Here is a 139,662-nt window from a genome sequence, read left to right on the forward strand (position 1 = left end):
TTGCATCACAAAAAATGGGGATAAATATTGCTGTCTATTTAATGGCATTTTGAGTCTCAGAAGTAAACTGGATCGAGGTACTAACCACCAGCATTGCCAGCTTACAAGACTTTATGGAAAGCCTCACCGTAATCTGTTGTTTTGCTTAACAGATGTGATTTTACAATCAATGAAAACATAAAAATCTCAGTTGCCACTGAATTATGAAAAGCAGGGAAGGCAAATATGAATAAATAATTTAAAACTTATGTCATGGAGGCGTGGGGAGACTCCTTTTTGAATGACTTGGGTTGGTTACAGAGGAAAATTACCTGTTGCTTGTCTTTCTGTATTTTAGCTGCATCTCCATATGTGACAGGGTAAAATGGTAAAATTATGCGATTGCTTTTTCCTCCAGATGCTTCAATGCTTAGGCAGAAAAACATGTTTGTTTTCAAATGTGTCTCACACTTAGGAATGTTTGGCCAGATATTTTGAAATCTGAAGGCACAGTCTGGTACCACTGGGCAGTACTTGCAGTGTTGCTCTGTGGACTGGTAGCCAGAGCCCCTGGCAGAAGGCGCTGTCATCCATTCTGAGAGGTTTTTCTTTTTTGTTTTTACTTCCCCATGGCATTTACTATAAGGTGAGATGAAGTTTGAGAGATTGCCTGGAGATATTTGATACTTGTTTCTGGTATGAATGCAGTTGTTATTGACTTAGAAAAATTTGCTGGGGATTGTATTTAATTCTAGTTTGAAAGTTTTCTGCCTTCTTCTTTCGACTTCATTGCCAGGGCAGCTAGAGCAGAGCTGAGTACTGTGCAAACGTTACTAGCTGTGTTGTAGCCTGGTTTGCAGCTTCCTGTCTCTACCAGCTTGCTGACAACACTGCTGTTTCTTCGGGGCTGCAGAACGATTGCTGAGAGTTAAAGCTGGCAGCTCTTGCCATCTTTCCTTTTGCTTTCCTAGCTGAGCAAGGCATCTGCTGTTTGCTGTTCTTTGACTCTCTCCCAGCCCCCACGCCGTACAGGGTTTGCTGTGTTTGGTGGGTTTGAAAATCTCTTTTACGCAGCAGGTTTTGTGTGAGTACGACTGCTGGAAATGGGTTTCAGATGTTTCCCCAACTCAGTCCTGGGCCTGCATCTTGTAAGCTGGAGCGTTTCCATAGGAACCGTGTGACATCTCTCCTGCCACTCCCCCGGCAGCTCCCTCCCGAGCATGCCCTGTGCAAGCCTTGGCTGCGGCTCAACTCTGTGCAGTAACGGGCTGCACGTATGGGACTATGAATGCGGTTCCTGATGAGCTCCAACTCTTTGTCTTCGGGAGAAGGAGGAAGAGGTCGTGCCCAGAGCTGGAGGATCTGCCCTGTGTCCTCTGAGATCCCAACCCGCTGGATTTGTGGAGAATGCTCGGTTGTTTGGCCAGGGGCAATTTACTGGATATTCTTCAGGAGGGCTTCACAGAGGTAAACGCATGTCCCTAGGCTCACACAGACCTTTCCGGGGCAAGGCAGCATGCTTTGGTGCAGCATCTCTCAGGAACTGTTATGTCTCCCAGTGCTTCGAGGAACAGAGAAGGAGAAAAATGAGCAAGATTTCAGGGCAGGAGAGCTGCTTACTAGCAGACAGGCATACTGGGCAGCTCAACCCGAGGTCTGCAAATCAGCAACAGTTTTTAAAGAGTTTGTGGCTGCTTTACAGCTGGTGTTTGTTTTTAGCTCGGGTTTTTATTCTCTTCGCAGCGCTTTACTGTAGTACCAGTAAATAATGTGAACTGCGGCAACATTATGGAGCACAGTTTACTTTAGAGAATTTACTCCTCTCCTGAGTATGTGAAGTCTCTACTTCTGAAGGGTGTCAGCCTGTAAATCTGCTTTGTGGACACACGTTTCTTGGGAGAGGCTGACAAAGAGCAGGCTGGCTATTTTTTTCCCCATCTTACTCTGTAAGTTGAATCCCTAGGGGACTGAAATTCATCTTGGTCAGGAAAATGTAATTTTAAAAGTGTTCTTTATTTGCTTATTCTGCTGTTAGGGAGACTAATAAATCATCAAATAAGGAGTGAGAAGTACCAAGAAATTCCAGAGACGGGAATCCTGTAACTGCATGGGGAGTGCAGATTGCTGTTGGCTTCCCTCTTTAGGGTGCACAAAAAATTAGTTCCATTGGACTCTCTGTGGACTCAGTACAAAATGCCGGGGCAGCCAGTGCCTGGCTGTGCATCGTGCAGACCGTGCTGGAGCACGATTTCCTGTCTGTAAGCTGAAAAGGAAGGAAAATTGTGGGGGCTTGTGCTGAAACCAAACAGTGGCTGCTATTTGCTTTCTCACCTGATGGCAGGGATAGTCTCTTCATGTTTTTTATTCTTTCTTAGAGTGCATAGCTTATTTTTGTTTGTGTTTAGTGGTTCCTCACCCTTGCAAAGCTCAGCTGTCACCTGACTGTTCTGCCTCCATGCTCCATTCTTCACAGAAAATGAACATCGGTCCTAGGCCTAACAGCATCATGGGGAAAACAAACTGGGCATGAAACTTGAGCCTCACAACTTCACACCAGCCACAGGCCCCCTTTGATTGCTCTGCGTAACTGTGTAAATACTCCATCCCCTCCTCCACAGAGTCTCTCAGTCTCATTTTTAGCTAGCAAAGGTATTGCTTTAGCTCAAGCTTACACTTCTTGTGCTCGAGGGCAGCAGATCCTTCTCTGGCATAAGCTTATAGTAACCTGTATATTAATAACATAATTAATAACAGGAGCAAAGAATAGTTTTACATTCAGTGCTAGCCCCACCCTCACTGTCTGGTTTTACCCACAGACTGCTCAGCTGTGGAAAAAAAGTCCCTCTCCCACCATAAAAACAGATTCGCTCTCATGTTTCCCAATTGGAATCTCTCTGCCACATCACATGCTTCACATCATAACAGAAGTAAAATTCAAATCAATTTTGCAAGTGCAGAACCTATGGTATAGAGAGATTAAGTGACTTGCCAAGGATATGCATCACATCACAGACACAGCTGGAAATGAGAAGAAACCCTGTAATTCCATGCCTTCTGTTTTGATCTACCAACTGTACTTCCTCCCCTATCTCTTTGTACCTTAGGTGTTTATTTATAGAAGTCCCTGAATCTGAAAGTGTCCCAAGGTGTCTGAGCCCAACACAGCACTGATGTTAGAAGGCTGGAAGTGAGTGGCTACTAAACCTAATGTTTGGGTATATAAACAGATTCAAGATAGAAAGTCGGACTTAATTTAACACAAGCAGTGAATTGGGGTATTGCAGGAATTGCCTTGCAGACTCAGTATCTGTTCTTTTGATAGAGCATCTTTTCTGGCCTGGTGGCTCTTTTGGTGACTAGATACTTTGAAATACAAGGATGTACTTTCCAAATCTGTGCATTAACATACACAAGTAAGTTGCTAGCAAGCTCCTAGGTGTATGTGCAGAGCTCAGGTGCAACCCAACACCTGCTTGGGACCTAGAGGCCAGGCATAGTTCCAGTTTCTCTAGGGATATTCATTGTGTGTATTTATCTTGCACCTTTGGTCGATAAACCATGCCTGCAAAGTTATCCAACACAGCCAAGATGCTACAGGCAAGTTTCTTTTGTTCCTTTGCATTCTTTTCCCTCTCTGTCCATCCTGCTGGCTGAGAGCCACCCGATCAGCCTTATTGTCTTGTGAGCGGGCATGGAGAATGCAGCATAGTTGCCCCTTCTGCAGCTAATGCCTGTTCTGCTTCACAGATCATCTGTTAGACTGATGCTCTCTCCATGATGAACATAATCACAGATTGCTAAAGGGGCCCTATAAATTGCAAGTTCAGGCCAGTGTATTTCTCTTGGCTTTCAGAGTCCCTGGCCAAAGTATGTTGTGGACAGTGTCACCTGCAGACATCCAAAGCAGGATGACTTTTGTTTAATGTTGAAATGCAGTGAACTCCCCTGTCGGCATCTTGCAGCTCCTGCCCCTCTCTCATTAATAGACTACCCTGCCTTGAAGGTGTTTCCCTGTTTATTGAGACTTACCCTGCTCTGAGGCAGCTAAATAATTCAATCTCACAGCTGGATCGTGGCATGGGAATGTATGGCTGCTAAAAGCAGTAGTTTATAATGCAAGGAAACCATAGAGGGCATGGTCTCCTCTGTGGTGACTCTGCCCACGTGGCCTCAGCTTGTTCGCTCTCCTTGAAGAAATGCAGTTTATTTGAGATACGTGCTCACACTTCTGTCAGTTCTTTAAAACAGATGGGGCACACAGAAATGTGTCAGATATGGGCCTGACAGCTCCAAGACATTAATGTGTCTGTATTTTAACAATAATATACCTTCTCATTTTCAAGTCAGATCATTTCCTCTGTCAATCTTAATTATGTAGTTGCTTGTGTGCAGTGAGTCATTTGAAATGGCTATTTTTTCCCTCTGAGATTATGTTGAACAACCAGCCTGGGACTGGCTCCTCTCCAGAGAGTGAAATGGCAGTGAATTTTCAAGAGCCCAAGCGGACGGTGTTTTGAAATCAAGGTCTTCCAACAGCAGCAAAGTGAAGTGCAAGGTTACTGCATAAGGCTCTGTCTGCGTGTGGAAATACCTACACATTTTGCTATGTGAGAACTGCTAATCCTCAGCCGTATGCACACAGGAAGTGGTGCAGTGCAGGCAGGGCGCTGTGTTCTCTCCCTAGTAGGCTGCTCATTGCCTGCCCCCTCACCAAGTGCTTCATGTAATATTTTTCCTTGAGTAGTAGGTTCTTAGCTGGGTGGCATCTGCAGTAGGTATTTCCTGGATTTCCCACACATACAGTCTGTCTACCTCGCTCTTCAAGGTTTGCTGTATCTGCTGGTGGACTTGAGCTGATGAGATGGCATCCTGTCCGTGAGATCTGAATCCTTGGCTGTGGGAGATGACCTGGGTTTCGTTTTGGTTTGCTTTTCTGGTTGAAGTAATTTTCTGGCAGCATAGACTTGCTACTGTCTTGTTCTGGCAGCCATTCTGTTCCTCTTGGAGTAACATGCATGATCTGTGATAAAAATGTCTTTGCTGCTGTGATCTTAGCAGAAGAATCTTGCACTCACCCTCTCCTTGCAATGAGTGCTATTTATAGCTAATAGGATTCACTATGAAGAGAGCTGTTTTGACTCCTGTCTCCCTTGTCCAGTTCAGCCCATTAGGACCGGCCGATAACTAAATTCTCCCTGTAGTACCAAATACCTCAGAGCCTGGGTTTCACTAAATACATTAAGCTTTATCGAGATGTTGCTGTTTTCCACACAGTAGTGCCAAGTCTCATTTCACATCAGCTTTGTTTTGGTATGAGTCCACTAGTATTTTACATCTGCTCCACACTGTTAAAGCGTATGGTCAGGCACACTTGTTTAAGGCTTGGCCAGAGTGAGAAAGGCTGGGATCTGAAGAACCATGTGAACCTTGGCAGCTTGCCTGTCTGGTCTGCAAGAGACTGCATTCTAACGCTGGTAAGCCTGAAGTACAGACATCAGAAAACACAGCTGGGGCTTCCCACACCTGGATTTACGTGGAGATGTATTTTAGCAGACAATTGCTTGCCCTAGCAGGAATTCTTACCCATTTTTCCCAAAGCCCTTGTGCCTGGCCAGCAATAGGACTATTGGCAAGGGCAGGTATCTGCTGTTATATAGGATTAGGGGTTGAGCAGTTAGGATTCAATCCCTACCTGAGGTTTACTGTATGTCTAAGTGAGGCTATTACTTGGTTGCATAGCAGTGGCTGTCCTTTGGCAGGGTGTATTACAGTGCATTTGCACAGTAACAGTCAAAGATTTATTGTTATCAAAGCATTTTATAGGGAACATAAACATCAGTACAGCTGCTTTATAGCTAGAAACTGAGGCACACAGAGGTAAAGTGGGCTGCCAAATTCACAGCGAGTCATTGGCAGAATGAGGAATAGTCTGTGTCCTAAATGTGCCTTTAGTGCCCTTCATCCTGGACCAGCCAACCTCACTGGGTGTCACTTCCCATTTTCTTCATATGAAAGGTCTTGCTTGCAAAAAGCACTGTTCAGTCATACTGTGTGCTCAGTCTCTTCACAAAGCTTCTTTTCCCTGTCTGTACAGGGCTAGTGACTACATTCTGCTAAATAAGGAACAATGCTCCTTTTCTTTCCTGAAGCATCAGGGGATGTCTCAGTGCAACTTATTTTGACAGACCTTAGACTTTGTTTGGGTGTAGTGGAACCATTTGATAATTCAGGGTGAATCATGTACTCCAAAGTACTGGCAGTTTACAGTAAAAGATCTCTTGTGGCTCAGCTTTTTGCCTGTATGCTTGCATAGAAACACTACCTGTGAGAGAAAAGGGCCTCGAAATACCAGATTGGGGAAAATGCAGAGGCACTAAAACATCTTGCAAAAGTGCCAGAAACTATCCCTAAAGCAGCAGTCTGGCTTCAAATGGCAGTGACATTTTGGGGTGTGCATGTCTGACTGTTGATTCAAAGGAATAGATCCTAGCAAGATTTGTTTTGCATGACTTCCTATCTGGTAGACTTCTGGAGTAGTTGCTGCCTGCAATGATAGTGAATTTGTTTAAGGAACGCATACCATCTTCAGATTTCTGAACATGAAAAGGGTGCAAGAACTGCCACTGTGGGTGTGGAAGGTATAGTGAGTAATCACAGGGTTTTTACCAACAGGAGGTTGGAGTTAAAGGAGGTATAGGTAGAAAACAGATTAATTGCAGGGAGAATGCTTGTGTGTGGTGTATGAAAGTGACAGGCAAAATTACTGTTTAAAGAAAGCACACTTAGATGCCACTCACAAAAATACCCCTATCTGGCAGATGAGTGGCACAAGTGAGATCACTGTCTGAAGCAAGGATATGTCTTGGCAAAAGATCAATAGAAGGAAAAGGCTTCTTATATTAAAAGGGAAAATGAAATCATCAGGCTTTTGTTCTGCACAAATTAAATAACTCTTTGGTTCTACAGAGATAAAAAACTGTCAGACATGCATTTCTTGCCATTTGCCCACCTAGGCCCAGTTTCTTGGGAAGAGACTTAAGGTTAGTTATTATTAGGTTGCAACAAACTACTGAGCATAACTGTCTTTCAGACATGAGTGGTGCTGCTGGCTCCATGAGCTGTTTAAAGAGATCTTATATTTGCATCTACTAAGCTCTTCCAAATGCATTCTAAAATGCAACATTACATTAATAAAATACCAGTATATATAAGCACAGGTAAGAATTACTTCATCCTGTACTGAAAGTTGTATGTCTCTGGAATGGAGCATGACAGCTATTGGCTGTGCAACAAGAAGTAAAAATCAAAGTGGTAGAAAGAATTTAGCAAGTTTGAATGGAATTGGGCCTTGCTGTTTAACACTTAAGCTCTCCCTGTTAATGGGTAAAGGACTGTGAAAGATGTGGAAAACTTTGCAGTCAAAAATTATGTGTCCTGCCGGATGGCTGGGCACTCTGGAAATTCTTGCTATTGTTTGCATTCAGGTAAGATGTGAAATACACCTTCAGCTCTAAACTTTATCCTTCGCAGACCTTCCAGAACTTGAGCTGGCATCTGAAGTCTGCCAGTGAGCTGCTGTCTTAGTAGAATAGACACTTGTTCCCCTCCCAGTAACAAGTGGTAGTTTAGCCAGTATGCCACAGTCATTTCAACCCAGCAGTACTGCCAGGATTTGAGCAAAAAACTGCTGCTCTTCTCCCTCTGGAGACAAAGACAGTGTTCTCCCCATCCTGACATTCTGAATGAAGGTCAGAATCAGTTCTTGTGTGAGATCTGTGTTTAGGAAGCTGCGTACAGAGAGGAGGATTTAATTCTTTACATTTGTTCTGAACACCCAGGATGACAGGAATGTCTCTAAAGTATTTCTAAAGATCTGGCCAAAGCATTCTAAAGTTGCAGGCACTTGCTTTCTAAAATCTTTGCACAGACCTGAAGAGTTGATGAATGGTAGTCAGACTCAGTGGTTTCAAAAATGTTGTCTGGACTAGAACATCAGAAAGCCTGGCCTTTATATTCTTGAATCTGGCTAGAGAAACAGGTGGCTACTGCTTGTGGTAAATTCACTGAACCAAAGAAACAGTTTATATTAAGATAAGGAAAATCCAACTGAGTGTGCCTGGAACATAGCACGGGTTAAGGGCATTGTTTGGCTGCTCCTCCCAAAGGTTTGTGCTGCTTGACTCTTCGAAATTGACCTTAGAAGTTATAGAAAACGTGCTGGCTAGAATTTCATCGAGACTTCAGGATAATCCTTCTTTCTGGGACTCAGCAGATCAGTGAAGAATCCTTGTCCAGACATGTTAGGGTGTTGGAAATGTCCGTGTTTTCACTCAGATACGGGTGAAGGGTTAAGGAACTCTTGGTCTTTTGCAGCTCACACACTATTTCTGTCTCCTGGTGTGCACCAGATTGCACGGGTGCCGCCTTTTCCAAACTGTGTTGCTGTACTGAGGCGTCTCCTGTGCTTGAGACAGGCTGTTTATAGAAGATTTGGAAAATACACATCAGACCAAAAGTTATTTTGAATTAAATTACACCTCCTGCTTTAAAGTAAAAGTTTTATGAAAGAGGAGTCCTGTGGGTGCCTATGGTCGTTCTGGCATCATTCTGGTCGTAATTGGGTGGTTTTCACTGTTGGATGCATCAGGAGCTATCTCAATACATGAAACAGCCTGAATCACATTTAAGCTGCAATTCTGAGAAAAAAAAATCTGCTGGCTTTGAGAGCAGAGAGAAACATTTTCCTTGCTTGTGAGTTTTTATTTTCTGCTTCTACAAAGGCCTTCTCAAACAAAGACAAATCAATCTGGAGAAACACTGGATGGAAAATTACAGTTCCCATCTAATTAAGGTAATGTCAGAAAGCTTAGAAATCATACAAGGCCTTAAACATTACATCCTGATGCAATTAGGCTAGCCTTTGAGCTTTGTTGTTGCAGACTTTTGGTTCAGTGCTCTGAACAGACAAGACACTAAATGCCTTTCATACTGGGACCAACCTCATACCATGAGCACTATTATTACTGACCTCATTAGACCTGGTGCTTGGGCAGCGTCCATAGGGTATAAAGGAAAAACAGAGTAAAGATTATGAGAAACATTATTCTTCCAGGCTGATTCCCTAAATCCAACAATAAGGATAGATTCAAATTCATCAAATGAACACAGAAAAGTAGTCTCTTCCTAGAAGCCGAGAATGTCATGGGAGCCTACTGTAACACGATAGCAAGGAGATGAGGCCCTCTGAAGGCATCTGCCTGCTAAAGAATGGGTTTGTCCAAGAATGAAGATTTGGCCAGCTTCAAAATGTGCAATACCCTAATCTCAGAAGAGGTGAAAATTAACCTCATACAGCGTAATGTATATGTAGATGACACTGATAATAAAGGACAGAATAGCATTGTGATCTACCTATATTTACTATCAGGCAGACTGGACTGATTGATGTTTGAGAGAGGAGAAACACAAGCCCTAAGCAGCAGGTGGTGAATTGCACTGGTTAAATGAGAATAGCAAGGACATCTACAACTGGCAGATTTGCAAGAGAGCTGCTGCTTTTCTTCCACCAGATAATGACACTTAATTGTAATTATCAGTAAGGGATTACAGCCACTGAGAAAAATGTGCTGACCCTGGAAGAGCATTTTCCTCCTGTGTATCATTGGCTGTCAACTGAAAGCACAAAGATACATGCTCCTGACCTCTACGGCTGTTTTCCGATAGCCAGTAGGTCGGAGGCACTTCTTCAGGGTATGTGCTGAATACGTGATCCACAGTAAAATCCTGCTCTGAGATGTGTTGGGCTTACTGAAGTGCTAACCTGTAATTTACCAGCAGAAGTGCCTGCCAGTTGGGAAATTCCTTACAACTGCAGGTAGCCCCTAGTACCTTGCTTTAAAAATCCTTTCCTGCCCTGTGAAGTCTTCTAAGGCTTCTGGAGTGACTTGTATATAAGCACCCTACAATGATCTGCCTAGGAGCTGAAGCAATCGGGGTTCCAACTTCCTGTAGGTAAGGGAGCTACTCTTAACCATTACAAGGTACAGGTCTTTTTTTGGAACACAAAGCTGTGTTAACATAAATAGGATTAAGCTTAATGCCACCATAATCCTAGTAACGTGTGTTCTGCATAGTAAAGCTTAGACTAGGCTAATAAGTTTTTCTTCTGAAAATTCTGGTTTTTGAAAGAAATATTGGTGCAGGAGTAGAGCAGTGTGAGCCCCATCAAGTCTAAGATTTGGCTGAACAGAAGCTTAAGCCAAAATGCAGGGAGAAGCAGAAAACTCCCCAGTGGTCAGTGGTTGAAGAAAGACTTATTCAGCTAATTATTCAATTATTATGAAGGAAGAGAATGAGCTAGAGAGAACAATAGCTGTTCCCTCTGTGATTGCTCTTGGATATAGCTGTCAGCCATACCAGGTTATAAACCAGCAAGGGGAATCTCTAGGGGTTTGTTCAATCCTGTGAAGGTTGGAGGTTGTATAGGAAGCTGTAGTAGCATAGTTACAGCGTCACAGGAGTTGGTGTAATAGGTTCCACAGGGTCTTCCCCTCAACCAGAAAGACAAAAGTTAAACAAGAGGAGTGCTAAGAATTTGAACAGCTGTCAGAGCAGGGTACCTAAGCAGGTTTGGGGGACTTCTGGGTCCAGCCTCCTAGGCAAAAAGGCTCACTCTGCATCCTTTGCTCAGTCTGGGTTGTGTTCTCCTCTTTGCTCTGCCTCTGGGGTTAGTGCCTCATTTTGCTAATTATTTAGAAGGCACAAAATGTAATGCCTACTCTGTTGTCAGGAAGCAGTGTGAAAGCACAGCAGAGACAGCCTTGGAAAAGGAAAGGAGGAGTAATTTTGAGACGTGTCATCTACCTCCTTGTTTGTTCCCAACCTCCTTTCTCTCCTCCTTGGGATCTTGTTGACTAAGAGGAGCTGAGACCTATGTGAGACTGGATGGGGCACATGTATCGTTTGAGCTGAGATGCCTGCAGCCACAAATGGTGATGGAGCGTGTGGTTTTGGTGTATTTCTGTGGACAAGTGACAAGCAGAGGCTAGGGAGCATTTTTGTGGGGTGGAATAGGCTGTGTAGAGCTGCTGTTCTTATGGCAGAATACATCCTAGCAAATCTTTGTTTTCTCTGTGCTGGAAGTTGATACCTGGAGTACTTTCCAGAATAGATGCCATGAATGATGTCCATCCAAGTAGCAGATCATATTGCTGTGGTAGTACTTAGGGCTGTTCTGTTGTGAATTGAGATAGCTGTCTTGGGTTTTGAAACAAATGGAATTCTGAGGGAGTGAAACAAGTGTTTTACTTTGTTTGTGGGTCTGATTCATTAAACTGAATCTGTGGCTGTGGATCAAGGCCTTTGTGCTTGTGTTGGAGGTGTAGGGTTTAAGGTATGGCCCACAATGTGCTTGTTACTGCCCAGTTCATGCCAGCTGATGGGGAAGCCACAGAGAGTGGTGAAGCAAAGCATTTTTGACTCACTAGCTTAAAAATTGCTATTGGGATTTCTGCTGAGCAGCTTGGGGGCTTTGTCCCTTCATGCATTAACACCACTTTGCCATTCTTGGGTCACTAAACTTTTGTATCTGTTATTTTCTTTGTAAGTTCAGTCACCCGCTCACCTCAGCTGTCAGAAGTAACAGCTTACTCCCGGGGTTTTTAGCTTTACAGCAATCCAAGTCTCTTGCTAAAGTCATTAGTTATTCTAGGTTTTGGATACAAAATCAGGAAATGCTGATCACTCCAACTGTCGGAACTTCTGCAGGAAAAACTTATGCTTTAGTGGGGGGGGTGGGGGGAAGCAAAACCAAACAACAAAGTAAGTCTGCTAATGAAATGTAAGTCTGCAGTATTACAGCAGCTACTGGTATGAAGTGACTTTGTAATGGTGACATCCATATTCCATTGCCTCAAAATCCTCCTTTTAATAATCATTGTTTAAAATGTAAATGTGCTGGGATTTAGGAGTTACTTTTTTTTTTCCTAAGAATAACAATGTCAACCTTCTCATGCTTTTAAGAGAGAGAGACTAAAAGTTTGCCAAAAATGCTTTCTTATGAATGCATGAAGAATGTTCAGAGAAAAAATAGAAAACAAACTGCTTAGCGAAAGGATCTGTTTTTCCTTCAAGTGAAAACAGAAGTGTCTGAATGGAAGAACCATATAGACTCCTATAAAAATGGCAAATTTTCTGTAGGCTGGAAGGGTCTGTGCCCTTGTGGAATTAGTACAAGGTAACAGTTTAGAACTTTGTAAAATGATTTGAAAAATGACAACAAGGTAGTAAACACTACTGTGATAAGATTATTTCCCTAAATTACCTGGACTTCAGATGCAGTTTTCATGCTGCAACCCTATTCGGTACATCTTTACTTATGAATCTAGATATTTCTATGATGATGCCATATTACTATAAACAAACCTACCTCTTTTCTCTGGTACTTGTTTGAATAAATTAAAGCTTTATTGAATCTGTGTAATAGAAGGCTTGTGGTGGCTCTGGCTCTGGCATTAGACTGTTGTGAGACTGAACCTCAGTGCCCACATGATCAGTTAAAATACAATTGCAAGAGGTGGGGGTGCTTTTTGCAGCTGGCAAGAGTTACCACTGCCATTCTGAAAATCAGCACAGGATCATCAACTTGTGCAAGAGAGAGAGAGAAGGTCAAGGCTCGTTGATTTTCCACAGTGCCCAGTCGCATTAAGTAGAAAATAAAGACCTCTGAAATTGGGCAGGCAAAACTGACATTCATCATTGCCATTAGAGCCGAGGAAGAGCATGCAGATCCAATCCACATGACAGGCTAAGTCTGTTCCAGCAAGCATGCATCAGACCTGCCACTTCTGCTTCCTTTTTTCAAAAGCCATCAGGCAGTTCCCCAAGCTCATCTCCTCTATTCTGCTCTCCAGCTCTCTGCTGAGTGAGCAGAACTGATTGAATACAGGTCCAGTCACCTTTCTGAACCAGCAGACCGAACCATGGTGTGACTAAAGTTGGATTTCCTATGTCAGGATAATTAAGAGTGAAGCTGTGATCAGATTGTGACTTCGATGGGCTGTAAAAGCATAAACTCTGACTCACATTGCTGAGATAATATGGAATGGAGACTTGAAACCTGCTGCATTGGCAGAATAATGGGAAGCTTAGTGAAAAGGGAGGTAATCCCATAAATGGATCAGTTTGTTTACCCTCCATGTACCACACCAACCCTGCCCAAAGGGATTTCAGTGTTACCAGTGCTCCTGCTAGCTATGGAACTGCTACTGAGAGGGGGATGGAAAGGGGAATCTGCTCTTTGCATCTCAGTCACTTATGCCAGATGGGTTCTCACACAGACCGGAAGCCTGAGTTTCAATTTCCCTGGTCTTCCATTCAGTGTGACCTGCTGGAAAGGCAGTGCTCCTTGCTCTCAGGTCTTGCAGGTGTTAAGTGCTGTGGCAAGCCAGCTTCCACATGTGCAGAAATAGAAATTGGGCCATTACAAATGCTGATGCAGCTCCAAGGAAATGGAGGAAGGGGGCTGTACAACAGGGTGTCTCTTTCCAGTTGCGTGAACTGTTGCAAATGAGCCATGCTGGGCATGTTAAGGAGGGAGGCTGTTGCCTCTTCCAGGAAATCTATCCTGGTTGTTTCTTTTGGTAGATGGCATAGTTTAATGGAAAATAACACAGGGTTTCTTGCTTCTGCATTGTGGGTTTTTTACTTTGATATATGGAAGAAAATAGTGTGGATGGGACACTAAATGCTGTGAGTGAACCAATTCTGGCACCAGAAATGAGGGGGTGACAGCATTGGTTTGGCACCAACCTAGATTAAATGTAATGTAAAGCGCTCTTCTCAGCTGTGCTTAGATCATGAGTCCTGTCCTGCTGCCTGCTTGCTCTTCCTCTCCTGGCGTGGAGTGAGCTGCACCACAGTGTGCAGTGATGTCAGTTAGGGCTCAGCAGGCTTTGAGATGAAACCATTGGTGTTTGTTTTCAAGGCCAAAGACAGTGAGATCTGTGAAGATGAAAGAGAAAAGTGAGAGCTATGCAACTTCCCCCCGAAACTGCAATGACATGCAAACATTTTGTTTTCTGTTTTCAGCAACAACTACAGGCGTATGTGGCCTGGGTGAATTCCCAGCTGAAGAAGCAGCCAACAATAAAGCCAGTCCAAGACCTGAGACAAGATCTCCGAGATGGAGTCATTCTTGCTTTGCTCATTGAGATTGTAGGTCAGTAATGCCATATGGCACTATTTTTCATCTTGCAGTTGTTGATCTTGTGTAGAAGAGGCTGGTCTTGGCTCTGACATCTGTCAGGCATACTGGCAGATATTAATGACTGTGTCAGAGCTTGCAGGGAGGGGTGGGAAGGAGTGACTTTAAAAGAAAACAGTCATAAAGCAAATCATAAATGTGATTCTATTAAAGTCCTTATGTTATAGCAGACGGTTACAACAGATGTGCTAAAACTTGTCAGGGACCATATTAACTCCCACAAGGCTGGAATGGAGTTATGAAAGGATTTACCTTGTAGAGGAATGGTGTTAGTGTGTGGCATTTTTGGAAGAGTGATCTGCTTGCTGAGATCCTCCCTTCTTCCTGGGCTCAACTTCACCCCCAAATTCTCTACCTCCTCCCCCTGTGCAACAGTTAGTTCATTACGCATTGTCTCTGGTGCTCCTTCCTCCTCGCACTCTTCCCCTGCTCCAGAGTGAGGTCCCACACATGGGAGACAGTCCTCCATGAAGTTCTCCAACACGGGTCCTTCCCACAGGCTGCAGTTCTTCACAAACTGCTCCAGCACAGGTCCTTTCCACAGGCTGCAGTCCTTCAGGAACAGACTGCTCCAGCATGGGTCCCCCATGGGGTCACAGGTCCCGCCAGCAAACCTGCTCCAGCGTGGGCTCCTCTCTCCACAGGTCCTGCCAGGAGCCTGCTCCAGTGTGGGGTCTCCATGGGGTCACAGCCTCCTTTGGGGCACATCCACCTGCTCTGGTGTGGGGTCCTCCATGGGCTGCAGGTGGATATCTGCTCCACCATGCACCTCCATGGGCTGCTTCACCATGGTCTTCACCACAGGCTGCAGGGGAGCCTCTGCTCTGGTGCCTGGAGTACCTTCTCCACCTCCTTCACTGACCTTGGTGTCTGCATAGTTGTTCCTCTCACATAGTCTCACTCCTCTCTCCTGGCTGCTGTTGTGCAGCAGTTTTTACCCCTTCTAAAATACGTTATCACAGAGGCGCTGCCAACATCGCTGATTGGCTCAGCCTTGGCCAGTGGTGGGTCTGTCTTGGAGCCGGCTGGCATTGGCTGTGTCAGACATGGGGGAAGCTTCTGGCATCTTCTCACAGAAGCCACCCCTGTAGCCCTCCCTGCTGCCAAAACCTTGCCACGCAAACCCAATACAGTCTCCAGCCTAGTTTATTCCCGGTACTGGATACCTTAGAAGCAGGACAAGAAGCCATGCATGCCTCTTGAAGTACCCAGACAAGACATAAGATCAGGCCTGACACCTATAGCAATTCCTGTGACAGCACCAAGTGGTTCAGTTCTTCTCTAATAAAGTTTTTTCACTCCTGTAGCTGGTGAGAAGTTGAATGGCATTCAGGTCAACCCCACCAGCCAGCAGGAGATGAGGGAAAATGTGGAGAAAGTCTTACAGTTCGTGGCATCAAAAAAGATCCGCATGCATCAGACATCAGCAAAAGGTATGTGCCCCTGGCAGTTGCCACAGATGATTCTGTCCATTGAAGGCCTGTTTCTGTCTTTGTTTCATATCAAACGGGTAATGTATTGGTTTGTGGGGGAGTTTGGGTTTTTTTCCTCCTGTAGTTTAGTAACAGGTTTGGGGTTGAATGATACTGCGTTCTTGACTGCTTTTGGTAGCAGCACAGTGCACAGAAACAAAAGTGCCTTTTCTCCTGCTATTGAGCAGTCAGAAGATCAAGTGATGGTGTAATGAGGAATACAGACTCAGAATCTTTCACTAAAAGGACATCTAAACCTGCTACTGTGAAATGAGACATGGGAAAAGTATTTCTGGTCCGTTGGAAGCCTGTGATACTGTTTCGCATGGCCTGTAAATAGGGAGACCCAATATGCAAAATCACAAGTCTATGGCATGGTTTAGTCAGATATCACAAGGATTGCTGGTGTGTATGTGTAGATCTAGGGGGTAGAAGACGGGCCCTGATCCTTACTGCTTGCTGACTGTACTGGGAGGGGATACAATTCTGATTATCTGTGGCCCTTCAGATGAGAATGGGGAAGAATGCTGAGATGGACTACATGGAGTGCATGACCCTTGTTGTTAGCAGAAGAGTACAAGCTGTTGGTTTATAGGCCTTGGTGAGAGGCTTAGAATTTAAATATAGAATAATGAGTACTGTTCCCACAGTACTGCCCCTGGCAGATTGGAGGCTGTACTGTTTCTTTCAGTAATGTCACAAGTTGTCTTATGAGCTCATGACTATAGAAATTATAGCAGTGTTGGTAAAAGTCTTACATAAGCAAAGGTATCAACCTGGATATGCAATGAAATGATATCATGTGGTCATAGGCTAGGATACAGGCACGACTCTGGGACACGTGCTCCAGAGCTCCAGTCATAGTTCTGACATTGACTCATTCTACGACTTCGAATGATTCATACAAACTTCTGGCTTCATGTCCTCCATGAGTGATGTGGAGGTAACAGTCACTGTGACTTATTGTGGCTATTTCTAATTTGTCAGATACTAAAGCAAGTAATAACCAGCCTTCATGCCTCCAGCAGTTATGATTTTTTTTGTAGGCTGCCTCTGATATTTGGGAACCCTATTCCTATTATTCTAGTGGACTTTGAGTGTCTCAGCTTACTAAATTGTTTTGAGAAATTCTAGTCTGAAAGAATGGCTGATCTTTGCAGTGGACTTGAGACCAGCATGTTTTGAGCTAGTTTGTATGCTGGGGGAAATGCCTAGTATGATATTATTAAAACTGACTAGCTAACATTTGCAAGGTGGTACAAACAGTTTATGGTACAGGATGCTATTGCTAAAGAAATACATTGCTATTCTCTGGTCTTTAGTATTAAAAAAAAGAATGCAAATTCCATGTGCTAATTGAAATGACTGCTAGTACAGTGGTAGTCTTCAGTAACTGCTGTACTTTTCCAGTGAGCATTCAGTAATTATCATGTGCTGTCATGTAACCTACTGGATTGTTAGCTGGAAATGGCCATAGAGGGAAGGCTCAGGTCTGTTCAAAGCATTTAAACTTTAGATCTGTAGGTGGCAGTCAGTTTGCTGCTCTGTACAAAACAAGCAGAGCTAAGCATCAGTGCTGTAATGCAGTCCTTTTTGCATAGTCCTAATTTACTGGCATGGTCCCATTGGGTTTAATTATATTCATGCTTGTTGGCCAGATACAGCTCTGGTCGGACTTCATGTTAATGGCATTATCCTTGGCTTTATGTGCATTTTGCAGATATTGTTGATGGGAACTTGAAATCTATCATGAGGCTGATCCTGGCCTTAGCTGCTCATTTCAAACCAGGCTCCGGGAGAGCAATGAATCATAGCCCTGCTGGCATGGTGGGGAAGAGCTTGTCAGCATCGTCTGCCAGTCACAGGCCTCGCTCAGCTGCTGCAGTGGCCCAAGGGGCGGTGGCTGCTCTGGCAGATGTTCGCCAAGATGTCTTGCAATCCGGCCGGGATGTTTTCTGGCACAGACAGAGGTAATGAGTTTTCCCTGGTTATGTGAGGTCAGGTCATGCTGGAAGATGGACACAATTTCTTTTAAAATGGATGCTTCTTTATCCTGACAATTCCTGGTGTGAGGTAGCTCTCCTGTTGTGCAAACAAATAGAGACAAACTGCTGCTGTCTCACTGAAACCTAAATAAATAGTGGCCTAACAAAGGGGAGTACTGACCTAGACTGGCTGCCCTGTGATGAAGACTGCAGGTGTCCCAGGTTCTTTTCAGGTTTTACAGCAAAATAAATGCTGGATCTCTGTTATCTCAATGGAAAAGAACAGTGCTTTATGGCCAAGCCAGAGGGAACTCTGCTGCCTCATTTTCTGCATTTCATGCTGAGCACAGTGCCCTTTCTTGGTGCTGTCTACTTGGAGACATTCTCATTCCAAGTGAAACAAAAGTAAGGTCTTAACTACAGGTGCTGGTTACAGATCTGGGGGCAGTTACTTCCAGAATTGAGGCATTGAGCCTGCTGTCCAAGTCCATTCTGTCTTCTACATTGCTGTTCACTCCAGTGTTATGCTTATTGCTATATAGGGAGATGCCAAGTGTTGTGTCCTGTTAACCAGCTGATGCAGCCTACTATGTAAGCAGAGGAGTTCTGGTGATAATGAAGGGAGATGATCCATGTACAGAAGGAATGTGTAATTCTGAAAAGCACATTTAACGCTTGCAAAAGGTGCTATGTGGATTATAATAATAGTAATGGCATTTAAGTGGAAGCCAGATGGTGGTCTGTTGAGGGTTTAACTTACACAGCTGAAGGTCATTTGCCCATATTATATTGGCTCAAGGGAGTACCCAAAAAGCAGTTTGGAAATGAGGTTGAAATGGTATATTTTGTTGAAAAATTAAATGTTAAAGGTTTCTCTTGCAAAGGCCTTGGGCCAGGAGTTCTTCAGAAAAGCTATTCCTTGTGCTCTTTGCAAATTCTGTTCTTTTCCTTGCCTTCTCAGAGCTTTTGTAGTTTTCTAGTTACAGAATTGGGGGTGAGTTTAAAAGGGGAGGGCATGTTTGCCCGTGTTTCCCTCACACCAAGAAGATGGGATGGAGCTCCCTGATACAAGAATTTTCTTAATTGGCAGATTTGTAGCTGTCCCCTCCTTCTTAACCTTCCTTTCACTAGCTTTCCTATGCTCCTTCTTGGAGACAAGAAGAATTTCTGCTCCTGTCAGGTGAGGCTTCCCTCATTCTATGATTATTATCTCCAGAAATAGCAGCATGGATGAGGAGATTGAAAACCCCTACTGGAGTGTCCGGGCACTGGTGCAGCAGTATGAAGGGCAGCAGAACATGCCATTGGAATCCCACTCTTCCAGGTAATGACCTTTATTGCCAAGATGTGTCCCTTCGTGGTCCTTTGTCTGACATTCCCTAAAGTGCCATTTCTTATCACTATGATCTTGTTAGCTCTGATAGAAAAGAGGATTCCCAGCATCTAGTCTCCTGCCTGATCTGGAGAATAAAGCCTCAAGAACCAACATGAAGCAGTGGTTTACTGCCATTTCTCTCACAGATAAAATTGATCTCATTCATGGTGTGATCGCATAGATAAGAGCTAGGAACTTCTGAGTTACAGTTGTCTAAAGCTCTGCAGTGTCCCTCAGTGAGACCAGGGGAATAGGATTAGGAAAGACACAGCTAAAGATTTTACTGGGAACCTGAATGTACAGGTGGAGCCTTTTGAGGGAGTACTGACATGACGGGTGCTGAAATGGAGTTTGTAGCCTGCTTCACAGAAGGGAAGGGGCAGAGTAGCTGGGGTGCAAGGGATGAATATTTCAGAGCTGATGGAGAAGATGTGGAGGAAAGGAACTTAAACCGACAAACCTCATGCCCTGCAGAGAGATGGAGATGAAAGGGCATGTAGATTTGAACAGCAGTTGCAGGGACACACAAGTCTAATCCAGATATATGGTCCCAGGGGGATCTGCAGCTGTGTCTTCATTGCCATTGCACCCTCATCCATCACCTTTAACTGTCTCTAGATTTACAGTTACTTAATTTACCCTTCCATCCCCCAGACTTTCACCTTCAGTCTAAAGTGCAGCATTTAATTATTTTACTGAAAAATCTCCTGCATACTGCTGTGAAACCTGAAAGTCAGAGTTCAGTGTGGTTTCCATTGGAGGTGACTTTCCCCTTTGGAGTAGGTCTTGGATCCTGAGAAGTATGTGCTCTCTACTGTAAACAGCCTGCAGCCTTGAGTGGGGTTCTTGACTGCACAAGTTAGGCAAGGTCAAGCTGGTGCAAGTGGAGGCTTTCTAAGGAAATGGAACCTGTAGAAGACAGGATTGGTTAGAATGACAGAATACAATACATTTCCAATAGGAGGTGCCACAAACTTGCAGCTGTGAACCTCAGCAGCACGTGCCAGTTGTAACACATTACACTGGTGCCTTACAAGCTCTTCTTACTACGCTTTGCTTTGGGGCAGAAGTCAAAACTCCTGCCCGAATTTACTTGAGCAGTGGTGGGGAGAGGGAAGACACATGGCTGTACTGTTTGTTTCCATGGATATAGGAGCAACAGTGTAGCTGAAGGGGCTTTCAAATTAAAACTGTACTACAGTGGGGGAGCTGATCCAGCATGGATAGCTTCATAGTAAAGGACAGCCTTTCCCTTTTTCCCCAGAGAACAAGAAACTAGCTTGAAGACAAAGGACTGTGTGACTGAACATATCAGATCTCCCTCTGGATACAATGCTTTGCTCCATTTAATCTCTTCTGGAACAGACTAGGAGGGCAGAGCTGCATGGTCATAGCTGCAGCTCTCATTCATAGTTTCCTGTCCCCAATGTAAGCCCCAACTCTGCTTTGTTGTCTCCTTGTCCTGCATGGGCTGCTCCTTAAGAGTGTCTCAACTAGCCCCCCCTTTCCCCATGCCCCCCCCCAGTTTGTGCAGGAGTGAGGAGGTTCATTTTCCTAGGACAGATTGTCACTGACAGTTTCTCAGCAGGCAGGATGTCTCCACAGGATTTCTCAGGCCACTTTTGGTGCTCCATAGTACAAAGAGGCCTCTGTGTACCTGAGAATTAAGGTCTCTTGGCCCAACAGAGGAGAAAAAACCACAGTAGTTTCTATTTATCACCAAAATTTGCTGTGTATCATTGTGAGGTTGTGCTTATAAATACAGACATACACGTTTGGAAGAGTGTGGGAACTCCATGTGAGGCAGTATTGGACCACTGCCTCCACATGATGTCAGTAGAGAGTGTACTGTTGAAGCTGTCGTGCCAGGGGGGATGTAAAAATTCTGGTATGGGCAACAGGATTTCATGGCTAATGTCACAGGACTTTGGTGTTGACTCTTGAACCATGATCTCAGTAGGACAGCGAATGAAACATACTGGTCCCTCCACTCATTCTTCAGTTTAAGATAGCTGTAGTATTTTATGCGTACTCTTCTGTAGTCAGACAACTGCTGTTTGGTCGTATGTGGCTGTATTTTGGTGGTGAGTGAAAATTTCTCTGCACATCCTCAATCACTTTGTCTTGTGTTTTTTGGTTTTCCCCATAATGTCATGAGTTCTCTTACCATATGGTAATGGTGATATTATTGCTGATAGGACATAATATGGTGAGAACCTTTACATAAGTGGTGATCTACCCAAAGAAATTGGGAGCAATCTGACCTCCAGCTCCTGGGGATGTCTTCTGCTGACAGCAGGCTTCATGATGAAAACAAGATACTTGTTTCTCTTTCCTTTGAGAGAGAAATGTACTAGCTTGGTTATGACACCTGGCTGGGAGAAAAAAGCCACTTTTTTTATTAGTGAGAGGTGTGATTATTAACTGCAGCCACCCCCCTCCATCTAATTGTGCTGCTGTCATGTCTGTCCCAGGGCAGCATCCCCTGCCTAGCATCAGCTCATTTCTGCATTAACTCTTCAGTAAGAAAGCTGACAGCCTGAATAACAGAATTCCCAGAGACAAAAGCTCTAATAAGCAAAGGCAATTGAAATGATTCATGGAAAATTTGCCAAAATCAGATGGATTCCCAGGCCACTGAGCCCCTCACCCATCCATCTTCCTTTCCCCTCCCCTTCCACCAGCCTTCCCTCCCCCACTCTGAGCCAGGCATCTCAGAGAAAAGGCTCTGCCTTGCACAGCCTGTGTGACAGCAGGAGGGAGAGGGAGCTGGAGATAGCGAGGAAGAGGACGCCGTGCATAGGGCTGGGAAGTGCTGCTCCGTGCCGTCTTCTGAGATCGCATCCAAGCCTAGAAGAGCAGGGAACCTACTGCTTGCAGGAGCACCTTCTCCTGGCTGTTTGTTGGCATCTGCAGCAGGTGCTTGGAGTCTGAAGAGGGTAGAATGGGATGAGAACCACTGGCAATCCAGATCACAGTCCTTGTGATGAAAACAACTGGGTGTGCAGCTGACCAAGATGCAGCAGCAAAAGACAAATAACCTGAGAGGAAAAACAGCAAAAGCAAAACCCAGACTGCAGAATTCCCTGACTCTGGAATCAAATACGTGTGTGTGGGCTGCTAATCTGCCATCCGACGGTTTCTTGCGAAGACCCTGAGGTTTTTTTTTTTTTTTCTGCTGTGAATCTTTCAGCTAATGTGAAGCGGTCTGGTTTGCAAATATTTCTCCAGTAGTTTAACAGGAGCTGGTGTCTTCTGCACTGAATTCTGAGCATGTGAAGGGACAAGGCATGTCTGTAGCCAGAATCCTGAGGCTCCCCGGGAAACAGATTCTGTGAGGCGAAAGGTTAAAGTGGGATCATGGGAGGGAAGCAGGTCAAATGGTGAGCGATTGTTGCCATTGTCATTTGAAACAGCAGGGATGGGGTGGTTATTAAAATTATGAGAATTCAGACTTATCACTGGGGCTGTTGCCCTAAAGTCAGGCACTGGCAACTCTGGGACTTGGTGGAGAAAGGATATGGGTTAAGAAACCAACTGGCAAAAGGAATAGAGTGGAACAGTTTGTATCATAAATCTGTCTTAAATAGCTTTAATTTTCCAGCAGTTATTTCTGCATGCTTTAATCACAAATTGTTATGTACTTTAAAGAACAAATTACATCAGTGGATATTTCATACTCTAATGGGTTTGGTGACTGATACAAAAACTGTAGAAATGTTTCCAGCATTAACTTGATGGCATAATGTATGAGGCAACCTGACCTGTGTTACTGCTTCATCTGAGTGCATCTCAGTGGTTCTTTCACTGTTTGGCATTGTTTGAGGGGTTGTCACTGATGCCATGTGAACCCACTGGCCTTTTAAAATAGGGAACTGCCTGGAAAGGGGACTGTGGACATAGGAATGCCTAAGCAATTATCTGTAAAACTGTCTATGTTGTGGAGACCTGTAGTGACCACTTAACGCCACTCCACTGCCCCAGCTGGGATCCTTTGTATTTGCTTTGGGCTGTGGATCCAGTGCCAAGAGGAGCACTTTGGAAGAGGGGAATGTTATTTCCAGGCTCTGTATCCTCTTGGGTTTTGTCCTCCTCATTCTTTCCAGTTCCCTGCTTTTGCCCATCCCTCAGTTTCACTGCCTTCTCACTGAGCAGTTGCTAATATTGTTCTTCTAGGACAGCTTTCATTCTTTCATCTTTTGCCTGGATGAGAATCAGCAATGTACTTCTCAGTGGCCTTATGAGGATGATGGCATATTCAGAGTATCAGCTGAGAATATGCAGGGGGAATATCAAGATCTATTCCTAGAAGGAAGTAAAATCCCTCTCAGAGTTACTGGACATGTTGGATCAGCTGGGCTTCCTGTTTGTACCTGTGCTGTTTAAAAGTTTCATCCTGTCCTCTGACCCTTATTATATAATGCAAACCCAATAGTACTCTCTGGGCTCCCAAACAATTATTTTAATTTTATGCTCTGCACCCATTCAGTGACAAGCAGGAGCAGGGGGCTGGTTACAGACGTTGTATACAAAATGTGCCTAATCAGGGATTGCTGTAATGGAGTTAGCCTTCCTGAAGGTAAATCCTTGAGCAAAGTCAGGTGGTCTGGGCCCCTTTAACAATCATACACACCCTGTTTGAGCAGGAAAGAACAGGTGCTGTAGCTGTTAGAGATCCCCATCAGAAGTTGGTTATTCTTTCACTTGGTAAGTTGCATTCATCTTTTTCTTTAACATGGTGAAAGTCCATTTAGTCTGGACCATTAAAACTAGACTGCTTGAAGGTCTGTAATACAAATGAGAAGTAGACCAGCACTGGCTGTGGGAGCTGCTAGCAAGTCATTTCCATCTCTATTGCAAGATTCTGAGAGAGTGCTGTGGAATATGTAGCAGGAGTGCCAGGAAGATGCAGAAGATGCAGTGTTTTTCTTTTATTTCTCTGTCCTTTGTTTCTGTGTTGGGGAGGGTGAAAAATTAACTCCTTCTCACACTTGCAAGGATTAGTTCCTGTGACTTTAGAGGTACATGGAATGGGTCAGTGAGCTTCAGCCACCTTTTGATGTTGTCTGGGTGATACATTTAGGGAGAATTTCTGAAAAAAGATTGCTTGAACCTCACAGTCAGCTGACATGGCTCCAGTGAAAATATGTGGGTACTTTCAAGAAGTTTTAACGTAAGGATATGAGTGAGTGGTATCTGACTTTCAAAAATATTTTGCCCTTGGAATTTCAAGTTAGTGAAGTGGCACTTTTGAAAGCAGGAACAAGAGATGAAGCAAGCCAGGGTGGCTTTTTGTTCAGCTTGCAATATGAACATAAGGCTCGCAGTAAATTGTTTCTGAGCAGACCTTTAGTAGAGTGTGGTCTTACCACTGTGTGAGTGTATGTGAATTCTGTGGTGGCAATCTCAAACTTGCATTCTGTTAAGGAAAATGAAGAAACATATTGTGCTACTTGTCAGTTAGCCTGCTATGACACTGTAGAGTGCTGGAAAAGTTACATGCCCAGTTTGGTTTGTTAATGGCTTCTCTACTATGCAGACAATTCTTGGTTTCAACAAGCCTGCTTGTGTATTCACTTTTATCTTGGATGAGGATGATGTTGATCAGCACTAGAAGTAACTGTTTCTCCTGTCCTCTGCAGTCTTACATCGCCCAGTCCTATCCATAGTGCAAAGAGTGAATCTACTGTAGCCCCATCACAGGAGAAGGAAAGACTTGTGATAATCCACACTGAAGAAACAGAAACTAAAACAGGTACCTTGCAGATAATGCTTTACAGCTTACATTTTCATTGGGATTTGTTTGTATCACAAACTTGCTGAAAAGTTCCCCAGTGACTGAAATGTATGTAGAGAATGTGATGCTGAGTATCTGTTCACGTAAAACTAAATCCCAAAACTTTTAACACTACAATCATGCCATAATATGGCAATGTCTGTGAGGCTTGCAAAATAATGCTTGGGAAATAAAAAGCACTGGAGAAGTATTAAGGATCATATATAATTTTCACTGTAGGGTGAATACTTTCATCACAGCCTCATTAGGCCATGTTGAAAAAAACCACTTAAAATTCCCTTGAAGAAAGAGTCCATGTGAGCTTGTCAAGCCCATGATGTATAATTTGACTTTGTGTAAGGGTCTGTGTTTACAGCACATCCGTACATAGGTCAGGTGGCTCTCTGCAAGGAATTGAACAGTTGTAGTATTGTCCTGGTGTTTTCATTGAGAAGTCATTTCTGTATTGCCACAAATGCCCTGTGATATAGTCAGTTTACACTGAAAATTTTCATGCAGATTGAAGGAAAGGTTTTCAAAGAAGTTCCTGAAGTGATTTGTTTGTTTGTTTGTTTTCCTTCTCAGGAATGCAGCCTAATAATAACTCTTTCTGGTTAGCATCCATCCCAAGAGCAAATGACAGAGAAGCTCTCCTAGGAAGTGCTTTGCTGCCTCAGCCAGTGTAGTCCTGCTTTAGTTCTCCTCCGAAAGTATTTGACAGACTATCTCAGCAGCTGAAGTAGCTGGCAAGCTGCGGCTCTTCCTTAAATTCTTAGCAGTACTGTGTCTGCTTGCTGCCCATACAGAAGGATATTGCAGATGCATGTCTACAGATGCACAGCAGCTTGCATTGGCCAATTTCAGTTTTGGTCAGCTAGCTAACAAGCACTGCTATGATTATTCCTCATCAAACCTCATCCCTTCTTAGGGAAGAAAAGAAAATCTACATTCCTGGGCCAGCCAGTGAATGATGGTTAACCAGTGATCCAGGTTATGCTGTGGGGATCAGAAAAGGCATGCAAGGCTATTAAACTTTGTATTAAGAGAAAAGTCTTTTTCAGAATTAGGTGTGTTGTCTGCCTTGAGAAAGCCATGTTATTTGACAAGTAGAAATACTGTTTAATGTTGCCTCCAGTGGGTCCTTGGCGCACCCTCTAACACTAAGACATGCTTTTCAAATCCCACAGTTGCTTTTCTCCCCTTAGGTATTTTCTACCACAAACAGTGCAGTGCATTGTCCCCTATGATGTGCTTTGAAATCCCCAGTACTGGGGAATCAGATGCAGCAAAGTTAACAAAGGGGAAGGATGCTTATCTTTAATATGTGTGTATGCAGGAAAACTTCCTTTGCATAAAAAATGAGGCATATATCCTCGAGATTAGACAAGATGTCACACCTGTAGCAGCTTCCTTGATACCGGCTAGAAGACATGCTGGTTTGTTAGTGATAGCTAGTGTGGACAGCAGGCAACTATTGTGTGCTGCAAGTCTTTTCTGGACTCCTCTATCTGTCATGACCACATTCAGCTGCTCTCTCTTCCAGAAGAGACAGAATCTCATTTCCGGCCTGAGTGGCAAGCAGGGAACTCTGGGTCATATTTGGAGAATTCATGGGAGGAGCAGCTTTTGGAACAACAGGACCATTTGGAGAAGGAAATGGAGGAAGCGAAGAAGATGATTTCAGGTTTGCAGGTAATAGATTCTATTCTCAGCCAGCATTCCCTTCCACATGCATTTCTTTTCCCACCAGCTGTAGCTGGGAGATGGGTTATCTTGCAGTTGAGACACTGGCCTGGAACTCAAGAGCGTTGAGTAAGAGTCCTGGTCCAGTGAGGACTCCTGGGGTGACTGTGCAAGAAGTCAGTTGGTGTCTTGAGTCACCTCGGTTAAATAGGGACAGTTGTTTTTTCCCTTTGTCTCACCCTGTGGGATGAGTCCCTTCAGGGAAGAGTTCCTCAGGAACGAGGAAGTATTTCTCATAATCTGGATAGTGTGTATTGGGGTATATTGGCTGCAGCCAGCAGAGACCTTTTCCGGCAACAGAATGCTACTGACTAAGCACTCTGACATCTTCCTTTCTTGCAATATTTAGGCTCTCTTAGCTCCTGCAATTGTGATTTGGTGCTGGTCACCTTTTCTAGAATGGAGAATGCCAAAACTGTCCTTTCCAATGTCCCAGATGCAATGTAGAAGACAGCTGGATCCAGCCACAGTCTTGCTTGGGCCAGGGATGCCTGTCCCCCATCTTCGTGTTAGCATGCTTAACCAAGAGAGCCCAGGGAAGGACGAAAGATGGCTGCAACTTCCCCAGCCCCAGTATATTTACTAGGGTTTCAGAGAAAGGATTTTAACATCAGTCTGTGCAATTCAGACACAACCTTTTATTTTTCTTAGCTCAGGCTTCTCCAAAACTTGTTGTTGACATCATTTGGGGCTCTTATTCAGTAGGGAGGGAGAGAGAAGGATGTGGGGAGAGAGAGAGAGGAAGATTATATTGCTGTGAAGACTGAAGATCAGTGATATTCACTAATAGTAATTGAGGTGGACTGTGAGAGGGTAAAGGGCACACTTGAATGCAGGTAGGAACAGAACCACTGTAGAGAATCTAAAATAAAGCCTATGTTTAGAAGGTGATTATGTCTGTGTTGTCTTTTGGTGGAGTCCAGATCCTAGCTGGATTCATTGGTTTGGTGTCCTGTCCTGTGATGCTGTGCTAACTCCTGTATGTGCTGTCGCTGTGCAAAGCATGTATGTTGCTGTGCGAAATGGTAAAGATGCAGCAGTGTTTTCCCATGTGCTGGGGCTGGGACTCCCCTTCTTCAACAGGGCACTTAGCAGCCTGCAGTTTTTGTTAGCAGCCTGAGAGAATATAGCAGTCTTTCTGTGATTTGTGATCAGAAGTAATGCAGGGAGACAAGGAATGTCAGGAAATCAATCAAGATTCACAGAGCTGAGCAGGGGTCACACAGGCTTGCATCAGTCTTTCAGTGAGCTAGGCTGAACTGTAATATTTGGCACATTCTCTACCCAACTATTTATTTGTGGGATCTTTTCCTTGCTGCCCTGTTCCAGCTCCTCCCTGACCAAATGACCCTCAGCCCAATGTGTGTGACTCTGCATGGGGAGTAGAGCCCCTGATCCATATGGTAAAGACCCTGAACTCTCTCAGGAATATTCCTTTCTGTTTGTGCTGGGAACCATACTGGCTTTGAATAGTAAATATTTATGTGCCAATAAACAAAGCAGAGATTGTGTGAGAAGCACAGGCAGCCGGGGCAGAGGGTGGGGTGTGGGCGGGCGGGCACTTTCCCTGTGGACAATGGACAGGAAACAAAAGACTAAAAAAAAAAAAAATGTGCTTGGTTCACTGGTAACATCCAGTTGCATTATGTGCCCACTGGGAGCAGGGAGAGGCGACGCTGGAGGGACTGGCATGTCCTGTTCATCCAACCCTGGCCCTATGTTTCAGGAGTGAGAGTGAGCAGCTGGCATTGCTGCCCCCTCATCCCCTGGGAGTAGGAAGAGGCAGCTGATGTTGCTAGCCAAGAAATTGGATTTGATTAATTGATTTTCCCCTCTTGCTCAATACTTAAGAGCCTCCAGTTCATGAGGGTTTGATTGAAATATCAGGGACCTGATGTACATATACCCCATAAGGTGCTAAAACCATGGCAGCTTTTTATGTTCCTGTGTGATTCCTGCTTGAGTGTGTTACTGGGAAGACTTTGGGATGCACTCAGAAAACAGTTTACCAAAGAGCTTTTGCATTAACTGAATACAGATTGGTATTTGCTATTCAGCAGCAGTTGCAGCTCTTTGGTGGAAGGTTCTGTCAGCAGGAAGAACCTGACCTGTCAGCCTTGAAGTCTTTTGGTGCTGAACTGGAGTATTACTGCAAATGGAGCGTTTTGTTTTTAGCCATGGAGTTCAAATAGAAATAAACTAGAAAGCTAACTGAAAGAAAGAGGCATGACTCTTTCCAATGTGTCCAGTTGTATGCAACATCCTAGCACATACCAAGTGCCCTGAATACTGGAAGTTAGAGACAGAAAGGTCAATGTAAAAACCAGTACGGTGTACCCTGCTGGAGATCTGGCCTGGTCCTGCTAGTCACACTTCCTACAGTGCATGCTTTTCCCTCCTTCAGGCTGGATTCAGTCTACTGTGGGAATTCTGGCATCTTCCTGCAGACATCTGGGCTACCTTGGAGCTGCTGAAGGAGTTAATACTGTGCTTCTTGTAGGCTTCCTCAAGCACAGGGCATAGCTTAAGATTTTCACTGTCTGTGTGGGTGAGGGCTCTTCCCTCACTTGGACAACAGTTCTGAATGTGTCTCGGTCTTGTCTAGTGTAGGAACAGAATTAGGCTTCTGTAAACATCCTGTTTCTAAAGTCTTTTGCAGATGTGTGGTTAGGAGAATGGCTTCTTTCAGCAGGGGACACTTCAGTCTCATTCCAGAAGAGAAGCCTTACAATGTAAACCTGGTTCAGTCTCCACTTTAGACTTCAAATCTATTACTGTAGTGAAGGCTACCCTTGGACTGAAGCCTGAGACAGACTTCACTCCCTGAAAATCTGAGTTGTCCTTGTTTGGTGTCTTTCTGTGGGGAAGAGTATTAGCTGACATATCTCTGGGAGAGCTTTTTCAGGGGCTAAATCTTCTGTCCATTCCTGAAAAATTTTTTAGAGAAATAAGTCAGCAGAAATGGAAAATGAAACTGTTTAGAGACTGTTGATATGAATGACTGTTAGCCAGAGCTGCAGCTACCCTATTTTCCTTTGAAACCCCTGAAGAGGAGGTTTTTTTCCTTCATCTTCCCAGGCTTTGTTGCTCAATGGGTCTTTACCTGAGGATGAGCAGGAAGGGTCCTTTGAACTTTCTGAACGTGGAGCCTGCCCCGAAGAGCAGCTGGTGAGCACATTGCTGTACCTACATTTCTCTGATCACGCTGCCCTTTGCACTATTCTGCCACAGGCAGGTGTCTTGCACAATAATAACCATGGTATTTTACATTCAGATCATAATCCGAAGTCGCCTGGACCAGAGTGTGGAAGAAAATCAAGACCTAAAGGTTAGAGAGGGACAGATGAAGCAGAAAGAGAGGTTTTGGGTCAAGAGATGTTTGCAGACTCTGTCCTGCTTTGGGGGGGGGGGGGGGGCGGCGCAGGGATGGGGGGGTGGACAACATAACAGATGACATGAGGTATATATTGTGTTAGGGGTCCAACTCTGTTCCTGTATTCTGCTGTGTGGGAACTCCGTCCCTCCAGGAGCATAGGTATCTGCTTCACTGAGACCATAATTCATTGACCTGGAAAGCACTCAGAATACGTGGCTGGGAAGTGTTTATTGTATCCATATTAGCAGTTAATAAAAGTTGGTGGGATAACATCAGAAAAATATATGCTGCCTCCCCACTTTGCCTCAAGCCAATGATGGTAAAGTCAGTTTCTGGTAAAACACATATCTAAGTGTTACTGGAATTTAAATGAGCCCTGAAGTAGATTTTTTTTCTGCATGCTCTTGAAGCTGGAGAGATCCAGGTTGTACTAGCTTCTCAAAACTTTGTCCAAGACAGCTGTTTTCAGCCATGTCTGAATATAAACAATCTTTCAAGTAGGAAATAAATGCAGCTAAGAAGAACCTGCCCTGTCAAACCTGCCTTAGTTCAGCTTGCTGCTGATGCTGGCTCTGGGACCAGTTCTGATGGTGGGAGAGAAGTATTTGATGTTGCCCCGAAGGACAGATTTGGGGGACTTGGCAATCTTTTTCTTTCATGGCTTCAATATCAGGGGCTTAGGGAGCTGCTCAACTGTTCTGTCATGGTTGTAACTCATTAAAATGGCTCAGGGCCTGACATGCTCTTTGATCTGTGGGAAAAGGTGGGATGTGCTTTCTTTTGAAGCAGGTGTCTGGGGACAGAGAACACTGACTTTGGTTGATTCTGAAGGGGTGACGAGATGCCATTTAATCAAATTGTGTTGCGCTTACAGAAGGAGCTATTGAAATACAAACAAGAAGCTCGAAACCTACAGGGAATAAAGGTAAGGAAAGGGGCACTTCATCAAATATAAATAGTAAAGCTTTAGAGCCTGCTGCAGCCCATGAGTAGGGCCAGCAGCAACCACACACCTCTGAGGAATCTCAGATTGTGGAGGGAGTTGTATTAGGGGACTTGGAGGTGGGGGATCCTGTGGTCTGTTTCTGGCTCTGGGGAGAGACTGCAGTTAAGGCAGGCACAACAAGTTACATTTCCTGGGTTCTATTTCTGTCTGTAGGATTGTGGTCAAATGTCCTCTGTTTTGTCTGTTTCCCCTAAACAAAATACGAGGCATAGGATGCCTGCTTGGTTCTCGTGGATGGGTTTTTTCCCTCTGTCTTGGGGTACGTGCAGTAGGATTGGCCTAGTGAACTCATCCTTGACAGCAGAGGGAAAAGAGCATGGGGGTGTCCTTGTCCTCTTCAGCTGCAGCATTTTTCACAACTTTGGCTCCTGTTTGTTCAGTATCTCCGTCTTGAGTTCTGAATACTAATAATCTACTTCTGAGCAGAGGTATTTTTGGAGCTGCCTGTCAGGCTCCTGTGAAGGAAGCAAACAGCGGTAGCTGTCCAAGGTAGCACTCTCGCCTTCTGGGTAACACTGAGTGAAAGGTGCAGAATTAGTCCTGACTTTGGCCTCTTTGGAGAGGATTTCATTGCACAACTAGGTCACACAGAGATCTTAAGTTTCCTTGTGTCGTTGGCTGACGTTGGCCTCTTTCTGCCTTCTGGATGCTACAGATGCATGGCTGGAGACACTAGCTGTAGGCCACTGAAAAGACCCTCCAATGACACTGCTGTTTTCTTCCATAAGAGCAAATTGTCAGGCCGCTTCTTCTGGAGCAGGAAGTTCAGGCAGAAGCACAGAAATCCCTCTGTCCCAGATGGCTAGAATGTTGGCAGGGAAATCACTTTTGGGTAAGAGAAAGGCAAGAAGGGCTAAGAGCCCGCGGGGCAGGTGTCTGTATACCTCCTGCTCTCTTGGGCCCTTGGCAACACTTCAGCCCTGTGAGTGCCCTACTGCGTTATGACCACTGGTCTGGGTCACTCACTTCCCAGGGAAGGGTGTCTGCCTCTGTCTTGCACCTTCCTACAGATAACATCTTTTCCCAGGATGCTTTACAGCAAAGACTGATTCAACAGGATGCTTCAGTTCTTCAGCTAAAACAGGAACTGCTGAGAGCAAACATGGACAAGGAGGAATTGCACAATCAGAACGTGAGTCACTGTGCTGCTGAGGGTTAAGATTATTTTAGGAGGTTGGTGGCCCTGAGGGCTCCAGCAGCCACAGGGTGGAGTCGGTGGTTGCAGCAGAGTTCTGGGGGTCGTGGGATAGTGAACAAATAGTCAAAGGTCTCTGCATAGTAAAAACTGCACAGTCTACTTGCCAGCTGTGAGACTCACTGGAGTTTCCTGTTCTTCACTCACACTTTCTGTCCTCCAAGACCTTCAGCTGAAAACAGGGAGGGGGCTTCCCATGATGTTTTCAGTACAGTTGCATCCTCATTGTGCTCCCTGGGTTAGCAAGTGGCACTTTGACAGGTAGAGCTGCCATGTACAGTGTCTCTCTGGAGAGAGAAGGGCAAGGAAGGAACTGTCCTGTCCAAAAGGTTGCCATCCTTAGACACCAGCTCCCTTGAACTCTGCAGATATTTGGTCTCAGGTCACCCTTTAGCACAAGGGGCAAAGAAGTTGTCACTAACTCTTCAGGAATACCTACCTCACATCTATGTGTTATTTCTGCAGGTTGACCTTCAGAGAAAGGTTGAAGAGAGAAACCAGCTACTGGCAGAATACAAAGTAATGGAACCTCTCTTCAGTGGAGGTCTTTGCTGGGGGCAGCCTTTGGTGCTTCTTCTGTTTTGCAAATGTGACTGCTGTCTTCCTGGCACTCTGTCACCTATAGGATTGGCACTGTGGATAGTGAATAAGTTGCAATAGCCATGGATCTTTGTAATGAGATGGAGGAATCAGATGTTCTTTGTGTTCTGCCCACAGCTTTTTACAGTAGATCTCTTATTGTCATGGTTTTTCTGTGATGGCTTGCTGAGTATCTAACACTTGTGCAGAAGCCTGTCAGGTTAGATTGGGTCAGCTGACTGTCCACTGATCCCTCGGGAATCTGTTGTCTCTGGGACAGTTGTCTGGCCTCAGTCGTGGATCTTTGCTGGGCACGGGGACTCCAGGCAACAACCACCTGACCGATCTTTTCAAAAAAAGCTTTGACACTCAGTTCTAGGATCTAGCTAGAAATACACACATTGTGTAAGTCAGCCTGTAGAGGAACCTGATCCCGGCAGATGACATAACCTTCCCTGCCATGGGAAGGTGATTGTGAGCCTTACTCACTGTCCTGTTGATTCTCTTGATTACTGTGTTGCAGAAAGAACTGGGCCAGAAGGATCGGCATTTACAGCAGCATCAGACCAAACTGGATGAAACGCTTAGGCAGCTTTCTGAGGTCAGCTACCAACAGGTATGGAGCAGGGGGGCTGCACTGATGCCCTGAGACCTGGCACTTGCCTTGGTGGCTCAGTGTGTGCTGATTCTTCTGCTCCCCTCGCAGGTGGATCTGGAGCGGGAGCTGGAGCACAGAGAGGCCCTGCTAGCTCACTGCATGAAGAGAGAAGCTGAAGAGGTATGGGAAGCCTTGGTCTAAACATCAGACTGTTGGAGTGATGTTTATGACCAGCACCCTCTAGCTACCTATCTCCAGAAATCATCCACTTCATCCCAGAGAGGCCTGGCTCTGTAATCTCATTGTCAGTGCCCAAACCAAGGCAGCCAGGCTCCACAAAGCATCCAACATACCAAAGCGCTCAGCAGTGAGCACTCTGGCTTAGCCTCTTGTATCAAAATCCTAAGGGATGAAACAGTGAGGGGAGCACAGGACTGAGTGGAAGCCAGAGACTCTTGGCTTATAGCTTCAGGTCTGACACTGACTAATGGTTAGACCAGGGCCTAGCTTCTTACTTCCTCCTTTTCCTGTTGACCCTGGTATTGAGCACTTGGAACTGTCTTGGTGGAAAGAGTGCCAGCCCCAATATCTGTCCCTGCACAGTGACACTTGAACACTGATTCTGCTCACTAGAGCTTGCAGAGCCCTCCGTGATGCAGCAGCAAGCCCATTCCTGTCTCTTCCTCTTTCTCCACCTGTATGTGAGGAATTGTGTTTGTGCTGTGACCCATAGGACTGCCTACACACTCCTTAGTGAGTATATTTACCTGGTAGAAGATGGGAGTGATATCACTGATGTGGAAAGTTTTCATGCCCTCCCATCATTTTCATGCCCAAGTTTGCAAATTGGGGTCTTTGTGGAGGTCCTAACACTTACATTCCTAGCGGCACACGCATCTTAACGATAACGGCTCAATGTCCAAATGGAGACCGGTGACAAGTGGTGTCCCTCAGGGGTCCGTACTGGGACTGGTGCTGTTTAATATCTTCATCAGTGACAGACAGTGGGATCAAGTGCACCCTCAGCAAGTTTGCAGATGACACCAAGCCGAGCGGTGCAGTTGACACACCAAAAGGACGAGATGTCATCCAAAGGGACCTGGACAAGCTGGAGAGATGGGTCTGTGTGAACCTCATGAGGTCCAACAAGGCCAAGTGCAAGGTCCTGCACCTGGGATGGGGCAACACCCAATATCAATACAGGCTGGGGGATGGAGGGATTGAGAGCAGCCCTGCGGAGAAGGACTTGGGGGTACTGGTGGATGAAAAGCTGGACATGAGCCGGCAATGTGTGCTTGCAGCCCAGAAAGCCAACTGTATCCTGGGCTGCATCAAAAGAAGCGTGGCCAGCAGGTCGAGGGAGGGGATTCTGCCGCTCTACTCTGCTCTGGTGAGACCCTGCCTGGAGTACTGCATCCAGCTCTGGGGCCCTCAGCACAAGAAGGACATGGACCTGTTGGAGCGGGTCCAGAGGAGGGCCACAAAAATGATCCGAGGGCTGGAGCACCTCTCCTGCGAGGCCAGGCTGAGGGAGTTGGGATTGTTCAACCTGGAGAAGAGAAGGCTGCGGGGAGACCTTATTGCAGCCTTTCAGTACTTGAAGGGGGCCGATAGGAAGGATGGGGGCAATCTTTTTAGCAAGGCCTCTTGTGACAGAACAAGGAGTAATGGATTTAAACTAAAGGAGGGTAGATTTAGACTGAATGTAAGGAAGAAATTTTTTACAATGAGGGTGGTGAAGCACTGGAACAGGTTGCCTGGAGAGGTAGTGGAGGCCTCATCCCTAGAAACATTCCAGGTCAGGTTGGATGGGGCTCTGAGCAACCTGGTCTGGTTAAAGCTGTCCCTGCTCACTGCAGGGGGTTGGGCTGGATGATCTCTAAAGGTCCCTTCCAACCCAAAGCATTCTATGATTCTATGATCTTCCCCTGAACAGGTGATGGCTTACAGCGGTCATAGTGCTCAGAGCAATGGCTTCCTCCAGACAGCAGGAAAAGGAGCTGCTCCTACAGCCCACCGAGGGGTAAGTGCACATAAGGGACATTTTCCCAGCCAGATGCAGATGAAGACTCCAGATATCCTGGAAGCTATTATCTTGTTACGAGATACTTCCCCTTTCTAAGACCCGTGGCTTTAGATGGGAAGAAAGCAGCCTGGAGTTAGTCTGACGGACTTGTGGTCTCTTGGGCAGACAAATGACTTGCAGCTGGTTCGTGATGCCCTTCGCAGCCTCAGGAACAGTTTCAGTGGTCACGATCCACAGCACCACACCATTGACAGCCTGGAGCAGGGCATCTCCAGCCTAATGGAACGGCTGTACCGCATGGAAACACAGAAGAGGCAAGAGAGATGGGTAAAGGCTTCCTAGGGCACTTGGCTCTTAACTTCTGCCCCTCACACACAATCCAGAGCTAGAACAACAATGAGAGCTCCAACTGGGAAGTGACACCTTGTTCTCACTCTTTTGGCTTTGCACCCTAGATCCGGGGAAAATCACCAGCAAGCAGAGCAACAAATGAGTGTAGAGACTCCTGGCCTCCCAAATTCAGTAAGTGCCTTTCAGCTCCTGCCCTCCCACTGCCAAATTCATTGCTCGGGTTTCCTGGCCAGAGTCCAGAGCATAGCATCCCCTTGGGAATCTGCCATCTCCAGCTTCTTATTCCCTTTATCAGACCTCACTTTCCTCCCTTTGGTCATTTGCTGTACAGATTAGACTTCACTGCAAAGGAAATGGGGCAGAGACAATCTATGGCTGCTTGTTTGAAAAGCACCATCACAGTTGGAGTCTGTCTGGGCCACTTCGGTAGTACTGCAGTATAAATAATTACGACAAACAATTACCCATGGGATGAGTGGGAACTGTGATGTTATTTCAGCTTTCCTACTGGTTTGCACCATCTAGTGGACACAGATAACTGCACAGTTGCTTCTTTCCCTGTTCCCCCCTCAGTGTCTAGCTCCTTTCACGTATGCGTAACAGCACAGCCCTTTCTGACACCATGTTTCCTGGCTCCAGCTGCACCAGCTCCACATTTGCTTTTCATCATGAAGGCTGTTTTTTCCAATGTTAGTTGTAAATGTCACCGAGAAAGTCTGTGAGGTTGTAGGGGACTGTAGGTACTGGGGAAAGGCAGAGGGCCCCCCCCCACCTTTCAGCTGCATTGTAGTGTCCAGCAGCAGGGTAGCCTGGAAGTACAAGATGTGGAGGAAGGTAGGAGAGGAACTCAGATGCCTGAAGTGGGTTGTGGGGAGGATTTGCTGGGTTCTTCCTCCTCTCCCATAAACTGCAGTTTTTAGAGCAGCCACAGTCGTGTGTTCTCTGCATGCAAACTGTACCTCTCCCTTTGGCAGACTCCATACTCCTCCACTGCAGCAGGAAAATTGAGTTGTGCAGCCACACCTGTAGAATGCCTTGGGTGTAAAGAGCTCTGAGAGGTGGCTCCAAAGACTTGTTAAATTAGAAAGCCTTTGAATGGGTGTCCATAATGTTTTCTGCATGCTAGGAATCTTAAAACTGTAGACTCACTCTGTGTGAACCTTCCTCTGCTTCAGCTTTTGGCAAAGCATATTGCAGGGAAGCAGGAAGCAAGGCAGTAGCCAGAGAGAGGGAGAGAAACACAAACGAGCAAAGAAAAATCCATGCACAAACACCCATCCCGGCCAACTAGAATGGGAAGGTGGGGAGGAGACAGATAACCTTTTGCCTTGATGTTGATCAGTCACTTCATCCTGTTCTACCCACCTGCAAGTGAAGGCAAGTGATAAAGTAGCTGTACTGGATGGGGTACTGTTCAGTCATTTTCTCTTTTCTTTGCAGAACTGCCTCATTCTCACAGCACACCCGTGATGAACACCAGTGCCTGCACCAAAGTGTTGTACTTCACTGACCGCTCCCTCACACCTTTCATGGTCAACATACCAAAGAGGTGAGGTCTGGCCTTGCCTTGCTGACACTGATGTGGGAGGTGCTTGTTTCCCTAAATGCATTAGTCTGATCTCTTCTGGGTATGGTCACCACTAGCACAGGTTCATGGTACATTAACTTGGGCATTGGATTTCATACCATTTCATACCAGGGTGCCACATGCCTAGACTTGTGCTGTGGCTCTGCATGCCATGTAGTAACATGAGCTAAATCTGGTAACGGTGTACCATGAAACAGTGCCAAACTCTCCCCTTGCAGGTTAGGGGAAGTGACTCTGAAGGATTTTAAGGTAGCTATTGACCGTGAAGGAACCCACCGGTACCACTTCAAAGCCCTGGATCCGGAGTTTGGCACAGTGAAGGAGGAGGTAAGTGTGGAATTTAGCTATCAGCCGCTTTGGGTTCAGTGTTACCACACAACCCTGGAGACTGTGGTCACCTCACTTCTAAACTAATGAAATCTTTGAACTTGCCCCCGAAAAGACTCTCTATTTTCACAGCTGTAGATTAAGCTCCTCTTGTAAGGTGCTAAAATGGGATGTTTTCATCCCCAGCCAGAGCAATTACATGAATGTGATTGCACACGCCTGGGGGTTGCAGAGCCCCTTGGGCAAAGAGCTGGCTGTTGGCAAAGACAGTCTGTGACACGGTATTGCTCAGGGTCACTGGGCAAAAAGCCAGACTACACTTCTAGCCCTTCAGGTGGCTTTATAAAACCTGTTGCAATGAGAGACACTTTAGGCAAACATGGTTTATTCAAAAAACATTCTCCTACTTTCCTTTAAAGGTTTTTCAGAGAGAACTCTGTGTGTGGCATCTTGTCCTTTGTGTACTGCATTACAGCCCTGTTTATGTTGGTGTGGATTGGAATCATTAAAGGTTATTGGGATAGTTCCTGTTTCACAGATGAAGACAAGCGCAAAGGGTTACCCTCTCTGGGAACAGTCAGCTGACTAGGTAGCCATTCTGCAGAAACAGCTGGAGATTGTAGTCTGGATCAGAAAAGGCATGTTTCCTGTCTATTTTACCTTTCCTGTCAAAAACATGCCAATAATAATTTTGACAGTTACTGGTTAAAGAAGGGGCCTAATCTATTTTTTACCTAGAACCTGAAAAGATTACTCAGACGTGTGAATGATGGATGAGGTACATGTCCTCTGGGCTGTGTAGTGAAATCTGAGCTAGGATCTCTGAGTTGAGGCCTGCCTCTTAATGCCACTCACACTGCAGAAGAGTGGTGTCCAGACTCCAGACATGACTGGACTCCCTTTTTTTTGTAGGTATTCCATGATGATGACATCATTCCTGGTTGGGAGGGGAAAATTGTGGCCTGGGTGGAAGAAGACCATGGGGAGAATTAATCAAGCTTTTAAGTCTTGTCGCTATGGAAACCTGTAACTGGCTGCTGAGCTCAAAGAATGACCAAAAAGCATGTGTGCTGGAAGGAGTCCAATTCAAGCTGCCAAAAAAGAGGGTTTCTCTGCAAACAACGGGTAATGCATGTTGTGTGCATGGACGCCTGGCATCTGACTTTCCATGGCCAAATGCAGACAGTGTTCTGAGACTGAAATGTCAGGTCTGGGAAAGAAACACCTTGCTTTGTCCTGTCAGCTAAGCCCTGAAGGCCTTAATGATGCATTGCTCCTTTCCCCTGCTTCTCCATTCCTGCAATATGTGCTGCAGACTGTGATCTGGGGATTTCAAGTCTGGTTTCTTGTACATGGTATTCTATAAATCTGCACTGATGGCAAAAATGTGAAGCTTTGTCTTCATGAGTCAGAAGAAGCCACTAGATAAGTGAGCCGAAGGTTTGACCGCTTTGGTCCTGGACTTATATGTGCTGCAGGAGCAGAGTGAACCTTTTGGACATTCCAGAATGACAGTATAGAAGCCTGACCTGGGGATGGAAGACGACTGTCTGGAGGTTTTATGCATGGTCTAAAGCAAAGATCACCAGCTTGGCAAAGCTCCCTTTTTCCCAAACTAATTTCCTAGCCCCACTTCTCCCACTTGCTCTCCAAAGTTGTACTCACTTCTGAGGCCCTCTGGATTTGCTTTGTTGCTGTGGGGACTGTGGGATCTTGGTGCTTGCTTATTTGCTGAAGGATTTCATTTGTGGGGGAGCTGGAATCAGCTGCTTCCCTGAGGTACTTACAACCCCTCTCCTTGCTGAGCCTCTTTCCCTGCACTCATGCCCTCTCCTCTATTGGCAAGGCAGACAGTTTGTCACCTCCTGTGCACAGGCATCACTGCATGCTGCTGTCCGCTCATTGCCAGGGCCACCAGACATTTGTCCACACCGGTAGGATAAACCCCATCGGTTATACCACCAGTTCGCTGGTATGTCTGCTCCTGGGGTGCCTGGAGGATCAGGAAATGAATGACTGCTTGGGAAAGAACAAGCCCTAAAATCCCTGAGGGTGGGGTTTTCTTTTTGGTTTTGTGCGGTTTTTTGTTTGTTTCTGCTTTGCCTGTCTCTGCCCTTCTGCTGCCAGTCAGCTGTACTTCCAGCTGGCTGCAACGTACAGCAGACACTGTTGACTTAGAAGGTCAAATGGCAAGTCAAGGCTCTGCTCATTCTTGGTACGTGGCCCTTCCATGGACTACCTGTGTCTGTGCTGTGCATGAGGCTGAGAGAGGGTGAACCTGGTTTTACTGTTTTATATTAATGTGCTTTTGTAAACATGTTCTTGGAATTATTTTGTACCAGTTTACATTTGTCTGAGGACTGTGAATATTTTTATACTAGTCCAAGTGCTTTCTGTATATTTCTGCACGTGTTATCCTGTGTTCTGCTTATTTTCTAGTGGATGCTGAGATGTTCTGTATCATCTCCTGTTAACACAACACTGGGCTCATAATTTTATTTTACTATGGAAATCCAACTAGTTCCTGCTGGGTTTTTGTATTTTTGCCAGCTTTAATAGGCAGCAACAATACTATTTATATTTCTCACTGCTTCACTGTCCAGGAAGTAGCTCAAGGCTCTTATGTGGCTCTGTGCCACATTGGCACAACACAACATGCCTCCTGTTCTGGACAATTTGTTATGGTGACTTTCTCCTTACAGACAGCAGTAGGAAAATTCATCAATGAACAAGTTCATCAATGGGCTACAGGCAGAGACTACATCTCTCTTGGAAAAGAAAGAAATATTTTCGTCCTCCCTGGAAATAGTTTCTCTGTTGCATGATCTCTAGTGGGTTGGTAAACAGAGCATGGGGTTGTTATACTGAAATCAATTGTATTTGAATTGCAAATTTTTCTCAAATGTTTCTTTCTTCAGGTTTTACTCATCAATTTTATTTCAGCAAGAGCCACGCACCCAGGCTAGAATTTTATGGAGAGAATGACAGTTTTCAAAGTCTGTGTTGCCGGTTCCATATCTTTCTCTGCTACTCAAAAGATGAGCAGTTTGGTTTTGTAGCACTGAAGACACAGGAGGCTGTTAATATGATCAGAGCTTCTAATGGATAAGGCTTCAGTCCAGCCTTGCCCATAGCTATCCAGTTTTCCCATGAAGAAAATAGTTGTTAGCTGATACAGGAGACAGCCTATTCTTGTCCTTAGATCAGTGCAGATAACTAAGGATGGTCACATTTAATATGCACTGCCACCAGAGAGCCAAGGACGGAACCTCATATGGAAACACATGCTCTCCAGAGCAACAGTGGGCTGCTTCTCAGACATTTTGAGAAAAATGTTTGAGAAGGAGCAAGACTGGACAAAAGGCTTGCTTTTTGGGCCTGGCAGTCCTGTACCTTTCATCCATGCTAACATCACATGTAAGCTAGGACAAAAGAAGACATTCCCTGAGACAGAACTGATAGCAATGCTCTGTTCTTGCGTTCCTATATGCAGCCCCTCTGTGATAGCGAAGGTAGAATTGCTGGGATTGCTGTCACTGAAGCTGAAGGACTGCTGCTCTGATAAGCTGTATCCCATGCACAGTTTGGGTTCAGCTTTATTTCTGTATTGACACTGCAGCCTTCTTCAGACTTTTTACCTTTGCATGATTGACAGAAAGGGGTCTAGAGGAGGTAAGGATAAGAGGTATCAGGTGGAAAAGCTGTTGGCCAGATCTTTCTGACAAAAGCAAAAGATGTTGCTTTTAAAGCAGTTTGGCACTGCTGTAACACTGACTTCAGAGGATGTATTCCAGGGATGCACTCTTAATATCATACCCAGGACTTGTATTTTTCACTGTTTTGAATCTGTTTATTTCTGTCCAACTTTATTCAAAGTTACTTTCCTATTCCTATACTTGTAACTTGTTTATGTAACATACATGCTATGTGTAAAATTATATTTTCATAGAAACTCTGATGTTTGCATTCGTCACTTAGAAAGGGAAGTTATTCTAAAGCCTGTTCTCTAGGAAAGTGAAGCTTTATCTGTGCATCTAAACCAGACATACCTGACTGGGTAAGCCTTGGATTAGTGGACCAAGCAATTATCTCAATAAAATGGGGTTTGCAAACTGAGTCTGTTCAGTGCTGCTGAAGGGGAAGATGGCTTTGAAATGAGAAGGCACAGACAGGGGTACAGTGCATAAACCACTTAAGAGTGCTTAAGGGTAGCCTCCCATTGGTCCTGGAGAAAACCTTTCCTATCGTTTTTCCACAATGTTTTAGGAAAGTATGTATTTTCGGAGACTTGTGATATTAGCAGACTTAGAATCACATGCCCTGAAGAGCTGGCTGAGAGTGAAATTTACATTTACTTTTAAAATTGGCATGAACAATACAAAATTGAAACACAGGCTCCGTTCAGCTGTCTTGGCGATAGCAAATTTCACTGCTTCCACCCCCAAGGTTGTGTAAACTGCTCCAGCTGGCTGAGCTCAGTCAAGGCAGGTCATACATGCTTAGGAGCAGCCACTCCTGAATCACTTTAGCACGGCTAAAGCAGCAGCAACGCATGTGATGGAATTTTATTGCGTACAGCGCTAGCCAGCTAAGCCCTTTGCCCTTGTGCTTTCCGACTCCTCGGCAAAACACAGTCGCTTTCAAAGCGTAGGGGAAGGCTTTGGTTGGGGGAACCTGTGGTGCTGAATCCCAGGCAGAACAGCTTCTGGATTCCTGTCTCCCCATACAGAACTGGGATCTTACTAAAATCTAACCCATGTGATAGTGACAGGGAGAATCCAAACGGGCCTGATGCAGTTTTGGGTGCGTCTTACACGAAGATACGATGTTCAGCTTTGGCTACAGCCCAGTTTTGTCACTGCTGGACAAGCTCCCGTCACTAACGCGAACCACGAGGCTGCACCCTCTACCAACCAGGCTTCTCCACCCCCTTCTGGTGCCGCGGGGCTGCCGAAGCGCCGGGCCGTGCCGGCGAGCAGCACTGGGAGCGGGCAGGGACGCGCGTGTGTCCCGAGCGCCCCGAGGAGCCTCCGGTAGCTCTGCCCTCCGCGGGGGCACACCGGTACGCGCTGCGGCCTTCGGGCAGACAGCGGGGGCCGCCAGGGACAGCCCCCAGGTAGCCTCCCCTGCCCGGGCTGGGCTCGCACGGCCGCTGCAGCCCCCGCGTAACCGCGCCCCGCGCCCCCCCATGCCGTCGCGCCGCTGCGCAGTGCGGTCTCGCAGCCCCCGCGCCGCCATTACACAGCGATCCCGCCCCGCCGTCCGTCCGCCGCGCTTTACGGCAGCGCGGCACTGTCGTGCTGCGCCGTGCGGCGCCGTGTTCGGACGGAGGAGGTCACCGAGCGGCGGCGGCGGGGCCGCGGCTCCGGCTCCAGCTCCGGCATGTGGCGGGTGTTGGCGCGATGCGTAGCCCCGGGCGCGGCGGGAGCTTCTGGTCTGATGCGGAGCTGCCGAGCGCTCAGTGCCGCTGGGGCCGGCCGCGGCGCGGCGGTGGGGGTCGGGGCTGTGCCGCTGGGCCGCGGCCCAGCGTGGGGCGGCCCCGTGCACCGGTCTGGCGAGCTCCTGCTGCCTCCTGCCGGGCCTCGGCTCGTCCCGTGCCGCTGCTGCAGTCTCCCGGCACACCAGAAGGTGAGAGGCTCCCCCCATCCCGGGCAGTCTGGGTGCCCTCATACCCGCTGGTGTTCGTGTCCCTATAGCTGCTGGGGTCCCCCAGAGGACAGATTGTCGTCCCGTCCCGTCCCGTCCCCCCCCCGCTGCCTCGGGGGCAGACCCTTCACTTTCTCTCTTCGGGTCTTGCTTCCCCTCACTGGGCAGCTCAGTTTGCTCCGGGAAGCTGTAGTTCTTCTCTCCCTACTCCCGCAGTTCTCATACCCTTGCTACCACCCTACCCCAAGTCCCTGTACCATCATCGGGCACCGCCTCCATCACCACTAGTCCTTTTTCCCCATACCTCTCTTGCTCCCCTGGCATAGCATCTCCCTTTCTTGGTCAGCCCCACCTCAGCACCCCAGTATTGGTTTGCCAAGGGGTCTTACCCGCAGGTTGGAGGCAGTCCAGACCTGCTGGGGATTTGCAGACAGGCTGTCCTTTGTGCACCCCTGTCCCAGCCTGTGCTGAGAATCCATCTCTGCCCTGTATGTGGGGTTCCTACTGTCAGGGCTGTCTGGTTGTAACACTGCCCTATTCCTCACAGGTGGCCTTGCCAGCTCTGTCTCCCACGATGCAGATGGGCACTATTGCACGCTGGGAAAAGAAGGAGGGTGACAAGATCGGTGAAGGGGAGCTCATAGCAGAGGTATCCTGGGGGCATAGGCTGTGCTGCATTTCCAGTAAGCTGCATGTGCATCCTGGGTTCTGTCCCTGGTTGCCCTCACTCGAACACAGATCTTGGGTTCAAGATCACAGATCCCAACAGATGCTGTTGGGAACAAGTGGCTGACAGCCTTTCAAAGTTGGCTGCTGCTTTTCCTCTTTCTGAGCAGGAGCAGTACTTAACCTATTTGAGAGCATACTTTGCTAGAGCTGGTGCCACAGGGTGATTTCTGCAGAACTGTGTGTGTTGTGACCCTATACTATCAGACTGGAAGGCTCTGAGCTCACTGGTCTTTTCCGTTGCCATAATGGTATCCTCTTCTCTCTCAAAGGTGGAAACAGACAAAGCAACAGTTGGCTTTGAGAGCCTGGAGGAATGCTACTTGGCCAAGATCCTGGTGCCAGAAGGAACAAGAGATGTTCCTATCGGGGCCATAATATGTATCACAGTAGAAAAGTATGTATTTTGCTAACCCTTGAGTTGAATTTTCTCTCTTGGGTGCCTTGTGTGAAAGGCTTAGAGACAGTCATCTGACTGGTTTTGTGGTTCTGTGTTTTCTTCTAGGCCTGAATATATTGATGCCTTTAAAAATTACACTCTGGATTCTGCAGCGTCTGCCCCCCCTGCAGCCTCAGTGCCTCCCCCTCAAGCTGCAGCTCCCTCACCACCAACTCAGCTTTCTCCTCAGGCTCCTGGCAGCTCTTATCCTCCTCATATGCAGGTAAGAGAGCATTGCTGATGATTTAAGGCTTGCTGCACTCTTTTTCTGTTGTTGGCATTGCTAGCTCTAGGGCATTTTGTCGTAAATGCTATCTGGAGTGGGAAGTTATTAGCTATAATTGCAGGAGTGTGTGCTACTTGAATTGTTGCATGCTTAAAGCAGGTGTTTGATAAGGTCCCACAAAGTTTTTTTCAGAAAGTTATTTTAGCACCCCAGCTGCTAGTAGAGGAGAGACTTGTCTCTCCAGGATTGTTATGCAGTCTAGAAAAACCTGCTACATTTGCATTATTTGGACAGTTGAGGTATAAAAAGACCTTGTGCTAAGTGTGAATAAGCTCTGAAGGCACTGCTTACATCTCAGAGTAGAACTCAAGTCTGTGATACTCTGATGAACACACCAGATGTGTTTGTGGGTGACTAATAATGGGTTGTATTTGTGCATAATCTTTTTACTTTGCTTACATATTGAAGCGTACATCCACTGTTGTTGTATATGAGCACTTTGTAGGGGGGTATTTCTGTGACATTCCTTTGAAAAAGAAAATTTTAAATACTAAACCTCATTCCACAGATAATACATGGGGGAACTAATTTGTCTGAGATGTTATGCAAAGTCAGTAATTGAACAAAGAATTAATTAAAGGCTTCTTAATCTGACTTGTGTTTTAGCTACTAAATTTGCTTACTTCCCACTGCTTGCCTCATCTGTCCAGTTTTGCTCTGAAGCTGCACTCACACGTGCTGTATTTGTTGCACAGCAATATGCACGTGCAAACCTACAGCATCTTTGAGTGCTTATTGGAAGACAAGCCTGTATTTAAAGGGGTCAAACCTGTTTGTCACAGAGTGACTTGCTTCAGTCTTCCTTTTAGCCTTGCATGTAGCAGCTGCAAGACACTCCCAGTGTGATGGTGGTAATAATTATTTTGATATATAGATTTCTTGCTCTTTGCTTTTGCTTGCTTTCTTGCTTAGGCCTTGATAAAAGAAGCCAAACTGGCAATATGGGACAGCACTGTGCTTTGCTGTAATGGAGCCAGATCTAGGAGTGCCTTAAAGGCTGGCTACTACCTTAGGTTGGCATCGTTTAGTCAGGAGTTAAAACTGTGTTCCTGTTCCTTTTGGATTACCAGAATCTGATTGTCTTGTATTCTCTGGCTTCACAGGTCACTCTCCCTGCCCTGTCACCTACCATGACAATGGGCACAGTGCAGAGATGGGAGAAGAAGGTTGGGGAGAAACTGAATGAGGGAGACTTACTGGCAGAAATTGAAACTGATAAAGCCACAATAGGTGAGTCAACTCCAAAGCTAAGAATGGGTGAGGTGCCCTTAAAATGGGAGGATCCAGAGTAACCTCTGTGCCAACTGTTTTCCTAGCTGCTCAGGACATGAAGTTGTGGGGCAACTAAAACAAGTTTTGCTAACTTCATTCCACTGGAGAGCTAAACATTGGCGTTTCTAAAAACACTTCTATTTTTTCATCAGTCTTTCTTAGTGATGTACATGCATGGAGGTGTTTCCCTATTAGTTGCACTGAAAAGGATTCTTTTACCTACTAAATGTAGGATGGAACTTTAGCTGCCAAAGTCTTTAGAAACAGCATTTAGAGGAACTCCTCAGCTGCATCAGACACCAAACCAATTTTCTTTCTTTCCCTTACAGGCTTTGAAGTGCAGGAGGAAGGCTACTTGGCAAAAATCTTGGTGCCTGAAGGAACAAGAGATGTGCCATTGGGAACAGCTCTCTGCATCATTGTGGAGAAAGAGTCTGATATTCCAGCGTTTGCTGACTACCAAGACACTGCGGTAACTGACATGAAGGCACAACCTCCTCCTCCTCCTCCACCACCACCACCAGTAAGGACCATTCTTAGCCTGTGAGAGAAGTTATGGGGACTATTAAGAGGTCCGATCTGAATTGTTCTGCTGGTTTGACAGTGTGAATGAAGCCCTGGCTCCAACAGTAATGTTTATGATTCTGTGAATACAAGGCTAACACATGTGTTGGTGATAGGTGACCTAAGAAGCGATCACTAGTTTGCCTCCAAAAACTGCAGCAGATAGTCATTCATTATGATCTCTTCTCCAGCCTGTTGCTTGTGCCGGTTCTAATGCCTCATCCTTGAAAACTGGGAGCATAAGTTACTTATTTCACCTTTTTTTGGTGTATAGTTCAGCAGTTTAGTTGGCCTCCTTCCCAGGAAGTTTCTGATTTAATTTCTGGCACTGGGAAACTTCTCTGAAGCTGAAAACTCCTTCAGATTAGTGACTATTTTCGCTATTCTCTTGACTGATAATTCAGGACTGATGGTCCTGTTCTCTTACTGTACCTTCAAAGCTTTTGCAGAATGATCCTGACGCTTTGATTCTTTTGTTAAGGTGGTGGCAACTCCTGCTGCTGCTCCTCCCCAGCCTGCTGTTCCTTCCACTCCAGCAGCCGCCACAGCTGGGCCACCTCCCCGGAAAGGAAGGATCCTGGTTAGTCCCCTGGCAAAGAAAATGGCAGCAGAAAAAGGAATTGACCTTGCTCAAGTGAAAGGTAGGTTGCCCTTCTGCATCCTTGCTCTCACTATCAAGTGTCTCCGTCTAGGTACATACTTGCCTATTTTTTCCTTTCCTCCCTGTCGGGAACATCCTGACTGTGCAGCTGTCATCACCAGAGGCTGTGTTAAGTGACTTCTCTCAGGTTGTGTTAAGTGACTTCTCTCTGTTGAATAAAACTGGTAGCTTGAGAAGCAATGCCCTGTTGCAAATAATTGAAATCCTCTTATGTTTTTCCCTGACCCTTTTAGGTAGTGGACCAGATGGTAGAATCACAAAGAAAGACGTGGAGTCATTTGTGCCACCGAAGGTTGCTCCAGTGAGTAGGGTTGAGATCTGTAAGAATGGATATTTTATTACAGTGATGGAAATGCACTGTAGAAATGCAATTACTATATGGAACTATTATTGCTGGATTGGTTGGGTTATGATGCTGTGTGGGCTATGGTGACTGTTAGGTTGCAAATCAACCTGTCAGAAAGACAGACGAAGTTTTCTCCCTTTATTTGTCCCTTTGGTATTTCACTGAGGAAAAAAAAAATTATGTGCTCCCAACCCTTCATTTGGTTGCTACATTGTTATGGATTGAGGTAAGCCCAGTCCCAGCTGATCTAACAGTGCTGAAAAGAGGCAATTAGAATGAAGGCCAGACTAGTGAACCAACAGCCTGCTGTCATTGTTGCCACAAATCTGTTCTTACACCATTGCTTGTCTTTTCTATGAGACGATGGAGGTGTTACTTTGTGTACTGATGGAAGGAATGTGGCTGAGTGTAGTTTGAGAGTGCCCTCTACCATACCTCTCTGCTGTATGTAAAACAAGCATCTAGCAGGACTTACTCTTCTGGGAGCTTCATAGCAGTGTATATCAGTGTTACATTTCTAAATCACTCAAGTGCTACATTTAATAATTGAATACAGGACTTATAAAGAACCTAGTGGGTACTGGAGAGATGAGGCTAGAGAGTAAAAATATCTGCTGCTCTTAAGTAAGAGGCAACGTAACCTCAGCGCTTGTCCCACATACTGCATTACTTGGTACAACTGATATTTGGATAGTACTGTGAATTATGCTGTCTTTCTCTGATTGCAGGCTCCAGCACTAGAGGCAGTTCCTGCAGCTGCTGCAGTTGCAGCAGCACCAGTGGGGACCTTCACAGATATCCCTATCAGCAACATTCGAAGGGTAAGAAGATTTTACTCCTTTCTGAGATCATTATTTACAGCAATGAGTTTTCCAAATTGATTTATTTTCATGGCTTCTATTGTATACCTGCAGGTCATTGCTCAGCGGTTGATGCAGTCTAAACAAACAATACCTCACTACTACCTTTCTGTTGATGTAAACATGGGAGAAGTACTAGTGCTAAGGAAAGAACTCAATCAGGTAAAGCATTTTAGGCATGGTAGGAGTGTGTGTGTGGGGAAAGCTGCATTCTTTCACAGGTTTGCCCACCCTGCTTTTTGTTGATATGCCATTTTGGCTTGGAAAAAATAGTCTTTCCAGTGCCTTTTCTACCTGTTGTGGATCAGTTCTGGACTGTCTGTGACAGAATGAGACTTTTTACCCAGGTACTGTGCACTGATTCCTGACTTCCCTAAGAGGGCCGCTTTGTCCTCAGCTTGGTGTTGTTCAGTTCTTCCAGCTGGAAAGTAGGGCAAAAGGGTAAAAAAGGTTTTTAAGAGTAAAAAGGGTAGAAAATTCAAGCAAAATAATAATTCTAAGCCAAGTTTGCAGAAAAAAAGACATTAAAAAAGATTGTACCTTCTTAAATTATGAAGGAGATGTATTCACCTCCTAAATTATCTTGGCACTTCAAATATTAATGCTTAGAAGTGGTGTGATTGTTTTCTAACATTTTCTCTAAACAAGGCTGCATGGCAGTGACTATCCAAGTTAATTAAGGTAATGCGTAAGAGACAAACTGACACCTTGAATCTCTTTATTTACAGGAGGTCTCGGATAACGTTAAGCTTTCTGTCAATGACTTCATAATTAAAGCTTCTGCTCTGGCATGCTTGAAGGTGCCTGAGGCAAATTCTTCATGGATGGATACAGTTATTAGGCAGTAAGTTTATGGTACGGTCGAAGCCAGAAACTTTCTTTGTTCAGTAGAGAGTTCATGGCAAAATAGCAGACCACCTGCTGGGATTTTGAGGAGGGAGGGGAACAGATATAATGCAAAGGTTGAGGGGCTTTCATTAAAGTGCTAAGAACCTTGCGTCTAAGGCTAGTGTGCAAGGTGAAATAATTGTTGCAAAATTAATATTAATTTACAGTTGTCTGAACACTTTTGAAAACTTTTTTCTTTGTTATCTTGCTAGAGTAACTGGTATCTCCTTTGTGTCTTGCAGAAATCATGTAGTGGATGTTAGCGTTGCAGTTAGTACTCCTGCAGGGCTTATAACTCCTATTGTGTTTAATGCACATATAAAGGGCCTGGCTTCTATTAGTAAGGATGTGGTTTCTTTGGCAACTAAAGCCCGAGAAGGTAAACTTCAGCCTCATGAATTCCAGGTGAGAAACTCGGATTGCTCTTAAACATTGCTGCCCCTGACTTATGTTCAGAAGTCCTGTTCAGAATGAGCAAAGCCTATTTTGTGATGTTCCAGCCATGTTCATTAATGTTCCACATGAAACAGCTTTTGTGAATTTGACTATGAATGCATTTTTCTCGTAGGGTGGTACTTTCACAATTTCGAATTTAGGAATGTATGGGATTAAGAATTTCTCTGCCATAATCAATCCACCTCAAGCCTGTATCCTTGCAGTTGGCTCCTCAGAGAAAAGGCTAGTGCCAGCTGATAATGAGAAAGGGTAAGTATTCATCTGATTCTGCATATACTGAGCTTCTGACTTAAAACTTTGAAATAATGGCTAGTTTTCTAACGCTTCCATTAGATTATCATTTAAAAAAAAAAAAAAAATTAATTGTTGACATACTGCTTTCAGTACCTTCTGAAGAAGTACAGTGAGATCTTGCATAAAAGGGTCACACAGGCGTTAAAGAGAAATGCAGTGACTGATGAATGATCAGTCAAAGATCACTTATTCTTGCAACTTCTTTGCAAGTTAAGGAAGGGCTGTTTCTTTCTTTGGGGGGTACGGTTTAGCTGTGGAAAAGAGTCTGGAATCCACAACAGTTTGGGCACCTGTTCCTCTTTAACAACTTGCTTAAATTTGCATTTAAGGAAAACCTAAGGGATGTATTATAATTCAGGTGTCCTCTATATAATATTGCCTTGCTTGGAGCTTAAACTAGCATGGACCCAGGAGAATGTTTAGGATTATTTAAACGTGTTAACAGTCCTAGGTATCTATCACTGACACATGCAGAAACTGGAGGTTACTGGGTAAAATGGCTCTTTTTCTTTGATCATGTGGGGCTCTTCTTGTGATACAAAGAAAGATGAGCTTCCTGTCCTAAAGGGAACGTACAAATGTGTTTCTTAATTGTAGAAAAGGAATTAATATGATCTGCTCTCCAATGTAATCTTTTTTAGAAGTCCACAGGAAGAAACTTCTGTTACCAAGCACCAGCTGCTATTGTTGGTTCTCTGATAAAAGCTTTTTTGCTTTGTTAGTGGCACTGACTTGCAGAGGATTGTGTTAACCTTTTTTTTTTCCTCTTTCAGATTTGATGTGGCCAGTGTGATGTCCGTTACACTTAGCTGTGACCATCGTGTTGTAGATGGAGCAGTTGGAGCACAGTGGCTTGCTGAATTCAAGAATTTCCTTGAAAAGCCAGTAACCATGCTGCTATAACTTAACCATACAAGCAAAATTTTCCTGGGTCACACTGTTTTGTTTTAAACAAGCTATTTAGAGTTTAGTGTTCAGACTTATTAAAAGAGTTCCTTTTTTATTTTAAATATGTATTATATTATCTGGTAATGTTATTACCAGTCTGTACAGAAAAAGTTTGCAGAAGTGCTTTTCAGAGCAATATTACAGCTATACTGTATTTTTATACAGTTAGTTAACTTGCAAACTCTTCCGAATCAGAGTTAAGCATCCCAGATTTAAAAATTACCCAGGCAGTATGCATACTGCCATCTGCTTCTAAACTAGGGTGAACAGGGGGGTGCATACCAAGCAACTTCATGACCTCAGTGTTCTCAGAAATTTGAATTATAAAATCTGTTCACAGGAGTTCAAATGAGATGGTAACTGAAATGTACAAGTTTAGTAGAAGGTGAATTCCCTTATTACCCTGTTCTCCTGCTGGGGTGGGTGAATATGACAGATGCACTAAGGGACTGAAGCGCCTGGGAATAGTTTCTCAAAGGCCAAGTGCTAGCATTCCAAATCTCACTTGGAATTTGGCACTGGTCTGGACCTTCTCAGCTATGTGATCCCTTTCGAGCACTTTAAAGTAAGCTGAAAGAGCACTGATATCTGTGGGGTCGCAGCTCTCAGATACCACAGGGAATGTGCTGTCTTCTCATGGACTTTCACTTACATGTGCTTTTTGTATGAAAACTCTGTAATTGCTATTCCTCTTGCTAAGTTAGTATCAGACTATGATGCCATGGAAGTAACTGTTTTGCAGAATGTTCAAGAGAATCTGTGTGTTGGAACCCAATATAGGCAAATCACACACGCTAATAATCCCATCGGTGGACATTAATCATGTGATGACTCGAATGTTTGGAATTTTTTTTTCAGGCATTCTAACATAGGAAGCTCTGAGTTAGTCACTGGTACTGCAGTTCTCCCCTGAATTGTCTATGTTGTCCCAGCCTCACTAAGCTGCAGAATGTGCTATCCATGTATATATTGTATGTAAAATGCTTCAATAGCTTGTTGGACTTGTGTCCAGTTACCCCAGTCATTGCATCCTGAAAGGGGCGCAGTGCTGAACATTCTTAAACTCCACTTTCCACATGGAAATGTCAATGTAAAAAGGACGACTGTGTAGTAATTACAAAGTGACCAGGAGAATTAAATAGGGGGGGGGGAGAAGCTTAAAAAAAGAAAGAAAAAGTTAAAGCTGATCTGTTATTCTGTATATTGCATTAAGTACTGTCTCCTGTAAAGTTCTACAAAATTCACTAAAGATACTGAAGAAAGTACTGTGGAAATTAAATATTTTTGTGGGAACTATTTAATGTCTGGTTGCTGTGATACCTGGTTTTCATGCCTGGCTTAAGCAAAAAAGTGCATTAAGGTTTTGTTTTTTCTTTAATGATCTAAAATATCTTGGTTCCAGACTTGCTCTAGTGAACCTGTGTTCTATTAAATGTTTGGAATTGACAACTACTAAAACATGTTCCAGTGCTTTTCTGTTCAGTCATGTGTGGCTTACTGTACTGCTATAGCACAATCAGAGCTGTTTAGCCTTTCAGTCTGATAGTGAAACTCACCCTATTAACCTTAAATTGTAATCACAAATGTTCCAAAATAATACATGCTTTATTACTATCATGCAGCAGTGAACTTTAATCTTCCTTGCTGCAGTGTTCACCAGAACCTCAAATTCTGGCTACAGAGACTTTTCACTTTCTTCTGCAGTAAGAACACTAAAGAGTTTATCCTATGGAAATGCTGTCTGAATGACTGTCAGGCTCTGGAACACTTGCAACTCAAAAAATCCTATCCAGTGTATGTGCTTGGAGTGCTGATAGTGACTTCTGGTACTGCTTGCCTCCTGCAACAGGCCAGCTCAGCTCATGTAGTGGTAGATTTTCAGCTTGACCTTGCAATTATAACCACTGAACAGTATTTCAATGCGGCCTTCTAAGTTGCTTTGAAACAAAGAAGGGGGAAAACCAGGAGTTACTGCTCTTTCGTAAGCCTGTATTTTAAAGTTGCAGCTCAAACCCAATTTCTCTGTTTCCATTTCTGATCTGATGAATGTCAGTGCAGAAACTTGGTTGTAGTGCAAATGTGTCATAGAAGCTGTAAGGATGACATACTACCAAATCAATCATGAAACTGAGATCACTTAAACTTTTGCTTGTTCCTTTCCCAGTTAATTCTAGTAATGCTTAGTAATCCTTGAAGTTGTTTTGTGTTGCTTTGAATTACTTTGTATTTTGTGCATTAGTGTAAACTAATGCAGATAGTTTTCCTAGTTGAAGTGCTCCAAGATTGTTTTTGGTTGCTAGCTTCACACTAAGCATTCCTCAGCTTTGAATCTCTATATGCTGTTTTGAATAGTATGGAATAGGTCTGGTTTTTTATGGTCTCATTCAGAGATTACCAAACCAGTAAGAAGTGGGGTCAAGCATATTCAGTGACTGAAAAAGACTACAAAGCCTATTCCAGTTAAGATCAGCAGGAATTGTCCTGAAGAGAACAGCAACAGCATGCAGGGCAACTTGTAGAACTCTGTATGACACACCTCTGCTGGTTGTTCCAGCATTAAATACATGTGAGAGCATGTGAATCCAGTAATCGATTTATTTAGCAAAAAGACTTAACAACTTTTATTGCTGTACCTTAAGGCAAAACAAATGATGTAGTAAAGCATGTATGCATTTATGGTTCATTACTACAGCTATTAGCATACTCAAGTACTCCTTGAATATTTACAATCTTTAATTATTTTTTTCCTAAGTTTGGTGGTGCTAGTATTCCTCCAGACTTCCTTTTCTACATGCATCTTCTAAAGGCATTTGAGGTATTCGCCCCTGAAGATTAGAAGGTCAATAAAAAAAACCCAAACTCATCACCACCTAAAAGTTAGGATTCTCATTCTGGGCTTTTGTTTTGTTCTGACATATGTGAACATGAACTGGACAGAATGCAGTCTTTAAGGATCTGGCTTGGCAACTGGCACTGATAAACAATACCCGTTTTCCTTTGTGAAATACTGCTGTAGTTGTTTCTTCATCCACCAATTCTGGCAGATCTAGTTGTAGTTTGTATTTTTCGGGGACTTCAATGATTATGTCATCCTAAACCAAGAAAATGAAAACACTTGATTAACTATTTGACAACGAATTAGCAGTGAGCATTTCTAGGAATTGGATACTAGACAGAAAACACAAGGTTATTCTTTCTGCTATCTTACCTTTGATATTCTCAGATCACACTCAGAAACAGAGCTAACCTTAGGCAATTCAATTTTGAGTTCAATTTTGAGTGGTTTCTTGTTTGCATCCTTCACGGTGGTAATTTCATAGACAGGGGTACTTAGCTTCTCTGGCATTTCAGTACTGGTAATTTCCTCTATCAGATGCACTTTAGACTGTGTCACACTTTCTTCCTTCAGCAGCACAGGAGCATTGCTGCAGTCCTCAGCTTCCACAGCGTGTAGCAGCTCATTGAGTGTCAGTTCTTTCAAGAAAAATAAGTTGTTCACACATACCACTCAGTTACTAGAACCATACTCTTAAGCCACTTGACAAATACAGCGCTAAAGTTTTAACTGTGATTAACTGTTAACTAGCAATTTTGTCAGCTGAAGATTGTTACTGGTAGTTTCTCCTTCGCCCATGACTTGGTTTTATTGCCAACAGGTTAACAGTTGTTGTTTTCAGACTAGTAGTTAGAGCAGCAACCCCTTTTACTCAGGTTAGAGCAAAGAAACTTAGCACCTCAAAGGATCAAACCCTAGCAGAGTTCCCATGTCTAGTGGATATAGGATAAAGGGAATTTGCTGTGCTAGTGTCACTACAGTTTCTCAATATCAGAGATGAATACAGATAGGCCAGCAGGGTTAAACTGATGTCTGGTATGAATACTACTGCCTTATTCTGAATTCTTACAGAGAAGCATTTGGTTTATGCTTACGGCAAGAATTGGGGTTAGAGAGATGAGGCTTGAGTAAATTTGTTGGAGAATCTGAACAGATCCTCGAACAAAAGTGACAGCAGATCTCTACATACCCTTCTTAGTGTTCTGACTGAGATGTGGAGTTGGCATCTGCCTTCCTTTCAGACGCTGCTGCATTGTTTCCAGGCTTCCTTTCAATTTGAATGATTCAATGGTGTACAAATAAGACAGAATAAGGTTGCATCGTTCCTCAACGAATTTAAGTGTCAAACGGATCAAGTGTTCCATTTTTTCTGGGTTTTCTTCTCCCCTCTGAAGAACATCTGGGTTATATGCAATATCTATAATGCTGTACAGGTCTATAAAAATAAGTTATGTGTCAGAATTGTTGCTATGGAACCATGTGCTGGTGTTCTTTATAATCACTTGATTTAAAAGCAAAGGAAATCAATCTGTGGCTTCTGGGCTGAGATCTAATTCTATCAACCTCGCCTAGAGATGACAACTCTTCATGTGCTGACCCTGCAGTCTCCGTGTTCCCGGAGGCATGGGAACATGATCCAAGTCAACATGAGTATATGCGGTCAAAGAGATTCCTAGTGCCTAAGTATTTTTCGGGATTTAGATGCGTGCAATTTTTGTGTTTCTTCAGTTTGGTTTGGTTGTTCCCCCCCCCCCGCCCCCCCCCCCCAAAAAAAAAAAAGGAAGGACTCTAAAAGAGTCCCTGCTGAGATATGCCTGCGGCATCCTTGCTTGCTGCCCCTGAGCTAAGAGCTGGCCACGGCACAGCACCACCCTCTGTTGCAGCGAGAATCTGCGTGATTGCCATGCACTGCCCTACTGCAGGACGAAATGCATTCGGGGCGAGGCGCAACTCTTTTGGGACGTACCTCCGTCGCCAGACACTTCTTCTAGCGGCCCCGCACTGACAGGTGTGGGCTCACTGGGGGCCTTGGGCGCCGGGACCCTTTTCCAGCCGCAGACGTTGATGAACAGCGGCTCCCTGACAGCGCCCTGCAAGAGACCGAGCCGCGGCTGAGCGCCCCGCCCGCGCTGTGCCCCTCGGGCCCTGCAGTCGCCCCCGGACCCGCTCCCAGCACCCAAGCAGGCGGCCGAGCCCCACAGCCCGCGCACCCACCGCGGGACGGGCCCGCAGGCACAGGTGAGGCTCCGGCGGGGCGCAGAGCCGCTCGGCCTCGGCGCGCTGCTGCCGCAGGAGCCGGCGGTAGGCCTGGGGCTCGTTCTCCGCCATCTCGTCCAGCAGCGACCAGAGCTGCGCGGCCCGCGCCAGCGCCTCGCCCGCCATAGGCTCCGCCGTCGCGTAGCGACGGCAACCGGAAGGGCCGCGCTCCGCGGGTCCGCCCGCCTTCCCCGTCCTCCTCCCGCTTTCGCGCGTTCCGGCCCCGCGATCGCCATCGATCACCCTCGCCCCGGGCCCGCCGGCCCCGCGGCGGAGCCGAGGGCTGCCCGGCTGGCCCCGGAGCTGCCGCGGGCCCCAGCCGCGACGACCGCGGGGCGGAACGGCCCGGCGGCGGCTCGGCGCCCCGGCGCGTGCTGCCAGGAGGAGGCCTTTCGCGGGACCGCTTCCGGTCGGGCGGCGAGACAGGCCCGGCCGCTCCCGTCCCTTCCTGCCCGGGGCTGCGGGGGCGCCCCGGCGAGCGGCCCCCGCCCGGCCCCGGCGTGGCGGGCCCGGTGGGGCCGGCGTCCGCGGGGCCGTGTAGGGCGAGAGGATGTCCCGGGTGCCGGTGGGGAAGGTGCTGCTGCGGAACGTCATCCGGCACACGGGCGCGCACAACAAGGTACGGCCTCGGCGGCCCCTTGTCCTCGCTTTCCGCGTGGCTCCTCCGCCTGGCTTTCCCCGTGCCCTCCTCTGCAGGCGGCTTTTGGCCGCGGGTCCGAGCGGAGGCGCCCTGGGCGTCACCCGGGCGTCGCCGTGCGCCGTCTGCGCGGCCCGGTGGTGCGGAGCTGGCGGCCGAGCGGGGATCGGGGGCGGGCGGAATGCCCGAGTTGTGCTGCGGCGGTGGCGAGAGCCGGGGCGTTTGCGGAGAGGAAGACGCGTGTTGAAATCAGCTACGTAAACGTCGTTAGTCCCACTTTCATTTTAACCCTGTGTTTCTTGAGCTCTCATCCTGGAGGGGGAACGTTTACCTATAACATTTGCCCTGTGAAAAGCCTGTTCTCTCAGGGCTTTCATGAAAGTTACAGTTTGCCTTTTTAAAAGTAGTAAGCCTTTAATTGTTTTGGTTTTTTTCTTGCTGCGCTGTGTGTGTACTTCTACTTGCATCAAAGAATTTGAACCTTGTGTTAATGTGCACAGGCAATATTTTAGTGGGAGATTACAAAACTCTGTTAACTTTAGCAAACCCTTTGACTAATTCCTGACATAATTCAGCAGGTCCAACTCATTCATTTGTTTATAAAATCACTCATTTACAGTCCGTGTCCATAAACATAAATCCGTGCCAAACCACTCCCTATTTGCATGCTCTGTTTTTTCAGCCTGTAGTGTAACTTCTCATTTTGGCTTGGTCTTTCCAGATGATATTTATATACTGAATTCTGTAAGAGTACATATGTTTGGGATGGCAATGAATGACAAGGCAGGGTAGCCAGAACAGCTGAGACAGATAGAAAAATCAGGCAAACCCACCATTTCTGATGCAGTTACCCATATGTGCTTTGTTAGGGTATTACCATAAAGAGATTCTCCTTTTGATTATCTTGGTTATAGCTGGAAATAATAATCTGTTTCAGTATGGTAGGAAAGCTTGCTGTGAATTTTGTTAGCGGGAGTGTTGAGCTAGGAGCTGATGTTATGTGCTACATGTCTGTAAAGTTGCCCTAATGTTACACCTGTTTCCTTTCTGTGACTTTCAGATTCAGGAAGAGACAGAAATGTGGAAAATAAGGGAGTGGGAGAAACAGACAGAAGAGACTTACTGGAAAAGGCAAAGCAGAATGCTGTCGGACACCTCCAGGTGGGTTTTAGTTGTGTGGAGGAGGTAGTTGTCTTGACTTAGTTGCTGAACCCTTTTGTGTTACAACCCTTTAAGAGCATTCTGTGATGCCTATGTGTTTACAATATATGAAGACTACATAGACTACAGATACATTGATCTTCTCCTTAATGAGTTCCTGGAAAGAGGTCAGAACTGTGTTTAAGTCTGACGTTTTATCTCTTTGTCTGGATGTATAGTCTTCAAAATACAACATTAAGTAGGCCTCGCTCTCTGAAGCAATGGGGGTAGGAAGTGCTCAAATAATATGTCAGAATGTTGTGAGGAAACTCTAATGTATTGCCATTTAGGTTAGCAGTAAAAAAACCCTCTTGTGGTGTGGAGTCCTGCACTATTATAACACACCAGTATTGACTGCTGCTCGTGTGGTATCTGTTAAATCATTCTGACATGCCTGAGGATCTCACAAGCTACGTGAAAATAAGCTAGGGTTTTGGGGGGAGGGTTGGGGTTTTGCTGGGGGGTGAGGCTTACTACCGTGAAGGCTTTTCAGAAGCGTGACTGTCACAGGAAGTGGTTTTAGTATCTCAGGGGAGAACACCTTTCAGACTTACGCTAAGTCCACAGCTGCTGCTTGGCTCAGGAAGTGTGGCATTTCAAGTGAGAAACAAAACTAGAGCCACAGGCATGTGAGATCACTCAAAACTGTTGATGTTTTCTGTGGATTTGGGGTCTTAGTCCTGGTACCTGATCAAATTGCAATTCTAGTAAGTCATTCCTACTTCTTCATTTCCCCTTTGCTGCTTTTACTAGCCTATGTCTCACTGCGTATTGTTAGTCTGCTCCTGCAGAGTATTCTAGAGGAAGAGAACTGCATTTGTTGTGATAGGCAGGATAACCCCTTCCTCTTAATTTTGCATTGTGAGCATCTCTGTCAAGAATTTTGCTGTGCATAGAGGGCCGTAGTAAGTTTTGAAAACCAGTGTTAGCTACTGAACTGGTTTTGTGAGAGCTGTTAATGGTGACTGTCTGTTAAAATGATAGCTGGTCTTCTTGCATAGATGGACATCCAAGACTTGCTGGATTTTTGCTCCTCTTGCTGGACTAACCCCTTGCTCAGAAAGTTTCTCCATCAGAGCTGACAGCTGAAGGACAACTGTTCTCTTTCTGCAGCAGTCGGATGCGCAGTGATGGCTTTGATGAGGAGGGCCACAGAGCTGACTGGAAAACAAAGAACTCGCAGTTTCTTGACCCAGTTGAAGATGATCTCCTTAGGGCCCGATCCTGGAATAAAAAGCTGTATGAATGTGAAGCCAACATGCCGGACAGGTCTGTGGGGGAATTAATGTTCTGTGATTATAACTAATCAAAACACCTTTCTGGGGTCCTGTACCAAAAAGTTAGTATATTTCTCTCTTCAGTACGTAGTCCTGTAAAATAATGCTTGATCACATTTCGAGAATAAGTAACATGCACAAGCACAAACTCTTGCAGTGTCACAGAATACCTCATCTGAGTTCATCTATACAGTTCCTAAGTCATAGTAAGCAGCAAAAGCTCAGCCTTAAGCTTAGCAACTGAGCTTAGTATTTATTACTTTGCCCAAGGAACTTAAAAAAAAAAAAAAAATCTCGATAAATGCAAGTTAGTGCTCTCGAGGGTTATTTTAAAGAAATTTGAGTTGTAGTCTTCCCTATTTAGAAATGGAAAGGAGACTGAGAACATAAGGTGTATTTAAATAGTACCAACCAAATCAGTCATATTTCCTTCCTTCTTTGTTGGGAAGGTTCTGATAGCCCTTCTTTGCTATTTAAACTCATGTTCATTCTGTGGCTCTGCCTTTTCAGAATTACATTTTTTTTCCTTAGACACCTTGTCTGTTTCTAATAGTTGGTTCTGCTTTCTTACAGATGGGGTCACAGTGGCTATAAAGAGTTGTACCCTGAAGAATTTGATACGGATAGGTAAGGCAAGCAGGCTTACTAACGTATCTGGAATCTTAGTTCTGTCAGGTTATGCGGGGAATTTCACAAACCTGTTTTAAGTTTTGAATATAGATCAGCCTTGAATGTAAAGCAGCACTGTTCAGTTACAGACACCCACTGAAAAAAAATCTAGTCCGTTAATGTGGTTCCCCCTTGTCTGAATCTTAGGAGGGGATTGCATCTTTTATAGTAATTAGACATTAAGCTTTAGCCTGAGTTACTAAAATGCTATGAATCTGGAAGGTCTGTCTGGGCCAACAGAGCCAGAGCAGTAGGCTGAATCCAAATTGGCTCAGTATACACCCTCTCAAATATCAGCTCCAGGTTCTCCTTTCCATTATAGTGTACCTGTATTTTCTGTGTTTCTCCTTATTTGGAGAATATAAATTCTTGCAGTATCCTGGAGAGTGGAGACTTAGCTGTAAAATAAGATTTTAGAATTAATTACTTTTAAACTAAACCTAACAGAATCATCAGGTACAATACTTGTCAGGCTTCCAGATTTGAAGTAACCCGCTATAAATGAGTTTTCATCACTCAGTGGCTTTCAGTACACATTCTCCTTGATTCTTGCTCAAATATCTTAAACAGGGGTATTAGTAAGGTGTGGGCCCAAGCTGTTAATAAGCACTTGAAACAAAAATGGAGCTACCGCATCTGTCGAAGCATCTGCTTCCCTGCTCTAGCCAAATGAATTAATGGGCTTGCTTAAAACTTTGAGACAGAAAAGGCTCAACTCTTATGTGCTTGCCTGTCTGCTTCCTTTTGGTCATGCTTTGTTCTTTTTACAGTGACCAGCAAGAAGGAGATGAACAAAATGCTATCAATGGGAAGAAGAAATCTCATCTGGGAAAGCAAACTGCCCGTGAGTCACACAAACGGAAAAAACCAAAGAAATCACACAAGAACAAGCAAAAAAAGCGATCACACAAAAAGCGAAAGAAAAAGAAAAAGGAGCAGGGGAGAACATCATCAAATTCTTCCCGGGAGAGCGAGTGCTCAGAAGAGGAGACTTCAAGCACCCGGAAAGGGAAACACAAGCGCAAGAAAAAGACCAAGAAAGTGCCTGCCAGGGAACCTAACTCTTCCTCTGGGCAGGAAAGTGACTTTTCTCATGCAAGCAGCTCAACCACCAGCAGCTCCGAGGACAGTGAATCCGAGGAGAAAAAAGAGAAACGGCCCCCAAAAAAGAGAAAGAAACGTCACAATTCTGTGTCAGAGAGGCACAGTGAAGTACCAGAGAAGAGGAACAAGAGGAAGAACTGGAAAGTGGCCGCTGATGAAAAATCAGAGGATAGCTCAGATGAGGACTGATGAATCCAGGCTGCAGCTCAAACAATAAGGTAGAGGACAGAGGCAGGTATTTATCTTTCAGCACTGCCCCATGGTACAACTTGTTTCAACACTGTGGTTTATGTACATCCTGCCAACCCACAGTGGAGAAACTGAGCCTTGGCAGCCTCCAGTAGGTGCCCTCTTGGTTTTTCATTGACTTGACATTCAGAAAACCAGGGGAGCAGTTGCCTGTTTGACAGGTTGGCTAGTCCTGCCAACTTTACATTCTTTTTCTGTGACAAGGTTGACCTCTGATGCACAAAAACGTTACAGGCTATCTGCAGGGGGAAAACAGGCATGTTTGCACCTTTTTTTTTTTTTTTTTTTTAAATTAAGTTTTAGCAGATTACTTTTTTGGGTTACCAAATCAATGACCAAGCCTTGCAATAGGAGAGGGGAGAGACAAAAGTGTGGTAACGGAGGAAATGTCACTGGATTTAACCTTATGGTAGCTTTGTCTTCCCATCCTCCAACAAAAGCAGACCTGTGTGGCAGTATGCACGCGGTCAGCTGGACACAGAAGGGAGCATGAGGGAATACTCCCATTCCAGGTGAAGGTGCAGTGACTCCTTCCATTAACGATGAAGAAAAGACACCAGTGTGTTTTCTTGTTTTAGACTTCTCCAGATCCTGGCATGGGCTGGCCATTGTGTCTACCTTTCCTTCATTCTCTCCAGGGGGATGCTGAAACCATTTGTGCTGACAGAGAAGCCTCGGTGGGTGTTGTGTTCTGTCTCTGGTCTGCCCAATGTACTACTGGAGAAATTGGTACTGGGCTGTTCTCCCTGCAGTTGAACAGTCAAGCCTTTTAACAAAATAAATAAATTCGGACATGTTCGATGCTTTTGTCATTGTTTTGGAGTAAAGCCCAGGGACAGAGCACAGGCCTGAGAAGTCTAGGTGGTCCTTGTGTTCTCCCTGTGCCATGTGTTTCTGCTTGATCAGACCAGGCGGCTGTGGAGGGCTTAGAGGAGAAGTAAGGGAGGCTGGAGTGGAAAGTAGCCATCAGGGAAATGCACTGCGCTGATGTGAATGTGGTGTCAGTGACGGAGCACAGCTCCAGCTTTAGTCTACACCTGAACAAGTACAAAACAGTGTCGATGCCCCTAGGTCCTCATTCCACGTCCTGCTTACTGTCCCTCTTTAAGCGAAAAGACATTCTCTGCATGCCCTTGTCTGCTGGCTAGTGCAGACTTGTCGAAAGCAGTGCTGCAGACTCGGCTTGCTTTCAGCTGCTGGCTCTTCCCTCGCAGCCGCTTCTCTGCCGGTCAGTCGTGCAATAGCAATGCAACTGCTTTACGTACATCACGGGAACCGTCCGAGGAGCTTATTCTGTATAGCTTCCCTCGTACAAAGACTTTCCATCCGCAGAGGTGCAGGTGAGGAGCGTCTGGACGCGCCGTGGCCGTTGCCGTGGATTCTTCGGGCTGACCGAGCGTCTCCTCCGAAGCAGCGCGCCCGCTGTCCCGAGCGGCTTTGCCGCAGCCGCAGCCGGGCGGGGCGCGGCCCGTCTCGGCCTCCCGCCGCCGGCGGCCCCGGGCAGGCCCGCGGTGCCCCCCCTCCCCCCGCTCCGCCACCGCCGCAGCGCCCGAGCCCTGCCGCCGCCGCCGCCCCCCAGCCCGGAAGCGGAAGGACCGCGGCGGCCGCGGCTTCCAGCTCCGGTGCGCGGTGCCCTTGGGCTGGCGGGGGACGATGGCGGCGCTGGTGCTGCTGCGGGCGGGGCAGGCAGGGCCCCGCGGCGCCCGCATGGGTGAGTGCCCGCCGGCCCCGCGCCCCGCCGGCCCCGCGCCCCGCCCCGCCCTGACACCGCGTCCCCGTTCTCTCCGCAGCTCTCCTCGGGAGGACCCTTCGCCGCCGGCCCGCGGTCCTGGCGGCCGTCGCCGATCGGAGCGCTCCGGCTCGGCAGAGTCACGGCCCCCCCCAGCAGGGCCACGGTACGTCCCGCGGCCCCGGGCGGCCCCGGCCGTGGTGTGCGGGCGGGGGGCGCGGGGGGGGGGCGCGGGGCTCTGGGCTTCGCAGCTCTGCCAGCCGGCGCCGGGCCGCGGCGCCCCCGCCCTCCCAGCGATTTCTCCGGTGCAGCCCAACGCGTGTTCTCGCTGTGCCCGTTACACCCGCCTCTGGTCGGCGTTGCCCGCGCCTTGAGCCGGGCAGGAGACTTGAAGCGGCGGGTGTGAGCGACCGGGGCAGAGCGCTGACGCGTGGCACGGCAGTTCTTGGCTGAGGCGGGGCTACTGATGGCGCCGCGGCGTGTGGCCGCCGCCTGCCGCAGCGCGCTTGGCAGCCGGCAGCGCGGCTGTGCCTTCGCACTCCGCCCGGCTCCGGTTCAAAACACGGTACCTGTGTCCCCGGTTCAAAACACGGTACCTGTGTCCTTGCGCTGCCGGGGTTGGGAACTGGCGTTAGCCATGTCGGCGCGGAGCTGGCGAATGCTGCAAGTCTGTAAACGGGAGACATTAACTGTGTGTTAAAAAAGTAAGTCTCTGCTTATTAACAAAGGTGCTGGTGGTTCTTTCGAGTGCGGAAAAAAAGGTTGAAAGATTTTAAAAGACATCAGAAAGAAGGTTTAACATTTCTTACAGTTCGGGAGCATTGCAGTTGTGATTTCTTTCTTGAACGGTAGAGCTTCTGATTCACTGAGGTTAATCTGAGAAGTCTGATCTGCAGGCAGAGAGTATTTCTTACATAGTTTTTTCCTCCCTCCGTGTGGTAAGACTGCACAGAGGTGATGAAACATCACCATACCAAGACCAAGTTCTGGTCTGTCAGTTGCGCAACTAAATGTGAGAAATGTTGTGACCGGAGGTTAGGGATGTTTTGCAGTCTTTACAACGCAACTTAGAAGTGGAAAGGATGATTAAATGCTTGTAAAAGATACTGGCTTAAACACAGCTAAACCGTTTCCTTCCTTTCTGTTCTGGACTTTGTATTAACAACAAACTTCATGCCTGTGCTGCGAAGTGGTTTTGGCCATGGAGTTCTACAGGGACAGCTTATTAGTCCACAGCCTAGGTCCATTTCCTGGTTTAGTTCAGGTTCTTTGCTTTCCTTATCTTGTCACTTTTCTAAATTTCTTTCTCCTTGCAAAAATGAAAAACTTTTGCATTTTGGTTTAGATGGATGGGTGATATCTGTGTGTTAGGTAAGCACTTTGGGGGTATTGTATGATAAAGGTTATTTTCATAGAGTCAGTTCTTGATTCTTTTAGCCTGGGCTGATGCTGACATTCTGGGTCAAAGTATTGCTTATGGTGTTAGGGTTTTGGTTTGCTCCAGAACCTTCTAGATGTTTTTTTGGTTTTCTTCCTCCCTAATGCTATTTGCATGCTTCTAAAAGGTAAGAGTTGGTTACAGAGCTCCCTATTTCTATTTCTAGAGTCATCTGTTATGTGGTTCAGATTGTACCCAGCTGAGTATCAATGGAGGACTGAAATCCTTTGGTCTTCAGGCTGCTTCTAGGCCACGTATCACTGTGATGGTCCCAGAAGTTTAATCTGCTATTTACAGTTAAAAATAGCAATATTGTTTCCTGGGCAGAACTGTGCACAGAGTTGTCATAATGTGCCATTCACTGGAACTTGTAGTTGTGTCCGTCTGGATCTCAAAGCCATTTCTCAAAAGGTGGGAGTAGTAAATAGTACGTAACAGTCAGGGAATTCACTAGACAAAAAAGGCTTTGCCTTTGGAGACACTTGTTAGGTTAATGGTTGGACCGGATGATCTTAAAGGTCTTTTCCAACCTAAATGATTCTATGCTTCTGTGATTCTTTCCTGTGATGGTTGACTTGGACCTTAGTCCTGAACCACAGCTTGTGAAAGTAGGACTGGTGTTTATTTTGACTTTACCTGTTGAGCTTCTGTTCTTTTGTAGTAAAAGCTTGTCTGTCTTAGCAGCAGCAAAGAGAGGAATATTTAAAATTAACCTTTTAGATATTGTAAAATAAATATTTTGTAGCAGTAATTCAAAGGCATCTAGGCTTTGCTTGGATGAAAGCTTAGTAATCAGGTTGGAGAGAACATGTAATTGTGTGGTGCTGATCAGGATGAGGTATCTGTTTTTAAGGTTGCAGCACTTTGAACTGGAACTTTGCATTGAAAAATATTTCTCCTTACAGGCAGTTCCAAGGCTGCGTCTTTGCACTGGACAGGTGAGCGAGCTGTCAGTGTCTTCTTGCTGGGTCTTCTTCCTGCAGCCTACCTGTATCCTGGACCAGCCATGGACTATTCACTGGCTGCAGCCCTCACTCTCCATGGCCACTGGTAAGCACAACAGGTCCCTCAGAATTAAGAGTAAAGTCTGATAGTCACGATGGCTCCAAGCCTTAGGTCTTAAATCTGTATATGGCAGTAAGCCCACTGACTTATTTCCTGATCTAGTATAAAACACCGGGAAGGAGATGCAAACAAAGCCCTTACTCTTCAAGTTCTGTGACAGTTGTGATCTTTGACAAGACTAGTTGTACCTTGGTCTTCCTTTGTCACACTGTTCTCCCAGTCAGAAGGCAGGATACATATTACTGTTAAGGAATCCATAAACATTCTCTAGTGTTCTTCTACACAGTATCTTACCTTAGGAGGACTTCCTTGCCGCTGGCTATGTAGAATCTTGGACATTTTTATCTTGTAGAAGAATCAGTGTTGTATGAACAGAGGGAACAGAAGCAGGACAGATCTATATAAAACAAGTTGTTCTTCTAAGGTTCTGTGCTGTGGGCTGGCTTCGTACATCTCAATGGTGATGGGATTCTGCATAATAAAAAGTTCATAGCAAATATTCCACTAAAGAAACTGAGACCTTGATAATTATTTTCTTGATTCCTGGGAAATGGATGCTTGCTCTTGTTCTTCTTGTTAAGTTTACTTCTGCTGTGATCTTTAATGTGAGTAGGCTAGACGAGTCTAGGTAGGAGCGGATCCATCTGCATGGTTGGCCTAACTGGCAGCGTTTACAGTCTTGAGGTGATACTGGTCTGTAGTTCCTTGTCACAGGGATAAAGCGGATAAGCAACTTGATGGTACTTTGGGATGCCAGGTTTTCTGAAATCTCAGTTTTGCCCTTACAAAGTTGTACCAGGGATTCTTGCACTTTCTTCACTGTGACTGAGAGCTTCTTGCCAAAGCCCTCAAATCTAGTACAGAAGCAATCTGAAACGTGGCTATCCTTGAACATATTTGGCAGAGCTCTTTCAAATATAAAATAAATAAAGCTAAGCTTGCCTGCCTTTGGAGCGTTTCTTCACTTGTTTGGTATGTGCGTGTTGGTACCATACTGGATGTGACCATGTGGGGAAATTCCAGGCAACGGAACAGGTTGTTGCAGGTTGATGTGTTGAAATGGGTTCTCTGGAAGACATTTTGTGTCAATGCACACACATTTGATTCTTTAATGAATGTCTCTTGTTGAGGAAAGTGTCGTGATGGTTTATACTAGAAATCCCTTTTCCATAAGCAGTGTGGGGACTTCCCCCATCAGAAAAATGTCTTGCTGCTTGGGTGCAGCTCTGCTGGTAACTTCAATCAGAGTGAATTCCTCCCCAGCTTGTGTGGGTTTTTTGTTCTCTTTTTAAGCTGGAAAGTTTCTCCAGTATTAAACTCCTATCTTGCAAAACATTCTCTTAAAAACCTAAAGGGGTTCCTATGTAGGAAAATTCTCCTCTTGTACTTTCATAGGTGTTCAGTGCTAGAATATCTTTAAAAGAAAAATGATCGTTTGCTTGCCATAAACGTTAATTTGATTGCCATAACAGATCAGATAATCCCTCTAGTAGCTGATCAGAAACTGCAGAGGAGTATTGCCTATATTTTTGAGGGGTTTTCTTTCACCTTTTGCTATGTTTTTCCTTAGGAAATCTTGTCCCAAAGTATGTTGGAAATAGTGCTCCAGATACTTAGGTGGTTATCAGTCCAAACACTAACCTATCAATAGCTTACTGAAGATACCTGAAGCCATGTTTATCTTGTACCATTTTTGCTGGCTTGTAATAAAGATTTGTCTGCCCAGTGAAGCTGCTGTGTTGTGAGCTAGATTATGCATCTACCACACATCTGCTATTTCTCACTAATTCCCTTTCTTGTTCTCAGGGCCACTGGTCTTTTCCCATGAGGATTTTGTGTGAATTAAGTAGCGTCCTGTCACATACCCATTTTTCTGAGAAGTCTTAGTATGACTCAGTCTTATTGTGCTATGCAAAGAAAAGATCTTATGAAAATCCCTTATCAACACTACAGTTGAAGGGCAGCCTGTGAATCCCAAGTTAAGTATGCCTTATTTATCTGCACTTGGAAGGCTTGAAGCGTGGGTAAGTGCTGCTTGCGCTCCCGACCTTATTCCACTTCCAGTCATAAAAAACAGCTGTAATAGTTTGAGAGTAGTTGCCTTTCAGCCTGCTTCCACTTTCTGCTTCTCTTCTGTGTGTGCAGGGGTTCCTTGCAACCCTTTTCTTGCTTTTGACATCTTTATGGTATTAGAACCCCATCTAAGTGAAACCGAGCTCAGCGTTCACTTGCAGTGGCATCTGCTCCAGGACTTTAAACCTTGCTAGGTCACTAGTGTGTCTTAATTTGTGGGACACAGGTCCTTCAGCTTCAGGCTAGACCAAGGCAAAATCTAGGAAGAAAATTGTTGCATTAAATAGGGTTCTCTTTTTTTACCAGGTTGACATCTGTCATTGCAGAAAACAAATCTAATTGTACTTTTGGGAAGAGAACTACCACATTGGTCGAATAGCATCCTCTGTCTTCCTGTTGCTGGATAGTTTAAATCTGGACAAGAGTTCACTTCCAGTCTGACAGATGTAGAAAAAACCCAGAGTATGCTAATTTTTTGGTTGCTACTATTTTCTAATCTAAATACGTATCCTGGAGTCTTCTGTACATTTGTGACAGTGGCTGGTCCCAGAGCCACACATTGCCATTCAAGCAAGAAAGGTATTTCCTTTGTTACTTTTCTTCAGTCCTTGGAAGTCAGATAAGCTGCCCACTGTTTCTTGGAGGCAGATTCTGCAGATTCTATTGTTGAAAGAGCTGTGCTCAACACCTTGTTTCCTCAGTACCATTAAGAAAACTCTGAGCCAATATGTATATTTCTTAATAGAATATGTGGAATGTCGTTTTGGTTTTTTTAAAATAGATGTATCTTCCTTTGAGTGGGAGCTGGGCATTCTTTGGGAAAGGTTGATGATAGCGGGTGAAAAAAAATGATGTGTTTGATTCATCTTAGTAGAATGCTCACATAAACTGGGTGGATTTCAGTGAGGAATGCTCTTTCCTGATTTAATCTCTCCCCCCACCCCCCCCCCTTATTCTGCAGGGGTCTTGGACAGGTTATAACTGACTACGTCCATGGAGATACACCCATTAAATTGGCCAATACAGGTCTGTATGTACTGTCGGCCGTTACCTTTGCTGGCCTCTGCTGCTTCAACTATTACGATGTTGGTATCTGCAAAGCTGTTGCCATGCTGTGGAGCCTCTAAGATGCAACCGAGTCCCTGACAAACATGATTGTTCACTGCTGCCTCTGCTTCACCATATTTTTCCCAACGTGTTTAATGCAAAACAAATGAATAACCAAGGGTCCATAGTATGTACATACTGCAGCAAGTTCAGAGATAGTCTTTTAGAAATGAATATCCAACAGCAGTAAAAATGTTAGAGAAGTACATTTAAAGTGGATAATGTCCAGGTGAGTGTGAGTTGATTTAAGCTGCACTGTAAATTGGGAGGAATTAATTACATCAGTGACAGACTTACATAGCTGAAGGTAACTTCCCTTGTAATGGCAGCTTTAACAAGTGTTTTGCTAACATATAACAAAATAACTGTTGTTTGGTTTCCTATATTGTAAAACAAACTTGACTTGTGGAAAATTGAACTGTTATTTCTGACATCACAACAACTGAACTTTATGTAGGGCACACCCTGTAACTCTTTGGACCCTGAGAGCTGATGTAGAAAAGGGAATACTTTTTTCTTAATCCATACAATAAAGAATTTACAGAAATTGTGTGTGTGTGTGCTTCTGAATGATTTTTACTACTTTTGGGTTACTTAAAATGTTTTCTCTGTGGATAGGTTTGTTTTTTTTTTTCCTTCTAAAACCAAGTTCACATACTAATTCATACTGTTACTGTTCATACTGTTACTCTGCGTTACTTCATTTAGATGTTAAAAAATAAAACTTTTTTTATAAATATGTATTGTCCTTAATACTTCAAGAGGTGACTTAGACTTGATTTAATACAAGAGCAATGGAGCAATGTCCATTAGAAAATACAGCAATAATTGACTTAGAAGAAAAGACTTTTGCAGATAAATTTTAGGAGCCATAAATAGCATATGGCTTTCACAGTTTCCCTGGAACCTGTATGTTCATCTGCAACATTTTTTGGGGTTTGTTTTTCTAAATAAACATAAGTACACATTTTCCTTTGTGACTGAAAAGACAACAAACACACCCTTTCTGTCATACCTTGACATGAGACTGAGGCAGCATTCTTTTCTATGTCTTTAGGTTTTAGGGCATTTTAGCAGGGGTAAATGAGATTCTGGTTTTTAACTTCTCTCCTTTATCTTTTCTGACTTTCCTAGTAGTAAGGAGTGGTTAATTGTTTCCACATTCTAATGGTACTTCTGTGGTACTACTCAGAGGAAGAGAATTGTGTGTTACCATCAGTCTGATTACGCAATAAACAGAATGAATAAGTTGCTGTTTGAATTCTACAAGACTTTGTGATTTAATTTTTTTTTAAGTCTGGAGTGGAATATTTATTTATTTATTTACTTACTTATTCATGTAACCATGGGAAATACTATGTAGCTGGCCCCTTTTGCTAATCTTGTGGTCAGAATTGAGATGGTTGCTTCTGTCTGATGTGATCTGTTTTAGATAGCAATGTAACATTCATTATTTTGTCATAGTGAGGCAGGTGCGTATGTATGAGTCATTGGTAAGTACCTCTGTACAATTTGAGCATGTATTATAGAAAATGTTTGTCATTTCCTCTTTTGAGACCAAACAGAAGATGCATCTGTATGTGCTCAAGAATGTATTTAAAGCCCCTCCTGTGACTTCTTCCTAAGTGACAGTGCACTCGGTGGCTGTACCCGATTCTAAATAAATGGTTTCTTACTGCCTCTAGGTGCTCCTGTAGCAACTAGATAGGTGAAATGGCAGGGGCAGCATAACACAAAAAGCTGAGACAGTCAGGGTTATCAATCACAGCAGTTTTCATGTCTATGCTTTTTTAAAGCCCCTGAAATTACAGTTTTGGTTTGTTTTTTACCAAAATGAGTCTTGAGACTTATCTCTTCTGCAAATTTGAGGATTTTCCTCCATTTCATGACAGATAAGAGGCCTTCCTGTTTTCTCTGATTACTTCTCCCTGTATGGGGTACGACAATTGTACCAGCTCTTCTGCATGGCAAGTTGCATGGCAAGACCCAGGACCCCAGCTGCAACCAATGTTCAGGTTATCACTACCTGGTGTTGGAACAGAAGAGGAAGACCAACACTTACATGTAGAAGAAAAGAATAATACCTGCCATATAAATTTCCTCAATATTAATGTAATGCATTCCAAATGGTTCGTTTTGGTTTTGGTGAAATCCAGTGCCTGCTTGGCTCTGAATGTGAAATGGAGTTCACAGCCTGACCCCAATGTACACTGCGTTTTCACATACGCGGAGTAAGATAGGGTCCTTATGGGAGCCAGCCATATCTACATTTGTTCCAAATTATTAGAAGGACAAACTGTGTTTAATTTCATCACTAACCTACATTTTACTGTTAATTTTTAAAAACCTTTACATGAAAGCATAAGTCTTTTTTTTCTTGGGCCTTCTGAGGACAAACAGCTTTATTAGAACTTTAATTGTTCAGGTAAGCTAGCAGTTTTCTAAGCAAAGATTGCCAGCAAGTTAAAAGTTGTCTGTTGTTTCTAATTCAGTTGAAGGTGAGAATGTCACTGTGTAACTGAGATTGACGAAGATACTCGGGAAATAATCTTGATGCAAAAAAGTAATGTCAAAGGGTTTATTGGGCAGGTGCATGGTCTGCTTATGAAACCTGTTACTTTAAGCAGTTTTCTCTCCCTCCCCAAAATAGGTCTCCTTCATCTATGAGACACAATTCAAAAGCTGTTTGATCAACAGGCAGTAAATTTTAGGGATCAAACTATACATGACTATATAGGCATGCACATTCTTGTTTCTTCACTGTGTAATTTTCTTTCCTTCTATCTGACTGGAAAACATTCTTCTGCTGCTTTTTGCCAACAATTTGAATTTATTTTCCTTTGTAAGATGCTCATTTTTTGTATTGACTTATGGTAGCTAAAAACATAAAACTGGTTTGTCTTGGATGAAGAAAGAATAAGATTTCTTTTATAAAAGCCAAAATATATTTTAAGACTGCTGAAGTACGTCATAGGTTGCGACTTTCATTCTGACTGAAGTTAGAAACTTATCTTCATGGTTTCATCCACTTCATCTTCTCTTGACAGTTTCTTCAGAATTAATTTTCTTAAGGAGCCTTCTTCCTCAAAGGCCAAGAACATTCCTTGTTCTAGTGAGTATTCAAACTTAAATGCTCTGGAGCTACAAGATGTAAATGTCTTTTTGAAAAAGATTACATTACTTTCACCAGGAATTTCTTTGGGAACTTCTCCTTCCTGAAGAAGAAAAAGGGAATGGGTTAGCCCCAACACAAGACCTGAGCAGTTTTGTTTCAGCTCATACTTGTTTGAATTCTTTATTTTGCCTACTATTTACATATACATAAGCTATGGAAAACAGATACTTACCCTAAATCGAACTATCATTTTTCCACATTCTTTCTCACAACACATGTAATAACTTTTATCTTCTACCTGGACACTGAATGCAACAGGCATCCCTGCTGAAGGTGTGGTAGTTTTGTAATAGTGAATGTTGAAGTGCATTCCATTGCCTAAATAGAAAGTGTTTATTATTAATCATGTGCTCAGGAGAGAGCTGCAACAATTTAACATTACGTCTTACCATTCCAGTGGCAACTGCTGTCTTCCCAGGATACTTTTCCTGACAGAAGAGCCAAGACTTTAATTTTTATGACTGCCGGTAGCACATATTTGACTTTCTGCAATCATTCAATAACCGAGATTTTGAATTTGCAAGAAAGCATGTGAGGTTACCAGTTAGTAGGGGTAGGATATTAAAATCCTTTTATGTGCATGCATAAAGTGAGAATTGGATTTGTAAATAGTCATCTGTAAATCAGATTATATCTGTATATACGTGATCTGTAAATAAATACCTTCAACAAATACAGTTCTGAATGAATTGCTGACCCCCCCCCCCAAAAAATATCAAAGCCAAAACCGTAAGTACATTGTTAACTACTGCCATTAGAAGAAAGAGCTTTTAGTGCTAAATACATTGTCCGTTTAAACCTAATAATGATTTTTTGTAATCCAACACACACACAAAAGGATTAAGAATTTAGTTTGTGATCAGAGCTAACAAAAAATCTTACCAGCCCTTTTCTGCATGGGACATCCTGCAGGCCTCAGTCTAATCCAGGAATCTAACCCATTACCAATGCACAAGACACAAAATTTCAGTTCTGTTAGCTTAGCTTTATTCTTACGAATTAAGTTTAAATCTTTACTCTCAGTCCCATCATTTAGAGTCAGTGATTACAAAGAACAAAAGCACATCTAGAATGAAGAAACAGTGTAATGGTTACAGTATATATTTGAAAAATGGTGTACCAGATTTCATCTCCTGATCTGTCACGTCTTCGAAAGCTGCCATGTTTAAATCGGGTCGAACCACAAGCAACTGGCTATTTACATTTCGAAGGACTCGGTGGAGAATTTTTTCCTTACAAAACGCATCGCATTCTAGCCCTGTAGAAATATTAAGCAAAGAGGGTCAAATATTTTAGCTGTAATCTCCTCAGATCTTAACAGTTTGCTACAGGCTTAACCTTGTCATTAAGGATACCAGGTGAAATAAGTTCTCAGAATGGCAATCATACAAAATGGAGGCCACGTCATTCTTTCCATCTCTGGCTTGTAGCAATCCAGGCAAGACAGAAGGATTTCCCAGAATACAGCAGTCTGTATATGTAAGCAAGAGAAGCTACTGTATCTGTTAATGAGAGTTAGGAAGTAACAGTTCTCTCTTTTGCCCAACAATTAGAATTGCATTTAAAGGTCCTTTTTTTTAAAAAAAAAAAAAAACAACAAACCACACACTTGTTTTTTAAGGCACACAAAGCATTTGTGGGTTAGTAAGTGTGAGCAGGTTAGTTTGGGTAAATTTGGTAATTAATAAATGATGAGTTTTCAGCTTACCATCATCATCTTGGTTCCAAGTGAGCAATGAAAAAAAAGGAAAGAAAAAACAATATGAAGCTCTGCCCCCACAAAAGAAACCATTTTCTACACGGTTTTGTTCTGCAAGGTTGGAAGCCAGCCAGCCTCCTACACATTTCCAATTGTACTCCCCAGTATCACTAACTCACCAAACTGAGCTGTTCTAACTACAGAGAGTGTTTTGTGAGCATAACAAACTTGACAGAATGACAAAACCACCAGTCATTTGAGAACTGGAGTTACCACCAAACCAAGAGGTATGCAAAATATTTTAGGGTTACTTAAGGGTGAGCAGCCCACGTGAGTTTAAGCCAAGGAATAAATGGCATGCAAATTTTTGTTTTCACTGGCACCTTTATTCTAAGTGAGCAAAAGGACAAGAAACAGTCATTACAAATTGCTTCTAAAGAAAAGACTGTTTGTTCTCTAACTAACTTTATCCTATAAGATTGGAAGTGATCCACTTTTCGAAGTCCACCCAACCGCAGTCCAACCCTTCTGAGTGTCTTTTATGGGAATGTATTTTATGAAGCAATGATTATTCCACTGACTCAAATACGTGGCTAACAATGCTTCAGACTGAAGCTTATAGGAACATTAGGTGAGATCAGACTGATAAAGGATTTTTTTTTAATCAGCATTCAAACAGAAGAAGCTATTTAAATGCTTAAGGTGTTCAGCAATAACATAGTACTGACCTGTTAACACACTGGGACAGCTGTCTCAAACTCTGATTCTTTTTGCAGTGAACAGCCTAGCTCCATAATCTAAGAACTATCATTCTTCTAAGTGGGTGGGGATTGTGACTGCTTTGAGGATTGCTTGGGTAACGGGGGGGGGGGAAAAACAGGATTCCACAAAACCAGGGATGCCAGCCCAAGGAAAGGACTGAATTGTATATCTACTTTTGATCTGCTATGCAGAAAGAAGACACAGTGCATCTCTTTCAGCAGTAGGTAGTAATTACCTGCAAAATAGAGGCAGAAATTTTTGCCAAGTTGTACCGCGCACACAAGAATCTCTTCACCACTCATCTTCGCTCTGCCAAAAACATGTGGAAAGTATTCAGAGTTAAGAAAAATGCTTCTTACTCTATAAGGCAAGGGAGTTCTTGGGCTAGTTCTCTTCTATGCACAGTACTATAATAGGGCTGGCATATTTCACTACCTGTTGAAAAACAGCTTTTTTAAACAACTGGTCTCCTCCTCTGTTGCCTTTTATCATTATTTAGAATAACATAGAGCATCCTTCAAGTTCTGCAATTTTACAAAACTTCATTGACTCACGCAATGTTACACAGGAATAAATAATAACTCATTACCATTTTGCCTTGCTCTGAGAATGCTAATAAGTAGCTCCATGAACATATTTCATCAAATTAGTTCTCTTCTCTTGGGCCTGCAAAAATTATCTTACTATCCCATGGTCATTTGATTTTCTGTTTCTAATTTTCAAATAGGGAAGTGACTAAGACTGCATTAAGCACCCTGTTACTGGTCATTAAGCCATTAAAGTTATATTAAGTCTACACAGACTGATCTTTCCAGGTTCCCTCTATAAAAGACAGAACTTCCAAAATACCCAAAACTTAAGTCTACCTTAGACTGCCCCTTGGAAAGGCCTGTATCTTTTGCATCTTGAGCTGGAATTGTGCAGGTTTCTAGAGAAGTTGGGATGTAGTTTATTTTGCAGTAGCAGTGATTTGCTTACAGTGTTTTAATTTTATTTTAACTCAGGTTGAATTATGAGCTCGATTTCACAGCTATTCTCTTTCAAGAGCGACACAGAGAAAAGTGAAGAAGTAAAGATAGATTTCCCTTGGGAATAATAACAGTCACTTTTACAAAAAAAACCCCTGAACTAATCATTAAAGACCAGCCAGCTTCTGCACCTGAGAGGTTCCAGCCCCTGTTCTACATGCTTCAGGGTTAATTTAGAACTAGCCCAGGGCTGCACTCTGCCTCTAATGTCAATACACAACCCCCTCTAAGAGCTCCAGAAGAATAATTGGTTTTGGCTTTGTTCATATCCTCATACAGTATCCTCATACAGTTAACAGCCAGACAGGTAAACTTTATATTCTTTAGCTTTCTGACACAGTGACTGAGAGTATGTCATACTCTTGGTCTGTTTAATGGATAAAACAATGTATATGCTTAACGTGGAAAACAAAAGAGCAGCGATGCTCATAAATTTGCTATACCTGTTCCGTTTACCTATAAGTGCACCCATCCCTTTTCTTCTATCATAAAGTTTCTGTTTATGCTGGCAGAAAAGAGATACATCTGAACGGATTGTATTGCTTTGCAGGCCACAAAAGTCTCCATATCTTCAGTTCTAGCAGTGCACCAGGGGAAAAAATTACAAAATAAAACAAAAGTTATGTGGGCTCACCTGTATTGACTAGGACTTGAAGTGTAAACTCTAGTATTTCAGTAATTTTACTGCTGTTGGGGTGGTTGCCATTGGAATGAATAATTCTAAGAAATAAGCACTAAAATATTTTTATTTTAAAACTGATAATACCCTCTTCAAAATTAAAATAGCATCTCCTACCTTTAAAGAAAAGTGAGAATAAGAATAAAGGGATGTGGCAAAGAATTTCATTCTTTCTCTTCTCTGGTGGTAAACAGTTTTAAAATGTCCTCTTCTATGCCACTAATTTTGTGAAATGCAGCTTGTCACTTTCCTTCCTGTTTCATTTTGGTCTCTATCTTAGCAAATTTTTTTTCCATTTTCCTAAAGTGCTTTCTGTTTTATCTACGTTTTTAGATGTAAAGGCATTTTACTTTCCAAAAATAACAACTAGCTACTTTACTATCTGCAAGATCTGATTTACCTGGCTTTGTGACGGGTGTAAAATTTTTGGCCAGATGCACAAAGTAGCAGGCACAGTGACATTCACCATTGCTGCATCTAACCTTTAGGAGCCCGGCATCTGTACGAAATCTTCAGCCTGGAGCTATGCGCCTAGCCTCGGCATACAATACTCGGGAGGAGACAGTCACAGCAGAATGCACGAAAACTTGTTAATCAGACAGCACCAGATAAACAAAGCCAACAACAGTGATTGTAAAAACACTGAAGTCACTTTTTGTAAGTAGTCTAGAATATGAAGTCCTTCATTCAAACCTACTGACTCCTGCCAAGGCATTCTTTCCCCTTGCACTAGCCACAGAAATAATAAACACAATAAATGTGTTAAAGCTAGGTAAACGATGGGAAGAACTGGCTCTCGCACAAACATTTGACTTTCTTCTAAGGCTCTTTTCCACCACTTGGAAAAGACTTACCACACAAAACAACTGAGCAATGCCCACTTAAGTAAATAAGCAGACATGTGATTGGGGTGGGAGAATCACAGAGATTTCCTTGTCCCTCTAGTAAAGCACTTCAAGGAATGTATTTCAGAGTCATTTTTTCTCATCCTGTTTTTTATATGGTCTATAGTTCTAGCTGGTCTGTGCAGAAGAGACACCCAGGTTCACAGCAGGGGACTGCACCTTCGTTTCCAAACACGCATACCCAAGCCTTTGAAATGAAATACCACCACACCGAGCGGCGTACGCCTTACACGCGGTGAACTAAACCAAGAAGTCGAGGGCTGCTCTAAAGCAGAGGGGAAGGCATAGGCAGGACTTACTGATAACGGATTAAGGAAAAGGCGGCCCTTGGTTTAATGGGCAAAACGCATAGAACGCTTACACTTCTTCCCCTGATGCGTAGTAAAAGAGGGTCAGATCTTTTAGCAAGCACGTTTGAGAGGAACAGCGGACGCTGAAAGGGGTGTTCAGCCGGCTGTCGGAGGGAGCGTGCCGTGAGCCGCCCCGCGCGGGCAGGCAGCAGCGCACGGCCGCTCCGCTCCCGGCCGCTCGCGCCCCGCTCGGCGCCTGTGCGGGGGCGGGGCCCGGGGCGCTGCGGGCGGACGGGCCGCTGCCCGCAGCCTGCCTGCGGTCCGGCTCGAGGATGCCCGCCGACGCCGGCGGAGGGCGAGGCTCTGCCGCTTGCTGCAACGGCGAGAAAGCGACGGCCGCCGGTCCCACGGCGGGCCGGGCGGCCCGCGGCGCAAACGCGCAAGGAGCGAGCATCTCCGCCCCTGGCGGGGGACGGCGAAGCCCCGCGCTCCGCTCTGCCCCAGCCCCTTGCTCCGCGCCGGCAGGCAGCCGCGCGGGCTCCCCCCCGCCCCCCGCCTAACGCAGTCCCCCCCCGCCGGTGCAGCGTGCTCCCGCGGCCCGGCTGCCCCCAGACTTCCGAGCGGAGCGGAGCGGAGCGGCTGGGGCGGGCGGGCAGCCGGCTCCCGGGCGGGGCGGGGCGGGCGCGGAGGGGCGCCGGTGCTCCTACCTCGCTCCTCGGCGGGCTGCAGCGGAACGCTGCGAGACGGAAGGGCGAGCGCAGCCGGCGGAGGGGCGGGGACCGCCGCCCGCTCCCGCAGCCGGAGCCCACCCGTGCGGCCCCCGGGGCGCGAGGCCGGCCCGCTCCCCGCCGCGCGCGGGCACGTGTACCTCGGCGGCGGGGCCGAAAGCCGCGCGGCTGCGGAGCCCCGTCGGTACGGGCGCTACGGCTTCCCCGGGGCGGGCGTCGCTGCCCCGGCACCTTCGTGCGCTCCCGCGAGCTGGGAGGAGCGCGGGCTCCGCTGCAGTAGGTGGCGGCTGTTGCAGCGATCTCGGGAGGGGGACTTTACAGCGGCTTGCATCACTCTGCGACCAAGCAAGCCGACTGAACAAGCTGCAGAGGAAATTCGGACTCTTTCCCAAGATAACTGTCTACGTCTGCATTTATTCTGCGGCACTTCCCCTCCTGGGTGGAGAACGCAAATCGTGCAAATCTGAGGTTACAAAGGAAGCTTTTTTGCGTATTCCCTTTATCTCACACAGATGTCGTCAGAGGACACGCCTTGTTCCTACACCAGCGTGTTGCAGTCCGTTTGCTTGGTCCCTAAAGGCTCAATTAGCAGTTTTCAAACAGGTGCTAGCCGTCAGCACGTAAACTTCTCCACGCACTTGCAAGTTGCCCCCCAGACATTCTCCCTGCCTTGGGGGAAGCCGGTTTAGGGTTGCAACCGCACAGCGCCTGTCTAGTTCTAACAATACCAAGGAATAGATCACTGGTGCCTGGCGGGAAATCTTCAAATTCCCTTACGTCGCTTTGTACGTAAGTGGCTTCAGGAGAGGAATTTAGGCTCCTCTCAGGGAAGCGATCAGCCAGAAACTGTGGTTAGTAGTCGAAGCCAGATTAATAGATAGCTCCTCATTTACCAGGTGCAAATTGTTTCCCACGTATGTATTCATTGCAAATAAAGAAAACACCGATAGCCGTCGCTTCCACCCAACTGATGCGGCCCCAGAGCATGATGCTTCGGACTGTGAGTGGTGCCTTTGGCGGCTGGGGAGTGCTTTATGTGAGAAACGTTGCTGTAACTGCGTGGCAAACACTCTGTAGTGATGGGACAACGAAGACCATAAAAACCAGAGAAGCGAACTTGGGAATTAATAATTAGCCATTATTTTGTATAGTTTGTAGAACTCGGCAGTGTTAACTGGAATCTCCATGCTTTGATTCTCTGTTTGTAATGCTGAGTAGCAAGGCATTAGGGCATTCTGCTGTGTAGCTCAGTGGGTAAATTGAAGAGGCTCCAGTTTTAGCACTGGACTGGGCGGGGAGGAGGCGGGAAGCCCCACACCAAAACCTAAACCCAAGACCCTAAGCTGTTCTCTTGCCTGTCCGCATGCCTGTTACTGCTCTTGGAGGAGAAAAAAAAACACCAACCAAACAAAAAGAAAGTGTGACACATGTCTGGAGGGAATGCTTTAATGTCTGTAGCGTAAAACTAGGGCGGTAATTTTGAGGTCAAACGCACATTTTTCAACCTGATCTGAAATAATAATCATAAAAATACTGTTCATTTTACTAATAACCATGCATTTTGACTGTTCTACCTGCAGGGAGCAGTTTATTTTACTGACATGTTAAAACAAGTAAAAACTACACGTGCTACAGAAATTTATCTTCTTTCTTTAAAGTTGTTGAAAGAAACTAATGCAATTGATTCAGAAGAATTTTTAAAAAGCAGAAGAATTCGGCAACAGACTAAAACCTCCTGTTTCCAACAGACAAACAAAGAAAAATACATTTTTGGCAGCTACTGCTTTCACATAAGAAGTATATATACCTATTTACAGCCACTCACACGGACTGAGTGCCAAGCAGGCAGTAATATTATATCATTCCCTTTCAATGTCCTGTTTTGTTACATGGCATTCAGTACATGTGTGGAGTTGTATTTACCTAAACCTGTATACCAGAGAGGGATCCAAATTTGATTTAAACACCTAGATCTAGCTGGTTTCTGTATGCAACAACTGTAATTCTACCATTCCTCTTGGTACTTTATTTGAATGGCTGGTTCTTAGAAGAAGAAAAAAAAAATCTTTCTAAATTTAACTGGCGTCTGGTTCTGGTCACCCGTTTCTGTACATTTTCCTGATAGCCATTTCGTAACAAATAGTTCCTTCCTGTGATGTATGATCAAATTGCCTCTTGGTCTTTTTCAACTAAAATAAACAGCTTCAGCCCTTTAAGTTTCTACCTCTGAATAATTCTCTTCACCTTCAAAACAATACTCATGTCTCTTTTCTTCACTCCAATTGACTTTTAACATTTTTTGAAAATTTGGGCACCAGAGCTTTATTCAGGAGAGTTCCCGATTTGGGTGATGCTGCTTGCTTTTCTTGTTCCCAGATACCTAATTTTTCATTTCACTGCGAAAAAATATTCTTTTTGAAAAATAATGCTGTAATAATTATTTATCATTTAGCCATTTCTTTCCCCATTAAGTTTAAATTTACATTCAGATCACTAGTGCAACATTAAATAATATTGTACTTGGTACCAAAATTTGTGAAAAGCACCCAGACCAATGCCAGTCAGCCAACATCGTTTATTTTGTCTTAACTGCTGGCACTAATATTTTTGGCCTATTGACATTCTATACAAAACTATCAAGAAGGAGGACCTGGTCTTTCTTGTCAACCTTTGAGATCCTAAAAATTCAATTAGATCATTTAGCACATTGAATAAAAGGAGTTTTCTTCTCTTAGTCTCTACATATTCACATTTATAACGACCAGGGTCTGTTGTAAGTTTTAAGCTGCTTGCTTTTCTCCTGGCATTTTAGTATCTCCAATCTTAAAGGAACTGGAACTACTTTTAGAGCAATGGCTTAGATTTTTTTTTTTCCTTTTTTATTTCTTTTTTTTTTTTTAGTTTTCTCTAGACTATCACATCCATCAGGTACTGAAAATGGTAAAACAACTCAGATGTCTCATTTATTTAAATTCAGGTGGTCTGTTAATAAAAATATCTTAACACAGTAATGATAACTCAATTAGGTAAACACTTTAAGAGTATTTTTCCCAGCATATTCTTTCATATCTGTTTCTTAATGTTTAGATAGTATTGCTAATAACATAAAAATCTCTAATACTTTTTGAGAATTTAATGAAGTAGGCCATGGCAGCATTTTGAATATTGTTTCTACTTTGGTGAAGTATTTAGTTCGTGTTCTTTCAGCAGTTTCATTTCTTGTCCTGAGTTTTGACTTTCAGAGCCTATTTGAATCACAGAATCATCGAATCGTTTAGGTTGGCAAAGACCTTTAAGATCATCCAGTCCAACCATTAACCTACACTACCAAGTCTACTCTAAGCCAATCAAGGGTAGACTAGACTGAACCATGTCCCCAAGTGCCACATCTGCCCGTTTTTTGAACACTTCCAGGGATGGGGACTCTACCAGGTCTCTGGGCAGCCTGTTCCAATGCTTGACCACCCTTTCCGTGAAGAAATTTTTCCTAATTTCCAACCTAAACCTCCCCTGGCGCAGCTTGAGCCCATTTCCTCTCGTCCTATCGCTAACTACCTGGGAGAAGAGCCCAACACCCACCTCACTACAACCTCCTGTCAGGTAGTTGTAGAGAGCGATCAGGTCTCCCCTCAGCCTCCTCTTCTCCAGGCTGAACACCCCCAGCTCCCTCAGCCGCTCCCCACCAGCCCTGTGCTCCAGACCCTTCCCCAGCTCCGCTGCCCTTCTCTGGACATGCTCCAGCACCCCAATGTCTTTCTTGTAGTGAGGGGCCCAAAACTGGACACAGCATTCCAGGTGCGGCCTCACCAGCGCCGAGCACAGGGGAACAATCACCTCCTTGCTCCTGCTGGCCACACCATTCCTGAAATAATATCCTGTTTGGACAACATATGTAAGGCTAAGATCCTTTCTTTTCTTAAACACAGAAATTAAAGATGAAAAAAGGAGGAAAAATTCCCTTTACTCCAACATGACTTCAAATCTTGCAATGATTTTCTTCACTGTAGCTAATGGAGCCAGGATTTAGGGAAGTAGTAACTTGATACAGCGTTTAATATTTTTGGCTAACAAATGAAGTGTAACACTGAAAGAGCTCTCCTCAATCATTGTGCCTAGATTCTTCCTGCTGTAAGCAAGCCATCTCATCATGTAATCTCAGTCATTTCTTGATGAAATCAAATACAGCTTACCTACAGAAGTGAAGCACAACGTAAGAAAAATGCACTTACTTGCCATCGTTTAGGAAAAAAAGTTGGGTCCTGGCAGTTGTCCAATTTTAGCAACGTTATTCATTTTAGTGTCACTAATCTGACAGATTTTACGAATTCACAGCTTGTCTTTTGAAACGGATCCATCTAGCCTCGTCTGGCATTTCACTGTCATCCCAAAACTTTCCAGTGATTCAAACTGTGACTGCACGCGCCACGGGTGCTTAGAAGACGAACTAGGAGCGGAATTGTTTGAGTGGACAGCGCAACACTTCAAATAGCCCCGGGCAGTCTCATCGTACCTTGAGAGGCGTGTAACTGGGACGAAAGGCTCTTTCTGGCATGGCTGAAACAGCAGGCGTTTCGGCGCTCAGCCTTGCGGCCGCTCTCCGTAGCTCGCCTCCCCGCGCGGGCCTCGCTGGCCGGGCCGCCGCCGGGGCGGGCTAGGCGGCCCACCTCCCAGCCGCCGGGGGCCGCCCCTCCCCTCCTGCCGCCGCGGGGGCTGCCCGCGGCCGGGGCAGGGCTGCAGGGCGGGCTGTCGGCTGCCGGCCGGCGCGGCGGGAGCGGCCGTCGCCCCTCTGCCCGGCAGCTCCCCCGCCGCGGCCGCCCTCTCGCGCGCCGGCCGTTAACGGCTGCCAACGGCCGCGAGCACCGTTAACGGTCCTGGGCCGGCGCTGCCTGAGGAGAGAGGTCTGGGCGGAGGGGGCGCCCCCACGTCCTGAGGGGTGAGGGCTACTGGGGAAGCGTAGGTAGAGCTGGGTAGGGAGAGATCCCCTTTGGACGAGGCGGAATCGGCCTCGGCCACCCGAGGCCGCCCTTAGGCGCCCCTCAGCACCTCCGAGAGCGCCTGGGCTGCGAGCCCCAGCCCTGCCAAGGCGGGACTTGGACCCGCCTGCCTCCAGCCCCGACCGGCGCCTGAGGCTCTGCCTCTCTCCAGCGAGGAGGAGAGCTCCTTTGCGGGGGAGCTTACAGAGGTACTGGTTACAGGTTTTACGCGTTTTTATATAGAGGCGTTTTTCAGTCGCACAGGATAACCGCTTACCAAATACAACGTTGTACTTTTTATCAGGGAACGATGACAAGCAACCCACAAAAATCTGACGAAAATAGAAGTAAACGTAAAAAAGAGATGGAGGTGAGCAGTACCGTATGAGGAAGGAAGGGAGGGAGGACCTGGACCCTTCTTCTGGCACCAGGGGAGTGATGCAACCCCCCCACCCCCATGTCCTTCTCCGGCATTGCTATGTGTTCCTGCCAAGGAGAGAGGGCAGAGAGCTCCGTGTCGGTTTATGTAGGTTAGGGGAAAACATGTATGACTTTCTTGGATGAGGAGACTGTAAAATTTCTCTTAGTGTTTGGAGTCCAACAAAATTGGGTATGCGCTACAACACAGTAATGTAGGACTTCTTGAGAGTGAGCTTCTGAAGTACACCAGCTTTTACTGGTATACACAAAGATCTCAAGCTGGTGCTTCCCAGCCACTCTCCTAGTACTGAGAGGCTGTGCCTGTTCATGATGGATGGTGTTGATGCTGTGAGGCCAACAACACTTGCACTTCCTCTGAAAACAGTCAAGATCTTTTCAAAACGCTTCTTTTTTTCCACTTAAACTCTGTCTGTGCTAAGCTTGTTTTAAGTCCTAGAACCAGTATTTTTGTGTGTGTGTGTGCTCTGTTATTAGAATGAAGCTTCAGAAAATCCTCAGTTGTCCTCCCTTGACAAAACAGATTTGGCTTTTTCTGAGGGCTCGGAGTCCCTTTACAAACCTGAACCACTGGAAAAAGTTTTAAACGGTGATGTATTAAATATACTGAAAGTATGTAATTACCTAATTGGATGTTGAGATGAAAATTCATTCAAATGTTTAAATAAAATTACTTTTTTCTTTTAACAGAGATGAACAAAGAAATTAAGAACTTGTTATCAAAATATGCCCACATTTTAAGGCAAGTTAACATTGTCCTATTTGTACGGAACTTTTCTAACTCCTCTAGATAAGATGGATTACTGTGGCTGCAGTTTAGAGAAATTAGTGCTGAAAACTGTCGAACACAGATCTTGAAATAAAAATGCTGTTTTCTGTTACAACGGAGAACTAATTTGGTCAGAAACCGAGTGTTGATAGTCAACATATTTTTAAGTAAAGCATGAAAGCAGTTCTAAGTAGTGGGAAAGTCAATGGCTTCAGCGCTGATTTTAACTACACGTTTTTTCAATTAAGTGAGAGAGCAGCGATGGATGCTTCTTATGTCCAAGAACTTGATGGAATCTTAAAAGAAGCGAGGAGCATAGAAAGCCACTTAAAACAAAAAAGGGAGAGTCTGAAACAGAGACTCACTGTGATCGCAAATACTCTGCAAAGCTAAATGGAGTTTGTTAGATTGCAGAAATGCAGAGCAAAACTTGTAGTATATTTTATGTATTACAATATAAACTATGATGAGTGCTATGATGAATGTTTCATAAATGTCTTATGTAAATATTTCTAGAAGTTCAGGAAAATTTCAACAACTTAGAGCAGCAACTTCTTTTTTAAATAAGTAGATATAATACATAGGGCAGTGGTAGTTAGTAAAAAAACAATACTAAATATCCATTTTTAAATCCTATGACTCCAAGGGATTCTATACATTAAAACATCTTTTTTTAGTTGTTGACCCACTGCTTAGGCTGTCCCTGTGCTTCCATCCCTAGAAAATATTGGAAGCATTTGAAAAAGAAAGTAGAATGAATTTTGCATTGCTTGGCTTTAAGGCTATGGAAGTTCAATACAACTGAATTCAGAAGCAGCCGTGGTATTTCTAATGTCACTGCTAAGGATGTTTTTTTCTTTTATTGTCACAACCAATCTTTAGCTCTAGAACATAGTATAGAAACATTTCTATGAAACACAGAATCTTGCAGTGTAAGTGGAAAAGGACCTCAGATTATTTCATATTAACCATTTTCTGTTCTTTTCTTTCTACTTTGGAAAATATTTTGGTGCTAAAATCTTAGTAGAATGTACTTGCAATCCTACTTCCATTGTGTCTCAGAATATAAATACATTTAAAAGATCAGCTTAGAAATAGGAGAGTTCTGTTAAGAGTACTACTTTGGGAAATGTATAAAGTCTTAATTTGAAAATATATTTTAATACATCTGCAGCTTTTCAAATGAAGCCACGGCCATTTTGATATAAACATAAAAGCACATCATCAAAACTTTGCTAGTAATGTCAGTAAATAACTAGATAATGTTAACATAATCTACAATTACTCTGCTCTTTTATTGTGTTATTTAGACACATCAGTATTGTTTGCTGTGTATCCAGTTTATTTAAGGATGCTTATGGAGTTTTTTGAGCACTTTTTCTTTCTTGTCATTTGACTCTGTTAAAAAAGACGAAACATAAAATGTGCAGAACATTTGTACAAATTGTGTAACAAAGTGCTAGGTAGTCCTGTTGCTAGCGTAAGATAGATTTGTATCTTTACCCCAGTACTGTGTATTCATTTTCTTTTTAAATCCTTTCAGACTTAATCAATCCTCCTTTCCCCCATTTCTTAGATAAGTCACACACAAATGTACTACCTGTCAAACTGATACTATTTAAAACAAATAATGAGAGAAACTGGACATCTAGGGTGAGATTTTTCAAGGTATTTAGCTACCTAAAGATGCAGATATGTACTTAGCAGGATTTTCAAAGTGCCTAAGCATGTAAGCGCCTTACATGCTTAGGAATTTTTGAAAATCCCATAAGGTGCCTATCTGCATCTTTAGCATGTAAAGACTTAAAAAACTCTAGCCACTAGTCTACATCATATTTTATCAGTCTCTTACTTTTTCCTAATAATTGCATCTCATTTTGTAATCAGTCTTGGTAATGCTGTTTAAACAGAAGAAAGTGGGAGAAAACGAGAAGAAGGTTTTCAAAGTTAAACTTCCTAGAATATTGTGCTAAGTGTTTCTAAAATCTACTATCATCTATAATGATGACAAAAAGAGTTTTAAATTGTCATCCATGAAGTCCCTGAATTTAGAAATGTACCTCTAGTTATTAATGTAAGCCTTTAAAGAAAAATTATACAACTTTCATTACTGTTAAGTATCTGCCTGTTACCAAAGTCAGAAGCTTGCTGCATTTTATTTGTTTGTGCTTAGGAAAATTATCCAATATTTTTAGGTCACTTGGATTTACATCATCCTGATTTAGTTTGTGTGGCTAATATATCCAAGTTGCAAACCCTTGGTTCTAGTATTAAGTATTAGTAAGAAGCAGAACTTAGGAAACTATTGGATCACATAATCTAAGTTATGTGATATATAATCTAACCCTTAGGGGATCAAGAGGGCACAGACCTGTAGTGTTACTGTTGCAGCAGTTTGCTCCATTTAAAAACTTTATAAAATACAATGAAAACTAGTAAAACTATACTTCTTAGAAGACTGAAGAACTGCTTAGTGTGGCATTCAAGTGCCCTTAAATTCAAGACATACCTCTCTAAATGATGGCTTTTGTTTTTCTGTAGCGATTTCTTACACAGTTGCTTGTCATTACGTGTTATAATTGAATGGGATCTCTACGGTAGTAAGGAGATTTTAGAATTTGAAGAGACATTGAAAGTAATGTCAGCTAGCTCAAATTACAGTGTGGTTATGCTTACCAAAGGGAAGTCATTCAAAGCTTTGTAAGATTTTGAAATAGAAGTTTTAAAAAATCATTTTTAGGTTGCTAAGAGCATCAAAGCTTCTGTTTTCGCTGCACGAATCTGTGTGAGGATATATATAAAAATAAACACTGACCAAGTAAAATGAATAAAATACGTAGTTTGATAAAGTTTCAGCTTGAAATGGTAAGTTCAGAAAGTTTAAAACATCCATTGAAAAGAAACCAGTCTCTTCTCATTTTGAAGTTAAGAAATACTTCAGCAATGGAAATACCCACTTACTGGTGGCTTTCATACATAAGTCTCTTCCTGTTTAAAAGGAAGCCTTCCATAATTAATTCGCTGGCTAAAGATATAGAGCATTTTTCTGTTGGCTGCCCTTCCGTGTTCCACTCAATATCTATATATATGGGAATACTCATTACACACTGTTTTTCTTCTAAACCATTAGAAAATAAAAGTTTACTGTTTTCCTATTTGTCTACAGTTTGTCTACCCTGACAATGATGTTTCTGCACTGATTGCCTCCCTCATGTATTTCAGTATTTACTGGGAGAAACAAACCAAATTTTTTACTCTCTTCTTCTGATGTGAAACTAAAAGCTCATTCATTCTGTCACTGAGGAATGAGCTACACATGAAATCCAACTGGCTCCCATCCCATCACTATCCGCTTTCCAGTTTTGCTGAAGGCTGTTTGAACAGAAAATTAATTGGCTTTAAAGCTGCCAAATCTGATCAGCAAAGCTCAGCTGGTAACTACATTTTCTTTAAGCTTCTCTTCCTGTTGTTTAAGCTGCAGTGCCTTAGTAAATTAACAAGAACATCTAAGATGACAGATCAGTAACAGAATATAAATGGATTTTTTTTTAAATATGGAAACTCCTTAGACAAAGTTCCAACCCTCTTGAAGTCAAGGGGATTTTTTACACTGAGTCTTTTGCATTTCTGAGCTTGCTGTTAGTACCTCCACGGTCTGGAAAGTGTTAAGTGATGAGAAAGCAACACTCCATTCCTCTCATTGCTCTTCTGTTATCTAAAAGCAAAAAAATGGAAAATAACAGATAATGCAGAGACAGCTTGGGTATTCAGCGAAGAGAATTCTTCCCTGGGAAAAGGCCAATTGTGACTGTTAACTTCTAATGAAACTGCCTTTTAGCATAGATGTAGGAATGCGGATTATAACAGAAAAAGACCAAATTGAATAGGTAATAGAAATGTTTAAGGCTCATGACGCTCTGTCTAGAACTCATCAGAATTCAATTTTGGTAATCATAGACTCTTTCTATTTCATCTTTGAATTGTCTTTGAAAACCTGATGATGAAGGCAGCATTGGAAAAGAGCAGAGTGGGTGTTTTACATCATCAAGGTGAACAGCCAGGAAAAAGGAGGGCAAAGAACCATAGAGCAATCAGCCTGTCTCACACCCTGTAGAGAGTCTGAAGCACATTTCTTAACAATGACTTTATAAACACCCAGGGAACAATAAATTAAATTAAAAAAAAAAAATTCCTTTATCAGAGTAGCTGACTTAATACGGAAAAATGATAGATGGGGTATAGCTTGATGTAAGATACACTGTCTTGTATGATATTATATAAAAATGAGCACAATGAGGAAGTAGGGGCTACATGAATGAGTTAAAATGTCAATGAAAAGAATACGAATTTTTTCTGAAAGGACAGCCTAGGTGGCATCCTATAGTGATCTGCTTCAAGCCTTGCTTATTCCACATTGTCCTGAATGATTTAGAAGGAGGACATTAGAGAATATAGTTCATTTTTCAAATGGCAGCAAGCTAGGAGGGGTTGCAAATGCTATCAATAACATATACTGAAAATTCACTATAATCTCAATAAGATGAAGGGCTGATCTGAAATCAAGATAAAATTAAAAAAAGACAAGGGAAAAGCACTAAGCTTAGCCAGGGGAATTATATATGTTACTTACAAACCAGAACAATAGCTAGCATTGGTATGCTGTTATTGGGTGGTGAAAAAAACAGAGCTGAGATGTATTAGCTATAGGGTAGCAGATAAGACATAAAACCATAGTTGCTCTCTTTTACTCTGTGCTACTTGGAGTTGGAGGATGGGTCTGCTTATTAAAAACAAAATGGGCAGAGTGGGAAACAGCAGTAATAAAGGGCAAAGACAACATGATCTGCGAGGAAAGTTTGGAGCAGCTGAGTTTAGTTTAGAGAAAGCACAAATCAAGGGAAGGCATGATAACAGATAAGTTATAGAAAGGACAGTGGTCAGGCATTCACTGTCTCTTATAGAAAGGACAAGAAGAAATCAGCTTAATTTGCAGCAGAAGACTTAGGATGAGTAATAATCTGTCCCATCTTAAGCACAGTGGAATGGACTACCTAGAGTACTGTGTACACTGCCTTGCTCTGGCTCAAGGGGCAGGGCAGCTTTTAAGAGCTGTTGAATAACATGAAACAAACAGCCATTACAGTGCATTTGCAAAGTGCTAGCAGCTTCCTCTCGGCATCCTGAAGGAAAGGGTCCATCTAAGGTCCATCTTAGTTTGAAACAGCAGAGCACAGCCTGTCACTGGTCCTTCCCTATCTGATTTCATGGTCCAGTCTGGTGTGGCAACCAATATTCCTAAAGCCTTGAGATGATCTTAAAGGTCTTTTCCAACCTAAACAATTCTATGATTCTTTGAGGTGCAAAATGGTTACTCGTATTTTGAAACAAAACAAAGTATTTTTGACAGCTGAAAAACACAAGACAAGGTGACAAGAATTTTTAAAAGAACTGCCTTGAAGCTTGGCTACCTCAGTACATGGATACATAGAATCATAGAATCATTTAGGTTGGAAAAGACCTTTCAGATCATCCAGTCCGACCATTAACCTAACACTACCAAGTCCACCACTAAACCAGTTAAGGGTAGAGTAGTAATTTTGTGTTTCCTGGCTTGGTGGCTGGATTATTTTTTAATGAAAGTAAAAACTAGGAATCATTAAGGTTGGAAGGGACCTCTAAGATCATCAGTCCAACCATCAACCCAACACCACCATGCCCACTAAACCATGTCCCAGAGTGTCACGTCTACCCATTTTTTGAACACTTCCAGGGATGGTGACTCCACCACCTCTCTGGGCAGCTATCTCCTCTTCTCCCCTTTCTTCCAATTTCTCCAGCCACAACTGGCAAATAGTGATAAAGCACATTTTCCACCAGTGGTAATGTATACTTTAACTGTCTTGGCACTTCAGCAACTCACCTGGCCCTGCTGCTGAGACGGTCAAAGGGCTGCAGAGCTGCTCTGGCTGGAGGCATGTCTCCCCCATGCCCTGCAACTGCCTGGCCCGGCTGTAGCAGTGGAGTGGAGTGCAGTGCAAGCAGGAAGGCAGGCTGGCTCGTTCACCCTGCCCTGCTAGGGCATACATTCCCAGCTTTTATTCTGAAACGATGATGTCAGGCAGCTCTCCAAAGGATCTATCCGTGCTGGCTGCACACTGTCATTCCAGCATTGTACCTTTGCCTGACCAGCTCCGATCCGATGCCTTCTTCCAAGCGGAATATGTTTTCCAAAATCCTTTTGTCTGCCATCAGCCTCCTGCTTGCTAATTTGCAGCATTTCCTCTGCTCTTTGATGCAATTCATTCCAGGTAAAATGCATAAACAAATAAATCCTTCTCTCCCATCATCTTGGAAAGGGGGTTTCTGTTGCTGTTAAGAGCTGCTGCCAACACAGGTCGGTAGAGCAATTTCATTTCTATTGATCAGAAATTAGAAACTAAGCAATCTGAAGTGTTTGTTAGAAGCCAGAAATTCTCTGTTATTTATTGAAAAGATAAACAGGAGAGGCAAGTACATTGCACAGATTCCCTCGGATTACTAGCAGATACTGATAGTTTAGAGCTGGAAAATCAGTAGGCAGCAGATTCTCTCTGCAAGGGAGCCTGCTGCGAGACGTGTAAGTGGGCTGTGAAAGGGAGAGGATTGTTTAGAGCAGCGACATTACTGAAGCTTTGATCTGAACATGCAAGTGGAAAACTGCCCCAAGGGATTTTGTATCATCACCCGCCACTGCAGTTTGTGCCATCACTGCACAGCTTGAGCTGTGGGGTTTTTTATTTTCTTTCTTTTTTTTTTTTTTTGTCTAAGAGTTAGATCTGTTATCACAAAATGTGAACCAATAAAGATCATGGCTTAATTCAATATCTGCTTTTTGATGGTGGTGGTGATGTTTTCCTCCCCTTTAGAATCAAAGGATTGGTTCTGGAAGGTTCTCAAACCTGCCTTATTGTGCAACCAGAACACATCCATGGATACAAATATGGGAACAGTCCAGGAGGTTTCTTTTTCACTGCACGTGACTAAGAGAGGTGGTGGGGTGGCTCTGTATATTAGGGAGTCTGTCGATTGTATAGAGCTCAAAAATTGTGATGATGTCGAGTGCTTATGGGTAAGGATGAGGGGGAAGGCCAACAAGGCAGATGTCCTGCTGGGAGTCTGTTACAGACCACCCAACCAGGATGAAGAGGTAGATGAAGCATTCTGTAAGCGGCTGGCAGAAGTCTCACAATCGCTAGCCCTTGTTCTTGTGGAGGACTTCAACTTGCTGGACATCTGCTGGAAATACAACACAGCAGAGAGGAAGCAGTCTAGAGGTTCCTGGAGTGTGTGGAAGATAACTTCCTGACACAGCTGGTAAGTGAGCCTACCAGGGGTGGTACCTCGCTTGACCTGCTGTTTACAAACAGAGAAGGACTCATGGGAGATGTTGTGGTCAGAGGCCGTCTTGGGCTTAGCGACCACGATATGATAGAGTTTTCAATTCTTGGTGATGTAAGGAGGAGAGCCAGCAAAACCACTACCATGGACTTCCGGAGGGCAGACTTTGGCCTGTTCAGGACACTGGTTGGGAAAGTCCCTCGGGAGGCAGTCCTGATGGGCAGAGGGGTCCAGGAAGGCTGGCAGTTCTTCAAGAAAGAGGTCTTAAAGGCACAGGAGCAGGCTGTCCCCATGTGCCATAAGATGAACTGGCGGGGAAGACAACTGGCCTGGCTGAACAGGGAACTTTTGCTGGGACACTGGGAAAAAAAGGAGAATTTACCACTTTTGGAAGAAGGGGCAGGCAACTCAAGAAGAGTACTGGGATCTCGTTAGGTCATGCAGAGAGGAAATCAGAAAGGCAAAAGCCCAGCTAGAACTCAATCTGGCCACTGTTGTAAGAGATAATAAAAAATATTTCTACAAATACATTAACAACAGAAAGAGAGCCAAGGAGAATCTCCATCCTTTATTGCACGCAGGGGGGAACATTGCCACCAAGGATGAGGAAAAGGCTGAGGTACTTAATGCCTTCTTTGCCTCAGTCTTTAATAGCCAGACCAGTTATCCCCAGGGTTTCAGCCCCCTGAGCTGGAAGACAGGGATGGGGAGCAGAATGAAGCCCCCATAATCCAGGAGGAAGCAGATAACGACCTGCTACACCACCTGGACACTCACTAGGCTATGGGGCCAGATGGGATCCACCCGAGAGTATGGAGGAAGCTGGCGGAGGAGCTTACCAAGCCACTCTCCATCATCTATCAGCAGTCCTGGTTAACAGGGGAGTTCCCAGACGACTGGAGGCTTGCCAATGTGACGCCCATCTACAAGAAGGGCCAGAAGGAGGACCCGGGGAGCTACAGGCCTGTCAGCCTGACCTCGGTGCCGGGGAAGATTATGGAGCAGTTCGTCTTGAGTACGCTCAACGGGCATGTGCAGGTCAACCAGGGGATCAGGACCAGCCAACATGCGTTCATGAAAGGCAGGTCCTGCTTGACCATCCTGATCTCCTATGACCTGGTGACCCGCCTAGTGGATGAGGGAAAGGCTGTGGATGTTCTCTGCCTGGGCTTTAGTAAAGCCTTTGAAACCATCTCCCACAGCATTCTCCTAGGGAGGCTGGCAGCTCATGGCCTACGCAGGTGTACTCTTCGCTGGGTAAAACACTGGTTGGGTGGCTGAGCCCAGAGGGTAGTGGTGAATGGAGTTAAGTCCAGTTGGTGACCAGTCACAAGTGGTGTTCCCCAGGGCTCAGTTTTGGGGCCAGTCTTGTTTAATATCTTTATCAATGATCTGGATAATGGGATTGAGTGCGCCCTCAATAAATTTGCAGATGACACCAAACTGGGCGGGAGTGTTGATCTGCTCGAGGGTAGGATGGCCCTGCAGAGGGACCTGGACAGGGTCTGTATGAGGTTCAACAAGGCCAAGTGCCAGGTCCTGCACTTGGGTCACAACAACCCCATGCAACGCTACAGGCTTGGGGAAGAGTGGCTGGAAAGCTGCGTGGCCGAAAAGGACCTGGGGGTGTTGGTCGACAGCCGGCTGAACATGAGCCAGCAGTGTGCCCAGGTGGCCAAGAAGGCCAACAGCATCCTGGCTTGTATCGGGAATGGTGTGGCCAGCAGGAGCAGGGAGGTGATTGTGCCCCTGTACTTGGCACTGGTGAGGCCGCACCTGGAATACTGTGTCCAGTTTTGGGCCCCTCACTACAAGAAAGACATTGAGGTGCTGGAGCGTGTCCAGAGAAGGGCAACGAAGCTGGTGAAGGGTCTGGAGCACAGGGCTGATGAGGAGCGGCTGAGGGAACTGGGGTTGTTTAGTCTGGAGAGGAGGAGGCTGAGGGGAGACCTGATCGCTCTCTACAACTACCTGAAAGGAAGTTGTAGTGAGGTGGGTGTTGGTCTCTTCTCCCAAGTAGTTAGTGATAGGATGAGAGGAAATGGCCTCAAGTTGCATGAGGGGAGGTTCAGATTGGATATTAGGAAAAATTTCTTCATGGAAAGAGCGGTCAGGCATTGGAACAGGCTGCCCAGAGACCTGGTGGAGTCCCCATCCCTGGAAGTGTTCATAAAACATGTAGATGTGGCACTTTGGGACATGGTTTAGTAGGCATGGTGGTGTTGATGGTTGGACTGGTGATCTTAGAGGTCCTTTCCAACCTTAATGATTCCTAGTTTTACTTTCATTAAAAAATACTCCAGCCGCCAAGCCAGGAAACATGAAATTATTACTCTGCCCTTAATTGGTTTAGTGGTGGACTTGGTAGTGTTAGGTTAATGGTTGGACTGGATGATCTGAAAGGTCTTTTCCAACCTAAATGATTCTATGATTCTATGATTTCATATGCAAGAGTGTGCACAGTTCACAGTTGCTTTTCTCCCTTACCTCCCTTTGACAAGCCTTTCTCCACTCCTTTTCTCCATTTCTTTTTCCCTGTGTTTTCTGTCACTTCTTTTATGTTCTTTGCTTCTTTGCCTGTTAGCAAGGAATTGGGTGGCTGAGCCCCTGACAATGGGAAATCAACAAGCTAGATGGAACAAGAAGACAAGTACGGGGACTTCCCAGCAGACACAAGGCAAGTGCAACAACTGCCGTTCAGAAATCAGTGTGGGACACTCAGGTGAGCTGAGGGATTCAACCCCGGTGAAGGCGGAGGGTGAAGGCTGGAGTCTGGATGGCAGAAATCAATAGCTACAGTAACTTCAGTTCTGGTGGGAGGGAGAGGGGGGTTAGAGAAAGCTGGTTTGCTTGCCCTGTTGTTCCCATGTGTGATTTTCAGGGACCATAATGTGGCACGTATCTTCTGCCAGAGGATTTCCAGATCAGCTGTATGGTTATTCTGTATTTGCTTGAATCCTCATGGAAAACAGATTTCTTGCTTCACTCTCCCTGCTTGAAGAATACCAACTGTGAGCATTCTGTTTACTAAAGTCTGCCCTTAAGTCTGGGCCTGGATCTGAGCCAAGCAATTAGACTGGGCTTATGCATGTGGAGACAAATGTTGATAGTCCCTGTGCCTTGGATTTCAATGAAAAGTGATTTCAATTTCTCGGCTAACACATTACTTCTGTGTTTCCTCCACCCACTGTTAAGATTTTCTGTCCCACCCATTTAAGTAACAACTTAATGTCTGATTCATTGCTACCATACCCAAAGCAGGTGGGGCAGCTTTTTCAGTATAGAAACTTTTTCAAGATCCTTGTCCTTGGTTCCACTGTTTCTGGATATAGATAATCAGTCATAGGAGGTCAATCTGTGACAGGCAGAGAAATCATGGCGCACTGCTCTTTGAATGGAAACAGTACATGAACAAACAATGACAGGCTATGATAATTCTGTAGTAATTGTGTACAATCTTTAGAAAAGATGTGAGGAAAAATTGCAATGCTGTATTAAGCACTGCCTCTGCTCTGATGTGCCAAAGGAAGTTTAGATTTTAAGCCTATTTTTAAAGGTTTGAGGTAAAATGGAAATTACAGTCCAGAAATGAGATTTTTGAGCTGGCAGGTTGTAATCTTGTGCTGATTTTCAGGTATTCTGTTCAAGCAAGTACAGTAAGCCCCATTGGGACTGTAGCGCCTTTGATTTATTGCTTATTAAAGTTCTTCCATCTTGGAGTGTAGACAGGACAGTAGAGCAGAGTCAGTATTGAATTTTATTTCCCCATTGCTCAACATTAAAAACCAGTCTGTCTTCTGTCTTTTGCAGAGATTGGTGTCACCTTGGGTAGCTAGATGTTACAATAAGTTAAGCTTTGTGACTGAGCTCTTACCTGACGGTGAATACACCTTTATTGCAATTGCTCATGAACAGTGCATTCAAGTAGGAGGTGTTTGTGTTCCATGTGCTCAGTGCATTACAGAATAGGTGCAGCTAAATGTAACAGCTTTTAATATTGAACTATGAATAAATTTGGAGGGTAGCCTTCTTTTTTTTTTTTTTTTTTTAATAGGGAAGAAGTGTAGGATGTGCAGCTGTGGTGGGTTGTTGTTTTGTTTTGTTTGTGTTTTTTTTTAAACATAGCTATGGTCACTCATAGATTAGCAACAAAACAATTTCCTTTGATGTGTTTATTCTGTATTGTACAGTCCTGCATATATATTGCAGCAGCTTGATTTTTTTGAATGAATGCAAGTCTTTCCTGTGCTGACAATGGGGAATGAATTGTGCTAGGCCTTTCTGGGCTTAGCTCCGTGTGCTAATTAGCCTGTGTTTGCTGCTGCTACTACTGATCAAGTCTCAGTTGCACAGATAATGATTCCTTAAAAAAAGAAAAAAAGGGGCAGGTTGCATGAAGTCCCTGCAAAGAACCTGTCTCACCACACCCACCCAAACACCCTTGCATCATTCAAATGCTTCATTGCCTTTATAGGTGATGGTTACTAAGGAAGTCCCTGACAATGTCTTGTTTCCAGATCAGACTAGTGATCTGCAATACTGAGGCAGTTTACATAATGCAAGCAAAAGACACATTTTTTTGTGTTGTGCCGAGTTCAGAGGAGGCTGTTGCTTATTTTTGTCTTCTGTTTCTTGTCCTGAATCTCCACAGAACAAACTCACCAGAGAAAACAGGCTTCCCCCCACCCTTGCACCCCTGCCCTCCTCCTGATTTTTCAAAATTGTCCTAGAATGACTTGTCATGTTTCTGCAAACAGTTTTGATGCAGCTGGGTATCATGCTTTGCATGCATTACTGTCAGAATTGTCAGCTCAGTTGAGCGGTTCCCAGAAGGAAACATAGTACAAGTAGATCTTGCTATGCTTGTTTCTTTCTCTCTGGTCTGATAGGACAGATATTAACTTACACATTCTTGTTGTATGCAGCCTGTTCTCAGACGCTTTCTGGACTGTCTTGAAATGAGTTGTAACTAGATGAATTCTAACAAGGTCAGATTTCATAGAATCATAGAATCATCGAATTCCAGGAAGGATTTCATAGATTTCAGGAAGGATTACTAAGATGATCATGTGAATGGCAAGGTTATTACAGGAGAATGAAAATGAAGAGAACTTGGCTTGCCTAGCTTAGGAAGTGATAGGATTGCTCACTCTAAATACAACGTGTGGTAAACACAAGAGAGGGAGAACTACCAAAGCCACATAACAGTGCTCACAGAAGAACAAGGGGGACAAACTGTCCTATGAATAAAGTCCTTCTGTAAATTCAAAGGATTTTTCTAATTATCTGGGCAATGAGCAGTCTTCCAAAAAGGGGCTAAGTGCCAGGGAACATAGTAACTTTTAAGATGCAGTTTGTAGATGACTTTCTGGGACAGCAATTGGGAGGAGGTGACACATGACATCTTTTCCAGTCCTGTTCAGGCTCTTTTGTGAAGTTTATCTTTCTAAATTCCTGTATGCAATTACGCTGCTGTCCAAGAAGTTTCTATATAGTGCCATCCTTGGTCATGCCATCTTTGTTTCTGCTTGGATGCAAAAATGTCTCCTTAGGGACATGTCGCTCTCATTTTTTCTGCATATTTTACATCTTTACAAACTTTGCGTGGCCTACTAAAGCTGCATTTCTGCAAATATTGATGGTAGTAGTCACTACAACTGCAAGGTGTTGGTTGATATGAAAAGCCTCTACTTCCTTATGTCTAAGGAAATACTCTGAAGCACTAGTGTTGGAATCAGATTGAGTGCTTCATATAGGATTTAATCAGAACTTAACTGAATTTTAAGAGGGAGAAGAAGTTGCTGGTTTGAGGTTAATTGCTTTAGTCCTGCAGCCTGAATTATTTATCTAGCTGACTTACCATATTAGAGATCTAAAGAAGGATTTGAGGATTGGAAAGCCAGAGAACTACATTGATCTTGCAATTTACATTCCTGCATGCCTAACATCCATTCTATCTGTGGCTGTTCTAAAGATGCAAGCTTAGACAAAGGCTGTCTGCCAACTCAGTTCTTTTGCAGACACTCTCCTGTCTGAAACAGCAAATTTCCTCTGTAGATGGGAAGACATGGTTTCAGAGGCTCACAGGTAAATTGTACAGCAGCTTCACTTAATCACCTGGATTAAAGAACGTAGGCTAGAAGAAGCAGTGGTGAAAGTGACTAGTATAACCGGAATGAATTGCTATATCAAAAAATCAGAATGAAGTTCGGTATCAGTCTGGACTGTTTAGTGTGTGGTCTTGTCTGTACTAGACCTCGTTCAGGAATAGATTTCTGTATGCCATACAGTCCTGTTTCATCAGTGTTTCACTTACACCTAAATCTTTGTCAGCTCTAGTTTATTTCAGGGCTCAATGGTCTTACGGTCAGGATGGTGCAGTGTAGCAAAGCAACTCCACTGACCTGTGGACATGAAGCCTGTGATAGATGAGGAGGTGATAGCATTGGGAGGAATGGCAACAGCCTGTGTACTTTCTAGGTAAATGGACCTCTGCAGCTAAATGGATTGCTAAAACAATCCTTGTGTTGATGAGGCTTTGCAAGACAGTCTACTGGAGCCAATAATTAACTGTATGCTAACAGCACACAGTATTCCAATCAGTTCATGCTTTCATGATGCTTTTGTCCTGTAACTATGCCTAATAAGGGGGATATTGCATTCAAACAAGAGGGTCCATCAGAAATTATGCTTTTCTGCTATTGCTTATTTACTTACAAGGTAAATCTGTTTAATCTGTTTTGTCCTGTCCTGTAAATGTATTTACATTTACATTTACATTTACATTACATTTATTAAATGTATTTACATTTACACTGGCAGAGAAGCCAGTGATTGCCTTTTTGAGCTTCTGAAATCAGATAGTACTGGTGAGTTTGAGAACTGACCTGTACACCTTTCAATAGCTTATGAGCTTCTAGTCTACTGCATTTCAAATAATGCCGACTTAGAAGAGCCTGCCGTGTGCAGTGCAGAGAGAACATTACAACCTATATTCAACAACTGATATTCCAAGACTGGGTTCTTCAACATCATGTTGGTAACATTTGTTGTGTAACAAGCTACAGCTTGCCTGGATTTAGAGTAATCCATGGGAGCTCCTCTGGGTTGTTCTGTTGGATGTTCTTCCTAGTGAGCTGCTTTTTTTTTTCTTTTCCTAGAAGAACCTTCATACTATGGGCAGAAAAACTGTTTTCACTTTTTTAATTCAGCAGAGGATGTTGTGCAGTTTTGTTAAAAATAGCACATTGTTTTGAAGGAACCTAATGCCACAATACATCCCCTCCCCTAAAGTCCCAAGCTAGGAGATCCTGAATTTTGGCTGACTATTCAAGTTAAAAGGAATACTGGTAGCATAAAATTTCTTCACTGTGAAATGGTTAGTGTTAGGAAAGCCATGCATTAGCTTTAGCTGCAAAAAATGCTGCTTCTTACTGTGCGCAACGTTACAGCACAATTTTTCACCACTGTTTCAGAAATCTGTGGTTAAACCCAGCTCAGATTAAGTCCTAGCCAGAGGTGTCTGAGGCAGCACTGACCATCATTTGACCTGGATACCGCTTCTTGTTAAATTGTATGTTGCTGCATTGGTGACTTCATCCGCAAGCAGCAGTATGCATAAGCACACTGAGGGTTGTGATGGCATGGCACAGGCTAGAGGCCATACACAGCAATCATTGCATCCAATCTGATAGCATGGAGTTGGAATGAACCATATCTTCAATTGCAATGCTCCAGACCTCAAAGCAATGGACAGTGCTTGTCCCTGTCCTCTGCGTTCAACTTGCTCTATGCTGTATTGATTTTTCTTTCCTGTGTATGCTTTAGTGCAAAAGCTTTTGCAGTCAAGGACTTTACAACAAACTTTTCTTTCTTTGCAAACAAAAAGGGAGAAAATCTAGGTCTACAGAAGAATCAATAATGAATATGGCTATAAAGATTAAAGGCCAAACGCTAGTGACTGAACAGTGGAAAGACCTTAGGAAGATTTCAAATGCAGCAAAAGTAAAAAAGCCAGCAGTATATCCTGCTTAAGTATCATGATCTCTTTCTGATGTGTTCTGTGTTGTTTTTCTACACTCTGGTTTATGTTTGGAAACACCTTGCGTGATAGCTGATTAGATTGCAAATCCTGGGAAAATCGTATGTCCCAGCGTGTACAGTTTCTTCTGTTTCTTTATCTCACCCATGACTGTGATACCAAGGTGGAGTCAGAGGGTGTTTTAGAATGCAGTTTTTCTGTCTGAGGTGTGCCCAGCTCTGCCTTGCTTTTGGCAACATTGTTATACAACAGCCACGTGCACTGCTTTACAAGGTGCCTGATTACTTCTTGTCCTGGTTTCAGCTGCGTGTTGCGGTTTAGCCCCAGCCAGCAGCTCAGCACCAGGCAGCCGCTCGCTCACTCCCCCTGCCCCAGTGGGATGGGGGAGAGAATCGGAGGGGTAAGAGTGAGAAACACTCCTGGGTTGAGATAAGAACAGTTTAATAATTGAAATAAAGTAAAATAGAATAGTGGTAGTGATAATAACAATATAATAATAATAGTAATAAAAATATACAAAGCAAGTGATGCACAATGCAGTTGCTCACCACCCGCTGACCGATGCCCAGCCCGTTCCCGAGCAGCTATCGCAGCCCCCCCCAGCCAACCCCCCCCAGTTTCTATACTGCCTATGACACCATATGGTATGGCATAGCCCTTTGGCCAGTTTGGATCAACTATTCTGGCTGTGCCCCCTCCCATCTTCTTGTGCACCTGGCAGGGCATGGGAAGCTGAAAAATCCTTGACTAGTGTCAGCACTACCTAGCAACAACTAAACCATCAGTGTGTTGTCAACATTCTTCTCATGCTAAATCCAAAACACAGCACTGTGCCAGCTACTAGGAAGAAATTAACTCTATCCCAGTGTCCTGGTTTTGGCTGGGGAGGGGGAGAGTGAACGAACAGCTGTGTGGTGTTTAGCTGCCTGCCGCTTAAACCGCAACTGTTCTGCTTGTGGCTTCGGTCTGCAACAGTCAGACTAGCTCCTTTCTGTCACTTTCTTCAGCAGACTGCTTGTCAGAAATCACTGGAAGATTATTTTTAGGGCTCCCCCTCAACATTACTCTGTGTATCATCCCAACTTGGAACAGATTTCTTTTTGCAACCTCATAGGTTCTTAGAATAAATATCCATACATTACATGCTCTCAGTTACTTATTGAAATAACTTTCAACTATAAGCTTCTTTAATTGAAAGTTCTCTTCTTTCCTATCATCATGTATTTTATTACCTCCTTTGGACTGCAGAACAGGTGTCTCTAATGGATTAACTACAGTAGAGTTAAATCCACTGGATTTTCAGCTCCCTGTAGATGTGTGGGGTATTATGAGAACACAGCTTTAGTTTGAATATCCACTACAGCTTGGCTGCTTGCAGCATGCTGAATGCTACTCTCCTAGACATCCAAACTCAAGCTCTAGCAATTGTCTGTTTATTCAAGTGAAAATCTTAGTTACTTGCTTTTTGTTCTCACTGCTTTCTTTGCAGGTTTGAAGAATTTTCTGCCCAGCCCATCAAAAGAGCAAATTACCTTCCACAGCCCCAAGGGTTTGCAATGCATCTCACCCTTAATGCAGACAGTAGAGGAGACCCCTGAGCCCATCCCAGCTAAGATCAAAGGACATATTCCCAAATGGATTAATGGCAATCTTCTAAGGAATGGTCCTGGGAAGTTTGAGTTTGGCGAGGAGAAGTAAGTCCAGGTTTGGTGAGTTTGTCAAATGATTCTGGCCTGAGCTCTGCCTCAACCTAAAGGGGACCCCCCCAAATGTCTCACCACTGTTTGGAGCACCTTGTAGTTTCTTTTTAAGTAAGGCAAGGAAGAAATGCTTATGTTATCATTCTTTTACAAACAGTTGCTCCCTCATCTGGAAATTCCCAGTGGGCTCTCTGAAAATAGGAGCATGGTTAACTTATTAAGGTTGGAGAAGCTGAGTCACAGAGAAGCTGTGACCTACTCAGAATGATATAATGAGGGAACAGAGCCGGGGATTAAAACATCCACACTCCTAGTCCTTTGTCATTAACAAAAGTCCATCCCATGAGCGTTCTGAAATCCAGGGCAGGATTTGTAAAGTTGATTGCACTAAATTGTGTGAGTTGTTTTAGAAGCAAATCCATTTCATTTTAAAAATAATATATTAAAATATTTCAAGAAGTCAACTGCTGCCTTTGGCTTGGAATCTACCATTCTCACTAACTGACAAACCTAGCTCTTCCTCCAACAAATCTGATGGCAGCAACTGGCCAAAGGTGATCATCTTATCATATTTCTAGAGACAGACCATAAGGTTTTCTCAAAGTCTCAGAGATTTCTCATGTCAGAAAGAATAACATCCCGCAAACAGCTGAGAGCTAAAGGCTCCTTCTTGTGCGGTTGGGCTTTCAGTAATAATTTCTATTCTTGTTGTACAGTAAAGCACAATTTCTATTCCCTATGCAGAAGTCTGCAGAGTGATTGGTTTACCCGTAAAGATTATTTCCCCCAAAAGCTTATATGTAGCATTTTCAGAAGTCCCTGAGGTCCACTTTCAAAAGTAATATAGGGTGCCCAAGTCTCACTGAAAGTCAGCATCTAACTTCAGGTCCCACAGCTGCAAATACACTTGATTTGTTTCACTCAATTCAAATGTTTTCCCAGACTCATCACAAGGCTATGCATGTTTAAGTGTTTGTGGGATATGGGCATTAGCTTTTTTCAAACAATAACAAACCTAAAGGCAAGAGGGAACAGTATAGGAGAACATCATACAGTGCCCAACTCTTGTTCTCTTACTTGTCTCTTCTTGAAGATTTAACCATTGGTTTGATGGCATGGCCCTATTGCATCAGTTCCAGTTGGAGAATGGCACAGTGACATACCGGAGCAAGTTTCTACAGAGCAGTGCCTACATGACTAACAGCCAGCACAACCGCATCGTGGTCTCAGAATTTGGGACACTGGCAATGCCAGACCCATGCAAGAGTGTCTTTGGTCGCTTCATGTCACGCTTTGAGATGCCACGTAAGAGGGTTTCTAAGAAACAAGAAATGTTCTGAAATTTTCTTGGGGAACTTTTAGTTAGGTTTAAAGGGAGATGTGAGGAAGTCTGGCAGGCCTATTCTGAGCCCATGTTTCTCTTAGAAGATGACCCCTTGGAACAACAACAACAACAACTGCAACTTGGTGTCAGACTTAGCTGGGAGAGGCACATTCAGTTTAATGTTTTAGTGCCACTTCAGCTCACTCAACTCCAGAGCTTGTTGCAAATTTCCAACAGAAATATTTTGCCAAAGAACACCCTGTGCAGTCCTGATAATGAGCATTACAATCTGCCGTTCTACCTGAGCCACAGCTTTGCCCTTAGAACACCTTGCCTTGCTAAGCTTGTAGGGTAAGTGGGCTAATCCTTCCCTTCCTGTACTAAGGTGCAGGAGATGATATGAGTAGAGAGAGCGATGGTATTGCACAGGAATGGAAGTACCATTGTGTGTAGGATTCTGTGTATGTCGGGAAAGAAATAGGCTTAAATGCAAGCAAAATTCTTTCCACTAAAACCAGAACAGACCTAAAGTTTGCAACTTCTTGCTCATTTGTGTGACCATCTTCTGCTTCTTATCTTCCCTGAGGAGATGGATCCTGTCCTGCCATGTCATCTGGTCTCTTCAAAGGTGCTCATACCTTCACTCATTGGTCTGCCTAGCTCCCCAACTCCCCACCCCATCCCAGCTCTCTCAATAAATTTCAGAACTATCTACACCCCCCATCCAAGCTCCAGCAGGTTGTTCCTGCACACCCTTGCCTATTTGACTCTTTACACACATGTAGGATATTCCTCACTACAAGAAGGCCTGTCCTCTGGGCTTTTCCTGCACCAACTTCAGGCTCTGTGTTCACCACACACAGAATGTTCAATTGGGGGAATCACTTTTTCCTCAGCTCTTCTCAGCCCCCTGGCTAGCGAGTCTCATCTCCCCTAGGAGTAGCAAGAACAGCTCTGGTTGTCCTGTGCATGTAGCTCTCAAAAGGTGTCTCCCTGACTCAGTTTTAAAGAGAAAGAGAACAGGAAAGAAGCAATCCCTGTCCAAGCCCTGTCACACAAATAGCATCCCTGCCCTCCCCTCAGCCCAAGTTGTAGCTTCAAGTCTTGCCTCTCGTTTCCAATGCTGTAAATCAAACATGGCACTCTTCATATGGCTGTCACAGGAGAGGACTTTGGCTAGGGAGGAAGGGGAGCGGTATATGAAGAAATAAGAGGTCAGAAACAAAGGGCATATGAAAGTATGAGGATTATGTTGGCTTCACTGCAGTGATTTCCACAAGAACCAGTCCTTATCCATTTGTTCTGAACTCACCTGTGCAGTTTCCTGAATGCCTTTGAGATTAGTGAGGCATTTCTAATCAGTCACAGAGCGATTAGTGTAATTGCAAATGGGTTTGTTTGTTTAAACATGTCTAACTTGCTATAATGTACTTGAGCTTAAACAGAGCTGTGTACAACTCTGGGATTTCATTTCAGAACCAAGTGACAATGCAAATGTGAACTACGTTGTGTATAAAGGAGACTATTATGTCTGCAATGAGAACATCTTCATGTACAAAGTGGACCCGGAAACGCTTGAAGCAAAGGAGAAGGTGTGGGCAGGTGGGATAAGGGGATTAGCTTATTGTACAGGAGAATAACTCCTTGCTGTTTCTAAGAGCAGCAAGGGGGAACCCAGATTCCAAAAGAAATGATCAGTACAGCTCTGGGCCATAGCCATAAGCATCTCTTCATGGTGTGCTCAAGCCCCTGAAAAATCTACTTAGCAATAAGGCAGCTCTCATGAGTGAAGATTCAGTCACTGCCCACTGTAGCAAGCAAGGGGAGAGACAGATATAGACTCATTTCCGTTTGGGTACAGCTGGCATTCTTCCAATGCACTCACTACTTGTCTGGACTTGTCTGTACCTACCAGTGCATACAGGAAGAAGTTAACATCACTGTCTCAGATCTGTATTCTTGCCCTCTCTTTTCATTCTTCCTATCTGTTCCCTTTATCTCCTTCTTACACCCCCAGCTTTAAACACCCAAAAACGACCCTTCAAAATCTTGACCAAAACCTCTGTTGCAAATGGGTGGTGAAGTCAATGTAAAGTCAAGTCAAAGTTCAGCTGCCACTTTATTTTCTCCAATGCTAGTAAACAAACAAAATGTCAGAGAAGTCTTCCCATATGTTCTGTGCGTCATCTCACAGGAGAGTGGCTGTGTTTGAAGGAAGAATATGACTTACGAAATGACAGCATAAACTATATGTCCCCCTGCCTGCACCCTTTAGAGGGGATTTGGGTATTTGCTGGGCTGGACAACTGTGAGGAGGACTGAGGAAGGATTCTGCCATTCCTGAGTCAGTATTAACTACTGTGCCTGCATGTTACCACAGACTATTTAGTACCACAAAATACCAGGCTCGGCACACCCTCAGATCTCGAGGGACGTATTCCAGGAGTCCCTCCCTCCCTACAGGATCAGTTGTGAGCCATGAAGAAACTCTGTTTATGAAGTATGGCATGCTACTTGCATATTGAAATGGAGAGTATGATGATTTGCCAATTTATCTGTTTTGGAAACCATAACGCAGTGATGAGAAGATGCATGGGTATTTTTACTTTGAATGTTCAGCTCTGTTGAGCCATGTTGCATTAAAAAAAAATTCCCCTTAAGCCACTTTTTAGGTGCAGATTGGTATTTTTTGGCTAAGTGAAGAAATGGAAGGGATGATTTCACATTTAAACTCTCCAATTTGAGATGCCTTAAGAGGATATGGTTTTCTAAGCTTCTGGTGGTGTGGCGCTCTTTTCTACTGGGGCCTTCCAAAGGGTCTCAGGTTGGATACTTGAAAGCCATTTTTTTAGACTTCTGGAAAAGAAGCATATCTTTCATGCTTTAATGTTTCAATGCATGGATTGATCTTCCTCCAACTTTTTCCTTCAGACTTTCTTCCCAACACATCCCCTCCACTGTCTAAGCCCAAACCACACCCTAACGCAGGAACTAGGAATATATGTTAACAGTACTCACAATTGTACCTTTGCCCTAACTGTTCCTTCTAGCTGTAGACAGTGAAGCCAAACCATTTTCTCTGTGAGGAAAGTAATACTCACTGTCAATTAGCTATGGGTGCTTTCAAAAAACCTGGTGATTTTTTGGTGCAGTGACTGTCTCTTTACACATGTCTGTCTGTGGTTATTACATGGGATTGTAGCTAAAATGCTCATATGGGCAACATTCCCACCGTGTCAGCACTTCCTGCCATTAGTAATGTTCGTGTCTCCCAGAGAAATGGCTAGTGCTAGTAGTCCCGTTTTACTGGTAGGACTAACACAGAGAGAAACATTGTTGATTTTCAAGGATTTCAGGAAGATTGCCAGCAAAATGAAAGCTTAAGTCCAGATCCCACATTAGGGCCATACTCTTCAAGCTATTCTTCCTCAGACTTTCACAAAACCAACATTTAGAAAGACTGTGGCTTGCTACAGAGCAACAGAAAACTTCTGTACTGACTGAGAATCTTTGGCATTTGCAGGTAGACTGGAGCAAATTTGTTGCAGTGAATGGGGCCACTGCTCATCCTCATTATGAGTCTGATGGGACAACATACAACATGGGCAATTCCTATGGGAAACATGGTAAGACTGGGCATGAACAGGCCTGGCTTGTGGGTAGGGTGTACAGGCTGCTTCTTGCTGCTGCTTCAAGGAGCAGCTGTTGAAGAAACTGCAGTGTCTAAAGAGACCTTGAAATTGCTGTTTCTATTTGTGTCAAAATGATGGCAAACCAGATTAGTTCTTATTTCAGGGTGTCAGTCTGTCCCATAAAAATGGCTTCTCTCAGCAATTAGTTTCAGATGCTTCTGACTTTGGCCAGTGAATATCCAACAGCTTTCCCTCTTACCCTCCCAAGCTTTGATGGAAAACAGAAGAACGATTTTTAAAGTCTCATCCAGCACTGAAGCCTTATCTGAAGAATTTTTACAATTAGCCACATGTTTTTCACTTACAATAACTGGCTTTTGATAAGGACCATAAGGGTTTATACAGGAGAGAAGGTGGAATTTATTACAGTGACCTGGGTATCTTACAACAAAGCTGAATTTTCTGGGACATTTTTTCTTCTTCCCAAAACTAGGAGCATTACATCTAGTTGGGATCTAGTTGCATCAACATGGCTGCTCAGAGCTAGGATTCACCGTTTGTTACGTGAAAGCTTTCTTTTTCAGATGCCTGAGGCCTGTGAAAACAGCCACTGCCCTTTATTATGATACCTCAGGCTGGTTCCAGTTCACTGAACAGTTGCCCAGTTTTGATCATTTTTCATTCTTGCTGCTTTCATTTCCTTTTGGCTTTAGCAATATCTAGCTTTGCAGCACATGCTGTTTTCAGCTGGAGAGATCAAACTATAGATTGTTATTCAAATATGCCATTCTTTCCTGCCCATATGCTCAGATTTATTAAATGAGCATCAGTCATCACCAAGGCTCAAAGTTTTCATTTCCTTTGATACACAAGCTATGACCTCGGTTTTCTTCCTGATGCTGTTATTATAGGATACTCTAAGTTAACATAAGGAATGCATTGCAGACAGTAAAATTAGATGGCAGTCTGTCAAACTGAGAAGATCCTTCTACTTCCTTCCAAGCTTCTTTTTTGCTAGGTAATCCTCTGTTTATTGTTTTATTGCCTTGATAACTGGCTTTTTTTTTTCTGCTCAGTTTAGCTATGACCGTGGTTCCTAGTATTCTAGGAAAATAGAAGGGAACAGAGCCCGACTTTGGTTTCAGGAATGTGGCCAGTCTCACATCTCAGTGGTGTTGAACACCCTTTCTCCTTTCCAGGGTCTACGTATAATATCATTCAGGTCCCTCCACAAAAGTCAAACTGTAATGACACGTTAGAGGGAGCGAAAGTGCTGTGCTCCATTGCTCCAATGGATAAGACGAAACCCTCCTACTATCACAGCTTTGGTAAGAATGCTTTCTATCTCAAACTCTGTGGATTTAGCCTACTGTGAGGCAGAAAGGGCTGTTCACTGCCCTCTGCCCCCGAGATTTTTTATCATCTCATTTGCCTAATACTCAGATGATATCTCCTTCCTTCTTTTTTTCAGGAATGAGTGAAAACTACATCATTTTCATTGAGCAACCCATCAAGCTTAATCTGTTGCAGATTATCACATCCAAACTCCGTGGGAAAGCCATTTCTGAGGGGATAAGCTGGGAGCCTCAGTACAATACTTACTTCCATGTGGTCAATAAGCACACTGGGGAGGTAGGTGGATCTTTGGTCCTTCCAGCAGCTGTGCAGCTGTAGCTGGAATCTTGGATCCCAGGAGAAGAGTGCTGGGTAGCAGCCACAGATAGCTGTATGGATCAATCCAGAAGTTTTTGTAATATAGGCTTTATAAGCATGGGCGGAGGTTTATTAGAAATGGCATTACTTCAGGCATTTTCCTCTCTATTGATTCATTTCTTTGCCAGCCCTAAAAGAACAGGCAGAAATAAGCAGTTTGGGGTTCCTGGGACTGCAGCACAGGGACTAAAATGCAGTTTCCAAGAACTACAGAGTATAAAAAGGTCAGTCATAGCCTGGGAATGATGCTATAGGGATGGAGTCATGACTGTAAGGGGCCTATCCTGAGCTGCTTTACATTTTGGCTTTTCTTCATCTGGTTTTGCCTACTTACTGGCTTAAAGCAGCCATTCTGTAGTAACACAAGGGCACATGACAAATACCAGGAAATGAGTGGGGAATGAAATGGGGGAGAGAAGAGAAAACTCTTTGAGTTGTGGCTAGGATCTTTAGAGAGGAAATTTAGCCTCTCTTATAGCCTCTCTTATGGTCACTGTAGGTGCTGCCAGGGCAGTGGTACAGTAAGCCCTTTGCTACTTTCCATCAAATCAATGCCTTTGAAGATCATGGCTGTGTGGTCCTTGATCTGTGCTGCCAGGATGATGGAACAACTCTGGCTACTTACAAACTTCAGAATCTGCGGAGGAGTGGGGAAGGTCTAGATCAGGTAAGATCTCTGCGTTTGTGTTGCATAGGATCTGATGGGGCCCCATGCTGGTTGAGTTACTTCTCTGAGGCAAGGTTCAGGTTAGTAGAATGGAGAACACTATGGGGGACCACAAGGCAGAGGATGTGAACTGGGGAAAGGAACCATGACTATATGGAAAAACTAAAATTATGATCTATTGATATGTTGTTATTTTCTTTGCTTTTACATCTCTTACCGGATAATCTCCACAGAGCGTTTCTTTGAAACTTTTAAAACTGGTGTGTGACACAGATCTCCATCAGCCTGGCAGAATGTACTTCTGTTTTAAACTCTCATTTTTAATGATACTTATTTTCCATATCCCTGTGTAATAAAATTTTTCCCCTGAGAAAATATGCAAAATAAGTTTTTGCATTACTTTTAAAGGGCAAAAGAAAAAGAAACCCTGTTGTTTGAAGGCATTAGTTCAGAAAACCAGCCTTTATTACGTAAATGACAGAAACAGAAACATCACAGAAATACCTACATGTTCCTCACATTCACCTCACAACAGCACGTACTCATAAATCACTTATTATGTCCAGCTGTGTCAAAAGCACCACTTAAGGCCATGTAAGAGGCATTATTTTGCATAGGTCATACATTGGAAAAGTGGGGGTGCTTTCAGTTTCTTGTATTGCAGATGTGCTTATTGGAAACCCACTGTATTGTGGGTGAAGGGCAGGCATTTCTACATGTTCAGACAAATCTGAACTTCCTCTGTCTACGTTCTGAGCTGTCTAGAAGTAAGTCAAGTCTGATCTGAAAAGTGTATAGCTGTTTCCCCACAGGGACATTTTGTTCTGCTTTGCTTTGCAAACGGATTCCAGCTTCTGTTCAGCCTTCTCTGAGCACAAAAGAAATATAATCTGATCTGTCTAAAGGTGCCCTTAGGCATGTGTTTCCAACACCCATGTTCTGTAACGGACAAGTAGCATAGCCATTAAATTGTATACAAGCACATGAGTGCAAGTAATTTCAGAACAGAATCTTCAGTTTACACACCGAAAGAGTAAGGCATGCCTGAGCATGATTTGTCTGTTTTCCCCAAATCATGCTTAGTGCTTTTGCTTGCTGACTAAACTGTATGTCTGGCAGAGTTCGGCAACTAATTAGTTTACTGTGGCTACATAAAACAAAAAAGCTTTAAAAATACCGTTTCAAGATTAACACATATGATTAAAATGAAGTTTCGTGTTGAACTGTTGAGTTACAGATTGAAGTAACTGAAAAACACCAAAACAGGGTCCTTGCAATCTATTTTACTTAGAAGGCTTAATATTTGGAAGTGTTATGAGTTCTAACCTTGGCTTGAACAGAACTTCAGTGGCAATGGTGGAATTATTCCCCTCATACAACCCGCTGAATGTCTGCCATACTGGGGGCTGCTAGTTTGTGCTCCCCTTTGCTCCCCAAGTAAATTCACCACTATCCTAGACTTCCCAAACATGAAGTCTATATGAGCCTGAGAACGGAAGAGGAAAATCATGCAGGTTAACCTCAGGTATTGAACAGAGGTACAGTAGTCTCCTTCTGCTCTCCTTATCATCCAGGGGAGATGGATACTCCTCCAGAGACTGATGTAGAGCATTTAGTCAGATATTTCCAGTCATCCTCTGGACAAGCCCTTCCTTCCATTAATTTGACAGAGACCCAACATTTACGCTCCGAGATTAACAGCAAGCAGTATGGTCGGTGTCTGTATTATGCTGTCATCCCACAAAGATCTGAGACAGTCTACAATCAAGCAGTTTTTCTTCTGAAGCTATGTAACTGCATACAGCTTATATATTTATAAAGCTCTTCTTCCATGAATGGTTCATATTATTTAAAATAATGTGGAAGTTTCTCAGTGTTTTGTTCAGTCTCAGGCTTCCAAAGTGGGACTGCCACTAATCACCAATAGGGCTGTAGAGGGTGGGTTTCCAGCAGGGGTATGCCCTCTGTTTGCTCAGTGCTATGGAGGTCCCATTTTCTGTAATCCCCCTATTAGGTCATGATCTTGGTTGGGCAAGAAGGGCCTAAGTCACACAGTCAGTGGGACATATGTGGACAGGCTGTAAAAAGGATCAATGTAAGTCTGTTTTAACTGAATAAAATACAGTGCAGCATATTGTCCCAATGCTGGATTTGGAGGATACCTGAGTGATTTGCATACCCAACTCAGGATTAATTATGTGAAAGCAATGCTGACCCCTTTAAGTGGTTGTCTTTTTGTTTTCTACTGTAAAGTATTGGAACAAGCAGATCCCTTACCAGAACTTGGTAAAACACATAATAGAAAGAAGAAGATTTCAGGGGTAGGAGGAATATCTAAAACTTCAGAATTGTGTCCAAAAAGAGCACTTAGCCTGAAATGCCATTGTCCTCTCTTCATCACCATAACTTTCTGTCTCTGTAATAGATTTATGACTCAATATCCCGAGCTTTCCCTCGTCGCTTTGTTCTCCCACTGAATGTGAATTCAGACACACCTGTGGGGAAGAATCTGAATCCTCTGTCTTATACATTGGCAAGGGCTGTGAAAGATGCAGATGGCAAGGTATGTGTTAAAGACTTACATAATTGCATTTATGGTTATGGTGAGATTGCCTGCAACAGCAGGAGCTAGGAGTGTAGGACTACATGGACTTGCTCCTGTTTTTCACATTACACTGATCCTTAAAGTTTCCAAGGTCTGCGATGATGAGTTGCACCAAATATCTTTGGGTGAAACAGGTAAGGGAGACAGAATTGGTGCTTCCACCTGCCTCAGTGCAATGTCAGGCTCATGTTTAAACATTTCGTCTCCACAATCATTGGTGGGATTGGTCAGTGGATTGGTGGGACCACTCAGGTCTTCTGCCCAGTCAAAGCTAAACTGACACTCGTGTAATGCGTACTACTTCTAGGTCTGGTGCACACATGAAAATCTCCACCCTGAGGGCTTTGAAAAGGTTGGGGGCTTGGAGTTCCCCCAGATCAACTACTCTCGGTATAATGGTAGGAGGTACCGTTACTTCTATGGATGTGGTTTTCAGCATTTGGTTGGAGATTCCTTGATCAAGGTTGATGTGGAGACCAAGAATTTCAAGGTAAGGTGAATGGAGATTATCTTTTTTCAGCAATGGGAGTCATTCCACTGAACTGGCCTTGAAGATACGTCATTTGCTAGTCACTTTACCCTTTAGGGGTCTTTGTTCAAACGGGTCTGAGATAAGATTCCTAATTTCGTCTCTCGCCTAGTACCTTATGAATGTGGCACACTTACGAAACAGGAGAGGCTATCACTCCAGGTTCCTAGACAGATGATGGAACAGAAAGGGTTGGATAAAGTATGCAGGTGTCTTCTAGGCCAAAGAAGAGTCATCTCTTACCAGACAGTACAGAAAATACCCTAGAAGCATAGGCAGTTGCAGATGAACTGCCAAAGTATTTATGACTCAGGCAAGAAACAAAGTTTAGGATATTTCCAACTGCAAACTCAAGCTGGGATTTTTCCTGTGTCTCCCTTAAGCAGGAAATAGTGATCTCCAAAGTGTTAAATGCTTATTAATCAGAGACTTTCCTGGAGGCTAGATACAGTTAGGAATCCTCAGAAAGACACACCCATTGAAATTGTTCTGCTCCAGATACTCATTTTGCAGTAAGAATGCCTTCCTTCAGCACAGTTTTGGGTGCTATGGCTCTGCCTGCAACAGGAGCAGCAGCTATGCCCTCAGCTGGTGATGGTGATAGATCTCTCTGCTGGCATGGCACCTCTCTCTCCACACTGCCTGGGCACAACATGGTCTGCACTAGGGTGGTGTGAAGGTGGCTGTGCCAGCTAGGATGGTGGTGTTTTCTGAGCTCGTAGCTTATACCTGTGCCAGTGAAAACTGTTGGATGAAACAAGTAATAGGAATCCTTTTCACTTCTGTTTGCATGATGCCTGACACAATGGGCATGCTGTTGCAACACTGGCACCATCATACTACTGGACTCAAAGGAGTTAATTAAAAGGTTGAACTATATGTTTCTTGGAGCACAGAGTATGCCTAGGTATCTTTGTGGGGAGCACTCCAACTTGCAACTCTGCTAACTGTAGTAGACAAGTATTAATGAAATGAAACACATCCATATGTTACTATGCTTGCTAGATTTGGCAGGAGGATGGATCCTACCCATCAGAGCCTGTGTTTGTGCCAGTGCCTAATGCCATGGCAGAAGACGGTGGAGTCATCTTGTCTGTTGTGGTCTCCCCCACTGAGGTAACTTATTGCTACTAGTTTGTCAGTCATATAGTAGGTATACTTTCTAAACCACAAAACTGAATTTGAGGCTCTCTGGCAGCTAGTTCTAGCACCATGCTCCCCAAGGTGTGTGCCTCTGCAACTGCCAAGTACAGCCAGGCAAACTTCAAGTAGGAGTGTACCTTAGAATGTCGGTGTTTCTTGAGTGGCATCTGTGATTATCAGTGCTCCTGGCCAACTGTCTTGCAGGTTTAGTCTGTATGGTCTGGTTGTACCTGACCATATGGCCTGGTTGTACATTTGGGCTCCCTTGTGGGTGACAGATGTAGTGGGTTGGACAGTGGAATGAAGTTCAACCTGGGCATTCATTCTAGCTTTCTTTTTATCCTGCAGAACCAAAGTGCTTTTCTGCTTGTCTTGGATGCAGAGACCTTCAGAGAATTGGGGCGAGCAGAAGTCCCAGTGCAAATGCCTTATGGATTCCATGGCATCTTTACTTCCCACTGACTGAAGACCTTGTCACCTCCTGTAACTCAGGGCCAGGTCAGGCTCAGAAAGAAACCTCTGCTTTCTTTTACCTCCCACCTTTGCATTATGCCCTGGATGAAGGAACTGCTCCTTCTCTATTGTAACCTCTGAGTTCCTGCTGTATTCCTAACAATATACAGCAAAGGGTCTCAGGAAGGCAGAAGCCCCTTCACTGAAACAGCCCACTGCTTTATCTTAATTTTCTGACTATCTTGATAGATCAGTTAGCAGCAGTTCACAAAGGCTGTCATGTGTAAGGCTTGCAAGGGAGAAAATGGAAACTAATACGACCATTACCTTCCCTTGGTAGCAATGCATTCTGAAGGGAAGAAGGTATTGGTGCTTAGGGCAGTGACTGTTGCTGAAATGTGTAAAGCAGAATAGGGGAGTAAAACAAACTAGTAAAGTGTAGGCCCAGTGAAGGGATGTAATTTCACTCCCATTTCATAAAGATTGCCTTCAGTGAACTCCAGAAAGTAGATGCAAACACTCACAGAAGCTGTACTTGTAGTGCTTTTCTCTGTAAACTAACTGCCCTCAAATAAAACTTTGTGAAGTTTCTTCGTTTCTTTCCCTGCCCTCACCAGACCCACGACCAGCTTTGTGCTGTGCCACAAGAGGCAACAGCTGCAACCCTGACACACACCTTATTATGTTACGTCGTCTTGTAGACATGGATGACATGTCTCTGCCATGTTCCTGCTTAAACAGCATAGCTGGATACAGCTCTGATGGCTAACATTTCTTGCCTTCCTAATTCAATCAGTATGAAATGTAGAACTCCATTGTGGCCTTGATACCCCTTTGCTCTTAGCTTGAGCAGATCAAACTCAAACACCCTCTCATATGCTTGCTTCCTCACCCAGACTCCTACGGTTCTTGAACTCTGAGGTGTAGGTGGACAGGTGTGTTGAGGGAAGCCCTCTACAGCAGCTCACGTGCAGGCTCTGCCTTTAAGGACACTGTGAACAGTGAAGGCTTCCAGGAGAATGGTTTCCCCTCCTGGCTTAAGGAGTTTTTATATTGCTTCATTGTGAGAAGCCTGGAAAATGTTTTTAACCACTTCCTTGAGCAAAAATGAGCCCTTGTGCCCTAGGGATTGAAGGAAAGCCCTTGCTTCCTATTTGCAAACTTGATTTGCTTTTTTTTTTTTTTTTTTTTTTTTTGACTCCTGATGTTCTGGAGGCCAGCCCAGACAGACCAGAACGAAATCAGAGCTGACTCACTCTACCCGAACAACCCAGCTTTATCTCCTCTTTGACCTTTCTTCACCTTCCTTACAGGTCTTGGGAAAAGACAGGGGAGAGAATCAAATATTGTACATCAGGGCTGCAGCACTGTGAGAAGGCAGAGGGAGAGGCTCATGCCGAAGCTGATCTCACAAGGCCACTAGATGGCAAACACCTCCCGTTGCTGGTGCTCCAGCACTACCCTAAGAGCTGCTTGGAGATCCTGCCCTGAGGCGTGGAGTTTTGCCACTCTGACAAATGGGCAGGTACACTTTTATCCCTGGGATACCAAGAATTTCCAGGAATTAAGGGAATGTGCTGATACAATTACCTCCATTCAAACCCTTGCAGCACTGAGAAATCTGGGTTCCACCCCCTCTCCCAAAGCTTTCTAGAAATCACCATACTTTATGGATTCCTCTGCTTGAACTCCATGAATGTTATTACCAGAGTGTACTCCTTCAAGTCTGTCAGGTTCATAACCATCCCAGAGGTCAAATTAGTTTGCCAGGATAGAAAGGGAATCACAGGCCTGGCAGTGCCTTCTGGTGACTGGTGCAGGGAAGGACTGCTGTATGCATGCACTTTATCTAAACCATCTCCACTCGGGCACATGACCAGGGAGCAGGGCATTCTCAAAGGTTTAACATTAGCTCCGCAGATACCACAGTGCTGTAGAGTGGACAGATCTCAGTTATTTTAGGCGGGTAGGAATTAGATCCATTAATTTTTCTCAGTCCCTTCAGGTGAGTATTGCTTTGTGAACTGCTTCTCTTTGGATTGCTGTGTAAACATCTCACAAGTACATTCAGAGCCTACCAGCTTTCCTTTGGCAGACCCACCCCTGTGCACTGAAGAATTTATAAACACAGTTCTTGCAACTGTCATAATATAAGAAAACAAAAGCAAGTCAAACTGTTGGCCCACAGGCCAAAACATTGCTAACATTACCTCTACAGGATAAATGAGAGAATGAAATGCCTTGAAAGAGGAACGTCAATGAAAAGACAAAAGGCAGGATGCACAAATTTCAGGCCTCTGATCTGGTTCTGCAACAAACCCCAGTCCCGCCGTGTAGAAAGCTCCTCTGCTGTTTGGGCTTGTTTTGTTTCACTCATGCACTTTTTTCAGTGCACATCTCAACTCATTCTGCTCCTGGGCCGCACATCCACCAGCTCAGCAGCCTAGATAATGCAAATGTGGAACTTTGATGTGATCCAGGATAGTTTTTGTGTATGTTCTCTAAAGCAGAATTTGAACTAAGTTGAAAGGTTAGCTCATCGGTACTCAACAGCATCACTTCTCCCTGTACCATTGTACCCAGCCCACTTGGACACAGATGGTCCTTTGGAGCTGTTGTCATACCTCTGCATTTGGTAGGGCTGGCACAGTGGGTCTTAACAGCCTTTTGTGTTTTCTCTCTCTCTCATTGGCTCATACAAGATCGCAGTATACATGCAGGAGTTAACAAGGCCAAGTGCAAGGTCCTGCACATGGGTCGGGGCAATCCCAAGCACAAATACAGGCTGGGTGGAGAATGGACGGAGAGCAGCCCTGAGGAGAAGGACTTGGGAGTGTTGGTTGAGGAGAAGGTCAATATGACCTGGCAATGTACGCTTGCAGCCCAGAAAGCCAACCGTATCCTGGGCCACATCAAAAGTAGTGTGGCCAGCAGGTCGAGGGAGGTGATTCTCCCCTTCTGCTCCACTCTCGTGAGACCCCACCTGGAGTACTGCCTTCAACTCTGGAGCCCCCAACACAAGAAAGACATGGACCGGGACATTGACCAGCTGGGTTAGCTCAGTTGGTTAGAACATGGTGCTAATAACGCCAAGTTCACAGGTTCAGTCCCTGCTTACTGCAGGGGGGGGTTGCGCTCAATGATCTCTCAAGGTCGCTTCCAACCCAAAGCATTCTATGATTCTATGACCTGTTGGGGTAAGTCCAGAGGAGGGGCATGAGACGGTCAGAGGGCTGGAGCAGCTCTCCTATGAAGACAGGCTGAGAGAGTTGGGGCTGTTCAGCCTGGAGAAGAGAAGCCTCCGGGGAGACCTTATAGCGGCCTTCTGGTACCCAACGGGAGCCTACAAGAAAGCTGGAGAGGGACTTTTTACAAGGGCATGTGGTGATAGGACAAGGGGTAATGGCTTTCAACTGAAAGAGGGTAGATTTAGATTAGATATAGGGAAGAAATTCTTCACTAGGAGGGTGGTGAGGCACCGGAACAGGTTGCCCGGAGAAGCTGTGGATGCCCCATTGCTGGAAGTGCTCAAGGCCGGGTTGGACGGGGCTTTGAGCAGCCTGCTCTAGGGGAAGGCGTCCCTGCCCATGGCAGGGGGGTTGGACTAGATGATCTTTAAGGTCCCTTCCAACCCAAACCATTCTATGGTTCTATGATTCTACGACTCTATGAGACATTAACTGGGGACAAGGAGGAGCAGCCCAGCTGTGGGAATGAACAACGCGGGCACGTTGCCCGCTTGCGCCTCAGGGCAAGGCGAGGGCAGGGAACGGGCCGAGGCGCTGAGCCCTGCGCCCGCCTCGGCGGGCACCGCGGGGCCGGGGCACCCGCAGAGGCTCAGGCACCGCCGCGGCGGGCCAGCGCGCATCCGCCGGACGGCTCCCGCGGGCGGCGCTGCCGAGCCGCCGCTCCGCCCCGAGGCCCGGATGGAGCCGGCCACGCCAGCGCGCAAGCACCGCCCGCCGCGGCCCTGCCATGGCGCCGCCCGCCGCCCGGCTGGCGAGGCTCTCCCGCACCGTCTGCTTCAGCGCCTGCCACCGGCTGCACAGGTGAGCGGCCCCGGGACGCCCGGCCCCGCCGCCCCGGGAGGCGGGCACACCTGCGGGGCGGCCCGGCTCCCCCCCCCGCCCCGCCGCCTGGCCCTGGGAGCCGTCCTCGGCGGAAGGGCGCGAAGGCCTCGCACAGCTGCGGGGCGTTGGCGTTCGCGCGTTCGAGTCCCCTCGGCGGCGGCGCACGGAGGCGGCGGCCCGGCTGCGTGTGTGCGAGCCTGCTGTCCAGCGCTTCCCGGCTCTCTTTGGCTTAGTCCCTTTTCTGCAGCCTCTAGGAGGCGGTCCTGGTTTTAGACATCCGTCCTCAACTGGTTTAAGAGCTGAAGTTTTGTTTCTAAATGGGACGACTTATGCTTGCAGTTTGTCAGCAACTCACTTGTTGCCTTTTTCTCGAAAGTGGCGTATTGCTGGAGCGCCTCGGCCTGAAATATTCCTTGGAGCAGGCACCCGAGTTTCTTCAAAGGAAAGCTTCAGAGAGGGAAGTCGTCCTTTATACTTCTTGGAGAAGCTCCCTAAGCTTTGTTAGCTAATAATAAATAATAATAGGCATAGTTTGCTCCAGGTGCTTCCTCCTCGGAGCCCAAGTGATTTTGCCATATTCATATGTGAATAGCTGTTAGTGTTTATACAGCAGTGGCATTAGGCAGTTGTTATGAAATCTGCATATAGACACACAAAACCACAGCAAAGAAACCCCGTTGTCAACAACATCTTTTCATGGGCCAAATACTCCTCCGGTTCTGTTTGTGCCTCCTGAGTAGGAAAAGCTAGGGAGTTACATTTAGGAGAGTGACTAGATGGAAGAGCTAGAAAGCAATCACAGCTGAAGTGAAGCCGTGAACATCTGTAATGGATCCTGAAATGCCATGTCTGTATTTCTCACAGTAAATCACTGAGTGATGAAGAAAACCTGAAGCTGTTTGGGAAATGCAACAATCCAAATGGCCATGGACACAACTATAAAGGTAAGGAGTTGACTTCCATGCCTTCGCATGTAGCTGTGGAGAGGCTGCTCTCAGGCGGCCTGGTTTGAGTGCAGAGTAACCCATGGGAGAACTGGGCCGGTCATGTGTCTCAGCAGTCTGGTGTGGCTTTTAGTGGCTGGTTTTGGAGTTTGTTAGAATTAGAAGGAATCCTCAGCAGCGGGGGGCGGGGGTTGAGCCATGGCATGGATTTGCAAGCTATTGAGTTAAATACATAATAAATATTTATCTCAAAATGTCATTTCATGAATCAAATCTACTTGTTTATAATCTGCAAAATCATTATGTTTTGAATGATGATTTTTCTAAGCAAAAGGCATGCAATTTAAACAACCCGTAAACTTTATTTGAATGTTGTTTTCACAAGTTCTTCTCTTACCATCTATACCCTATGCATGTAGAATCATCTCTCTAGTTACCAGGCTGGCTTCCGGTTTAGCACTGTGTATTGTACGTACCCTGAAACCTCTGCTGCAGAGCTACTAGCTTTACCAGGGAAGACAGATTGCTAGACTGAAGATCTGTCCCTCATTTTAAAGCTGTCTTACAGGTACAACAGTTCTTGCTTTCTCATGTTAGAAGGATGTTCCCACCGTAAAAAAAATTGCTGGAAAGGTAGGGAGGTGCCTCTAAAACTGTTCCTTGGCAGTGTGGAGGGGTGACGAAAAGACCATGAAGGGGCTTTCCCATCCCAGAGGAGAATTGCAACCAGGCTCAAATCACTGTCTTTCTATTTTTGTGAGTTTCCCAGTGAGCTGTGATTCTGTTCTCATCTCCTGGGGTTAGTGGGAAGGAATGCTGAGCTTATAAGGATGATGTTTCCAAGTGTTTGTCTCTTTTGTTGAAAGGACTTCTGGGTTGAAATGAAATGAAAATCACCTTGCAGTAATTCTAGTTCTTGAAGAGTTGGCGGCCACTTCATCCCTTACTTTCCTTCTCTGGTATTCCATGATGTCAGAAGACTTATAAGCTGACCCCACATCTTACGGTCTCAGGGGTCCGGTGGTTGTATGGGCACCTAGGGTGTCTGCATTGTCCAGAAGACTTTGCTGATTAAGAGGCACTGATCTTGAGTGTGCAGGGCACAGGCTGTCATAGGGAGTAGGTACTTGAGAAGTCATCTAGTCTTATCTCTGCCTGCAAGGGGCATTTCAGGGATAGTGGTGTGTCTCTGGGCATCAGACCTTGGAGAATGACTTCTTTGATGAGCTGGGTAACTCTGAGTCATTATTTTTTATGGAGTGGATACCCATTTTATAAAAACAGTCTCACTTTCAAGTGCTGGGAAGCCTGCACCCGTCCTTGTGGATTAGCAACGAATGGGTTGTCTGTCCCAATCAGTAGTGTACTTTGTTGTTGGCTTCATCGTGACCCGATACTTTCTTTTTTTCAGTTACAGTGACTGTGCGTGGAGAGGTAAGTGCGATCAACATTTTTTTTTCCATTCCTTAGGGTGGCAGGGTAGATGGGTCCCCGTCTTCCGCAGTACTGAAGTTCTAGCTCAATTGCTAGGTTTCCCAGGCTGTTTGTGGAAACTCTGTACACACCACTATAGAAGAAGGTTTCCCATAATCATTGTCCTATTCACCTTGCTTCTAACAAGGATTTGCAGGTGACCATATTTAATCCAAGGTTTGTAATCATCCTCTGGGCACATAATTTAGTTTGCCAGAGCCTCACTGCATAATATATAGGCTCTGGTCAGATCTGTGGGGTACCTTTGGGTGACTACTGAGCCACAGGGACGCTTAGCACTTCCAGTAACTGATTCTCTCTGCTGCTTTATCAAGGTATTTTGCTGCAAATACAAAAAGAAATTTTGCTTTTGCAGTTGTTTTTCACCCTTTATCCTGTCATTGTTCTGTGTATTCTGCAGAGTGAGTTGTTCAGACAGTGCTTTGGTTTTGACGTTTTCCAAACAACTTTTTGAAGATTTCCAGTTCATAGGAAAGGGAGTTTCTATTCAGAACTGAAACTAAAATTTTAAAGCCTCTTCCTTCTACATTCCCCAAATATGCTGTGAACTACACAACCTGGGAGTGTTGTGTAGCTGGAGCTGTGCCTTGTCCAGATGGGAGGATGTCGTGAGCTCAGGCTGGTCTCTATTTTGTCCCTGGTTGTCCAACCCAGAAGTTTAATGCCTGTTTTCCTGCTTATGGTCCTGCTAGATTGTTGCGTGACAACTGAGTGTTTCGATGAGTTTTTCCTCCCTGGTGTCAGCTTTTATAAAAGAGTGGAACCGTTATAGTTGTTTGTATGTTGTATCTAGCTTTTGGGAACATCACAGGAGTAGAGTTGGAACTCAGTGTGTGAAGGTGGAAAGATACTTTTCTTGTGGCTCAGATGTCCTGAGCGCACAGATATTCACAGTCTGATTTGTACAGGTTCATGGCAGCCTTGGTGATAAGGACGTGTAGCTAGGCTACTAATCTCCCTTTTATTTTCCCTGCAGATTGACCCAGTCTCAGGAATGGTTATAAACCTGACAGACCTGAAAGAATATATGCAGGTAATCGCACTATTTTCCTACACATCCCCTGGGAGAATTGGTTAGAGCTTAGCAATTTATCTAGTACCAGGGTGGAGACATGGTGAGTTGATGATGATAGGAATAAAGAAGAAATTAAGGAATGATTTAAGACTAAAATGGTTTAGTGCTGCGATGTTAGGCAATACCATGTCTCCAGCTAGGAAGTGAACAGGTGGATGTAGGGCTCTTACCCTTTTTTTACATACTGTTGCCTTGCTCCAGTCCCATTTGCATTGTAATGTGAACTCCACTGACCAACTGGGACAAGATTGTCACTGTTTTCTTTCTGCAGGAGGCAATCATGGAACCACTTGACCACAAAAACCTGGATAAGGATGTGCCGTACTTTGCTGAGGTTGTGAGGTGGGTGATGGGGACTCCTCGTGGCATTGGTTGCAGGGTCAAGGAACAGTCTTCAAGGCTTAGTCCTACATCTGAAAGAGCAGCCTTGATACTTGTTTGTGTAACACACGTGACACGCACTTGTGCATGTCAGGTGCTGGGTGCCTTGCCTGCCTTCCAGCCCTGCTGCTACACAGCCTGCCTCATTGTGCCAGGCCAGGTGCAGGCCTGCTGGAGCAGCTGCCATCCCACATACCCAGGAAGGCACCACTTGCTTGCACCTGAGGACCCCTTTGCAGACTGGCACTTGTCACATGAGCCTGCTCTGTGGACAGTTTGGGGAGACAGATACGACCTGGACCTGTTGATTAGACCTCATTTCATCCATGTTTGCTGGCAATGGTCCAAGCCCCACTTACATTCAAGGTGTCATCATGTGAAAGCTGCCTGCGTGGTTCCCTGTGGCCTTTAGCATCCCCCCTGGCCCATTCTGGGTCTAGCCTAAATATCATTGCTCTCGGTTCTGAATCTGCTCGTGTTTCACTCTTAGCACCACAGAGAACGTTGCAGTATTCATCTGGGAAAACCTCAAGAAGCTCCTGCCCATGGGAACTCTTTATAAAGTTAAAGTGTATGAAACGGACCAGAACATTGTCGTTTATAAAGGAGAAGAAACAATCTCTGAGAAGTGAAATGAGCTTAAGCTCAATTGGTCAGAAACTCTGCTGCATAATCAGATCACTGGATTACTTCAACCCTGCTGACTGTATCTCCTACGCCTAGGCATTGGTTATGTGTTACATAAGGACAAATACAGATGTTTCACAAGAATTCTTGCAGCAATCTAGCAATTTGGGTTCTCAGAATTTGTTGATATGTCTGCTTTTTCTCAAGACATTCCTGTTTTGCAAACCCAAACCGCCAAGCTAAGGTGAAATTTACAATTGTGCCATGTTAAATAAAGCAGCTTTCTGGAGAGGAGGTGGCCTCGCAAAATCTGTGTCCTGTACAGTCACAAAAGGCTTTGATTTTTCTCTAATTAAACATTGGATTCATTTATGATTTTTAATAAATGGGCTTTGGTGGTGTTTTGGTTCTTGATCAAATAGAGAAACATTCTTGAGAATGAGAACTACATGCTTTTTTTCTTTTTTTTTTCTCCTGTGCTACAGGCTCATTTCTTCTTGTGGCTAGCAGGTCTTTCTCTGTATAAGGAACGGGCGTAGTGAGCAATATAGTTGTTTACAAAGCAATTCGCAATCCAAACTGCAGAGCTATAGAGAACAGTGTTGTTGAGGATCAGCATGGGAAGCTGAGGAAACTGCGAAGTTGGAACATCGCAGCCCCAGTGGTGTCAGAGTGCCCTGATGCATGGGTGACAGTGGAAGTAGGCGAGAATAAACCCTTAAATACTGGTTATCCAGCTGGTGTCCCAAAGACGCCACTCTTGTGAAGTTTTGCTGGGAGAACGCTTTTCGTCTTAGAAAATTCCGGCAGATTTTGTCTCATTGTAGTGCAAGTACTCACTTCCTAGATACCCTGTGGTGCTATGTCAGCTTGGGGCAAGTACAGACATACAGACATAATCCTCACCTTGCTGAGGAGTCGTCCCTGCTACAGGAGACTTTCCATTCTGCATCTGGTCATAGACAGCTGAAATAGTAGGGGAGGACCTGTGATACCTTGAGTCTATATCCACTGAAGCCCCCTGAAAGCTTGTTGGCACAAGCAGCCAGATCAAGCGTATTTTTCTTAGGGAAGTTTTTATGAGTTCTGCGGGAACAGGATCAAACTCTCTCCTTTCATCTTTCTGGAGAAAGCGTTAGCTCGTGTTCCTGCTGCGATGATCAACAGTTGCTTCTATTTATTTTCATCGTCAGAATCCCATGTCGGGAAGGCCTTGTAGACAAACGAAGCACTTGGTATGCATCAGTCATTAGGGCTGCAGGTTCCTGCTGTCACTTGCAGACTAGGAGATGCAACATTGTTCAGCACAGGTCGTTACAAAAGGATGAGGCTGTGAGATGAGTTTAAATGAACACTAACCAAATTACTCTGAAGATTCCTGAAATTGTAGGCATGCTGTGGAAGCTAATGCTGGAAGAGGAATGCGTGTAAAACCAGTCAGGGAACATTTATTGTACAATTCCTGTGGTTAAGAGCCATAAGATCAACCTGTCTGTCCAGAGACAGAAGTGATAGTACTGTGCGTGATTCTCTTTATCACATGAGCAAAGTCCTGAAGAGTATTTAAGTATGGCCATGAAGAATAACTTAATGCATATAATTTAAAAAAGTGACATCCAGGGTAATAACTCCTTTGCTTTACAAGGAAATTACGCATCTGAATAGTGGTAGCAAACAGCACCATTTAGAAAGGTTTAATGAAGCTTGCCAAATAGTTAACCATGGCCGCAGTCTCCTATAGGCTGAGGGTAAAGTATCCTTCTCTAGCTACCAGTTCTGCTAGAAAGCAGTTTTTACAGTTCAAAAAAATACTTTGCTTTCTTTTAACCTGTTGAATGCTTTATATGAGGACAATTCGGTGCTGTCTCCTGCCTTGATCCATCTTTGCTCAAACTTTCTGGATGAGCTTCTAAAAGGCAATAGTAAGAAAAGGCTGGAAATGAGGGATATTCCAAACGTCCCTCTTTGGCAGAGCATAATCTCTGCTATGGGAGCGCCAATGCTGGCGGGGGGTTTCCCTCTTAAAGATAGTGCTTTGGTGAATAATTGGCTGAAGGTTCATTCCAGTGTCACGCAAGTAGAGAGTGCTCAGTGCATCAGATGAAGGGAACACACTGTTGCCCCTTCTCCCTCTTTTTTTCCCCCAGGTGTGGAACCACTCAGCTTTTTTCAGTGTGGGCTCTGGCCAGGGAGGTTTTGCAGCTTATCTGAATGCTTCTGCTGGTCTGTAGTTTACTAGTGTGATATGTCATTCTGGTTTGCTAAAATGATGTAAATCATACTGCTGATGCACAAAGCATTTGGTGTCTTCAGTGAGTCATGGAGACTAAAACATATCATGTGGTGTCTTTATCAGGAGAGTAATTTAGCTGTTGACATTGTTGACAAAAACCAAGCAAACAAATGGTTCCATCTATATAGCACAGCCCATTGCTGTTATTAGCATGAAGTCAGGTGCCAGGCCAGAAAAAACTAACCCAAACTCCTGATCTTTTACTGCAGTGCCACACAGCCCTGACAAAGTCCCCACAATAGCTTGGGCATTTATATTGCTGTGTTGCATGTTGGAGATGTATTCATATCCTTTATTCTGATCTCTTCAGTTTAAATGGCAGCGGAGCTGGGGAGATGGAAATAAATTTGTTGGCTGAGTAGTGGCTTGGGTGAAGGGGGTTGGCAGTATCAGAGCTGGAATTGTAATTATTGTAATTGCCTACTTCCCGAGAAATTACAGTGTATTCTGTCCCTTCCCCTGCTTAGAGGGGTCTTGATCTTTGCAAGTGCGTGTGAGCTCCATGTAGGGAAGTCTCGGTAGGAATCAGCCTCCAAATTCACAGGTTAGGGAGGGAGGGTAATAGTAGGACTATAAGAAGAGAATTAACTCACATAATTAAACATTAAGCATCTCTGCACTGTAGCTTAGTTACTGAGCGATTAAATTGTTTGAAGGAGAACTGTTCAGGTGACGGTGGGGTCCCAGACAGCAATTAAAAGGTCAAAGCTGATCCCAGGAGAGCTACTGTAGGAGCAAGACTTCCAGCTTTAGTGCACATAAATGTAAATAGCAGTATAATGACACCAAGACCAGAAAAGTGCTGTGTTGTGTTTAGTAGGGACCGAGGGGGAAGACCCAGTTCTGCCTTCGTGTCGCATGGAAAGATAAATCATCAGGCTACGTAGAAGAGGAGTAGTGCCAGGCCAGGGACTGAGTGAATGGGGAGCGAGAGGTTGGCCGCATCGGTTACTTGCGCTGCAGTTATGCTCATGTTGTGCTTCAGCTAACGTGACCATTTGGTTCTGCCAACTAGAAGCAAAGCAAAGTTTGAGGCAGCTCAGTTTCCAAGGAAAGCTGTTTAGCAGCAGCTCTTCTTTTTTATTAATTGTTTCTAGGGAACATTTTCCCATTCTGCCTCACTGCAAGGAGAAAAAGTCTTATTCTCTTTTCTGTGCTTAAAACACAGTGACCACAGGAGGACTGTGGGTTCAGCCCCAGCTTTTGCAGTGTGAGGAGTGGGAATCGATCATTTTCTCATGACATCTGAAATTATGAAACAGTGCAGAGCAAAAGGGACACCGTTACAAAAGGATCAGCAAAGCAAAAACCGGCAGCTAGGACTGAGCTGAATTCTGCCACTCAGTCTTACGTGCCACTCCCTAGGCTGTTATTTATAGTTCGTTGTAGCCCCAACAATGAGCAAGTTAATGAATAATCCAGGCATCGCTTCTGATGAGGGACTGTGTGGGGGGGGCATGGAGCCCACACCAGGAGCTGTTCCTCTGAGTTCAGACAACCAGCAGTATCTTACGATTCCTGAATTGAAGTTTGCCCCTGCAACATGGCTGCTTTGTATATGTGCACAGTACCTGGAGAGCAAGGAAAGCTGCGGGGGTGTTCGCAGGACCTCTGCCTGCTTTGGTGCCCAAGACTGACAGTGCCTTGGGAGGGAATGAGAGGTTGAATGAAGCAACAGGGAGCCCCCAGCTTTGTTCTGCAAAAAGGTTGGGAAGATCACTGCAAACAGAGCTGTGGGCTGTCAGGAGAGAAGGAACTGCTGTCAGAAAGAGCTGCTGAGCTGCCAACAGAGAGGGCTCATCCCTGTCTCTGCCCCAAAGTTCTCAGCTGAGACCTGGAGGGCTGACTTGCTGGCTAACTTTTTCCTAGCTGCTCACTGCATGTTCCTCATTTTCCCCCGGGGCCCTGCCTGGGGTGGGTGACTGCAGAGACAGGCCAGATTTAGGAGGAAGCCTAGGGGCCCTCAAACACAGTTCCCTCCTCCTGCAGGTAGTCATTGTTTAGGCTGTCCAGTGATGTATCAAACTGTACTTTAAAGCTCATTAGGCTGTTTGCTCCATCCCTGGCTCTAATTACCAGCAGTCTCTGTGTGTGCAACCAGGAGGCCAACTGGAAGTCGAGCATAAAGTCACAGGGAAAGTGGTGCTAGTGAAAAGAACAAGTGAGGGGGTTAAGGGGCATTTTGTGGCTTTCCCCCTGCAATGAGCGTTATTTGTCCTGTGTACTCGGTGACGCCAGGGCCTGGGGGAAAGAGTGTGATCATACCACATACGTAAAAGGGGAGGTGTTTTATAGCAAAGCCATGGTTTGCGTGCCTTGCCTGCTCCAATGTGCTTTTTATTGGTGCGGGTGTCCTTAAGTACAATAGAGTCATTAGGGTGGGAGGAAAAGCAGGCTTTTACTGTACCAGGGGTAGGATTTGTTTATTCAGATACTGCTGAAGCACTGGTTTGGAAAACTCAATGGCTGCTCCAAAACTTATGTAGAAATATCTGTGGATGTGGCAAAGGACTAAACAATGTTGTCCCAAGACAAGGCACGTCCGAGCCAAATGTTTATGCTTCAGATTTGTGGTTATCACCTGACTCTCTCCTGCTGTGCCTATCCCTCCCCAGTGGGCTGCTGAGAGAGTAAACATTGCCATATTACCACCAGAAAGGGACGGGTGCAGCCAACAAGAGAGCTAGGGCTAAAACTACATCTTGTTTGGCAGCAGTGGGATTTTGGAGTGATGTAAATTAAGAAAATAATGTTTAATCCTGATTGTTGGATTACTCCCAGAATGAATGAGTGAACTTCCTCCTGCTATATCTACGGTAAGATATATTAATGAGAGGTGAAATCTGTAGTCCAAGAAGATGGGATTGCTGTGCTGATTTATTTGAGGCAGTATGCATCACCTGGGATAGCACAACGGCTATTAAAAGTTCAGGAACTGTAGGAAGTCAGTGGAAGGGTGGGAAATTTTTCTAATGGCACTTCATCCATTTGCTGTAATCGCTCTGTTAATTGTTAATCAGTGTTTTAAAGCTAAATAGTTCCGGTACCAGATTCCTGCTCACGGTTAACTCAAGATTTCATAGGTAAGTCCTGAAGAATTTGGCTTCAGGGTTCGTCTGATAAACCCTCAGAGCCATTTCTCCTCCTGTGTAGGCAGTGAAGTCCCTGTTCGATGCCACGTTGGTGATTTTGTACCACCCTCCATCTGGCAGGTGCTCTCGGAGGTTGTTTAAAATGCGCAGAGCAAGGCTCTATGCTGTCCTGCAAATGGAACCGAGTGATTTACAACACAAAAGAAAAGAAGAAATGTGTTTGTCCTAGGCTTATTTCAGGCCATGGATCAGACTGTCAGTCCATATTTGCTGCCAGCTATGGAGCCTTTCAAACAGTGACTCAAAGTTTCCCCAGTGTGAGACCCAGAGACTGTCACAGGAACAAAGGTTGAACTAAGTCACCAGATTTTGGGTCCTGGATGAATTAGAGCTAGCAGAAGGGAGCCCCGGACTGAGGGACCACAGAGCCCCAGATCCAGCAGACCTGGCTGACTGCACCAGTGAGCCCCGACCTCCCAGCACCACAGCAGTGCACTTCAGCACTGGCTGCTCTTTATTGGCAGCTCTCTGGCGAGTGTTGGAAATGGGCCAGGGAGACAAACTGTCTCGTTTCCATAGACTGACCTCATATCAGCCTACCTGGCCACGCTTGAAAGCATTGTGGCTCTCTCAGAAGTGAAGACAGGCTAGAGAACTAGAGAGAGAGCTGCCAAGGGGGTATTTTCTAGGAGAAAGTGTTGTCTTATATGTGATGACTGACTTGTCCTCTACATGCATCCACACAGCTGTAGGACCTCGTTGGTCTCTGCCATATGTTTCTGCTGCAGAACTCACAAGGTCTGCAAAATACTTGACATCCTGATCCAGATTCTGTGGTGGAGTGGCTCCATGATTGTCTTTGGGGCAAAAAAGGAAGACACGGGCAGCTGTCCTGGTGGCAGGGCCAGATAATGTGGCATGTTCTTGTCTCTTGGGACATTTAGCTCTGAATCAGAAGAGGGTCTTGCTTTGCTTGCACTTCAGGGTTGGTAACTGAGGTGATGCTAGTTCTTAGTGTTATTGACAGCTACTATGTTTGGCTTTTTTTTTTTTTTTTAATTATGTACAGCAGTTTCACATGTTTTAGTCTCAGCAATGTCTTTTACCCACTGATGTGAGCTTCTTCGGTGTTGCAGGCTTCACCCTTCTTTCCCTTCCTGCTAAAGCAAAGGAATTTCTGTATGTTGGGTTCAAAGTCCCAGTTACAATGCAGTAACTTTTGCACTCCTTTTCCTGGTTATGTTTGTGAAATAAGTTTTACCAGGAAAATTAGACAGGGATGTAAAAGGAAACGCTAGTATTTGCTGCTGGATAGCGTAAAAGTTAATGAGAATGCCACTGGTGAGGCTTCTCAATGGAACAAAGCCAGCAGGAGTTCACCTCTCTGGAGGTGAACTGCATTGGTCTGAATGCCCTGCGCTCATAGATAATGTGGTAAATGGGACTTGCCACAAGGATATTTAAAAGTAATTTCATATGTATTATGCAAGGCAAAGAGCTGTAATCTTACGAGATAGACGTATCAACAGTGAGATTAAAATTGAACTGTAGTTTACAGCACTAATAAGAATTTTATTGTGTTGTGCACTGCAATAGCAGAAGATAGAACATATTCAGATCTCTGCTAATTACCCTGCCTGTGAAACAGATGCCAATTTTAATAGCTGGACCCTAAAAATTTATTTCTACTAAACTCTGCAGAAACATTCCATTAGTGCATCACTCCAGGCACTAGGTGCTTAAAATTTCACGTGTGAAATTGTGCTTGGGATTTCTGACTTTACAAACCAATCACTCTGCAACCCACCAGGAAACAGGAAAATCAGTGGAGATTAGTATGAAACAAGTGAAAGTTAACACTTGCATTGAGAAGCCTAATGGTATGAGAGGGAGGAATATCTTATCTTTGATGCAAACCATGGCTTTTTGAGAGAGATAAAATTTGAACAAGCAGCGGAGTCGAGTAAGGTGCTCCCGTTTTAAAGCAAAACCAGCCTTAGCAGGGAGAAAAAGGGTATGGCTCAGGGGGAGAAGGGGACTGATCTCCGGAGTCAACAGTCACAGACCAGTGCTGAGTCACCTTGCATTGGGTCCAAGGACAGGTGCAGGCAAACTCACCACTGCATACTTCTCCCTCCTTGAAACAGAGCTGAGCACAGCTGTTGCAGATTGCACCTGTCTTGGTTTGCACCCGCTCTGAGTTGCAAAACTGGCCAGTGCCAACCAACTCCGGCTGATGGGTAGCATCAGCTCTGAACAGCTGCAGAAACCAAAACAGTCTAGAGAAGATGGGTGGAGTGGAGACAGGGCTATCTGATATCGTGCCTGCCTTTTGGGAGAGCAGACCTCTGAAGAGAGGAGGCCCAGGGGGCAGACCAGGGCACCTGCTGCCTCCACACAGGGGTGAGTACAGGCAGCCAGTCCCTGTCCTGGCAGCTACGCCAGCTGCAGAGCTCTGAGAAAATGGGAAAGTGCTGAAGAAGCTATCAGATGGCTAAACCAGGTGGAGAAATTAGGTAGTGCAGTGGCTGTATTTAGTCTTTCCAAATAAACTGCACCCCTTGGTTTATTATTTTCCTTCCTGGCTGACAGGGTGCAGGGGTTCAGGAAGAGAGAGCGAGAGAGAGTCTGTGTGTATGTGTATCTGTGTCTGTATGTCTGATGCTGGGACCGGAGTCTGTAGGGGCAGCCCGACCCTGACCCTGAGCACTGGAGCTGTACCTCAGATGTTAGAATGAGTTGGCCTTACACCAGTACCTAATGGGAAGGACAGACCCGCTGCAGTGTCTGAAGGACCTAATGACTCTTCTGATAAGCATGAAAGATGACACAGCTTTGAGTTCTTTCTCCTTCCTCCCTTTGACTGTATGTGGGCAAATGCTCTTTGGAGGAGAAGGACTTTGAATGCAAACCCTGCAGGCTTGTTCATGTGCTGGGTTGGTCCCCGTCATCCCTGCTGGGTATGTGTGCTTAATTGGGCCCAGAGAGTCTGCACATGGTGATAAAGCAGGAGCATTCCTTTTAAAACTTCCTGTCATTCCCATAAACTTTAAAGGGTAGATAATCTGTTGGCCTGGAGCTGAGGCCCCGGAAAGGCTTTGGCAGGACCACCGCTGGCCTTCCTTTGCCCTCATTGCTGTCTGCTGTGGTCAAGGGCTGTCCAGCCAAAGCACAGCCCAGAGCAGGGCATACAGGCGTGTAGCACCTGCTCATCCTGTGGCCATGGAGCACCAAGGGTGAGGTCAAAGCCAGCAGCCATCCTTCATGTTTAACTTGCCCACTTAAACAGTAGAGTGTTTCACTTAAACCTGTAATATTATCAGAGAAAGGCAGGAGTGAGAGGGGAGATCCTTTTATCCCATCCCCAGCACTATTTGGAGAGAACGGGATGTCAAAAGAGCAGAGGAATGAAAAGGGCAAAGGATTGACACACGGGAGCAGCCCTTGTGCTGCTGGCTCTAGGGGGTTCTGATGCTGGCAGAGGAGGATAATGGAACATCTGTTGGAAAACTGCAGTAAAAAAAGCAGATCTGTGAAGCAAGACAGGCTTGCTGGCTTGATTTGTAACTAATAACAGCCAGGTATTATCACAACTGTCCAGTTTTAGCTATTAATTTTTCAGACAATTCTGCAGGAAGAAAAAAAAATTCCCTCTTAAACCACACCTGACGTCTGAATGCCTGAGAAATACGGATGGTCAGGGACAATTTCTTCCTGTTGTGCCCAGCTCCTGTGTTAAGTTCTCAGGAACATGAAGGCTCCTCTACTGTCAGGCTGTCAGTGCTCTGGAGCGAACCTTTCATCACTTGGTAGTTAGAATTAATATGACAGAAATAAGGGCTAATTGTAGGGACATCACAGACTCTGGGCTAGTAAGGCCAGGTTAAAGCTAGAGCTCTCATCCATGACCATCGAAATACTGTTATGATCTGGAGCTCAGTCTTCTGAAGAGGAAACAGGAAGAGGATTAGTGGGGCAGGCATACCTTTCTGACTCTACCCTCCAAAAAGCCTTCTGGCTCACACTATATAGGGTTGCAGTCACCTTTATTTGTGCCTTTATGTGGTCATCTGTGCAGTCAAAGGCAAATATTTCACAGTATTCAGAATAATTTCAACACCACCCCCTACCCCCCTACCACATCGCAATGAAGCCGGGAAATAATGTTAAGTGCAGGAGCTAATTTTCAATTCATTAATTTATTTAGATTAGTTTAAGAAAAAATTACTTTCCAGAAGTTTGAAAATTCCTAAATAAACACTATCCATATAAAAATACAAACAGCAATAATAATAAAATCAAGACATTCAGTGGCCCATACAGTCTTGCCTTACAGCAAAATCAGCTGTTGATTAAAAACGAGAATAAAAAATACCCACCCCACCATTCCAGAAAGCCAGAGGAAAGCTAGAGAAACTTTATAAGGCATCCACTGAAATAAAATTTAGGGGATGCTGGACCAAGTAGCAATATGGAGCATGAATTCCTAAGGCCTGGGCCTTTATGGAGGATACCCTGCCAGCAGGATCTCCAGCTTGTCCTGGCAAGGAGGCCTCCTCCCCAGCTGGAGGGTTGATGGGCGCACTTATTTTCTCTGTGCTTGCACTGGAGGTTTTAAATTGGCTGAGGCATGTGAATCCTAAACTCATAATTTCTCCTCCTAGTCTCAATTCTGCTTCCAACAGATTCGGTGAATATACTGTGGGGGACTGTGCCAGGCTGTCACTGGGGCGCACACACACACACGCACGCATACTGTGAGTGCAGGTCCCAGGCTGCACAGCCAAAAGCAGACCTCTCCTTGAGCTTCTCAGCAGACCCTGGTACCCTGATGAGAAGAGGGCCTTTTCCCTCTCAAGCACTTTCATGCTTTTCTGTGCTGCTTAGAACCCCTGGTGATGAGGAAGGAATTAATTAATGCAGTGTTCCTTTGTTAGACTGGGTCTGCTCTTCACCATGTTATTATGCTTTTCTAGCTGAAAAGCTGGAACGGAGTGATCTCTGACTTGCTATGAAACATTTCATCTTGCTGAGATTGCTGGCCATGGGCGAGGGGAGTAAGGGGAGGATCAGCTCTGTGGTCAAATAGACCTTTATAATTTAAAGTAGAAGTGCAGTTACCATCCTAATATACAGAAGAAGTGAATAGTTTTCCTGAGTAGATCAGCTGCCTGCCCTCCCATGCATACTGCAAGCAAGGAGGAAAGGTGCAGCACAGCTGGGTCATCTTCTCTTCCCGACTTCTAGGAGAGCAGTTTGCTTGTGACAAGGAGCAGTGGCAACTGAATGACAGCTATGAAGAAGGAGCTGCTCTGAACCATGGCGACGGAGTTGGGGGTGGTAGTTGGTGGTGCTGTGGTTGTTTCAGATTCTGAAATGGAAGGAAACCCCCAGGGTTGGTTAGAAGTCCAGAGGACCAGCTGAGCTACAGACCTACTCCTGCATTTAACTCTTGATTTCTCGGAAATGAGGGGTCAAACCCATGGTAGGGGAAAGGTATGTCTGAATATATCCACTGATATCAGTGGAGCATCACCAATACAGGCTTGAGGCTCCTGGGTGGTAGGGGATGCTCTGGAGTACCAGAAACATTATCTGTGATGGCAAAGCCACAATTTCCGCTTTCTATCTGCATGACAGAGTGAATAGGGGGATGAAGCCTGTGCCAATAGCTGCAGAAATAAATAAGCCTGTCCTCTCGTTTGTAGCTGTTTAATGTCCCTTCAGGCAAAATGGAAGCTTGATAAGGTTTTAAGTTCATTATAACCTGAAAAACCTCTACCTAGCTCTAGCAGTCTAGTGTCTTTGCCTTGTCTGCTGACTATGAGAGAGATGAGATACTCTTCAGGTGGCGGTACTCTAAGTCCATCTTTCACCTCTCCCAGAATATCAGAGCACAAATGAAGCCCTTGCTTGGTGTGTCATTTCACCCTGTTGTTTGAACTGCCCAACTGAAGCTTATTTACCTTTGTTCAGAGTCACAGTCTTGAACTTGGTGGAATTATCAGTGAAGATGATATATGCCCTGTGGAAGGAGGGAAGAGAGAGGATATAAAGGGGACATTAACAGCAGATGAAGAGACAGGAACTATGAAGTCATCCTGAGCTCACTTATATTGCCCTCCAGCCATATTGCACTCTTTTTTTTACATCTGAAACGCAGTTTCTTCCTTTGGCTGCTTTACTGCCCTTGTCTGGATGGGATAGGAATGCTTTGTAACAGGGTGGCAATTTACTGTGACCATCTGCTTCTTGTAATTAGAGTCACTATTGTCATGAACTATTGCAGTCTTCCTTCCCGTGGATAAGGCCAGTCAGGCTAATGGCTATGGTTTCCTTTGACAAATATTTCCCACTGATGCAACTCCATTAGTGTTAATGAAACAAGAGGGGTGTTCAATCCATTCATTTCCACAGAACTAATTTACATCGCTACTAACGCGAGCAAGTCTTTAAACTACTAGACTGTCCATGGGGTGACCTCTAGATACGGCTTTGCAGAAGATGTTTCCTTGGTATTTTCAAGAGAAAATCTGGAGAAGGCTCAAGAGGTTTGTTTCAACCTCTGCTCTAGAGGTGGGCTCTTGATTCTAGGCATGGCCAAGAGCTTACACAGACAAGTACTGTCCCAGCTGAATACTTAAAGGTGGAGTATAGTCTTACCGTATTTCCATGGAATATATGTTGTTACTGTCTGGAGATATCCAGTGTGCTTTTTTCTGAGTGGCATTTAATATTGCTGTGTCAATAGAATGGCAGTTTTCCGTCTTTACCCCCTTCCATTGTCCCTTGGAGACATTTTGTGGGGATAAGGCTTGCAGTAAATACTCAGTCACATTGTTGCTGTCATTGAGATTTCTGCTGTCACTTACTGTAACTGGAAACAGAGCAAGTGAGACAAAGTAAGTTGTCTGTTCTGTAAGACAGCCATCTCCAGAGTCCATCCCTTCAGCTTTTTCAGCCAAGGAAGTATTTGCTCGCACAGCGCTCTCTACATGACACGAGTGCACCAGAAGCCTGCAAAGAGAAGGTGATGTACTATAGTCCACCCCCAACCACAGGAAGAAGAACCCCCTTATCCGCCCCCTGCCCAGTTAGGGAATAGACTAGGAGGAGGTCCTCAGTCACCAGATTCAGCCCCTGCTATTGTGTGTACCATATCTAAGCCAAACTACAGCTCCTTGCGAGTAAATCTCTTCTGGATCTCATGCAAATGGCAGGGGTGGAAAAGCTAAAGGGGACAAGTTTTTGGGCAGTCAGTTTCTCCCTTCAGCCAACAGCTGAGTGTACCAGACCCCACCCTTTCTTCCCCATGTCTCTGCTCTGGGTTGCTATTTCAACAGCAGTCAGTAGTCTGCCCAGTGTCACTGTGTATCATGCTTTTATTGCAAGCAGAAGTTGGACAATAAGCAAATGAAGTAAGAGGATCTGCTTGCCAGGAACAAGCAACTCCCCAGCTGTGCCTCCCAGCCCAGGCTGCTGTGTGTGCTGTACTGCCATGGCCCTCTTGGCCCTTAGCACCCTTCAGGTCAGGACTGTTTCAAATGAAAGCAGCCAAGACTGAAGCGACAGGAGCTGGTGTGAGACAGTAGCTAGCATCAAACTTGCATTCTGTGCTCAAAAAATGATATAAAAACAGTGAACAAAACACCCCTCTCTTAAAAAAGCAACCAACTGCAGTGGATGCTCCTTGGCTGAGATCTGAAGGAATCTGCCAGTTTACACCAGCAGACTACCTCCCTCCTTGCACGAAGGGATCAGGATGTCTTGCCTCTACTATTTTCTCAGCATTTAGATTTTGCTGAACCTCAAGGCAAAGGGAGATCTGTTGTCAGGTCTGGGAAACAGGGTCAGGCTGCCATTTACTCTGCGGCTACATTCTTAGTAGTATTAAAAGCCATTTTCTATGATTGATGCTGAATATCTGTCAGCATCAAAGTAACCTCTTCACCTTTGTCTTTACAGCCGTTACCACTGACAATGGCAAATTCTCAGGAAGGAGGAAAGGGAACAAAACCACAAAACAACTTCTGCCCCAAATTCTGTGTTTTCAAGAGCATTCGAGTCCTTCTATGCAAGTTTAGGCAAAAAGATTAAGGGAGAAAAAAGCACCTTAAGGAAGGCAAGAGAATTTGGAACTGACTCTGTAGACACGAACATGAAATAGGAACAAAGAGGTAACAACTAGTGCCATTTACCTATCTCCTGCCTGAAATTAAAAAAAAAAAAAGTGTTAGACCTCACACGTTTTAAACACATCTAAGAACATCACAAGACTCAAGAAACCAGCTGGGTTAAGGGCAGAGGAGACACATTTCTATGCAGTGTGAGAACTCTGAGATCTAGACAGAGATGGCTTACCTAGGTAGGTTGTGTTTGCCTTGTATGCCTCAGGTGACACAGTTACAGTGAAATTGCTTGCAGTTGCGTTCAGGAGCAAATTACATCTTTCTATCTCTGTATATGCTGGGACAATTAGTGTCCCAATGAAGAAGAGTTGTACCAAGAACAGGAAAGTTGCCATGATCCACTTTGATATCTCTGCTTCACACACCTGCACCTGGGAGCTGAGAAAGCCTCACACTTTCCAGCCTATTTATACTCCATTTTTGATGAGGTAAATGCAAATATTTCCTCCTCCCCATCTGGCTCGCATGTACACACCCCTGATGGGAGGTTTCACTTATGCTTTGAGAGATCACTTCCTTCTACCTGCTTAGCCTCTGAGTCAACTGATTAAAATAAAGGGGTGACCAGCTGAGAGGGATTAAAATGGACAGTGTGCATGTCACTCAGGAACCCATGGGCTGGAAATCAAGTCTCTGTATGCCTGCATCCCTTGAGTTGCCTTTGCATGGTGAACACCCTGTTGTGTGCTTGCATGCTCACAGTCCCTGTAACCTCTTTGAGAAGACCACATTCTAGAAGTGTGGAGGAGCATCTGCAGTCCTGTTTTCAGCCCTGGTCCAGGCTTTTCTTAAAGGCCAAACAGTTCCAGAAAGGTTGGAAAACCCAGCAGGGGTACATCCTTGTAGAGATGTTCAAATATAGCCTCTACTCCTGCTTGGAGAAAGCTGGGTAGTGAAGGGCCAAGAGCCTGTGAAAGGATGGTCTCTCTGACCCTGGACCATAACCCCCTTTCACAGCACTTTGCTGATGAGCACAGCATGTTCTTGTTAGGGGGCAGATCACTTACATGATTCTTCTCGAGCAGTACCATGACAAGTCATTTTGGCTGTACCCCTCAAATAATATTATATGAAAAAGATCAAGTTTCTCTTTTCACTCCTTCCTCTTGCCTGGATTTCCCCATTCTCCCCTGCAGGCCATTGGCTGGGGTCTTCAGAAGCTGATTGTGCCAGTGCTCTTTGAGCCTTCAGGGAGGTGCTGATATGGGGTGAGTTATATCAGCGCTGGTGAGAAAGGGAGCATTGCCCCATTTCTGCAAGCAGGAAGGGTTCCTTCCGCAAGCCTTCCGCCTTGTTGGGAAAGGAGCAGTGGGTACAGTCCAGAGCGAAACCCAGAGTGTGTGACACCCAGTAATTAGAGATGGTGATGATCCTGAATCAGTTCCCCTGAAGGCAGTTATTTCCAGCAGTCAGAATGAGTGATATGCTGAATGCATAGGTATTCCAGATGAGCTGGATCCTTAAAAAGGGGAAAGGTATGTCCTTTCTTTCCCCCTATCTGCCTTACACTTGCAGACATATCGTTGGCAGCCCACAGGAAGCTCCTGGAGACATTTTTGAAGCCCTCATGCTGTAGTTTTGTCAAGCCCACCTCCTCTGCTTCATCCCAGGCTCTGCTGAGTCACCCGAGTGACTCACTGAGCGAGTGGGAGGTCTGGATTTCCCTCCCTGTGCTCATCTTCCCTTTTTTCAGCCCCAAAGCACCTCGCCCAGGCAGGTCTCACTCACCCCACCAGTGGCCCGCAGGTTTAGAAAGAAGCTGTTGTGTTAAATGATTCAAATAAAAGTTGAACAGAAGTGGGAGAAAAAGGGCAAGTGCAAGAAAAAGAATCTGTGAGTTCAGGACAATCAGAGTAAAAGGAGAGCAGCAAGAAAGAGGCCAGAGAAAGAGAGGATGTGTTGGAAGAGCTGATGCATGTTCAGTGATGCTAACATTTGTCAGAGGTAAACTTGACCCCAGTGCAGAGAATGTGGAGAAAATGTGGAACTGAACTTTTCTGGCTTGTTAAGTTCACAGAATCAAATACTCCTGCAGGGCCTCATTTCCTTGTGGTTTTCTTCCTTGCCTTCTGCACTACTGGGAGCTTCTCTGGGCAGTGTCTGTGGCTCCACTGATGCCCAGCATTGGTGGGCAGCACAGTGCTGAGTTCAGAAACACTCTGCATGTTCCCTCAGTGCAGAGAAGCAGGAAATAGGGACTGTTCTCTGCCACTTGTTTCACAACCTTTTCTGCAAGCACCTTAAGGAACACGGAAAGTAAGTCAGCAAAATGAGAGTAAATGGAATATGGAAAAAGCAAATAAAAATTAAAGCAGAGGATTTTGCAAGCAAAGCTTCACTTCTGATGCTGTTTGCCCTTGGCGGTTTCATCTGAAGTCTCCTTGCAAAAGCTCTATGCCATCTTTCAGTTGGTGAGGGTGACTCAATATCACATCACTGGAACAAACTATTGAAAATAGACAAGTTTGCCTCTCGGAGAGAATTAATTTTGGAAGAGAAAAGGCAGGATAGGATCGTGTCACATGTATAACAAGGAAGACTCTGCTACAAAAATTTATCCAGGGTAAAAGAGATCTTTGTAAGTGATGACAAGTGACAATGTTTATTGCATGATGTACACTCAATGGGGCTTTTCAGTTTTGTTCCTCATCAGTTCTTGAGGTTGAACTTGCCTTGGGAAACCGGGAGTGAAGGCCTGCCTTTGAGAGGGGATATAGCCAGAAAGCTCTGTTCAGAGGAGATCTCTGGGAAGCAATAAAATTAATATTTTTAGCCCAAAAGCTGACTTCATAGTCATTAATTTATCCAGGGATAAGCCCATGTAATGAAGCAAATCAAAAGGGTGTGAAGTCCAGTGGAGGATGGGCAGGGAGTAGAAATTACTGTGGGAGACTCACCTGTGTGTTACAAAGAGGCATTTGAATCACAGGACTCATAAGGACTCTGAGCTTCCAAAGTACCCCAGGTATTTGGACAGAGCAGTAGGACGGATGGAGCAGAAGCTGGCAGGGCCTAGACTGCTCAGCTGTGCTCAGAGCAGCTTCAGAAAATGCTCCCAAGGAGCTGCAGGACCCTGACTGGGGCCAGCAGGAGCCTAGCACACCTCATGGCTCTTCTGGCTGTAACAGAAACAGACCCAGGGTGTGGAAAGCAGGAGCTGGCCCCTTACGGGCTGGCAGCCCAAGAGCCTGGTTTTCAGATGCCAAAAGAAATACAGCCTCTGGGCAACAAGCAACCACTGGGCTCCCCAGGCACAGTTCTAATCCACGGTTCCTCAGGAAACTCAAGGATGGCTTGGAAATGATTTAGGGGTGTTACCCTTTCTCCCACCCACACTACATGTGTTACGGCATATGGAATGACTTGGGGTTTGTTCCCTCTTGGCAAGCAGACAGAAGTTATTCTCTTGTCTGTCTTCTTGCTAGCACAAGTGGTGTGGTTCCTTCCCTATCCTGTCTTTTTGTGTACTTGTGGGCAAAACTTAAGCTAGAGCCATAATTTCCACAAGCTTCTTTCAAGGTCAAGTCATAGCCATTTCCACGAAAACTGCTGATGTTCTCTGCTTCCTTGAAACAGATGCTTTCTGCCTCCCAGAACCGGCAGGGACAGCCATTTGGAGCAGGGCCCTTTGCCTTGTTTTTGTGGGGAGGCTCCACTCTGCCCTGCGTGTTCCTGTCGATGCCATGCAGGGGGAGGTGGAGGTGGACAGGAGCAGCAAGGAGACCTCAGGCTACAGTACTCCCCACCACCACTCATCTGCTGAGGGAGCAAGTATGAGCACAGAAGACTCGGACTCCACATTGCATTTCTCCGTATTCCCCAGTGGAGTGACCCAGGGAGTAACTCAGAAGCTGCAGTCCCTATGGCTCATGTCTTCCAGGGGCTTTCCAAAGGCCTGAGATGGCAATCTGGCCCCTAGTAGTTGGAAGGGAGGTGTCTCAGCAGCTCCCTTGCTGTGTACAATTGGACTTCTAGGTCTGCTGGTCCCTGGGGGGTGTCCACACAGCTCTTTGAGCTTCTCAAAAGGCTCCATCTCTACAGACTAGGAGCTCCTGGAACCGTGATGCTATCTCATTCAAACAGTGGGGCCTCATGGTGCTGAGCATCACTGGGAATGGGAATGGAGGCACTGCAGCTTGACTCAGCTCCGAGCCTTCTGTACTGACTACTGTAGAGGGTGTCTGGTCCCTGCTCCCTTTCCC

At 44.7% G+C, this 139,662-nt stretch overlaps 8 protein-coding genes across 13 annotated transcripts; 6 read left to right on the forward strand and 2 right to left on the reverse strand.

Moving 5' to 3' along the window:
- The first annotated feature begins 1,386 nt into the window (after positions 1-1,386).
- On the forward strand, positions 1,387-38,632 carry DIXDC1 (DIX domain containing 1). Of its 2 annotated transcripts, XM_075723281.1 has the most exons (20): positions 1,387-1,446; positions 14,068-14,197; positions 15,550-15,675; positions 17,435-17,684; positions 18,916-19,023; positions 24,717-24,829; positions 26,394-26,542; positions 29,672-29,761; positions 29,868-29,921; positions 30,844-30,894; positions 32,003-32,107; positions 32,636-32,689; positions 33,273-33,365; positions 33,456-33,527; positions 35,284-35,370; positions 35,539-35,700; positions 35,829-35,895; positions 37,165-37,273; positions 37,531-37,639; positions 38,552-38,632. In XM_075723281.1, exons 1-20 carry the CDS (start codon positions 1,387-1,389, stop codon positions 38,630-38,632), a joined length of 2,070 nt encoding a protein of 689 aa, XP_075579396.1. The 2 variants fall into 2 exon arrangements, with proteins under 2 accessions (XP_075579396.1, XP_075579397.1); XM_075723282.1 differs by lacking the exons at positions 1,387-1,446; positions 14,068-14,197; positions 15,550-15,675; positions 17,435-17,684; positions 18,916-19,023 and adding an exon at positions 22,435-22,457.
- Positions 38,633-43,021: 4,389 nt separating this feature from the next.
- On the forward strand, positions 43,022-52,428 carry DLAT (dihydrolipoamide S-acetyltransferase). Its single transcript, XM_075723191.1, has 14 exons — positions 43,022-43,267; positions 43,833-43,934; positions 44,284-44,408; positions 44,517-44,673; positions 45,840-45,966; positions 46,338-46,531; positions 47,054-47,213; positions 47,467-47,534; positions 48,308-48,400; positions 48,494-48,601; positions 49,168-49,283; positions 49,570-49,732; positions 49,896-50,032; positions 50,851-52,428. Exons 1-14 carry the CDS (start codon positions 43,022-43,024, stop codon positions 50,978-50,980), a joined length of 1,926 nt encoding a protein of 641 aa, XP_075579306.1. The 3' UTR covers positions 50,981-52,428.
- A 1,202-nt stretch (positions 52,429-53,630) lies between these two features.
- Positions 53,631-56,243, reverse strand: PIH1D2 (PIH1 domain containing 2). Its single transcript, XM_075723404.1, has 5 exons — positions 56,076-56,243; positions 55,828-55,951; positions 55,051-55,296; positions 54,234-54,499; positions 53,631-54,117 (listed from the first exon to the last, which is right to left on the reverse strand). Exons 1-5 carry the CDS (start codon positions 56,241-56,243, stop codon positions 53,896-53,898), a joined length of 1,026 nt encoding a protein of 341 aa, XP_075579519.1. The 3' UTR covers positions 53,631-53,895.
- A 399-nt stretch (positions 56,244-56,642) lies between these two features.
- On the forward strand, positions 56,643-62,054 carry NKAPD1 (NKAP domain containing 1). Of its 4 annotated transcripts, XM_075723269.1 has the most exons (6): positions 56,643-56,736; positions 57,815-57,915; positions 59,068-59,223; positions 59,805-59,858; positions 60,671-61,222; positions 61,832-62,054. In XM_075723269.1, exons 1-5 carry the CDS (start codon positions 56,668-56,670, stop codon positions 61,191-61,193), a joined length of 903 nt encoding a protein of 300 aa, XP_075579384.1. In that variant the 5' UTR covers positions 56,643-56,667; the 3' UTR covers positions 61,194-61,222; positions 61,832-62,054. The 4 variants fall into 4 exon arrangements, with proteins under 4 accessions (XP_075579384.1, XP_075579383.1, XP_075579385.1 ...); XM_075723268.1 differs by having other exon boundaries at positions 60,671-62,054; XM_075723270.1 differs by having other exon boundaries at positions 59,071-59,223; positions 60,671-62,054.
- Positions 62,055-62,906: 852 nt separating this feature from the next.
- Positions 62,907-69,439, forward strand: SDHD (succinate dehydrogenase complex subunit D). The gene is made up of 4 exons (XM_075723273.1): positions 62,907-62,964; positions 63,044-63,148; positions 65,326-65,470; positions 68,520-69,439. Exons 1-4 carry the CDS (start codon positions 62,907-62,909, stop codon positions 68,683-68,685), a joined length of 474 nt encoding a protein of 157 aa, XP_075579388.1. The 3' UTR covers positions 68,686-69,439.
- Positions 69,440-71,633: 2,194 nt separating this feature from the next.
- Positions 71,634-74,603, reverse strand: IL18 (interleukin 18). The gene is made up of 5 exons (XM_075723230.1): positions 74,541-74,603; positions 74,345-74,354; positions 72,961-73,098; positions 72,013-72,158; positions 71,634-71,880 (listed from the first exon to the last, which is right to left on the reverse strand). Exons 1-5 carry the CDS (start codon positions 74,601-74,603, stop codon positions 71,665-71,667), a joined length of 573 nt encoding a protein of 190 aa, XP_075579345.1. The 3' UTR covers positions 71,634-71,664.
- Positions 74,604-84,034: 9,431 nt separating this feature from the next.
- Positions 84,035-113,304, forward strand: BCO2 (beta-carotene oxygenase 2). 2 transcript variants are annotated; one of them, XM_075723292.1, is made up of 13 exons: positions 84,035-84,084; positions 87,415-87,545; positions 101,019-101,223; positions 102,323-102,534; positions 104,030-104,145; positions 106,077-106,179; positions 107,385-107,513; positions 107,657-107,817; positions 108,398-108,565; positions 110,991-111,128; positions 111,478-111,660; positions 112,705-112,815; positions 113,191-113,304. In XM_075723292.1, the coding sequence occupies exons 1-13, from the start codon at positions 84,035-84,037 to the stop codon at positions 113,302-113,304; spliced, it is 1,821 nt and encodes a 606-aa protein (XP_075579407.1). The 2 variants fall into 2 exon arrangements, with proteins under 2 accessions (XP_075579407.1, XP_075579406.1); XM_075723291.1 differs by lacking the exons at positions 84,035-84,084; positions 87,415-87,545 and adding exons at positions 90,311-90,419; positions 94,073-94,165.
- A 3,966-nt stretch (positions 113,305-117,270) lies between these two features.
- PTS (6-pyruvoyltetrahydropterin synthase) lies at positions 117,271-122,195 on the forward strand. The gene is made up of 6 exons (XM_075723341.1): positions 117,271-117,344; positions 118,230-118,309; positions 119,721-119,743; positions 120,780-120,836; positions 121,150-121,220; positions 121,750-122,195. The coding sequence occupies exons 1-6, from the start codon at positions 117,271-117,273 to the stop codon at positions 121,889-121,891; spliced, it is 447 nt and encodes a 148-aa protein (XP_075579456.1). The 3' UTR covers positions 121,892-122,195.
- Positions 122,196-139,662: the final 17,467 nt, after the last annotated feature.

The sequence above is a fragment of the Pelecanus crispus genome, chromosome 19 (genome assembly GCF_030463565.1).
Source record: "Pelecanus crispus isolate bPelCri1 chromosome 19, bPelCri1.pri, whole genome shotgun sequence".
In the NCBI taxonomy this organism is placed as follows: domain Eukaryota; kingdom Metazoa; phylum Chordata; class Aves; order Pelecaniformes; family Pelecanidae; genus Pelecanus; species Pelecanus crispus.

Coding starts and splice junctions, on each gene's coding strand:
- BCO2 (XM_075723291.1), top strand. CDS start 90,311: ATGCCTTCTTCCAAGCGGAATATGTTTTCCAAAATCCTTTTGTCTGCC. Junction 107,514..107,656: donor CTCCTACTATCACAGCTTTG/GTAAGAATGCTT, acceptor TCTTTTTTTCAG/GAATGAGTGAAAACTACATC. Junction 111,661..112,704: donor TGGAGACCAAGAATTTCAAG/GTAAGGTGAATG, acceptor TATGCTTGCTAG/ATTTGGCAGGAGGATGGATC.
- PTS (XM_075723341.1), top strand. CDS start 117,271: ATGGCGCCGCCCGCCGCCCGGCTGGCGAGGCTCTCCCGCACCGTCTGC. Junction 117,345..118,229: donor GCCTGCCACCGGCTGCACAG/GTGAGCGGCCCC, acceptor TATTTCTCACAG/TAAATCACTGAGTGATGAAG. Junction 118,310..119,720: donor CCATGGACACAACTATAAAG/GTAAGGAGTTGA, acceptor TCTTTTTTTCAG/TTACAGTGACTGTGCGTGGA.
- PIH1D2 (XM_075723404.1), bottom strand. CDS start 56,243: ATGGCGGGCGAGGCGCTGGCGCGGGCCGCGCAGCTCTGGTCGCTGCTG. Junction 55,297..55,827: donor AGAAGTGTCTGGCGACGGAG/GTACGTCCCAAA, acceptor TTATTTTTATAG/ACCTGTACAGCATTATAGAT. Junction 54,118..54,233: donor GTGATCTGAGAATATCAAAG/GTAAGATAGCAG, acceptor TTCTTGGTTTAG/GATGACATAATCATTGAAGT.
- DLAT (XM_075723191.1), top strand. CDS start 43,022: ATGTGGCGGGTGTTGGCGCGATGCGTAGCCCCGGGCGCGGCGGGAGCT. Junction 43,268..43,832: donor GTCTCCCGGCACACCAGAAG/GTGAGAGGCTCC, acceptor TATTCCTCACAG/GTGGCCTTGCCAGCTCTGTC. Junction 48,602..49,167: donor TAAGGAAAGAACTCAATCAG/GTAAAGCATTTT, acceptor CTTTATTTACAG/GAGGTCTCGGATAACGTTAA.
- SDHD (XM_075723273.1), top strand. CDS start 62,907: ATGGCGGCGCTGGTGCTGCTGCGGGCGGGGCAGGCAGGGCCCCGCGGC. Junction 62,965..63,043: donor GCCCCGCGGCGCCCGCATGG/GTGAGTGCCCGC, acceptor TTCTCTCCGCAG/CTCTCCTCGGGAGGACCCTT. Junction 65,471..68,519: donor CTCACTCTCCATGGCCACTG/GTAAGCACAACA, acceptor CTTATTCTGCAG/GGGTCTTGGACAGGTTATAA.
- DIXDC1 (XM_075723281.1), top strand. CDS start 1,387: ATGCTCGGTTGTTTGGCCAGGGGCAATTTACTGGATATTCTTCAGGAG. Junction 29,762..29,867: donor CCTGCCCCGAAGAGCAGCTG/GTGAGCACATTG, acceptor TTTTACATTCAG/ATCATAATCCGAAGTCGCCT. Junction 32,108..32,635: donor AGGAATTGCACAATCAGAAC/GTGAGTCACTGT, acceptor TTATTTCTGCAG/GTTGACCTTCAGAGAAAGGT.
- IL18 (XM_075723230.1), bottom strand. CDS start 74,603: ATGAGTGGTGAAGAGATTCTTGTGTGCGCGGTACAACTTGGCAAAAAT. Junction 72,159..72,960: donor AGATCAGGAGATGAAATCTG/GTACACCATTTT, acceptor CTTTCTATTTAG/GCAATGGAATGCACTTCAAC. Junction 71,881..72,012: donor AAATGATAGTTCGATTTAGG/GTAAGTATCTGT, acceptor TTTCTTCTTCAG/GAAGGAGAAGTTCCCAAAGA.
- NKAPD1 (XM_075723268.1), top strand. CDS start 56,668: ATGTCCCGGGTGCCGGTGGGGAAGGTGCTGCTGCGGAACGTCATCCGG. Junction 56,737..57,814: donor ACACGGGCGCGCACAACAAG/GTACGGCCTCGG, acceptor TGTGACTTTCAG/ATTCAGGAAGAGACAGAAAT. Junction 57,916..59,067: donor ATGCTGTCGGACACCTCCAG/GTGGGTTTTAGT, acceptor CTCTTTCTGCAG/CAGTCGGATGCGCAGTGATG.